This window comes from Leucopleurus acutus (genome assembly GCF_964270905.1).
Source record: "Leucopleurus acutus genome assembly, chromosome: 7".
In the NCBI taxonomy this organism is placed as follows: Eukaryota; Metazoa; Chordata; class Mammalia; order Artiodactyla; family Delphinidae; genus Leucopleurus; species Leucopleurus acutus.
In genome coordinates, this window is record NC_139150.1 from 5,711,720 (window position 1) to 5,823,040 (window position 111,321).

General features: G+C 48.9%; 1 protein-coding gene across 2 annotated transcripts; it reads right to left on the reverse strand.

Annotated features, from left to right (window-relative positions):
* Nucleotides 1-14,289: 14,289 nt before the first annotated feature.
* On the reverse strand, nucleotides 14,290-63,658 carry FUBP3 (far upstream element binding protein 3). 2 transcript variants are annotated; one of them, XM_082842743.1, is made up of 19 exons: nucleotides 63,568-63,658; nucleotides 51,691-51,796; nucleotides 40,922-40,952; nucleotides 38,493-38,542; nucleotides 38,067-38,138; nucleotides 36,725-36,782; nucleotides 34,428-34,590; nucleotides 33,046-33,144; nucleotides 30,245-30,349; nucleotides 29,001-29,103; nucleotides 28,084-28,184; nucleotides 25,925-26,066; nucleotides 21,973-22,133; nucleotides 21,141-21,214; nucleotides 20,727-20,807; nucleotides 20,519-20,595; nucleotides 18,095-18,166; nucleotides 16,697-16,824; nucleotides 14,290-15,647 (listed from the first exon to the last, which is right to left on the reverse strand). In XM_082842743.1, exons 1-19 carry the CDS (start codon nucleotides 63,649-63,651, stop codon nucleotides 15,639-15,641), a joined length of 1,716 nt encoding a protein of 571 aa, XP_082698869.1. In that variant the 5' UTR covers nucleotides 63,652-63,658; the 3' UTR covers nucleotides 14,290-15,638. The 2 variants fall into 2 exon arrangements, with proteins under 2 accessions (XP_082698869.1, XP_082698868.1); XM_082842742.1 differs by having other exon boundaries at nucleotides 40,922-40,955.
* Nucleotides 63,659-111,321: the final 47,663 nt, after the last annotated feature.

A 111,321-nucleotide genomic window follows, 5' to 3' on the forward strand; every position in this document is an offset into this window, starting at 1 on the left:
AGGTGGAGGGAGACTGAGGCAGAGACGCCGAGATGGAAGGATCCAGATAAAAATCAGTCTGAGACCTGGAGACACAAGGACACAGAGAAATGAAGGAAGTGGAGGCAGGCATTCCAAAGGAGCCCGAGGCTTGGGGAGATTTCTTTGAGAGTTAGAGAGGCAGGAATGGGGAGGAATGGGGGTGCCTCAGACACAGAGATTGGGAGAGGGTGTGGAAGTGGGGGAGGGGTCGATGAAAACAGGCAGGAAAGATGAAGGGGGGGTCGGGTGGGATAGGTGGGAGGCGGGCGGGCCCCTTCCCTGCCCGTCTTTCTCCAGGCCCTCTCGCCTGGCCCCTCACCCTCACCAGCTCTCTGCCGCTCCTGTGAGTCTAGGGGCAGCCAGAAGGAAGCATACCTGACTCACTCATGCCCCTTCCTTTCTCCAGAGGCCCTTCCTACCCCACACTCAGCCTGCTGGCCTTCCTCCTCCATCTCCGGGCCCTTGCACCTGCTCACTCTACCCCTGGGATGTCCCCAGAGCAGAGAGGGTTGGCACAGGGAGTTGAGCCCTAAAGGCGCAGCTCCCTGCCACCGTGACCACTGCCACCCACACCATCTCTGGCCTCATGGGGAATCCTGGAGGCCCTGGTCATTCCTTTGTTCCAGAAATATTTATTGAGTGCCTATGTGTGCCAGGCTCTGGGCAAGCCCTGGGGGGAGCAGGTGACCAGGGCAGACCCAGTCCTTGCTTTCTCTGACCAGCTTCCGGGGTGGGGCACACTCTGGTGGGGCCAGAGGTGGTGGCAGCCTCTCCCAGGCACCTCTCTGGCTCTGATGCCTCTGTCCAAGTGGCCTCATCTGTAAAGTGGGGACAATCACCTGCCTGTCTCATGCAGCCTGATGTGCCCGGTGCGGAGCTGACACTGAGGAGATGCCTGTGGCTGTCGTCTCCATTCTCGTCCCCTCTCCAAAGACCACTTGGCCCATGTACGGGTCCACTGACCCCATCAGGAGATGCCCCAGGCACCAGAGACCTGAGGATGCGAGTCCAATTCTGACTCCAGCAGGTACTGTCCGGGAGCCAAGGCACTCACTTTCCCTCTCTGAGCCTCAGTTTATCTGCAAAATGGGGATAAGAATAGAAACTCCATTGGGAGAGCTGTCATGAGAGAGAAAAGACATCATGCGTGAAAAGCTCATAGGATAGAGAATGTACTTGATATATCGAAAACATTAGCAACTTATTACATTTAAAAGTAACGGGCTTCTCTGGTGGTCCAGTGGCTAGGAATTGGCCTGCCAATGCAGGGGACACGGGTTTGAGCCCTGGTCCGGGAAGATCCCACGTGCCTCGGAGCAACTAAGTCCGTGTGCCACAACTACTGAGCCTGAGCTCTAGAGCCCGCGAGCCACAGCTACTGAAGACCGCGCACCTAGAGCCCGTGCTCTGCAATAAGAGAAGCCACCGCAATAAGAAGCCCACACACCGCGACGAAGAGTAGCCCCCGCTCACCGCAACTAAAGAAAGCACGCGCGCAGCAACAAAGACACAAGACAACCAAAAATAAATAAATAAATTAATTAATTAAAAAAAAAAGTAACACATGTCCATGCTTGAAATTTTGGGAAATATAAAAGTACAAAAGTGGGTACCAAATACCGCCTACAAAGGGACATTGGAAACCATATGCTAAGGAAGTTGATCACTATGCTAAGGAGTCTGTGTTCCAGTCCATGTCTTACAAAAAGTAGTTGGAATGAAAACCACAAGCACCACCACAACAATAATATAATTAACATTTGCTGGGCACTCACTAGGTATCAGTACTTTTAAGTATTTCACATGGATGTTTCTCAATCCATCCTCACCCCAACACACTGAGGTAGCTGCTATAATTATTTCCATTTACCAGAAGGGCAAACAGGCACAGAGAAGTTTTAGGTGTCTTAGGAACACTTCTGGTCCCATCCACAGTGGACCTGACCTCAATGGCTCCTGTAGGAAGTGGGTTATTTTCTCACAAAACAGATTGCAGAGGTAAGCAGGCATAAGTTTGCTTAGCATGTCAAGGATGAGAGGCCCGAGGTTCCCTCTGTTCTCATGGTCACAAGGTGGCTGCTGCAGCCCTGCCATCACAGGTGAAGGTGAAGGGGGCAGTGTCACTGACATGCCCATGGTCACACACAGTGAGCGAAGAGCAGAGCTGAGACTCAAACTCAGGCAGCCTGACTCTAGGGCTGGGCCTCCACCACTGTCCCGTACAGCCTCCTGGCGGGGGCCGCTAAATCACAGTCGTGACTTAGGCGGACCCGTGCGCTGTCTGCCAATGCCGAGAGGCTGTTCCCGTGGTCAGAGAAGCACCTTTCACTTGCTGCGGAGGAACTAGGCATGAAGTGTACAGAGGTGAATAGGCCTGCTTCCAGGCAGGATGGCGTGAACAAGCTTGAAGGACGATGAGGCCTCTGGACTCGCTTACCTTCTCTGGGCGGCATGAAGGAGCTTCTGTGTCCCAGCAAAGTGACATCTGGGGACAGCCAGCCCCTGGCAAGCTGGCACAGCCAACAAGCTAGGGGAGCCCAGATCCTCTGAACCCTGGGGCCCGGTTAGGATGTGGGAAGAGAGGCCGAGGCCCAGCCACAGATGCTCCCGCCTGAGTAGACATGAGCCAGTGGGACCGGTGTCCTCAGGCCTGAGAGGCTGAGCCAGAGGGACCTACTGCTGGGGACCAGGCCCGCCCAAGGCTTTTCTTTTCCTCCCATTCGTCCCAGCCAGGGCCCCAGACTCCCTGGGCCTCCCTGCCTCCAGCCTGTATCCTGTCCACAGAGAGATGCCTCTCCCGTAGCACCTGATCACCACTGCTGTCCTAGTTCCAAAACCGTCGGCAGCACTGAGGATAAAGTGGTTCTGGCTCCCGCTGAGAGCTCCTTTTGCTCCTCTGCTGCACTGGACCAGGCACACGCACACGAGACTATGAACAGCTCGTATAGCAACTCTGCAAGGGAGGTCCCAACATTCACCCCATTTACAGCAGAGGAAATGGAGGCTACGCGAGTAACGGATGCTCTCCAAGCCTGGGCCCTTCCCTTCTATGCCTTCCCTGCTCTCTACAGCCAGACAAGAAAGCCCTCCACGTGCCCCCATGCAAGACTCTAGAGGTGTCAGGAAATGAATGTTAAACTGGGCTGGATGGAGATTTTTTTTTTAATTAACTAATTTTATTTTTGGCTGCGTTGGGTCTTCGTTGCTGTGGGCGGGCTTTCCCTAGTTGCTGTGAGCAGGGGCTACTCTTCGTTGCGGTGTGCGGGCTTCTCATTGCGGTGGCTTCTCTTGTTGTGGAGCACGGACTCAAGGCATGCGGGCTTCAGTAGTTGTGGCACGAGGGCTCAGTAGCTGTGGCTTTCTGGCTTAGTTGCTCGGCAGCATGTGGGATCTTCCCGGACTAGGGATCGAACCGATGTCCCCTGCATCGGCAGGTGGTTTCTTAACCACTGCGCCACCAGGGAAGGCCAAGATTTTTCAACGTTAGACTCATTTACATCCTCCCACCTCTTCCCTCCTCTTTGTCCAATGGCAGACTTTGGGCAATCAGGGAGGACAAACTCACCTGAAGACCAGTTAAATAAGGTATAGTTACAATGAAAGGGAAATGTGCTGCTCCAGGTGTCCAGTAAGTCACAAATCGTATTTATTCTGGAGGCTTCTGGACACCCCAGACTCTCAGAACATCATGTATTTATTTTAATTATGCAAATATTTAATGCACACCCACAGGGTGCCGGGCTGGACCTGGAGGCTGGAGCATGAAGCAACGGAGTGTCGTGTCCTGCAGCGTCAGTCCAACCCTGGTAGCTTCCAGTCCCAGAGACGTTAGTTAAAGGTTGTTTAGTTCAACCAGTATCCACGAAGAACTTGCACTGTGCCAGCCCTGTCTGAGCATTGAGAGGCTGAAAAGGACACAGCTGGTCTCCACCCTCAAGATATTGATGTTTTCTGAGCAAGCCAGGCGTATCCTCGTGCCCAGGCTGAGAGCTACTAGCTGGAGTTGTAGAACTCTTCTCCATGGGATTTCAAGGAGAAAATCCTCGCCTCCTTGATCTCCGGCTGCTTGGAATGTCCTCTTCTTCTCTGCAGCTCTCATGAAGGGGGTGCTCGGAGACACCAGCCAACTGTGCCCGGTTCTGTGAGAGCTCTGTGTCCCCACCGTGAAGTGAGAAGCTGCACTTTCACATCCCTGGACGGGGGCGCTCCAGATGCTGGGTGAGCGGTGAAATGCTTTCTTCGGATGAGATCTTAGGAAGGAATCTAATTAGAAAACAGCTATAGGACTTCCAGGTACAGCTCCGCCATGTAGAAAACTTGGAAGTCATCACCCTCACCTTTACAAATGGAAAATCAGCAGTTTTTCTTGGACCCATCAGAGAACGGAGGTTGCAAGGCAAACTGTCACGCTGCCATCTGGAGGGAAGGGGGACTCTGGAGGATCACAGCTGAGATCTGTTCGCCTGGAGCAGAATCCCTGGAGTCACAAACTGGTAGGAACACTGAATGGCACTTGTTTTTTTGCGGTACGTGGGCCTCTTACTGTTGTGGCCTCTCCCGTCGCGGAGCACAGGCTCCGGACGCGCAGGCTCAGCGGCCATGGCTCACGGGCCCAGCCGCTCCGCGGCACGTGGGATCTTCCCGGACCGGGGCACGAACCCGCGTCCCCTGCATCGGCAGGCGGACTCTCAACCACTCGCCACCAGGGAAGCCCCCGAATGGCAATTTTGATGAATTGCTGGAAGGCAGAGTATGGACTGGCATCAGGGTGAGAAACTCCTGGGGTGCCCAGTCTTGGGGGAGAAGGCTTTTGCACTTTCATGGGTTTTACCACCAGGAGCCCCACCAGGTTCTCCAGGAGAAGATCTGAGAAGACCTCCTAGTGTCCTTGGTAGGGGGACAGGAGAGAAATCCTGGTGAAGTTCACCCAGAGCCTCATCCCACGTGGGGGAAGGGAATTCTCTCCTTCCAGCCCCCTCCAGACTTCCTGTCTCACCTAAGGGAGAAACAAAAAAACAAACAGGGAACAGGAATTTGCTTGGAATTACTGCAGCCAGAGAAGGGAGGGGGAGGCAGAGGGAAAAGCTCTACCACTGGAGAAGCAGCCCTGAGACACAGGCGCACTTAAAAGACTGACACTTAATTGGAAGATGATAGGCTACTCCCCATCTCCTGCCCACCACCACAGCACCAGCAGGGCCCCAGTATACTAATGGTGCATTACAGCTGAAAGAGCTGCAGGTCCTAGACTCTATCTGAGGAGGAGCACGTAGGGAAACCCAAAGTCAAGGGAGGAGACAAAAAAAGACACTTGAGAATCTGAAGCTTCGGACACCTACAGCTACAAACTCCTAGGCAGGTTAACATGCATCTAAAAGCCTATTAACCTCATTTCCTCTCATCTCATACAACGTGTGCAGCTTCCAACAAAAAATTACAAGGCATTCCAAAAGGCGAGGAAAAATACGATCTGAAGAGGCAAAGCAATGATCAGAACCAGACTCAGATAGGACACCAAGCCTGGAATTATCAAAAGGGAATTTAAAATAACTATAATTAATATGTTAAGTGCTGTAATAGAAAAAGTGGGCACCATGCAAGAACAGATGGGTAATATAGGCAGAGAGATGGAAACTCTAAGAAAGAATCGAATGGAAATGCTAGAGATTGAAAACACTGTTACAGAAATGAGGGATCCTTCTGATGGGCTCATCAGTGGACTGGACACGGCTGAGGAAAGAATCACTGAGCTTGAAAAAACGTCAATAGAAACTTCTCAAACTGAAGTGCAAAGAGAAAAAAGAATGAAAGAAACAGCAGGATAGGTAACCAAGAACTGTGGGACAATCTCCAAGGGCATAATGTTTGTGAAGTTGGGAAACCAGGAGGAGGGGAAGGAAGAGATGGAACAGAATATTTGAAGTAATGATGGCTGAGAATTTTCAAAAATTAGTGAGAGGCACCTTATTTATCCCTCCTAATTTAGGAGCTTGGGATAAACAACTACTCACTATTGTATATCAAATAGATAAATAACAAGGTCGGGGACTTCCCTGGTGGCGCAATGGTTAAGAATCCGCCTGCACATGCAGGGGACACGGTTTTGAGCCCTGGTCCAGGAAGACCCCACATGCCGCAGAGCAGCTAAGCCATGAGCCACAACTGCTGAGCCTGCGCTCTAGAGCCCGCGTGCCACAACTACTGAAGCCTGCGCGCCTAGAGCCCGTGCTTTGCAACAAGAGAAGCCACCGCAATGAGAAGCCCGTGCACCACAATGAAGAGTAGCCCCCGCTCGCCGCAACTAGAGAAAGTCCGCGCACAGCCACGAAGACCCAACGCGGCCAAAAATCAATAAATAAAAATTAAAACAAACAAAAAACAAAACCCCAAAACAAAGCAAACAAAAAGAAACAAAACATTTATAAAGAAATGAATGAAATAAATTTAAAAAAAAAACCAAGAAACGAAACAAACAACTACAAAAAAACAAACACACAAAAGACGCCACACTTTGGCATAACATATTCAAACTGCAGAAAACCAAAGAAAACAGATACAAGTGACATTTAAATAGCAAGAGATGAATAAGTTCACATCTACATCTTACTTGCCAGTCAGTCCACGACATCAGTGAGGCTGGTGATGGAATCAAAACAAGGAGTTTGGGGATGAGTTTCACGTGAGCCACAACACCCACGTTATTTCTGAATCGGTTGCACACGGTGCGTGTGACCTCGATTCAGACAAATAAGCAGTTGCTAAGGACCACAGTATTAAAACTGCTTTTACCTTGTTTGTTTGTTTTTGCGGTACACGGGCCTCTCCCTGCTGTGGCCTCTCCCACTGCGGAGCACAGGCTCAGCGGCCGTGGACCACGGGCCCAGCCGCTCTGTGGCATGTGGGATCCCCCCGGACCGGGGCACGAACCCGTGTCCCCCGCATCGGCAGGCGGACTCTCAACCACTGCACCACCAGGGAAGCCCTACCTCGTTATTTTAAATAGTCTTTAATAAATTCAGAAGATTCAAAGGGAAGGTGTAGGAAGAACTTTTTGTCTCAAAGCTGAGTTGCTAAGTAGCCACTGCCAGCTTTCCTGGATGGCAAGCTCCGTAAGGGGAGAAGTGGCTTTGCTTTCCTCCCCAGGGCCAAGCACAGTGCCTTGAGTACGGCTGGTGCTCTAGCGATATGAGTTGTGGGTGTTAACTGCACAATGACCACTGGCCATGGTGAGATGATCTGCCTCGCTTCTAGCTGAGCATGGAACTCAGTAATAAACGGAGCGATGAACTTTTTGGTACGATTGTGCTGGAGCAGATACCTGCAGGCCTGAATTCAAAGAGCAGCCCAGAGCGAGAACGTTCCTCATCAGGAATGTGAACGGTGGTGGCATCACCCAAATGGAAGTGGGTTAAGCTGGGAGCATGAGTGGGCATGTCTCAGGTCTTCAGTGGGTTAAATTATGGTGTCGATTATAGACCGATTGTTCTCATGAATATACACGCAAAAATCCTAAACAAAAATATTGGCAAATCAGTCCGATGATACACGAGAAGGATAGGTAACACATTACAACCAAGTGAAGTTTATTCTAGGAGTGCAAGGCTGGTTTAACATTTGAAAATCCATCAATGTGATTCATTATATTAAAATTAAAAAGGAGATTATTCATGAGATGCTGTCTATAGATGCAGAAAAAGCACTTGAAAAATTCCACACCCATTCATGATAAAACTTTTGGCAAACTAGAAACAGAAGGAAATTTCCTTACCCGATAAAAGGTATATACGACAAATGTACAACATATAACTAATGGTGAGTTATTGAAAGTGTTCCCTTAGAATGCAAACGAGACCAGGATGTCCACTCTCACTGTTTTCAGTTGACAATGTACTGGCAGTCTTGGCCTTGCAAGGAAGCAATAAAAAGAAACAAATGGCATAAAAGTTGGAATGCAAAAAAATGACACCATCATTATTTATAAATGACATGATTCTGAAATAGAAAAGCCAAATGAATCTACAAGTTATTAGAATTAACAAGGAATTTAAGTATGGTCATTGGAATCAAGGTCAATGTGTAAACGTAAATTATATTTCTATCACCAGCAACAAAGAAACTGAAAATGAAATTTAAAAATGCCATTTTCTTTTTTTTTTAACATCTTTATTGGAGTATAATTGCTTTACAATGGTGTGTTAGTTTCTGCTTTATAACAAAGTGAATCAGTTATGCATATACATATGTTCCCATATCTCTTCCGTCTTGCGTCTCCCTCCCTCCCACCCTCCCTATCCCACCCCTCCAGGCGGTCACAAAGCACGGAGCTGATCTCCCTGTGTTATGCGGCTGCTTCCCACTAGCTATCCACCTTACGTTTGGTAGTGTATATATGTCCATGCCTCTCTCTTGCTTTGTCACAACCTACCCTTCCCCCTCCCCATATCCTCAAGTCCATTCTCTAGTAGGTCTGTGTCTTTATTCCCATCTTACCCCTAAGTTCTTCATGACCTTTTTTTTTTTTTTGCCGGCACGCGGGCCTCTCACTGCTGTGGCCTCTCCCGTTGCGGAGCACAGGCTCCGGACGCGCGGTCTCAGCGGCCATGGCTCACGGGCCCAGCCGCTCAGCGGCATGTGGGATCTTCCCGGACCGGGGCACGAACCCGTGTCCCCTGCATCGGCAGGCGGACTCTCAACCACTGCGCCACCGGGGAAGTCCATGACCTTTTTTTTAAAATTTTTATTTATTTATTTATTTTTGGCTGTGTTGGGTCTTCGTTTCTGTGCGTGGGCCTTCTCTAGTTGCAGCGAGCGGGGGCCACTCTTCATCGCGGTGCGCGGGCCTCTCACTGTCGCGGCCTCTCTTGTTGCAGAGCACAGGCTCCAGACGTGCAGGCTCAGTAGTTGTGGCTCACGGGCCTAGTTGCTCCGCGGCATGTGGGATCCTCCCAGACCAGGGCTCGAACCCGTGTGCCCTGCATTGGCAGGCAGTTTCTCAACCACTGTGCCAGCAGGGAAGCCCCATGACTTTTTTTTTTTTTAAAAAAAATACCATTTTCGATAACAGCAAAATATCAAAAAACCTGGGAGTCAATGGAAAGAAAGGTGTGTATGACCTCTATACCGAAAACTACTAAAATTATAGAGAGAAATCAAAGAACTAAACAAAAGATAGGGATATACCACATACATGGATAGGAAGACTCGATATTTTTAGGTTGTCAGTTCTTCCCATAGATTCAGTGCAGTCCCAGTCAGAATCCCAGTAGCTTTAAAGTCATTGATAAACTGCTTCTCAAATTTTTATGGAAATGCAAAGAGCTGAGAATAGCCAGGGCAATATTGAAGAACAAGAAAGTTGAAGGACTCACTATAAATGTACAGTAATTAAGACAGCATCGCACTGACACAAAGATAGACAAGCAGATTGAACAAATGGAAATTCAGCATATAACATGCTTGAGTGCATGGTGTTTCAAAACATTATAATGGAAAATGTTTAAAGACATTGAATGCATTTTATTGGAATTGGAATTGAACAACTGGGGGACACTAACACAATTCGGAAACCACTGGTGTGGTCTGGTTCCCGAAGACAAACTGAGATGAAGAGACGTGATCTGCTCGTCACAGAGCAAGTGAGACATCCAAGCAGGGAACAAAAGCCAGGACCGTGGATGCCGCAGTTGCTCGCTGTCTCCCCTTGACTGAGGAAAAGGCAGGTCTGGGGAAGAACCTTTCAGTAAATACGCTCAGACAGGTGACCTCGGGGCATGACATCAAGCCCCAGGACAGAACTCTGATCCCTGTCCTGTCCGCACCCAATCTTGATCGTCATCCTTCTCTTAAACACAGAGCTGCAGCTGCAAGCATCTGACCACACCCCAGTGAATGGAAGGTACGGGGACGTTGGGGGCTTGGTCTGAATGCAGCAGAGTGGCTGGCAGTGAGTGACAGCTGGGACAGGTGGGGGGCTCAGGTCCCTGCTCAGGGGCCAAGGTACCTGCTTCCCAGCTAAGTCAGGATTAGAGAATCTGATGCAAGAGGGAGAGACCCAAGGATCACATATTCCTTTTTGATGTGCTTGAAAAGGTTTTCCTTGTTATTATTTTTAATTTTTTTGGCCGCGCCGTGCAGCTTGAGGGATCTTAGTCCCCCGACCAGGGATTGAACCCAGGCCTGGCAGTGGCACCGCCGAGTCGTAACCGCTGGACCACCAGGGCATTCCCGTAGAGGGTTTCCTTAAACGGCGTCTTGTGGGCCAATACTGAGCAGCCTGGAATCACCGAACAACTGGCCCAAGCCGTCACCTACCCACCTGTGTGTTGGGGTCGGGGGTGGGCCTGGTCCTCAACCACCCCTCGGGGGCAGCTCCTTTCTAATGGCCTAGCTGCCCGGACCTCAGGGGACCAGCGAGCTGGACCTGAGATCATGTGCCCTGGGGAGACCAAGGGAGCCCAGGAGAAGCTTAGAGGGTTCGTGCTGAGGCTGGCATTTGTTTCAGGTCACACGGTCTGTCCTGGTGCTCAGACGGGAGCAGAAGAAGCCACCAAAGCAGTCAGAGGCCCTGGACTCAGTTACTACTATGAGCTACCACTGTGTGAGAGCTTATGATAAGCCAGGTGTCAAGGGCTTTACATACGCGTCATTGTGATCGGGGAGGTAGTTATTATTCCCGCTGCAGATAAGGAAACTGTTGAGTAGTGGAGCTTGGGTTTGTACCTTTAAATCTTCCAGTCTGTGCCCCCCGGTGGGCTGAACCCATTAGGTCCCTCTAGAACCAACTTAGGTGTCCCTTGCATATGTGTCCGTTTCTGTCCTCGGAGTGGCAAAGTGGGCCGGTTTTGCAGTCCGACTGAGGGCTGAGCCCTGCTCTGTCACCTCCACAGCCAGGACTCTGGCAAGAACCTGTTCAAACCTGTTTCCTCATCTCCCAGGTGGGTCCCCAGGGCCATGAGGCTCTTACGGGGAAGTAAGGTGTTGGCCGTTCTTGTTACTTGCTGTGTGATGCTCTATAAAGTTGCAGAGAAACTGGACCAGCGAATACTGAACCCTGGCTCCTCAGGGAAATACAGGCTCATCGCATTTTTCCATCAACCAACCAGCACATAACTTTGCTTTATGTGTGTTTCTGTTTAAAGCCATCTTATTTAACATATATTGTCGATTCATTCACGTTGAGCTCTCAGCCAGCAGCATTATAACTCACGCTTGAGCAAAGCTTGTCTAACACCTGTATCTTCTCTGTAAAGGACATCATTAGACAGCACTAGGCTTAGGGGTCATTTTAAACGCAAAATAACCAAGGGAAAGCACGAAAATGCAAAACACACGGCACTGAAGAGACTGCCGGGAGGACCCTTGCTTGGAACAGGAGCTGGAACGGGAAGGCAGAGCGTTTGCCTGGTTCATTTCAGCTGGGAACGCGAGCAGCGGGCGACTCAATTTTTTTTTTTTTCTGGGAATGACCACAAAAGTGCGGTGAGTGTTGATTTTAAGGTTATAAATAATTTTTAGTGAGTAGGTGAATTTGCAAATACGGAATCAGAGATGATGATTGACTGCAATGCAGTGACAGGGCCTGACCCGTGGTTGGCACACGGCACTAACTTTCAGGGCTGTGTCCTCATCTTATCAACTGTCTCACTTGGTGGCGATGGCCGTGTCCCCCTGCTTGGCCATGAGCCCCCTGTGGGCAATCGTGATGCTCTCTGTTGAAGTCCTAGGTGAAGGGCAGCACAGAACTTGGCCCAGAACCCCATGTACTTGTGTGGATAAGGGCAATTGACTTAGCTTTGGACTCTGAGCCCTCGTCTGTGAAACGGGAAGAACAGACCTGCCTACCACCCTACGTGTGGAGAACCCTAGCAAAGGAGATGCCTGGGAAGGGCCAGAACTTTCTTGGTAGATGCTACTAAAAGGCCCTCAAGACAAAGGCCAGCGAAGATTCCCATTGTTTCAGGGCTGTCTTCACTTGCCCTTCCACCCACCCAAGATGCGGACCCAGGACCGGCACGCCCCGCGGAATTGAGCGTCAACCCACTTTCTGGCCATTAATGTCGAAGAGTCTATCAGGGCCATTTGCATTAGCCCATCTTAAAAACCCCAGCTGGGCCCCAGTGGGCCGGAAGTGGGCTCGGGAAACAGTGCTGCCGTAGCCAGCTAGAGGCTGAGGCCCCGTGGCGTCCAAACTCCCTCTTGGACCAAGCCCTGCAACACGCCATCTGTACCCCAGCCAACCTGACTGTGGGGGCTGCAGGAGGACATCGTGGAGGGTCACCTCTTGAGAGGGACACTGGGAAGACTGCACCTCCTACCTGAGACCAGGGTTAGCCTCTGGTTTCACACTGACTGGCGGACTCCCCGCCCTCAGCCCAAACTCTTGGGTGGGTTGGGAACAGCCCAGCTGGGTCTTTGGATCCGGAGCTTGGGCGGCTAGCAGAGCCCAAGCATGCAAGTGTGATGGAGTACGGGAGGTGGGGCGAGAGTTCTGCAGACAGACTGGGCACCCGCCCTCCTCCCCTGCCTCCCCCAACACACACACTGTCCCTTCCGTGATGACCATGCAGCTTTCTTAATGGAACACAATCGCTGAACTTGGTACATTTCAAGCACTTCAGCCTTCCAGGACACCAGACTGCTGATGAAAACCATCTTCCGTGGGCGCCATGTTAATGAGAGGCCAAATTTCATATGCTTGCAAACTTTCCCCCAGCCTCCTGCTGGACTGCACCCCGCCTCTCCTCCCCCGTGCCTCAATAAAAGGCTGCATCAGAGAGGGAGAGAGAGAGAGAGAGAGAGAGAGAGAGAGAGAGAGACAGACAGACAGAGAGAGAGAGAGAGAGAGAGATTTCCATAATTTATAGTATGGGCATTTCACTGGGGACAAGCGCTAATCTGTACTCACCGATACATTTAAGAAAATGCGTCCTCCTGCAAGCCTGCACCATTTATGACTCTTGGCACAAACCGCAATGCTCAGTCTTCAATTAAGGGACACCTTAGGGTTCATTATCACACAGTCGCTCCCTGTGAACCATGCCAAATGCTGTTTTGGCACAGAGCTTGGAAGATGAATTAGAAGGAAGCCTTCTCTGTAATGCCCTCTCCCTAATTCCCTTTCCCATCATCAGCGTTTATGCCCTCCTCTGGCTCGACCCCTCCTTCCTTCCAAGTGGCTTTTACTATTCAATTTCTCAACGTCAAACTCGATTCTCTAGAGGTGTAGTTAAAGATGCCACATCTCCTTTTTATCTTCCGGCTCTCAACAGGCCTCAGAATGGCTGCAGATGGGCCGCTCTCCATACCCCTTTTTGGCCTAAAGAAGCCACAGATGCTTTTTTTCCCCTCCTCTTAGAGCCTGGGGTAGAGAAAAGAAAAGGGACCAGAACTGGAGACACACACATGAGAATGAGCCATAAGGAGGGTTCTAACAGGATCCTCCTAGCAGCACTGTGTCCGAATGAAGAGAGGCCTCCGTGTACAGCGAGCGGCAGAGGCAGGGCACGTTCACAGTCAAGGGGAGAGCTGTGCTCAAAGCCGGTTGCTTCCATCAACGGGCAAGGAAGCAGGAAAAAAAGGAGTTGAAGGCCGATCTCCTTTGCTCCTCAATAACCCTGCAGTCCAGGGCCCACACTGTCCCCGTGTGTCCTGAAACCACAGGACCCTCCACGGTGGTTTCAACCTATGGGTAAGGACACCCCCTTTTTGTTTCCTTAATGAAAACAGTGAAACAAAATGAGCACCGGCACTTTCCAGCTCTCTCAGCAGCTCAGGGTCCCACAGCCGGTCCAGGGCTGAGAGTAAACAGCACCCACACAGGGAGGGAGCAGGCTGCGGGCCAGACTGACTGCTTCGGTCCCCACTTCTCAGGCGCACGTGTGGGGAGGTGTGTGGAAGGGAGAGGGCGAGCCGCGCTGACCCCCTTCAATGAATCTTCCAGCTCCACTTGGGATGGCAGCACCTCTGCGCAAGGAACCTCGTGGTTGACTTCTTGGTGTCACACCCACATCAAGAGATGAGCAGATGTGACAGGTAAGAGGGGCTGAGGTAACCACGGCTCTCGAGTTAAAACCGTTAGATTATACAAAGCCATGAAGATAAAATTAACTTAACGAAGTAGTTACAGACGCAGGCTGTGCACCAGCTGGGTCAGGCCGACATCGCGCAAGACGATCGGCCAAGAGCGGCCAGAATCCTCGCCTTTATCTCGGGGGCAGCGGGCAGGGGCAGCAGGAGGGACAAGCAAACGGAGAGCAAACAGACTAAAAGTACTTTGCCCACAAGGTGTCTCGTGGAAATTTTATTATGTAGAGTGTAAAATGAATTGTCAGTCCAATAAAAACAACACTTTTTTTAAAAAACAACATGCATAACATTTTCCAATTGCCTTTTTTAAGAGTTAGACATTTCAAGCATTATAAGGAAAATAAGGAGAAAAACCCCAGACACTGTAACTTCAGTATATCTCAAACGGAATGTCCCCCAGGTCAATTGAAAAACGCAAGAAAAAATAGCTTCAATTCCGTTTTTCTTTCCTTTAAAAATACATGTTATCTGTACAAGATACGCTACAGTAAACACTGGAAATCATATTATCCCTTTTATTAAATCAAAATCATTTAATTCATATTGTGGTTAATGCTAGATTTATTTATTCATCTAGTTAATTTGACAAATATTAAGAAAATATTTAAAAGAAAAAAGCAAAAAACACCTTGGAATTAAAAAATAGTTACTACATTTTTATGCGGTTTAATGTTCCACAGTGTTTGTTAAAAGTTATATTGAATTTATTTTTAATATTAAAAATAACAGTATTTATATTTCTGAGAGAATAGAGAAAGGTTTTTTTGTTTTGTTTTTAAAACAAGCTTGGAGGTCTTAGATACACAATTGCAATCGGTAGGTAATGGAGACATGAAAAAACGTCTGCTAAACACACAAACACATTTTTATATTATTACCCCTTTAGAACTCTAGAAATTATACAAACCCTATAAAATGCCCCCTCCCGAGCCCTGTTGGACAGCAATACAATTATCTGTCTCAATTCAGAATTCACATAATTAATTACAATACATAATAGTTCAGTTTTTTAAAAAATGCAATAAAACCAGACAGCCAAGATACAAGAAATTAGAAGTAAAACATTTAATGAATTTACACATTTAAGAATATTTAAATACTGTTTAACAATTTTTTTAAAGAATTTGTTACAAGCCACCTAAGACTTCCAAGCCACTTTCTGTTGCAACAGAAAAAACTGTAAATAAAAAGACATGCAAACAAAACAAAACAAAAACACACCATGTTGAAATGTCACTGCTCTGCGGCACATTCTGGTGCCCGAATTTGCAGGTATTGCTCCAAAAAGAATCCCAGAGCTTACACATTTGAAGTAACAAACAAAAATAACAAAACAAAAATTATCAGCAATTTTTAGTAACTGATTTTCCCGATTTTTAGAAAAATTCTGTTAATCTAAATATAGTGTTTCACAGAACAAAACAAAGGTTCTTCATCAAAAGGGTTTGCACATCTAAAAACCTCTGTTACAAATAGGTTTTGCTCACAATGGTTTCGGGGGCGGCGGGGAAAGGGGGCTGCAGGCCACTGTCCTACTGTTCCTGTGGAAGGAAGGGGGAGAGCAGTTAGTCTGACGGCGAGTTCTCAAGTGCTGGCCTGAGGTCGGGGGCTGTCTGCAGGGAGGTGACAGGAGCTGACACACATGCACACACGCACGCCCGCGGGCACGCGCCATCCTTCCGGGCCTCGTCATGGGATCTGGCCCAGACAAAACCTCTCTCGTACAGGAGGCCCCGGGGCACCTCCTTCCACAGGGGATGCTGGGCGGGGAGAGGGGAGTGAGCGAGTGATGCCTCTTCTCAGTCACCTACCACCCCGCCACCTGTTCCCACCAGGCCCAGGCACAGAGGGCCATTTGGGCAGTGAGGTGAACGACTGGCCTTGGGTCCAGGGCCTGTGGTAACTGACACGCTGTCCATAGGGGCCAGACTGGCATCAGTCAGCACTGATGGCCTGAAAAATGCACCTGAGATGTGACCTGCGGGAGCAGTTGGTCCTCTTCTGTGCATTTATAAGAAAACCATTCTGGGCCTCTGATTATAGACAGAGCCCTCCAGGCTTCCAGGCAGGGCCCAGCCTTCAGAGGGTGTGGACTAGCCCTACTCCTGCTGCCCCTCTCTGCTGCCCGGGGACAAGCGTGACGGCCTGGCCACACCACCCTTTTCAAGAACAGGCCTGGGGAGTGACCCCAGCGCTGGTCTTACTCCCTAGCTGGTGCCACGCCTGCCCAGGGTCAGCTAAGTTCGGCACGCTCCTTTACAGCTGGGGGACCTGGGGCCCAGAGGAGGAAACTGAGTGCCACTCAGCACCGCGCTCTGGGTCTGGATTTGAGGGAAGATCAGGCTCGTCCTGGTAGGGGCTCTGCCCAAACAGTTCTTCCACTTGGCTCAAACCTGTCCTGTCTGGGGCGAGGAGGGGGCCAGGGAGGCTGCCGCGGGGTGCTCTGCAGACGGCGGCCGTGCTGAGCAGTGCCGGGGCCCACGCGGTTCCCCCTGTGCTCGGGCCCCAGGGTCAGGCACACGCAGAAGAATTGGGGGGGGGGGTCGGGGTTGGCCTGGGAAGTCTTGGCAGTGCTGGACCGGCTACAGACCTGGCTGTGGGCCTGAGCCTGCCCTAATGTCTGCCCGTAGAACGCGACCTGCTGTCTGTAATACTCCGCCCAGGCCATTGTGTAGTCCGGCGGGGAGCTGGCCTGAGGAGCGGCGCTGGCGGCGTGACCTGATGGACAAAGCAAAGCACGGGTTACTGGCAGCAGGGACGTGCCTGTGGGAGGCAAGGACACCGTCAGCCTGGAAGGATCCCTTCCCAAAGCCTCGGGGGCATCCGGGACAAGCGCCCGATGCTCACGCTCTCCCTCCAGACCCCTCAGCGAGTGCGCCAGGACTGCTCTGCCCGAGCACTGCTGCAGAAAGCGCGGTTATCAGCCTCTCCTCGGCCGGCCCCCGCTCCACTCCTACAAGACCTTCGTGTCTGTCTTCTCTCTCCAGAATCACATTCTCTGCATCTGTCTGCCTGTCCTGCCGGCTCCCAGTCAGTGCCCTGGGCCAGTGAGGGAGGAGGGAGGGCGAGAAAGCGGGTGCCCCGGCACGGGGGTGTGTGCACCTGCGCGGGGCATCCCGGCCCACGCGTGTCTGGGAATCTGGATGGGGGGCTCTGGGAAGACTTTCACCAGGTGCTCCAGGTGACGGTGACCTCCCTGACCCCCACCCTGGCCCCCAGAAGGGTACTGACCTGGTAATGATCCCAAACACAGGGTGAACATTTCTTTGACGGCCTATGACCTGAGCTCTTCCAACTAGCAAGTAACACCCTTCAGACTCAAGATACGTGAGACACCTCCTTCCAACAATACCCAAACATTCTGGTTCAGCAGTTTTGGGATTCACACCAGAGACCTTAGTACTAATTTTAAATGATTCACTTAGGGTATTTTTTTTTGTTTTTGGTTGTGATTAGGTTTCCTCCTCTTTTTAAAAAGACTGGCTTAGTTAAGAAAACTGGCACAGTTAGGAAAAGAGCTTACTTTGGAAGAAAAGCAACTCAGCACCCGCTCCGACCCTCGACTCCCTGCTCTGAGTCTCACCGCGCCCTTCCTCTTCACCTGTCCTGAAGCGGCCTTAGAGCCGGGCAGCGGCAAGACCGCAAGGCAGTCAGGAAACGGCTCCCGGCTGGTCTGAGTCCTAACCAGGTGGTTCTCAAGTGGACGGCCAAGGCCGGGACTGTCCCTGAGGGTAGGTGCCATGCCCTTCCGGGCCCTTTAGAGTCCAGGAGAGAAGCGCGAGGACTGGAGGACGGCAAAGGACAACCGCGCGTCTCCCCTGACAGGCACACGTGGGGAGAGGGTGGCAAAGGTGGACGCGGAGATGCGACTCACACAGGGAAAGCGGGAAAGAGAAAAAGGGGTCAGGGAGCCACGGCCTCTGAGGTCTACAGTCCTGGGGGCTGTGTGGCCGGGGAGCCGCTTGTTAAGAAGGACCAGCGCACTCACTCTGTTTTCTGTAATAGTCTTCCCAGGCCTTGCTGTAGTCGGGCTGGCTGCTCTGCGGCTGGCTCTGCTGGCCTGGGCGAAGAACACAAAAGCAGTCAGGCCTCCGGGCTCCCGGGGCCTCGGCCCCCAGCCCGCAGGCTCCAGGCCCTGCTCTCTGCACTCACTCCCTTGCCCCTGTGGCCCGGGGTGGGGGGGCTGGGGGAGGAGCCAGGCCGACCCCCAAGAGGGCCTCCACCCAGGCCAGCGAGGCTGGGGCTGGCAGACAGCTGCCCCGGCAAGGCGACCAGCAGGCAGGGCCTCAACTCCCTTCAGTCGGGGACTCTGGGCTGCCAGGAGCAGAGCCCCCGGGGCCAGAGTGCTGTCTGCGGCTCCCTGGATTGGCCTGCAAACCGACAAAGAATCCGAATGGCGCTGACCACTCCCTTTCCCTGGCCCTTCTGTTCAAGGACTGATGGCTTTGCCTTTGCACGACGAGAACTACAGGGGACACACAGGGGAAGTGTCCAGAGACTGCGCTCAAGGTGACGACAGGAGACAGGGTACACACCTGACCCCCAGCCTCGCGCCTGTCCAGGGTGAGGGCGAGGACGTGTTGGGGGTCATCCCCGCCCTCCTCTCCACATCACTGGGGGCAGAAAGGCTGGGCTGGGGGGAGCAGAGCAGCAGCCTGCCCAGGGGCACGGGGGGCGGGTAGTGTTTAAAAGACTTGACCACAGCTGGAAGTCGGGACCCTCCTTCTGCCAAGGGCACCCCCTGCCGGCACGTCCTTTTTTTCGGTTAGAATCACAGCCTGCAGCAGGCAGGAAGGACGTGCTCAAAAACACATTTCACGGCACAATGCTTTCCCCAAGAGTTAATTTCCTCAAGGCTGAGGAGGGGCGCAGGCACGAGGACAGTCGGTGTGTGTGGGGACCCCTCCTCCCCGCGCTGCGGCAGGATGGGACTCGGAGCTGGACGCCGGCACCAGGAGAAGGCAAGGCCTGGGCAACGCGGCAGCAGGAACTGCCCCCTCAGACACGGAGGCTGTGGGCAAGTGGGATTTTTCTTCGGACCCAAACCAATTCTCCATTCCCCTGAGTGAAGCAAGCGACACCGCAGGCGAAGGCTGGCGCGTGGTGCGCGGCGCAGGCGCCAGCTGCGTTTCCGCTCGCTCAGCGCGCGCACCTTTGCCAACTCCTCGCCCGCCTAGCCTAGGAGGCAGCGGGGCGGGCTCTGCGGGAACTGCCCCCTGCACGGAGGCGGACGTGTCCCCTGCAGCTTCAACGCAAAGCCTCCCCACAGTCTAGGGCTTCTCCCAGGTCCTCTGTCCTGGGCGATGGGCACTGGGGAACCCTATCTGGGTCGCCTCCCACCCTGGGGGTGCTCTCTGATGGAACAGGAGGAAGCGAAACACGCCCGGGCTGCGGGCTAAGTGAGCACAGTGAAATGGGGAGGGTGGAATCTGGGTGGTGTGTAGGTGTTCGTGGTGAAGTTCTTTGAGATATTCTGCACGTTTAAGGTATTTCGTAAGAAAGTAAGAAAGGGGGAAGAGAGGGAACAAACACAACCATGCAATTTCAGAGCTCACAAGTACTTTAGAAATCAAATCCAAACCCTTCATTTCACAGATGACAGAACTGGAGCCCTAGAGAAGCGGGGACATGCCTCAGGCTGCCCAGCACTGCTCCAAACGTGTGGGGGGGCTTCTCCAGCTGTGAACCTGACCAGGCGCCCCGGGGCAGGGTCTCACACCCAGCACTCTGCTCAAGGGGAAAGGGGTGGAACCCCGGGCCCAGCCCCTTGTGGGCAAAGCTGCAGCACGTGTCCTGCAGCCTGGCGCTCCGAGGGGAGCCTGCAGATGCGCTGAAGAGCGCTTTCCAAACACCCCCAGGCTGGCCCTTCAGACGTCAAAAGAACCTAAGGTAAGGTTTTTGTTTTGTTTTTGTTTTTGTTTGGAAGGCTGTGCAAGATGGGCTCTACCAGCAGTAAAACTCAAGGATGACTCCTGAAGCTGACGTGGGGGCCAGAGAGTGGGAGGGGGTTTAATTCCAACGAGAATCTTCTCTTTTACAATCAGTTTTCTTAGAGAGCAAATTCTCTAATCATGCGCTTTCTGGAAGTTCGGGAGATAGAGAATCCTTTTCTAAGATGGTGCTGGGGAGGAGAGAGGGAGAAGGCCACCTTGAGGCCAGAGGAGGGGAGCAGGCGGGGCACCCATTAGGCGGGGCTGCTTGAAGAGGCTGCAGCGGTGGAAGGGGCTCAGGTCAAACCACACTCTCAGGGCCCACAGGCCTTTCGGACCCGTTTCTGGGGGACCAGAGTGACGGAAGGCTGCAGCTGAGAAGGTGGGCCAGGAGAGAGGCGGGTCCCCTGTCCCCGCCCAGCTGGAGATGAGCCCAGCAGGCCTGTCCCTGGAGGCATCCCACCTCCTCCTGAGTCACTTACTTGGAACCTGCTGTGTGGGCTGCTGCCACGCCTGGTAGGTGCTGCCCCAGCCCTGGGTCAGGAAGGCCGGAGGACCACTGCGGAGGACAAGAGGACTCATTCCAGGGCAGGCCACACCCCACCCCCCAGCCCCTGCGCCCGCCCCCGCAGCAAGCACAGCGCCCTCTGCTGGAGACGCGGCAGGGCGGAGTAAAGGCGGCCCACCCACCTCACAGGCGCGCTGTGAGGGCTTCCGTTCACTTTAGCGGCCATGTTTGGGAAGCACCCTGAGCTCCTCGGAGGAAAGGTGCTAAAAGAAAGTGGAAAACAAATAAAGACAATACAACGGCTTTTGCAAAAACAAACAAACAAACAAAAACGCTCCCGCCACCCAGCCCCAGGGCGGTGAGCTCTCCTACGGGATGCTGGCGGGACCACAAGACCCTCCGCCCTCTGGGAAGGCTCTCGCCCCAGCACTGGTCACTGAGCAACAGACAGGCCAGAGGGACCACCAGTAAGAGAGAAGGAGAGGAGTCCTGCCCACGCCCAGAACTTGCGGCTTTCGGCTGGCACTCCCTGGAAGTAGCTGGAAAAGGAGGACCCCTTGGGGGCAGTGAGTTCTTCCAGTCAAGAAAAGACTCACTTCTGATGCGGCGCGGCAGGTGGCTGGCTGAAGGGGCCCTGTGCGAAGGCTCCGGGCGCTCCGAGACTGGCACCCTGTCAGGACACAGAGGGAACTCTCACCTCCTGTCGGCTGCGCCTGCACCCTCTGCCCAGGCCCACCCCGAGGCAAACCACAGCTTTCGGGGAGAGAGACAAGTGAAGTGAAGATGCCCTGTGGCACTCGCACTAGCCTTCCTTGCCCACAGTGGGCTTTATTTGCAGAAACAGCTTCTGCCCCTTGAGCGACCGATACCACCACACAGCCAATACCGGCACCACCACAACTGCCCTAGCGTGTCGCCCTGGGGGTAGGGACCGACCTGCTGACTGTCCCGTCAATTCAGGCTGGCCCACGGCTTTCTGCCCTTCTACGTCCCCTTTGAGGTGAGCAGTGGCCAATCTGTCCTCCATCAACACTCCCTTTCTTTATCTGCTTTGAGGTGCCTGAAACTAAAGCCAGAGTCAATGAACGCTGCCTGCAGGGCTGGCCGCCGGGGCGATGCCAGTGGGAGTCCGGGGGCAGTGCTGGGGGAAGGCTGCCGGCCCTGGCTGCTCATCTACGCCTGCAGGGCCAACGGCTCGGGGCCTGAGCTGCGGTGGCCTGGGCGAGCTCTGCGCGTCTGGGCCTGGCCCTGGTGTCCCTGTGCCCCGACCTTCCCCCTCAGCAACGTGGGAGGGGGCTGTTGCCCTCACATCACGTGAGGACCATGAGCCACAGGAAGTACAAGGTTCTGGGGAGAAACAGGCGCCTTGGACATCCAAATGAAAGCCCAGCTCCTATCACCCAGGTGGGGAAAGGACCTCGTACGTACGCCCACTTTCTCGTCGATGAGGTGTCTGGCCAGCTCGATCTGCTGAGGAAGGCCCCTGATGGTGAACATCCGCAGGCTGGGGTCCGTGCTGGGAGGCGGGTTCCGCTGAAGCTCCACGTGCGCTCCCGAATGCTGGTTTATGCTTTTGATGTTCTCGCCCCCTGCGGGCAGGACACAGAAGAGTAGGTGACTACAGTTCTCTCCTCCAGAGGAGGAATGGGTATTTTCTGCACACCAGTGCTCGTCCTAAGAGTAGACAAGGACTTCCCATTTATACTTTAAAACGGCTCTTGTAAAAACCAGAGCTGTCTCATTTGTGAAGCCAGACTTGTGAAGCAAAGCTGAGGCGCAATGACACCACGTGGCACCAGCTGGTCTCCATCTCAGTGTCCTATGCAGAGGCCTGGAGTGGCCCAGAAACCAGGTCTGGGCCTTGGCCCACAGATCTGCACACAGTGAGCTCAGCTCCGGAGAAGGCACCCCATCCTTCTCAGCATGAGAATGGTGACCTGATGGCCCCTCCATGGCACAATGCGGGCCTTCAGCCCCGGTGTGGGCCACCGCACTGCTGTCTCCCGCCCTCCACAGGTCAAACAGACGGCCACAGGCCCCAACAATACCCACAGCCCACTCAAGCCTTTAATATCCCATCCTGTCTCTTCTCAAGTCTCTTCTTCCTGCGTGGGTGGGGGACAGGTCTAGACAGAGCGGCAGCCTGAGAATGGAGGTCACAGAGGCCTGGGTGGAGTGGGGCTAATGAAAATGTAGTTGGACTCTTTGAAAAACCTGTGAGAGTCCCAGTCTCTTAATGAAATTTGCGTAACAAAAGCTCCACCAGTGTAACAATGGTTTGATTCTTCTCTTCAAATTTCACAGAACTTACAGATCAGCTCTGCTCAATTGGGGTGGCGGAGCCAGAATTCTAGGAAAACTTGGAGCACAGAGTTCTGCAGAACTGGAAAAAGACGATGTGTATAAAATCTGACGCAGGGTACCAGGGAGCCCCAAAGGGTCAAAGCGAAGACTAAAGGCCAGTCTCTGTGTCACCCCTCCCCACCCAGAGTCGAAACTAAGCTGCAGTGACATTTCTCGTTTCATTGTAACACGTCCACAATCCTTCAAACTCCCAACCTGCCCTCCACCGGCCCTGCTGGAAAGCCACGTCTGAACAAAAGCATCGAGGAGTAGGTAAGTAAGGGACACCAAGAGCAGGCACGGCTCATCTCATCCAGAAAGCATGATGGGATTCTACGAGGGTCAGGATGCAAAGGTGGAGCCTGGGTCCGGCCATTCTTCCTGAAGGAAGTGTGAGCGGCCCTTACACCATAGTAAGGAAACCAGGAGACAGTCGCCATTCAAGAAAGCTTGGTTCAAACGTTAGTCTGGACAGGATGTTAGCTCGGTTTAGGGTAGTTTTAAATTTAAAAGCAAATTAAAAAAAAGAACAGCCCAGCAGACCACAGTGTTGTATGCATGGTTTCCCTAAAGGTCTGCTGCAGTTTAGGCGAGGGGTCCCTGTGTCGTCTACACCTTGAGCCTTGAGCAAACACGTGGTCTCAGGGGCAGCACCAGCCAAGGCAAGAGTCACAGACAGTCTTCAGCAGCTTCACTTTGCTTCCCGGTACGCGCAAGCCCCCCCCCCAGCCCCACAACTACCCACCTTCACTCAGGTCATGAATTCTACCTCCTTGGCATCAGGAAAGGCAAGCAGCTTGGCTCCTAGGCAAGAGTGTTCTTAGGGAGCGCCGAGGAGCCAAGAGTAGGCGGAGACCTTCCCACTGCACACCCAGCACTTGAAGGGACCCCCACCCCACCCTCTGCCCAGACCACTCGGTCCCCACGGGCCCAGACCGGCTCCCCTCCATCAGGCACTTGGACCAGCAGCCCCAGACTCCTCCCTGAGGCCTCAGGCCCATGCTAATAAGGCGAGGAGGCACCGCAAAACTGCACGGGGCCGGAAGGAGTTAATTTAAGTTCATCTTCCTTTAAGAGGAGGTCGCCAGCTTGGCACATGGTGGCCGTCTACAGGCTCATTCAGCAGCCTGCCCCATTCTTCCACCTGACGGGGGGCAGAAGCGACCCACCAGTGGCCCCCGGCTGGATGTGAAATCGTAAAGCAATTAATCAAACCTGCTAAAAGGCTGGGCTGACAAGAGCAGGGCTGGCCACACTATCTGTCACTATTGCTGTATTTATCATGGAAATCCAGCAGGGGCCCAGGGAGGTGCAGCGTCTGTCCAAGGGCTGCAGGGCCTGCCTGCGTGTGGCTCCCCTCACCCCACGCCTTTCCCAAGAAACAGGAAGACCTCACACCCAGCCCCTGGGGCGGGGAGTTACAGAAAGGCCTCTGCTCCTGCCTCAACGAAACTTAGCCTGGCTTCCCAAGGCTGCTACTGGGGCACCAGGACACAGCATCAGTTACTGCTACGTTCTGCTGTCTCCTCCCTCTGGGGATCGCTCAGGATGACTTTGTAGAGGACAAACTATGAGCGACTGTCCTGTGAGTACCGAGGTTTCACTGACTAGGAGGAACTATCACAGTGAAGACAGAAAGGCTCTGCCAGGTCTAGAGATGACACTTCCCATGAAAACCTCGTTGACAAAACGGTTCTCCAAAAGCACAGAAAAACCTAGATCTGATTCTTGAACTCCAGGCATCAGCTGGATTTAACCTCATGGCAGCAGGCCAGCTGATGGCCTGGGCAGCACGTCTGACTTATCACAGCATTTGGGCAGCCAACAATGTCCATTAAACACCTCCCAGCATGTACGCCCTGCCAGAAAATTAAAACAAACCTACGTCGTTCCTACACCCCTGAGAGGTTAACCACCCAGGGACAACACGGATACAAGAGAGAAACATTTTAGAAGAGCATAAAACACACACTGTCCAGGAGTGGGACCCAGTGCAGATTCCGGGAGGTGAATGAGAGGGACAGGAGGAATCCCAGCCCTGTGCCGGCTCGTGAGGATGTGCCTCGCCAGCCTCAGCTTTCTGCCGGTGAAGACGTTCCCAAGTCAGGTTCCACGGGATGCTAGCACCCCTCCAACAGCTAAGAGATGTCTGGTGATCACAGAAACTGGGGAAACTCTAGGGAGAAAACTGTATTTATTTCTTCCATATGTTGCCAAACACATACAAAGGGAATAAATAGGCAAATACAAAACCCAATGCTGAACATGAGTTTCCCACCAGGTCAAGGGCTTTGCTTAGAGAGCAGAGAAGCTAAGCCCACTGCTCCGCGAGCCCCAGACCTGCTCTCAGCAGCCTTCCTTGGTCAAGGCCAGCCCAGGTGAGCCAGCAACAATGGCCTAGAAACCTGCCTGCTCTCGCTCGCTCTTCGCTGAAGGACAGGAAGGAGCCACGTTAGCCATTGATGAGGGCTTCTACACAACGTCCTCTAAAATGCCTAGAAACAACTAACAAGTCAATTTTTATTTCCCTCCACAGGGTGCCTGATACTCTTGGTAAATATGTTGAAAAGATAAAAACCACTTTCACATGTTGTGTCAATAGAGAACAAATACCCAAATCCAGTAAGAAAAAAGTGGCGCACTCGCCACAAAGCAATCTTCGCTTGAGGAAATTATCTTAACGGTTCCTCTAAGCTCCCTGGGGGTGAGTTAATCACCAATCAGTCGATCGACAAACACTTAGAGGCCCCTCACCCGTTCAGGGTGCCTCCTCAACAACCTAAGCTGCTTCCACAGGCAGCGGGTCTTCCCGACCATCTGTTTACACGCTGTAATGAAGTACTGGCTTTGCCCCATTCACGAGGGCCCATGCAGAGGACGGTTCCTGCAGAAGGCAGCTGATGCCTCGGACCTGGCCCCTCAGTCAAGGGCAGCAAACAGAAGGAACTTTGTGCTTCAAAGGTATTGGACGTGGCCTGTCTGCTCTCAGGTCAAACACCTGGAAGGGGAACGCCGAACTCCAGCAACCGCCTCTTACCTTTGCCTATGACGAGGCCGCACTTATCTGCCGGCACTGTGTAGGTTATTTCCTGGATGCCACCAGGGTTTCCCACGCTCCAGTCACCGCGGCCACGGCCTCTTCCTCTGGCTACCGCCAGGCCTCCGAAGCCATCTCTTTCCTGGGAAGGAAGCAAAGCTCAGGTGACATTTCTGTCACTGCCACCAGCACTATTTTTCATCTCCGGGGAGGAGGTTAAGTGACAGGATGTAATCAACGCCACACATTAGAACCTGAGCACCTTTCCACATTTCAGACTCTGAAGTGCTCTTTGCAAGTAGAGTTAACACAGATCACAGGCACATTCAAGAAGACGTGCGCGGATGAATCACGTGGTTACACAGACAGCACAAACACACCCAACTATAACAGGCAGTCAGCTATACATTCCTAAGTCTAAAGCCCAGTGCCCTTATCCCTGGAGTTTTAATTACTGGGCCTTAATCTACAGGCATCAGGAGCTGGTTTTCTTCTCAATGCTGGGCCTACCAGAAACCAGATATTAGATGCTGAAGAGCTATGAGCTTTTGAAAGTGACACATGAGTAGCAAGGATGACTTCTGACCCTCTCCCGACAAGGTTGCTACAGAGAACCATTCAGACACCGCTCTGAGAGTCAGAACACCCTGCAGTTCAACCAGCAACAAGAATAAAAGGGTTTTAAAGAAAAATGGGTTGTCTCGCTCCCCAAGAGAGGGAGGAACAAGCCAGGCCCATCCGCCCATGGTCTGGGGCTGGAGAAGTCTCCCGACTTATTCTCACAGTTTCCCCACCAGAGAGCAAAACCCACAACCAACACCTAAGCGAGGAAGATTCCTTTCACTCGAGAGCGAAACACCCCATTCCAGCCTTTGTCCTTTGAGTCACTTTGGAGCAGCAACATTTAAAATCTTGGAAAGGCTGAAGGCGAACCTGGTCAAGCTGAGAGCTTCTTCACGAAGGGAGAAGCTGAGCAGGCGATCGGCACAGCCTGTTCCTGTCGATGAAGGGTAAACTGAATGTTTACCCAGAATCGAAACCCGCAGAAAGCCGAGCTCACTGGAGTGCTTTCTGTTGCACTCTGCTTTCATGAGCGACAAATGACAAGTAAACAAGGTGATTTTAGGGATTTACACTAGAACACAAACACGTGGCCAACTTTCTGGGTATGCCACAGATTCTCAAAGACAAGCTGTCCCCTCATCATCTCACGGCCTTTGCAGTCCTGGGATCATCAGTTCTTACTACTAAAAAGGATGTCAGAGATGAATTAGTGACGCTTCTCTGAACTTGTCTCATCCTAAGAACTGCCTGGGGCTGTGGGTGAGATCCAAGCCACCCTCTTGGATACTCTGATTCAGGAGATCTGGGGCGGGGGGTGGGGTCTATAAACCTGTAACCTCAGCAGGTGCCGCCAGATGACTTAGGGGATCATGTGGGGTGCATCACCTGGTACAAACCCCTTGGTTTGCTGCTGAAAACACTACGCCAAGAGGAGTTCAAAGGCTCGCTGAAGGTCACATGAAAAGTGGCGGAGCTGGGATGGTGGTTTCTAATCTCTGGCTTCTTTCTTCAGCTATTATTCTCAGACTTTTCCTACAAACCTGGGGGACATGATGTGCCAACCTGCCACCAGCTACAGTAGTTCTCCAGAGCAATTTACAACGGGGGCAGGTGTATCCTAACAGCATCACACAAGCCTGCTCACGTTCCAGAGAAAGACGTGCATGGAATCAAGTGCATGAAGACAGTGTCAGGATTTGGGCAGAACGTGGAGTCCCTTCTAAAGCTGAGATGAGACTTTACTGTTATACTAGGTACACTGGACTGTTTGAAACCTGGCAATCTGCACTGTTACATCCCACAAACAGTTTAAATAGTCAGGAACTTTGTAAAAAAAAAAATCTAGATTCTGAGACAATAAAGGCAGCCGAATAATAAACTAGCAGGAAAACAAAAACAAAAATGAAGGCGGGAAAGAGACAGATGTAGAGAAGCCCATGGCTATAATCTTGGAGGGAGGTAACTGACAAGAGTACTGGTTTCCAAAACCGTGACTTGAGAGGGGGTGACTGCTCCAGGGTGTCGCCCCGAGAGCCCCAGGTAGCACTTGCTGCTTCTGCCGGTGAGATATTGAAGCTCCAGAGAGCCAGACCCACCTGGGCTGTAAGAATAAGCTCGTTGATGACATGTGCTGCGTGCTGGCATCGCTCTGGGGGTCCCATGACCTGTGCAGCTCTCTCTGGACTAATACCATCATCTGTGGAGCAAGGTGAGAGATGGGATTAGGAAAAGCCCAACTTCAGAAGGAAACAAACGTCAATCTGATTTGCAATCAATGTTCCAACCAGTGCCAAAGGCAGTAATAAGAACATCACCGTATCAGGGAATCTTCTGCATAGGGAAACGGGTGCGGCTACATCTTTTTGCGTGATCCACGTCAATACTCATTTCTTATGCAATTACAGCCACTTAAAAAAGATATCACTATAGAAACTAAATTAAACTTAAAAAAAAAAAGTGCCAAGGAAAACAGAGTTGAGCCACAGCAGTATTTTCCCAGAAGTAGTCCATCATGATGTTTTCCCATCTTCAGAGAAATGAGTGAAATAAAGACATTGTAGATGATTTTGCTTGTAAAGGTAAATTTATAAAATTTAAAGAACGGTCCTTGATTTTACGATTTTTTTAATGGTTTTAAGTTATCTTTAATTTTATGAAAGCAAAATAACAGTTTTTTTTTTTTAAGTCTTTACTTGGCAAAATTAAAAACTGGAAATGCTATGTTGATTCCCCCCAATTTTACTAGTCCAAGGAAAAAAAGAAAAAAGCCTGGACACCCCTGGGCTAGAGTGTTCTGGCACAAGAAGGGTGACCCGGCCAGCAAATCCACAGAAAGAAATGAGGGACCAGAGGACAAACCTAAACTGGAAATTTGGTAACAGAATGTTGCAAAAGAGAGAGAGGGTGAGGGAGAGCAAAGAACACAAGTGGGCTAATAACAATGTCCTTGTTTTGTGAGGTGTTCTTTAATCCTTCATAATGCTGAGGACTTCTGAGAACCATCAAAACCTACCTGGTTTGAACTGAATTCTCACACCAGCATCATTCTGGATCTTTTTGATCATTTCCCCATTTCTTCCTATTACAATCCCAACTGCAAACCTAGGCACAGACACCTAAGCACAGAGAAACAAAACATCAGAGTTTTTCTGCAAACCTGGTGTGTGTGCGTGTGTGTGTGTGTGTGTGTGTGTGTCTGTGTGTGTGTGTGTCTGTGTGTGTGTGTCTGTGTGTGTGTGTGTGTGTGTGTATATACATACAATGATTTTTATCACAGTGCATTTCTGGAAATGATACAATAAAGCATTTTTTTCTTCCTCTTAGGAAAAATACTGTGGTTGATGGCTGCATTCCTGTCCATTAAATGCATCCAATAGGTCTGAGACCTGATCAAAAATAGTTATAAAGATGAAGTAAAGTAAGAATAAACCTCGTAGATAAAAGATTAAAAAAATATTTTAAGATTAAAAATTTATCTTCCAAATTTTATGAAATAAACATTAATGTACCATACACATTGATTATACTATGGTCGTATAAAATGTTTTTCTTTTCCTTCACTCTTTTATTGTAGTAAAATATATATAACATAGTATTAATCATTTTAACCATTTGTAAATACACACTTCAGTGGCCTTAAACACACTCACAATGTTGTGTAACCACCACAGATGTCTACACCCCAAACCTTTTCATCATCCCCAATAAGAACTCCCGTGAAACCACAGCGCTTCCTTCCCCGGCCCCTGCTAACCTCTACTTTCCTTTCCGTCTCTATGAACTTGCCTATCCTAGGTGCCTCATGTGAGTGGAATCATGACAACGTTCATCCTTCTGCACCTGGCTTATTTTACCAAGCATAACGTTGGCAGGGCCCACCCTCGCTGTAGCCGACATCAAGGATGTATTTCGATCCCATTCCACCTCATCAGTAAAACAGGCTTAGGAGTTTGATACTATCACAACATAGGTCACCACGAAAACCTGGACTTGGGTCTTCATCTGGGCAGTGGGGTGCGCTTTGAAGCACAACCCCCAACCAGGGGGAACGGCCCCATTCCCTGAAATGCGTGCAGCTGGCGCTCCTCACTACAGCTGGCTGTCCCACTCCTTTCTCACACCCACCCTGTGAAGCCAGTGTACTAGGAGGGTTTTGCAGCTGAGATAAGAGTTAAATAACTTGCTCAAGGTTAAAGAGCTAACAGAAGCGTGCCCTACAACCTTAAACTTGCCTACTAACCTGTAACTCAAGCATACCTCTATACTGCCTCCTCCCATTCGGGAGCTGAAATCACCGCGTACACCTCGAAAATCAGCTTGGTCTTTTTCTCGGATGATCTCTAATACCATTTCTCTTGCTTGCTGCATAAACACAGATAAAAGGCATTAAGGAAAACAAAATCCTGAAAAAAGACATGACACCAGGTGAAAGATCAAACCCTCTTAAATTGGGCTTAAAGCCTCAGGAGGTGCTCAGTGGGAGAACTCACTATATTATGTTACTATTGTTACATGGGACACGGGCAGGCTGCTACTGAGCAGTATATCGTGTATATCACAACTTAAATGACGTGTTCCTTACACTGTCCAAAAAGTCCACACAGATAAGGGTTCACAGTCTTCTAAGCCACAGCTGGGTCAGCACATTGGTGCTGGGTCAGAACTTGATGATGGTCGCTCCACCGTATTTCTGACGTGCCATTTCTTTCTAGTGGGCAAGGGTGGGGTCTGAGAGCTCTGACAGTGGGCAGTTTCCACGGGAAGGAAGACATTAACAATGCATCCCATGGCAGAGAAGCTCCAGGGAGGGAAAGGGAAAAGGCCAGCCTGGGAGCCCGAAAATACCTCCTGGCACTGAGAGCTCGAACGGCTTACCAACTGGCAAGAGCCTCCCTCAACACCTGACTCTAAGGCGCATTCAGTGTCCTCACCCCCAAGAACGCACCTGAGTCAGCCCATCCCGCCCACGCCAGCACTGGTGCCCTAGGAGCCATGCTGAGGAGCAACCGTGCACCTCAAGGTCATGTGAGAACTGCAACTGAGTCCCAGTTCTGGGAAGATCAAACCAAACGAGAGCAAGCCAAAACAGCAACGCCTCATGACATCTGGAGAGACTGGGACACGGACTGACTATAATATGATGTTACGGGATTACCGTTATTTTCTTAGGCCTGGTTTTACAGAAGCAAGTTTTATTCTTAGGAGATACATACTGTAGGATTTGGAGGTAAAAACTCACAGTATCTGACGCTTACTTACAAATGGTAAAGCAAAAAACTAAAACATAAACACACAAACAAAACAGTAAGTAGGTTGAGGGTATTCAGATGTTCGCTACACTATCTTTTCAACTTTTCTCTATATTTGAAGTTTTTCAAAATAAAAAGTTGGGAAGAGGGAAAAAAAAAAGAAACCCAAAGAACAATATACCCTAAATACAGCAGACAGCTTCTTCATAATAAAAAACATGGAATACACAGTTCTAAAATAAAAAAAATACTGAAAACCTTTCTTTATAATAATTTTCCTGCAAATCCATGAAACATCAATGAAATAAGCTCTTTGCCCAGGTATTTTTTCTACAAAAGACAAAGCCAAACGTTCCACTGGAGAAGGCAGGAGTGGAGGGCTTCTGGGAGGCAGGCTTTCTGTGTCCAGCCAGCTCTCCCCTCTGTCCAAAGAGCTCTACGACACACAGCAGAGGAGTCCCAGGCTGGACTGCGTGAGCCGAGTGAGGAAGATTAGGTGCAGTCTGTTTTTTTTTTTTTTTATTAAAGCCCACCTGTTTACATCTAAAGAGGTTAGAAACTCTAGGGGACCTGACAGGGCAGTAGATAGTGAAGGGCTGCATTGCTGACGGGAACCTAAGCAAAGCAGCCACTGTAATCACCGGCCCTCAAACCTGTTTTAAAATCATTACATATAGAAACCTTGACCAAAAAAGAACTACCAGTGGTATCATTTGAGTTCAGCTGAACGACAGCATTAAGAAATACAGGAGGGGCTTCCCTGGTGGCGCAGTGGTTGAGGGTCCGCCTGCCGATGCAGGGGACACGGGTTCGTGCCCCGGTCCGGGAGGATCCCACATGCCGCGGAGCGGCTGGGCCCGTGAGCCATGGCCGCTGAGCCTGCGCGTCCGGAGCCTGTGCTCCGCAGCGGGAGAGGCCACAACAGTGAGAGGCCTGCGTACCGCAAAAAAAAAAAAAAGAACTACGGGAATTCTTTTGCCAGAGACTGGTAACCTCTGCTGGATCAAAGCCCCAAAGCCCCTGCAGAGGGACAGCTGTCGCTGACGGGCTGGCTCACCAAGGTGTGTCGCTCTGGAGCTACTCTAAATGCAGCGAAGGTCGGGCAGGCTGCAGCAGGCAGAAAAGAGCGCGTTCGTGTCTCACGGGGACAGACACACTCCCACACCCACAGCGCACACACATTCCTGCTAATAGCCCAGGTGCTGGAAGATGGAGCACCTGGGTGATTTAGACCTAAGCCCCTGCTTTCAGCACCTGCGGTTGTCCTCTGAGGCTCACAGGACGCTTACCACGAGGGCACACACGTGCCTTGTGTGGTACTGGCACCTTCGGTCACCTCCCACCTCAGCCAGTGATCTTGTAGAAATGGGTTGAGAGAACAAACAACTAAAAGGCAGAGGGAGCCTGCATCTGAGCTGGCCACAGCCCCACCTCGAGAGCTGCATCTGATCAGAGCTGCGCCGGCCAATGAAACCTTCTGTGTTTACGGACAAGTTCTGTGCATGGGCTGCCCTGATGGCAGCCACCATCCACGTGTGCTCTGAGCACTCTGAGCGCTGAAACGTGGCCAGTATAAATAAGGAACTCACTTTTTACTTAATCTGAACAAATTCCAACAGCCACGTGGCCAGCAGCTCTGGTACTGGGCAGCACAGCCCCATTCTTTGCATCACCAAACTTGGTTTGGGAAGACAGCTCAAGGAACGCCACGCAGTTTTATAATTTCTTGAACGACATAAAAGCTCTACAAGTACTACCAAGTGCTACCGCCACACCCAGGACCTGCCTGACCCATGGTTTCTCTCCTACCTGTACTTTAAATGGGTCTCCGGTGATGCGCAGAGGCTTGTCCGCTCCCGTGGGCAACGGGCCGTCCTGGATCATGACCATCTTCACGCCTGCCCGCTCCTGTGAGGGCACACACACCGGTACAGCCCTCACCGTCGGCAAGAGGCACGCAGGATGGCACAGCTGCACGGGTCGGCTCGTGTCCACAGCGAGACATGCCCCACTAGCAAAGGCACTGCTCTCTGATCCGGCCCGTGAGGCTGGCCTCCGAGAATGCTGAGGTACACGCCGTGCTTGAGGGCGTCCAAGCCTGACCGAGAAAACCGTTTCCCAAAACTCTCCTCCCTTTCCGGTTCCTGGAGTATCTAAATGTGAACGAGCTACTTTTACAAGATGCTAAGCACCGAGCTAGACAATCTATTTAACGTCACGTGGTCAGAGCTCACGCACAGCAACGGGAGGGAAGGGCCACCACTTCCCGACCTCACAGAGGAGAGCTCTGAGTAAGCTACTGAAGGCTCCAGAGCCGATGAGCGCGGCACCAAAATTTGGATTCTGGGACTCTATAAAGTCTGAACTCTTAGGAGTCCACGGTAGAATGCCTTCCACATCCAAGGACTGGGCTATACGAGAGCACACAGGCAGGCCACAACTCCGACCCGCAACTTTGAAAGCCCAGAGCTCGGAAAGAAGCTTGCTCCGAACTAAACCTGGCAGCAAAGCTAACCTGAACTCACGTGAGCGTACTTCCAGCCCTCCTCTCCTGGAGTGTGACTGTTAGGTTTAGCCATGAAAACCTGCACTTGGTTACGGGATGCAGCCCCAAAACTTGCTGGGGGTATTAAACCTACAACACGTTTGGCCCAAGTGTCTCACGTGAGGGATTCTGGAGCTCAGAGCAGCAAGTGTTGACGGAGCATTTACTCAGCGGCAGGCCCCGCGCTAAGGGTCTCGTGTAAATCGCAGTAACGGGTATTATTTTAGCTCATTATAGCAGCGAGGCCGGCGCCTCCCCGCTCTCACAGACGAGGACCCTGAGCCTTAGAAAAGTACATGAGCGTAACTCCGACCTCACCACTAGCGAGCAAGACTGCTCCTGGCTCAGGGCCCTGGCTCTGGACACAGGGTTTTTATCTGAGAGTCCTAACAGGGCTTCATCGCCACAGTGGCTGCTGCCAGTTCACGGGGACCCCAGGCCTTGGCGTCACAGCTGGCATCGAGCCTGGCCACAGAAAATGTTCAGATCCGCAGAGGCACTCGGGCAGAGGTTTCGTGGGGAGCTCTGCAGCGTGGTGCACAGCCAGCCCAGCTGGGACACGCCAAAGCCGCACAGAACCTCCCAACCCAGGGAGATGGAGGAGGTTGAGGGCTGTCGAGCGCCGCTCGGCCAAGGGCTCACGCACCTGCAACTGCTTTATTGTCTCCCCTCCCTTGCCGATGACCAGCCCCACTTTAGACGCAGGGATGAGAATCTCCTGGATCGTGCTGTTGCCGTCTATGTCATTATGAAAGCCAGGTCCATTCCGACAGCGGTCCACAATCTGTCCCAGGAGCCGTTTGGCTTGTCTTTGGGAGGGAAAAGAACCACAAGAGAGCCAGCATTAAATGAATGCTCTAGGCGCCCAGGAAGGGGAAACAGCACCGGGGGAACACGCGAAGGAGTCAAGGCAGCCCTCCATCCAGCTCCAGCTCCTGCCCTCACAACCCAGGAGGTCTCTGCCATCCGCCACGCTACTGGGCTGGAATTTAAAAGCAACGCACACCACAACAGCAACGTTCCAACACAGCCCCTCCACGTCTGCCCTCTGCTCGCGCTTGTGTCTCGCGTGCACGCCACAGACACGCCTGTCTCCGATTCGAATGTCAGCTGCTCTGGTGGCAGCTGTCTACCTTTGACCCCCTGCATCTCTTGCTGCTCCCCGATCCAGCATAACCCCTCTCACAGAGCATACGCTCAACAGATATTTGTTAAACAAGAGCAGGAGAGAAAGCAATGAGAAAGACGGGAAGAGAGAAAGCAAGGGTTAGTAATCATCATTTGAATTCTCAAACTCCAAATTTCTTCTCCATAACCAACCAGACTGCTCGATGACTTCTAAGCTACGGCTACAAATCACCAGTTTGGTTTCAAGGGGTGGGGAAAAAAGGAGGCAGGTGCAGCTGTACAGTCATATACACCTGCTTTGTGCTTTCCATGTCAGACTGTCAAGAGCCTGCATTTCCCGTGGGATTTTATGCCGATTCACCTGGAGACTGGGGAGGGAATGGCAATGCTGGAACAGAACCACCCAGCCTGCCGAGGTCATCTGTTGGGCCAATTGCCTTTTCTGCACCAGAATTTCCCCTGGCTGTTATTTGCAGTATTTATTCTTTAAATCACCACGTCCAATCTATTTTGTGGTTCTTCGCGCAGGCTCAGCGGCCATGGCTCACGGGCCCAGCCGCTCCGCGGCATGTGGGATCCTCCCGGACCTGGGCACGAACCTGTGTCCCCTGCATCGGCAGGCGGACTCTCAACCACTGCGCCACCAGGGAAGCCCTCGTGGTTCTTTTAATAGGGAAAAATTCAGCTACTAAACAGGCTGGCTATACTGCGCACTGAAGAAAAAACTGTTTCCTCCTAAAGTTACAATCCCATTGCCTCCACTGCTTGGGTAGAAGAGGAAGCAGGAATGTTTAGAAGAGCAGGAAGAAAGAGGCGAATGGCAGGAGATAGATGTTGCCTTCTGCAGTCTTGAGCCTTTGTGTATCTTCTCAGTTACAGCAGCTTTTTAATATTTTGCTTGTGTACTACATTAACCTGTGTTGGAAGAAAAGTGCCTTGACTCCAGCAAAAGCATCCTGCTTGCCCTATAATGCACACCTGCCAGTGATATTTATTCTGGTTCACTGCTTGCAATGTTACAGCAGAACAAGAGAATTTAAACTCATCTAGACTCCCTGAGAAATGGAAACAATAAAACAGCCCTACCTACAGAGCCAGACATAATCTCAGCACTCCTGTCCCCAAATGCAACGCTACTCGGTAGACTGAGAGAGGAAGGAGAGCAGACTCTAAGTTAGTGCCTCCCCTTTCCCCAGGGGCTTCTTGGATTTACGAGGCCTGCATCTGGTACAAGGCTCCAAGCATGCGTGTACCAGGAGAGCCATGCTAGTCTTAAGGCTGCAGTAAGGGCCCAAAAGTCCAAACAGCCTCTGGCCAGTCCATATGGCCCTCTGAGTGGAGCAATGGCCACAAAGAGTAGATTCATCTGGTTCACCAACATCAGAAGGGCAACGGGATCAGCCCCAGGCAAGAGACCTGATGCCAGGATTCTCAGTGCTTCACAGAGTGAGAGGCTTACTGATCCAGACCTGCTCAGGTGAAGGAGACATTAACACGGAAGAAGCGAGTTAATGAGAGCATTCAGGCAGGGTGAAAGTACACTCTCGAGGACCTGGTTTATGAAGCAGATGTTATGACAGCTGTGAGAAATTCTGTGGGGTTTGAAAAAAAGGTGATACCTTATGTGTTTAAGGTAACAGAACAACTCCCCTGGCGTGGCAACCTCCCAGATCCTTCTCTAAGGAAGCACCTGCTTTCGTGGCCAGATTGCCGCACAGATCGACAGTGTTCAGTAACAATTCTGCCCTTCCATTTCTCCCCATCTGGGGAAGGAGGAAGAAGAGTGAAAGGAAAAAGTAAATAAAATTAACTTACTCAATACTTTCTGGGGTTCCGGTAAGTACACAGGGCCTCTCTGGAATCCCAGAACTCTCTATAAGAAGAATCAAGAAGATGAGGTGTGTTGGTGGGCATCAGGCAACCGTGCACCTTCGCCTCTGTGTACGGACTGTCTCTCCGGGCTGGTTCCTAAACCAGCCCCACAGAAGGCCCGGCTCCCAGAGAAAGACAGCTTGCTTCCACTTGTGGAGAGAATATCAAGCTGGTAGCTCCACCCTAGATTCTCCAAATGAAAACAAGTCCTGCAGGGGAAGCTGGGAGGACGCAGCAGAGGTCTCTGAGTTGGTCCTGATTACCAGCCTCAGCTTCACATCTGACCCGCTTGCGTGCTAGTAAGTGCCAGTCACTCAACCCGCTGCTCCTCAGTCTGTCCATTTGCAGTGTAGTTTAATGGTTATCTGTCTGCAGTTCTGAGGCACACTCGTAAGGAGTTTAATGGCATGCACATCAGAGTTATGACCAGTAATTGCATGAACACTTCAAGAGAACAGTGACACCCACGTGGAACTGGTTCCAGGCCATTTGACAAGAGAGGAAAAAAATCTTACTTTCCAACACCACACACGACGCTTTATTTTGTTCCTAAAAACAACTGCCTCTGAAAACGCATGTTCAAAAAAAATTAAAGAGAAATAGCTAACAGCAGTAACTGCTTTCAAGACACTGTACTAAGTATCTTTCAAAATGACAAACACTTCTGTGGTCGAATGTCCTCCAAATCCCATCCTCTGCTGTGGAAAGAGGTCAAACTCAGATGATGAAACTTAGAAACGAAAGTAAAAACTCTTCTTCCTCAGTCTGTCTCTCTCCGTATCACATGGTCGAAATGCACCAGGCTGGGAAAGGTCCTGAGCCGTGTTTAACATGTGCTAATTTAGCCAGAACCTTCAGATGGCCTCTTTCCACAAAGGGCAGGGACGGTCTAATCCAGGCGAGCCGGCGAGCAGTCCCCAGGCATGAGCCCAGAGCCCCAGGTCTCGTCCAGGCCCCACTATGTCTGGCATAACATTCTGGTGCAGAAAACAGAGGTCCTAGACCAGCAGGTGTTTGGGAGGGGCCACACCGGGCCCAGAGCTGCAGAGGGTCTCCCCAGAGGCCAGACAGGCGGCATCATCTCTGGGCCCACTTTGGCTCTGGTTTTTCTGGTTCTCAACTGGGAGGTCAGCTCCAAAAGTGCAAGGAAAACAGCAATCACATATACTTACCCAAGCCCCTAAACTTCTAAGCAACAAGCAAAGGTACTAAATATGAAAAACTCTGTAAAAAAAAGACTGATTTCTACCAAACTGAGATCTATGAAAAAAAAAGTAGCCCTTACCCGAGGCAATCTGAATTTTGCAACCAGATTCTGCTTGAATCCGTGAAATCTGCTCACCTCCCCGGCCGATAACTGAAACAAATTAAACAGGGTGAGAACATGCCCCCTTCATTCCATATTTAACTACACATGTGTGACAATTAATTCAGCAAACATTCACACTTGGCTCACAGCACAACAAATCAGGTTGGCCTCAGCGAGCCCACAGGAATTGCATGTGAAACACAGCCAACGACATGGGGTTCTCTAGCTGAAGTGGGGGAGGGGGGGACCCAGGGCCCAACCTTCCGGTCTCCCTGCAGTGCTCCGGGGCTCTAGAGAACATGATGTGCGGAGCATTCTACCATGGGTGACACTCCCACTGAGAGATTAAAATGAAAATAAGGTACAGAAATGAGGGAAAAAGTAGATCATGTGGATACTTACTAAATCCAACCATTTTATCAGGCACTTTGAATTCTTCTGTTATTACTGCCCTAAAAACAAAGAACATTTTGGAAAAATACACAGAATAAAGAATTCTGCAGCCATTTTAGGTTCCCCAAATTTCCCATATTGGCAATGTTAGAAGATAAAGGCTTAAAAGAAATCATGCCAATCTGGCTCACAAGCCCACAACCATCCACAAAGACTGTCATCTAATGAACCCTTTGGTCCATCACTCCTTGAAAAGATCCAAGCCTCCCCTTTCCTTGTGTCAGAGGAGGAAACCTCTATTTTTTTCATTAAACCATCAACTAACTGCACTAACCACTGCCTTTCCTTCCTACAGCTACCCTCAGTATTGCTGAACACCTGAAGATCCTCTGGGGAGTGGGGAGTGTTTTAGACTTCTATTCAAGTCTCCCTAGATGAAGAGGGACAACTACTCTTCAATATTCCTTGTTTCCCAATCTTTTTATTGCTTTCTGGCCTCCCTCTAATTTATCTGCCTTTTAGGGTGAGACGTCCCAAATGGAACCGGTATCCAACCGAGGCCTAATCAGTGCTGACCAGTACAGAATAATTACCTTGCTTACTTGGCAACGTACTTCTGTTAAATGCTACCCCATCCATTACATGCTTTTTTTTTTTTTTTTTAAAAAAAACCAACTATTGCACTGGCTCTTTCAAACAACTCTTCAAATTTGCTGTATGGTGTATTGTGGACAATATCCAATTTGCCCAACACCCCAGAAAGCAATTAAATCTAAACATTTACCTTAGGAGGAAGCTAAATGCAAGTAGTTTTTTTTTAAAAAAAAGGTAAGCATTTTTAAACATCTCTCACACAGTTGGATTTTTACCCATCATGGAAAGCAATGAATAAGTGCATGTTTTCAGGGAAAGTGCAGCACTTAGAAGAAATGCAGTATCATAAATAGCACTGCCACTGTATCATTCTGATGTGAGCAAACAGTCTTCTTGTGTTTACACCCTCAGATTACATATGCACAGGGATCATCTCTACCTCTTTATCCAAATTCACACCGAAATCAGGCAATTCCCAGCTTCCTAATCAGTAAGAGTGTGGCTGTTAATGCCAAGGCTCGGCTGCCCTGACAGTACGTCGTACAATAGACGGGGGGGTCCCTGTTGGGATGTTTCCTGATGGTAGTGAAGGGTAACAGTGCTTCTGTATGTGTAGCCGCCAGGCTGCTGCTCACACGCAGCACAAGCTGTCTACTCTCAGGAAACAGTACTGCGGAATTTACTAGAAGGGGTTCAACACCAGCACAACTCAAAACTCAGGCAGCTCCTCAGCCCGCAGGAACAATTTTAGCAGACTCTCTTTGAGGAAAAAACGTATTAGGATAAACTGCTTTGGGCTTCCTGGAAGACAAAGCTCTATTCTAAATGCAAGGCTGAAACTGGTCTAATGCACAAAGTACAAACATTTTGGAAAGTAAAATCCTGATTAACTACGGCTTTATAGGAAAGTTACATTTGATACTGACACAACCTCATTTCAATGACTATATTTCAATTCATTAAAAAACAAAGCAAACAAAGAAACAATAACTAAAAAACCCCAGAATAGATCTTTTGGTTATCTGATGCCTGGTGATTTCTAGAAACTCCTAAACACTTGCATAGAACACAAGAGGATACAACTGTATCATTGCTGGTGAACGTTAAGGATAACATGTTACAGTAACAAATACACAGCATAAAATTTCACCCCTTAGGGAAGAGAAGCCTTCCTGGCGGTTTCCTGTATATTTTATCCTTTTTTGAATGACAACATTGTGACCACAAATATTCCATCATACAGACTGGTCTTTTTAAAGCCCAGAGGTCTTTGTCTCTCTCTAAATCCTCAGTGTTTAAGGGAACTCTGTGAGGGGAAACTAAGGAAGGGAGTCAACCGGGCAGCCATCCAAGGTTCTGCTGCCAGGCCTCTCACTACAGTGGGGGGACCTGGGCTCCCACCTCCCAGACCGTGATGACTGGAGCAACACAAGCTCCATCTTGTGAAAGCCCAGCAAGTCACACTTCTTCAGCACAGCTTTGCTCAAGCGAAGAGGTCAGGGTCCATAAAACAAATGCTGGGAAAACCATCCAGCCAGGAGGACAATTCTCACATTCTCTACTTTTAAATTCAACGTATGTGGGCAGAAAGAGCAGCGCCAACATCCCAGAAGTCTTCTAAGTTTACAGAGGATAACGGCTGCGTTTTAATACCTTGTATTAGTCTATCCTTTCAGCTTACACTGTCTTGGAAAGGACTACAAAAAAAGTTGAGTCTTAAGGAAATCTAGCCCATGTTTTTTCACACTCTCAACCTCTTGACTTTCTAACGCTCTAGTACAGATGGTGGATCAATAAACAATTAGAAATGATCAATAAATAATAAAACATAACCCACTGCTTACCTTTGATGTACCAAGGCCCCTAACTGGTTACCTACTGTGGCAAAGAGAAAGAGAAAAGAAAAATCAAAGCATTAGCACGGATAAACTAACTTCATCCTTACACGAGTTCTTACCGTTTCGGGGGCGGGGGGAGAAAAAGAAAGGCAGAAAGAAAGCAAACAGTAATTTAGGCTCAGTGGCTGAAATGAATGTGTTATATGATATGAAACAGGAGGGGACGTTGTGATCAACACAGTCTCTAACCCAGTGTCCAGCTGAACGCAGGATAAGAAATTGATCTGTGTGTCCACATGCTGAGAGGCCTGGGAGAAAATCCTGCTAGCCTAAATCCCTCTCTCTTCCTACCTCCCTCCTGCTTGGGATCCAAACTCAATGTAAAGATGGCGAGGGTCCCTTCTTTCTCTTTTGAAAACAAATGAGAAGATTTAACCTCCTAGCTCAGAAGCATTGTTAAAGACTGCTCCGTGGCAGCTGCAGTCACTGAGAAAGTGCACATATGTTCCCGCCGGCCATGCCATGGGGCACCCCCTCCGCTCTCCCTACCCTCTCAAGAGCATGAGCATCTCAAGGAGAGGATCTGGCCTCCTCCCTCCCCGGGCCTTTTCGCTGAGCCACCACTGCCGTCTGTATACAGCGGACACTAAGAGTCAGCAACCACCTTTCAAGCCCATTTCACAGAGACAACGGTGCCCAACAGGCTCTAATGATGAAAACCAACTCTGCAATCATATCCCCACAACAGCATTTTATCTACGCTTTTTGTTCGTTTCTCCTCATTCAGCTATTGATGAGTGTCTCCACCAGCCATCAGCAAAAAATGATTCTGTGGTGTTTCCCTTTTGGAAAATGCAGCCCAGGAAACACGGTCAGCAGACAACAAAAAAGTATAAATCCTAACTGTCTTATAAGGAATTGAATGAATCTTACAATATGCTAACAAGAGCTTTCAAAAATATGTCTCTGGGGAAAGTTATAAGAAGGACAGATATGCGATAAGTGGGGAAGGATCAATTACATCAACCTCAGAACAAAGACTGAAATGGTTTGACATCCGAAATCTAGGTCTCCAATATAGTCTTCTTTCTGCTTGAACTTAACCCTGTCATTCTCTGACCGGGGAGGAGCTGGTCATAAAACGACAAAGGAAAGGAAACCAGATCATGATGTTTTAAAAGAAGAATAAAAAGCACGGAGAAGCATGCTAGCAAAAAGTACACGAAGCTATTGAGTCAATACCACATTTCTCCTGGATCAACAGCAACACAACGGTCTACAGCCAAAATATTGACATTACGTACTATTAACCTGCTTATCTCAGGGATAACAGAATTGTTTTTTACTGAATCTTAAAATTTTCTTTTTGCATTTCCAGTTTGAATATGACAAACGCCCTCACCTGGGATAGGCAGTGTTCATGATTCCCATTCCACGTGAAAGGTGGACATTGTGAGAGGGGACGCCCACACTTAGGGCAGTGGGTATGAAAACAACACACTGAAGGAGAAGGTCCACGACAGAGGGCTGCTGAGTGTGGCTGGCCCCGTGTTTCTATTTAAGGGTCAAGCTCAGCTTCCCTGCTTACTGTCAGAATTCTTCTCTCACGGGTAAAGAATCCAGGGAAGACAGAGGAACTAAAATGTCCTGAAATGATGCAAACACAGAAGGGAGGTGCCCAGTCCCCAAACGCGGCAACGTGGCGGGACCTTGGCTCCTGGTCTCCTGTGCTGTTTGGTAAGAGGTGTCAAAGGGCTGATGATTTTCTGATATTTCAGCCAGAAAAGCCGCAGAAACACAGTCAAGGGCTACACTACCATAAAGAACTTCATGAGATTCACAAGAACATTCAGAGGGCTCGTGGTCAAAAGCCATTTGAAATTCTGTGCTCATCAAAAAAAGGAAATTCCTTTCTGTTGGCAAAGTACGTGTGACGGGTGTCACGCACACCGTATCATTTCTGACAGCCAACTGCTTTGCTGCCAAGTGGAGGTGCCTACAGAGATCGAAAATAAAAGTGCACACACCACTATCCCACAAATAGACGGACTGCTGAGAGCCACACACAGCACCGAAGAACGAAATCAAATTCAAATCCAGATCCAGCTCTTTGAGTTGGTGGACTCTTAAGCGGGCAAATCGTCTCCCTCCTCCATGCAAATGCTGTAGCCTGAGGCTGCAACGCCATTTAAAGTTTCATTCCCTTCGGAAACATTCCCATTTGATGCCTAAAAATGAAAACCAGCAGTTAGATGAGGGGCACTGGGCACTCATACAGCAAACCGCTAACGTCCGACTCCACGAATAGGGGCTTCTCTGCGTCTTCAGGATGAAAAGGGTCAGGCGAGGGAGGCAATGGCAACGCCTATCAAGCTCAATTTATGGTAACTACCATCATTTACTGTAAAAAAGGAAAAGTGCTGAATAAAATCAGTCCTATTTCCTGTTAATGGCACCTGCTGGTCGACCACGGTTCAGCCTGCCTCCAAAGTTCCCCTCGGCGCAACACGCGCAGGTGTGGTTCTCATGTATCCTGCGCGCTATGTAATGGAAGGCCGCCCGGGCGATGGGAAGATGAGCTTCCTAGAGAAAATATTCACGCTACAAGATGAGAAATCCTTTCTGAAGAGTAACCCTCTGCCAGTTTCAAGCATGATCTTTGAAAAAAATAAGGCACTGGACACATTTTTTCCCCGTTAATGAGGAGGAAAAAAGTCTCCAAATTTCTTCCCCCCAAAGAAATGCTATCAAAATATCACTGGGGAACACACCCAGCTTTATAATACACAACAATCTTAGCGGTTACCCCCTCCCACTCCCCTTCAAAAAGGCTCAAAGGACCAAAGCGTCCGTCATCCCAGTGCAGACAAGACCTGGGATGCACAGAGCAGCAGACCTGCGGCAGGTGAGCAGGCAGGTCCGAAGAGGAAGTGCCGGCAGTTCTTATGTGACCCATGACCAGCAGAACAAAGCAATAAACCAAACCTTCCTCTTCAGCCTCTGAACACAACCCTCCTGCGCCCGTGCTTGGATTCCAGTCTCCTCGACTCTTGACCGATGCCTTTCCAAGCCCCGGTTACGGTCAGTGAGACTTGCAGTCAGCTGCAGGGACGTCTGCAGTTTCCAAGGCATTTTTAAAAAGCTTTTCTGCCAAGGACAATACGAAGGCTTCCTGTGTTCTAAGGCAGCAGCCCCCATCCCAGAGCCACAACAAACTGACACACTTAGCTCAGCTCTGAGTCCCTAGACACATAATCTCTAACTCATGTGGCAAATTGTTATTTTTTAAAGGCGAGAGTAAATCCAAGTTTATCTCAATAATGTCACTTCCACTTGCAGTTGACATGCTCTGCGAGTGGAAGAAGACCACCACTAGCTTCAAAGGGCGCTCCTCTAGGTGCCTCACCTGCAAGAACCCACTTAGTCCTACAAGAGCCCTGCGAGGCAGATGCTGTCACTACCTGTCCCATTTGACCGATGGAGGCGCGATCACACCCAAGCCCTCAGAAAAGGGCACAGGTGAGTGAGTGCCCGTGCCCACGTGACCTCTGAACCGTCATGCCTTTCAGGCGCTGGGCACTGTGCCGGGTCCTGGGCGTGAAGTGGTGAACGAGGTCATCTTTGCCTTCAAGGTGAGAGTCTCATGGGGAAAGCAGCAACCTACCCTGGTCTCCAGGAGTGCAGAGGTGTTAGGAACCCCACCTGCACCCCTCCCCAGTTCCAGTGCCCACCCAAGGGTCTCGGGAGAAAAATTAAGAGGAAAAATAAAGGGTATGATACTTGTTTACGGCACTGTGCCTTATTTTCATTTCATCCAGCGGCTATGAAATCAGTTTAGGGGGTCATGACCAGCTTTATTAAAAAGTGAAATAGAAAACTGAAGGGACCATGGATACTAAGGGTACGTATTTCATAAAGTTTTAATTTCAATTACACACGTGATTTTAGTATGTGTGTAACTAGTTCTGATGGAGGGAGATATGAGTATTTCTTACATTGTAAGTAGTATTTTAAAAGTGGGAAAATCACTTCTTACGATCCTGATGATAATTTCATGAGGTAAATATGATCTCCATTTTACAGGTGAGGAAACAGACTTAGAGAAGTAAAGCAAGCTGCCCAAAGCCACACAGCTAATACCACGCAGAGCTGGGATTCAAACCCCAAACTCAGACTCTGGAGTCTCCATTCTCAAGCATTCCCTATTACAGCATATGAGACAGGGACCCAGTTTCAAGTCTTCCTTCTGCCACTTATCAGGTACCCGCCCTTGGTCAAACCACTTCTCCAGACACCTCTACAATAAGGAGTTCAGGCTCCAGGGCTCCTTCCGGCCTCTTCTTATTCTGTACGGGCCCTCCCATCACTCCATCTCTAAACCCTGGTGATCACTAATCTATTTGCCGTTCCAAAAATGTCATGTAAGTGGGATCATACATATGTAACCTTTTGGGGTTGGCTTTTTTCACTCAGCGTAATTTCCTAGGGACCCATCCAGGTGGCTGCAGGTATCAACAGTCTGTTCCTTTATACTGCTGAGTGGTATTCCATGGAGACCATGGAGGTACCAGGTTGTTAACCAGTCACCTGTTGAAGGACATCTGGGCTTCAGTTTGGGGCTATTATGAATAAAGCTGCTATGAAGATGTGTGGGCAAGTTTTTGTGTCAACACAAGTTTTCTTTTCTTGGGGATAAATGCCCAGGAGTGTAACCGTGGCCTGAATGGTAAGTGCATATTTAGTTTTGCAAAAAGCTCATCAGGGGGCTTCCCTGGTGGCGCCGTGGTTAAGAATCCGCCTGCCAATGCAGTGGACACAGGTTCGAGCCCTGGTCCAAGAAGATCCCACATGCCGCGGAGCAACTAAACCCGTGCCTGTGCTCCAAATCCCGCGTGCCACAACTACTGAAGTCCACGCACCTAGAGCCCGTGCTCCACAACAAGAGAAGCCACCGCAATGAGAAGCCCACGCACCGCAACGAAGAGTAGCCCCCGCTCGCCGCAACCAGAGAAAGCCCACACACAGCCATGAAGACCCAACGCAGCCAAAAATAAAAATAAAAAATAAATAAAATTTTTTAAAAAAAGCTAATCAGGTGGTTTTCACATACAGCCAGGGTCAAGAACCACTCTGGGTCATATATTCCCTAAAAGAATTTTGAAAAACTATGAAACCCCTTTGATTTGACAATTAAGTTATTTTCCTAGGTTAATGGGTGCAAATAATATATCAGGTACTGTACATGGCTTCAGTTATATCTCTGCTGCAACACTGATACTGCAGATTTAGCTCACTTATTTTCATGGAAGATGTCTACGATTTCATCTACTTGGCTAAGCCAACTGTCAAACCAACCAGTCAGATCATACTCTGCCAGGAAAAAAAACTCACTTCCCTTTTCCAACTCACACATGTGTTAATATGCACTCACGTGACGACAACTCACTTCTGAATTATAATCCTAAAACGGACGGGTCAGGTGGAGGGGAGGAGGGGACAGCATGAGCCTCTGCCATGAGCTGTTACCTGGATAAAATAAAAATCTTCTTACCAAGACTCTCATGCTTTTATCGTCTTAGGATTCCCCACTCAGGATCCTGGACTCACCCCTCTTGAGGCAGTTGAGGATTTCACCGCCCTTGGTGACAAACTGCCATAAACTAAAGAAGGGTGACGTGAAAAGGGGCGTGGAAAGGAGAAGGCCCACGTGGCATCCCCAGCAGAGACACAATTCTCAGAGAGATCCATTTTAGGGGAGAGGGTGCACAGAAGCGTAAGAGCTGGAGAAGGATCCCGTGAACCTGTCCACACCCACCTAACCCTGGGAGGACATCGTGCACCCCGGCTTGAAGACCACTGCTTGACAACACCCCTGATTTACTTTCCCTACTTTGTAAAAGGCAGATCTTCCCCCACCCCCTCCAACCCTCAGGGACCGGGTTTTAGTCTTGGCTCTTCACCCCTGCAGCATCATTATTACCCTCCATACAGGGAGAGTATGAGCATCTCTGAGATGCATTTTTCTCTCCTTCCAAAGCAGAGGCTCTGGCCCTTGCAGGATCCTGCCTGGGGTGGTGCAGGCTCCGTGCCTGCAGCTGCACGGACACCCCTGCCACGCAGCTGCAGGCACACCGGCCCTCGCCACTCCCGAGCACGGGCACCTCTCATCCCCCTTCTCTCTCTGAAAGTCTGGAATTTAAAACGTTCTTTCCTCCTCACTCTTTTTTCCTCCTTCTCCTTGCCCTACGCCACAAGTGCTGAAATAAAACTTGGAAAGGACCATAGAGATATTCTATTCCGATCTTCCTGTAAATCATTCATTTGGTAGTACCCCTAAAAGTTCTCCTTCCTTCATTCCACAAGAAGACCAGAAAGTGTGGTAAACCTAAGATGGTATTACGTAAGTATCAAAGTCTCTGGTAGAAAAGGCAGGCATATTTTCAAAGTCACTAGCATAACACTCCCCGCCCCCCAACCCCGACCCTTTGCAATGGCAGGAATGGTGCTTTATTCACCCCAAGTTCTGATTCTGGTGCCACTCTTTACAGATTAGACAGGAAGAGAGTGTGGTCTGTTTGAACTAAAAGAGCTCAAGGGGACGTGATTACCTAAAACTCTCCCAGAGTAAAAAAAAAAAAAAAACTGGAGAAGATGCTTTCATTGCCCCTCGAAATATGGCAGGGACAATGGGGAGAGTGCCTTTTCCATCTGTCAACCAGCTCTACGTAAACAGTAGAAACCACTTGTTTTCTCCAGCAGTCAAGACAGAGAGTGGAACCTGAGACAAGGAGATTTGTTTAAGGAAATGAGGGGAGTGGGGACCCTCTGTACACCTTCCTAACTGACGATTAAGCAAGTATTAGAGTTAATCATTTGACAAGGCCGATTTGAGATCAGAGGTTGGCAAACTACGCCTGAGGGCCAGCTTTCCACTTCTGTAAACAACCAGTTATTGGGACACAGCCATGCTCATTTGTATACGTACTGTCTAAGGCTGCTTTCGAGTGCCAATGGCAGAGCTGAGTGGGTGGGACGGAGACCATACGGCCTGAAAGCCTAAAATATTTACTACGTGGCCCTTTAAGAAAAAGCCTGCCCACTTCTGATTTAGATTAAAGTTAAACTTGCATTTCTACATCAGTTAGCTAATACTATTCTCTTAAATTTGGAGCTTCCTTTTCACACAATTTCCTAAATGCTATCGTAGGATACACAGAGGGAGAACTCAGGTATCAAGCATTTATTCACTCACTGCATGAGGTAGGTAGGGAAATAAACTGTCTTTATGATCATGGCACGTGGAATCTGGTAGGAGAGGGACGTGACGTCCCGTCACCTGCAGAATAAAGAAGATGAAATGCGCCCCAAGGAGGGGACAAGTGAACTGCTGTCGAAGTTCAGAGCAGAGTGCCATTTATTATTTCCCGATGAGGTGGGCGTGTGAGAACGGGAGGAAGAGGGGGAACAGGGAGGGAGGGAGGAGTAAAGGGGACGAAGGAAACGAAAGAAGGGAGGGGCACCCTGAGAGGGCACGCGAGCGGGGCACTGAAGAAAGTCAAAAGGTGAGGATGAGAACAGGTTGCCAGGAGGGAGTCACATCACATCCGAGACTGAGCGTGAGCAGGAGTCAGTCAGGTAAGGGGCTGGGATGGGGGAAGTGTCTCTGGAAGAGCAAAGAGAAGGAAGCTGACTAGGCCGCTGCAGAGCGCAGAACGGGGGAGCGAGACTGGAAGGGCAGGAGGCGGTGGCCAGGTTAGGAAGGGCCGGGCCCCCCTGGTTACCGGAAGCTGCCACGAGTCATAGAGCAGAGGGGTGGAACTGGTTCGATGGGCTCCAGCAGAAGCATGAAGAAAGTACTGGATGGAACCACTGTCACACCAAGACCAGCGGGGAGCTTCTCGAATCCGTAGGGTGCACCTCAAAAACCGTGAGAAAGCGTGGGTGCCAAGACGGAAGACGCTGACAGTGAAAATGACCTGACCCAGAGGGGGAGGGCAGCAGGATGACTGCTCTTCCCAGATCGGGGACCGAGGCAGGCTCTGGACGCTGGGTGCAAAGCTCCTGCTGGGTTCCAGGTGAGCTCATGAACTGGCAGCTTGACGGACAACTCACCACTGCCTTGGAACACAACTAACCCAAATCGCTTTCTACATCAGAACACAACGAACTCAAATCGCTTTCCTCCTGTTTTACTGCCTAGCACTTTAAAAAATCCTCCCATTCATACACGTGTTTGCACATCTCAATGTCCTGAGTAAGCCCTATGTTAAGGTTCTTTATGGTTGACTTAAGAGTTGAAGTACCTTTAAACAGACCCAAATTAACACCTCCAAAAACTTCTAGGGGACTGAACTTTAACCTCCCAGAGGTCAAAGAACCTGGCTTCACGGGAAAGTCTGCAAGTTCATATTGCTAAAGAGGTGATCTGATGAATGTCCCTCAAAAAATCCCAAGCCAAAACAAACAAAAAACTGCAAAGCCCTCGGAAATCTTTATTGCTAAGAAAAAAGTGCCGGCATTCCTGCTTGTTGTTCGTCTCTGCTTTTCTAAACTTTCATCTCACAAACAGCAAGCCTGTGACCCTTAGAAAGCTGTTGGGTAAACACGAACATCACTTTCCTTGACAGGGTCTGTTTATCCACATATTTATTCAAGAGAACAGAACTGGCCCAGTGACCTTACCCCTGTCAGGAGACAACTGACAAGAGGCTGGGGCAGGCCCCAGATGCCCAGCTCTCCTTAAGGTCCACAGCAAATCTCAAACTCTACACAAAGAGACCAACTTGGAGAAAAACAAACAATTTGTGTAATTCTGTTATTTAAACAGAAGAGAGGATTAACTTTATCAAACCGTTATGTAGAACGTAAAAAGCCTGAGAGAAATTTCTCATACTTCAAATACAGTCTGTCGTCATGGTAAAACACAGGCCTGGGGATGACAGGAGACGCGGTTCAAGGCGGAAAGGGTCTCCCTCGGTTCTTTCCTACTAAAGGAGACTTAATATTTGGGGGGAGGAAAGAGAAAAAGTGTATTTATTCTCTAATCACAAGAACTTAGTCCCCCAAAATGCAAAAAATTATGGTTCTCAAAAAAAAAAAAAGGTGACGATACACATATAATAATGAACTGGAGTTTCAAGTGAGATTCTGGACTTACTGGTGACTTAACGAGCAACATTCTTTCAAATGGGTGTGCAAAGGATTAATGGGAGAAAAAAAGTCTGCAAGATGCCAGAGGTTTCATTTGCAAATTTTCAGGCATTCATTATGCAAAGGACATAGTGATACTCTTCTCTGTGGGCACAAGTTTTACACTTCAACTCCACGCAGAGGGTGAAAACAAGGCTGAGAGTTGTGGAATGTATTGATCTCAATTTCTGGAAATGGTGGGCCAGAGAGACACACTGTCCATTAATGAGACATATGCTCAGAGCCAGACAACTTACTGTTATTTTTATATTGATGTCCCATAAGAGGAACTGAAACATGATTGCCCCGAAAAGGCAAAAAAGGTTGCTTTGCATGACAGCTTTTTGCTAAGGCAAAAATGCAGATAATGCAATCACTCATGTTCGGTCTAAGAAATCACTAATGCCAATCAAATATAAGATGATCACAAGATGCCATTTCAGGGTAGCAGTGTAAATGTTCACCTTAGTTCCAGTGGCCCTGTGGTAGATTTTCTGTGAGTGACCACAAACATCAATAACTTTTTTAAATAGACAAGAACTTTTACACCCAAATTGCGGGTTGTTCCATTAAAATCTGCACCGTGTGAGTCTATATAATTATTCCAAAAAGGCTCCCACTTACAAAAACGATGGCGATCTCTCTTTTAGAATCTCCAAAGAGACCAGAGCAATTAGTCATGCCAAACTACATTTTTTCTATGAACATAAAACATGCACTTTTTTTGGGAGAGGAGATTACAAAATGTATACTGTTGTATACCTTGACTGTGTTTCACTTAATAAGGTATCACAGAAATATGAACGCACATACATGGCTGGGTACATATGCAGACTGAGGACAGGAAGAGAAGACACTGGCCCACCCACTACGTGCATATTCACGTGCCATCTAGTGTATTTCAGAATCCCTTTTACAGAGCTACTTTGTGGGAGATGAAATATGATAAAGGAAGCCCAAGTTCTCTGCAGAAACACATCTGATACTCTTTGCCAAAGTGCTGGTAACGACGCACTTCTAAGTGGTCTCAAATTCTTTTGGGGATGAGTAGGGTGTATCAACAAACCAATGAAATAAACGAAGAATGAATGAGAGAAAAATGGATGCTGCTAGAAAGAGCCTGTTATAAATGGGAATGGTGGAAAAAACCCAGCAGATAAACGGAAAAAAGGTCATCACTCCCCTTTCCTGTCTTTAAGGTCAGTGTGTAGCCACAGCCTCCACAGGGCCGGGCACCGAATCTCAGCTTTTCTTTGGAGGAAAGTGGGAACTTCAATTCCCGCGCGCGCACTGAGGAATAGCTGAGGGCTAAAACTCTCGAGTCAGCCCGAGTGTTTCCAAGCTGCTGCCCGGAGACTGTCTTTTGCCTTGCAGCCCAGCCGGAAAGACTCCCGTACTATCAAGGCAAGCAAGAGCTCAGACACCGTAGAACTGCTGAGGAGAATCATCTTAACGACTTCCCCACAAGCATTCTTCTTCAGAGAGTGACGCTGGAGGAAGCTGCTAAGGAAATGGCTGACACAGACTCCAGCTTAACTGGCAGGTTCACTACCACCTGAAAGGCAAAGATATTTACAGCAACTTACCTCCATCATCCAAGGGCCGTTTTTGTACTCCATAGCCATACACTGAGGGGTCCACTAGAGGTGTGGAATTATTCAAGTGAGGAATTGAATCAATTTTAGCAGCAATCTACAGAGAGAATCAGATTTAAATACTCAGTAACAAATCATGGCTCCATCGAGGGAGAAAGACAAGAGTCTTCTTTAAAGGGCTGTTACCCCATTTCTCCCCCCGACGGAGATTAACGTAAAGCAATGTTGTGACAGGACATGGACTCTGCACTATTAACTGAGTTCCCTTTTGGTCTTAGTAATAATGTGTCTTTAGAAATGATACTTCCAAAAATGTGTCTTCTACAAGCAAATTTTCAAGTCATCACTTAAAATATAGGTATACCACATTTTAAGGAAAAAAGCAGGCCAAGAATATGAAGAACTTTGTTCAAGGTTTCAGCACAGGATTCCCTTAAGGAACAAATTCCGCAGCAATATTTAAAAGGCCATGTTTGCTCAAATGTTGACAGCTCTTTAGGTATATATTCGTCCTATTGACTTTAACCCCTATAAAGTGATGATGTGATCTACAGAAACGTAAAACAACAGGCTGCTCTTCACTGGGAGTTCAAACAGCAGGGGGATGACCATCTGTCCAGACTAGTTTGGAAGGATTCCTGTGCTGGAGAAACCGAGATAACCTCTGAGAGCTATTCTAACTTCTAACATTCATCATCAAAGAACAGAACATAGCTATTCAATTTTTCCCCTAGAAACAAATGCTATGTAGAGCTTCCTACACTTATCTGCTTTGTTTCCATTAGGAATTAAACTTGATTTTCACAATAAATTAACTCTTTGATTTAATCGAAGGAATATTTACAACTGGTCTTGATGTTAGTCCCTCAGTTAAGCCTAACAAGCAAGGGTGGATTAAGGGCAGCCAGCAGAGATGTCCCAGACCTATGTCTTCAGTGGTAGTTTTCCTGAGGTTGTCCAAATGTGCCCAGAATTCTGAGACTTCCTGGGACCAACATAAATTAAACAAATAAACAACCAAAGACAATCATGATACTGAAAACCTAAGGCAGAATTTAAATGTCAGGTATCCTGGGTCAGGTCTCGTCCTTTTCATTTCCTAGTTCTGCGGTGTTGGGCAAGTCCCCTTCCTCTCTGCCTAAGATCTTCTGGGTATAATACCATCTGCTTCATAGTTTTTGAAGAGATAACAACATTCTCTGAACACAAAGGAGCTCTGTACACGAGAAAGATACCAGCCCTTCACAAATACCAGGGCTGTAAAAGAAGGCCACTCACCCAACAAGTGCTGAGTGTCTATGTCCTGGGCTCTGCAGTGAACAAGAATAAGCAGGTCCTTACTCTCCCAGAGTCGGCAGTCAGTGGGGAGTCACAGGTACACAAGCTAATCAGTAAACTGATCATTTCAGCTGGTGATAAGCATGATACTAATAAGAGAAGACAAGGACATACAGAGTCCTCAGGAGAGCTACTTTAAACAGGGTGATCAGGGAAGGCTGCTGTGAGGTGAGATGTGATCTGACACCTAAATGATGAGGAAGAGCATTCTAGGCAGAGGGAACAGCTTGTACAAAGGCCCTGAGGCAGGAGAAAGCTTGATAGGTAAGCTGACGTCACTAGAACAGAAGGAACTAGATGTGTTCCAAGGGGTGGGCAAGGGCAGTTCACATAGGGCTTCAGAGGTCATGGGAAGGGGCTTGGATTTATTCACTTATTTATTTATTTATGTTTACGTATGTATTTAGCTGCACCTCGCAGTTTGCAGGATCTTAGTTCCCTGACCAGGGATGGAGCCTGTGCCCCCCTGCAGTGGAAGCATGGAGTCCTAACCACTGGACCACCAGGGAATTCTGGGGCTTGGATTTTATATGAAGGGTGATGGAAAGCAATTACAAGGCTTAGTAAGGGGAGTAACCTGCTGAGTTATGATTTAAAAAAATGCCCCTGGACAAGGAAAATATCAATAGATTCTAAGGGGACAAGAGTAGCAGGACCATTTAGGAGGTATTCTAGGCCAGGAGTCAGCAAACCCCAGCTGGTGAACTACCTGCTTTGGTAAATAAAGTTTTATTAGAACACAGCCACACCCATTCACAGAGATCATATGGTGTGCAGAGCGTGTGTATATATATATATTTTATATATATATATAAAAAATATATATATATATAAAATTTACTACCTGAACTTTTTTTGTTTTTGGCCGCACCACGCGGCTTGCGGGATCTCAGTTTCCAAAAAAGGGACTGAATCTGGGCCCTTGGCAGTGAAAGCGCGGAGTCCTAACCACTGGACCACCAGGGAATTCCCACTATGGACTTTTGAAGAAAATGTTTGCCCTGTCTAGGCTACAGATGGTGGTAGCCTGGACAGGTGCTTGTTGAAAAACACTATTTTAAGTTAAATAATTAAAACACTAAGACTGCTGATAGAAACCCCATCTCTTATATTCAAATTTCAAGGCAAGTGGGCATTTGCTCTAAAACAGAATACTGTATAAATCTCGCCTAACAGCATTCTACCACCAGCTTTCAACCTTGCTCTCTGTATGTGATTTGGATAAGCTTGTGGAGGCTGGTTACTTACTTAAGATGCAAAACTTATCTTTAAGGACTCAGCTCGGGAAGCAGGCAGATTAAAAGGTGAGAACACTGCAGCGGCTTATGCCCCACCGAGACCCTTTCGTCTGCCCAACAAACTGAGCAGTAAATGGCCAATGTGAGGGTTTTCAAGATTACTGGCCCAGCTGTCTGTTTGCAGACAGACCAAAACATTGGCAGCAGACAGTAACGACGACCCCGAAACACAAGGGAAAAGGTTATGGTTATGAGTGGAGTCCCCCAGTAGTGTGCATGTCAGATCACCCTCCAAGACAGGACCCTAAATGTAAGCTCTACATATCTGGCACTCTCTCTAGCCTCTTCTGATGAGACCTCTTAGCTTCCAGACCTCTTCCCTCCCTTCCAAATTAGCTCAGATGTCATTCCTGAGTCCTTGGCGTTCCTTATAATTTATATGGTGTGTTTCATATACTGCTGGAACGTAATTTTTCCCCCAAAGCTGATATGCCAGAAGTGTCACAATAGTTTTCTATTCCTAATTTTGATTAAATCAACATGCGACCTTCTAAAATGTGACTGAGGATTTCATATTTGTTTTTAAATCATGTTTGCCTCAGGTTATCTATAATTTGGGAAATTTTCACTAAGAGAAAAGCATTACAGGATAATGGTTAAGAGGTGTAGCTCTGAAGTCAATAACTGCATTTGAACTGCGGCTAAACAAATGTTAGATGTGAGTTTAACATTATAATATACAATTATACCATAACTTACATTGATATCACATTATATATTACAATATGCTATAAAGAAACAATGTATTCCTTTATTCATACAAATGCAGCCTTGTTCTAAGACATGATTTTAAATGCCTACTAAAATAATGAGTTAAAATTCAATGAGTGCTTACTATGTGTAGGCACTCTGCTAAGAACATTTTAAAGATGCTATCTCATTTATTCCTCATGATGATTCTTTAGGACGTTAGTATTATTATTTTCACTTTAGGGCAAGGAAAAGTGAAGCTCAGAGAGGCTGAGTGACCTGCCCAAAGTCACACATCTTATAAATGGCAGAAACGGCATTGAAGCCCAGGCCTGCCTGACTCCAGAGTCCATGCTACTGACCACAGCACTAGGCTAACTCTCTTTCCTCCACCTAATACTTTCTTAAACATAGTCACTTCCCGAGGACTTAAAACCTAATGATTTCCAGTACACAGAAGTCAAGTAATTCCTCACGTCCATAACCGACCATTCTGAACAGTAGCTGCTTAAGGGAAGTGAGGTACATTTTCAGTTAATAATGGTGTAGGCCAGAAAATAGTCACAGAAGCCACGATATTCCAGGAAAACCAAGGCCACTCCACTGCTTATCTGAAAGCAAGACCTTGAGGGGACGCTGCTACCGATTTTCTGCTACTTGATTCACTTTCCCCCCTTTCTGGGGGGAGGCAGCAAGAATGGGTTACCTCACTACCTGTGCTATTTCCAGCACAGCTAATAGATGAAATATAAATCAACGTCATAGACATTTAACCTCCACTGCCAGTAGTCAGTGGAAATGTGGAGGAGCGGAGCACTGGACCAGGAATCAGTCAGGAGTCCTGGTTTTCCAGCTGGCTCTTCCGGTGTACGACCTTGGGCAAGACCTTCAGTGGTCTCGCTCCCTGTAAAATGCAGGGATGAACTAAACCAGTGTTTTCTAAAGAGTACAAAGCAATTCGGGGAGGTGCATGGATGAATGTTCAAAAATATTTTAAATAAATCTAAATTTAAAATGATTTTAAAATACAAAGTAAATAGAATACTGAGGGTTCACTGATATGACAAAAATCATAATAAAGGTGGTACACGATTCACTAACGTCAGGAAACGTGGCAATTACTTATTCCCAGTGCACATCTTTAAGTTTTGTAATCAGAATAGCTCACCCTATAAACCCGAACAGAAAGCTGTGAATATTTCCACAACTTCACATTTAATAAAACTTTACACTAAATGGAAACAGGCAAAGCTATCTGAATGGTGGCAAGTCATCCACACGCTGATTGGGTCCATGTCATTCAACATAGTCACTGTCGATTCTAAAGCAGAGGTGAGAGCTCACACCACCACTTAGGGAGGAGGAACCCAACCTGCCTCCCTGGAACCTCTGCTCTAAAGTCACCCAGGGTGGCCCCGTCCTGGCGAATCGACAGACTGGACTGAAAGTCTCTACTCCCCACAGCAGGAAGACACAGTATGTGGCCAGAGCGGTCGAGCCCAGTGGCTGAGGGTGAGCAACTCTCAGAGGGCAGGTCTGGAGCCACGGTGCACAGAGGCAAGTCCTCATTCTGCACCCACTACCTAGGTTACTACGAAGACGGCAGTGTATCAAATCCATTGTGCACTTACTAAGTGCCTGATGGTGCCCTCATTTCATCTTCACGGTGACCTCAGACAGGAGCTCAATTCTGTGGGATCTGGAGCCAGTCTGCCTGGAATTGTACCCATGGGGATACCAAGATAACAATGTAAAGCACCCAGAACAACGCTGGGCACTTGGTAAGGAACGAGAAATGTTTGCTAAGTTTAACCTTCTATTGAAAAATAATAATAATAAAATAATAATACAAAAAAAGTACATGGGTGAGCTGATAGCCTGAATTTTCATGTACTAAAATGCCTGTGCAACTAGCATCCGGATCAAGAAACAGAACATAACCAGCAGCCCCGAAGCTGCCTCACGACCCCTTCAGTCACTACCCACCTCCACCCCCCAAGGGTAACCTCCTAACTTCTAATGTTAGCTATTCCAAAAAAAAAAAAAAAAAAAAAAAAAATCTATCTATATAGATATAGATAGATAGATATAGCCACCATTAATGATCTCCCTTTTACAGATGAGGAAACTGAGGTTTAAAGATGGTAGATAACTTATCCAAAGTCACTAAGCTAGTGATTGGCAGAACTTGACCTCATATAGACTGAATCCAAAGCCTTAATAACCACTGCACTATACTACCTCTTGGGTATTCTGCAACCATCAAATGAGAGAACTTATACGAAAGTCCTTGCCTGGCACCCAGCACAACACAAGCTCAATGAATGGTAGCTATTGTTGTCATTAGAGATGGGGCCCTGGCTGATTCTGCCCTGTTAACTGGCATTAACCAAAACAAGGAATTCTATATGTCAATCGAATAAGGTATCAGCTCTTCTTAGTAGCTTTTGCTGACAACTTCATGCCACCCACATTTGGGGAGAATTAAATACTCCCTTATCTGTTTGCAAAGCACTTTACAAACTACCTTTAAGTAGCGTGACCTCACTGAGAAAGTTGCTGGTTATACTGTCTCCCCATTACAGGGAGCTCTTTGAGGTGCGGACCTGTCTCAATCAGCTTGGTACAGCCAGGACAAAGGTTCCTTGACTGGGAGCTCCAGGGATTAGCTTTAGAGAATTCATGAAGCTCCTGAAATTACATAAAACTATTTAAATATTTCTGAGGAGCGGTTCAAAGTTTTCAAGAGTCTTAAAAAGGTCTATGCTCCCAAACAAGTTCAAGAACTTCCCTAATGCACAGCAATGTGTTTGGCACATAGAAAGCACTCATTAAACGTTTGCTAAAATTAAAGTGAATATGGAGAAGCCTGTCGGAAAAATGCTAAGATGACCAGCTGAGGCTCCAAGCTGAAATACTGTTCCAGCTAGGATCCCCCCTCCAAAGACCCTCAAGATGACATGACCATTAGTTTTCTCCCCTATGTCTCATCTAATTCCACCAGCATCCCTTTGATGCTTTGAAGATTCTGCTGCAGAATTCTCATTGAGATGGAAAACTACCCAACTACCTCTGCAAAGGAACCGAGTCCCTCTTAGAATGCAGAAGACATGGGTCCAAGAACTACTGCATATATTAACTGTTTGTGTGCCTCCGAGAATACTGCTTTATCTCCCTTTGGCTTATTATTTCCAAATATAAAATGAAAATTATAACCCTTGTCCTGACTATTTCACTCGGTTGTTGTGAGGATCTAATTCCACGGTAAGATAAAACCAGCAACAAACTTGTCTTATTTATCTTTACACTGGCCCGGCATCCAGCAAGAGGCCTTGGACTCAGCAGATCCTCAAACAATAGCAGGCAATCCCCATCACAATTTCCATGAACACTACTCAGTCTTGCAAGTGATCTGCTATCACCTGATACTAGGATAAAAATGTAGTTCATGCCTCCAAAAGTACTCGCTATTCTTTCCCAAGTGTCTTTAAACAAAACTCTAAATGCAAAACATTTTCAAGAGGGATGATTAACAGAGTTAAAGAATTGCACAGCAAAGCTAGGGAGAGGGGAGCTTGAACAGACACGCAACACAACACATTAGAAAGTAAAAACCAAAATAATATGGCCAAAACTTTTTTCAGATCTAGCTGGATGGAAGCTCTGAATGTTGGTGAGCTTGAAGGGACCACTGAGATTATCTAGCTTAATATTTCCTGAAGTTTGATCCACAGACGGTGATTTGGTTTTATGAAAAGAGGGTATGAAGTGACAGAACTTGGGTATATTTACAATGCATATCTCAAACCCTAGTAGGACTTAATGCACAGAAGCATACTAAGGGCTCTGAGAAGTCCTGCAGTAAAGAAGCCAATTCACCTTTATTTAACCCTGTATCCCCCAAACTTCTCTGTCCATGAGCCCTTTTCCATGGAAGATCTATGAACAGCTTGTACATCAAATGCTGGGAAAGGCCAACCTAGCCCAAGGTCATGCAGCTACTTGCAGGAGACTCAGATCCCTTAACTCTCCACCAGAGCTCTTTCCATTAGAAATTTAAATTATTGTATGGGCTCACAATTTGGAAAAGGATGAGGAAAAAAAGCTGCTGACTAGGCATCCCGATGGGCAGTGCAGAACAAAAGCAAAGTGGTGAGAACAAAGGCAACTCGAAGAGTCAATGCCCCGTGCAAAGGGGCAGCTGCTACCCAGCTCCTGCCAAATAAAGTCACTGCAGAACGTGGGAGCAGTATGGCCAAGTATTAGGTAAAAATCTCACTTTTTACGTGAAATTGTTCTAGTTTCTAAGTGTTGGCAGCGTGTGGTCAAACAAAGCATGCCTGCAGGCCCGCTCTGAGCCTTCTCCAGCCACCAGTCTGAAAACTCTGGTCTAGGCAAATTTTTATTTGGGACTTAAGAAACCTTACTTTGATGATACACATGGGTTATCAGATTTTAAAAGAAAGATAAAGAAGTCCCAGCTGAATATCAGAAAAGCGTTAGAGGCATACAGTGGAATGTACTGTTCATTTACCATCTACTTTTCAATACCAAATATGAAGTTCAGTGCTTCCATTAAAGTGCGGTGACCCAGGGCTTCCCTGGTGGCGCAGTGGTTGAGAGTCTGCCTGCCGATGCAGGGGACGTGGGTTCGTGCCCCGGTGTGGGAAGATCCCACATGCCGCGGAGCGGCTGGGCCAGTGAGCCATGGCTGCTGAGCCTGCGCATCCAGAGCCTGTGCTCTGCGGCGGGAGAGGCCACAGCAGTGAGAGGCCCGCGTACCACAGGAAAGGAAAAAAGAAAAGTGCGGTGACCCAAACGGGCTCAGTCACATCATGAAAACCCTTAAACAAGAACTCGCTCTCTGTAGGGTACTCTACTGGGTCCCATCAAAGCAAAGACACAAAGCAACCCACAGATGTCCTGCAGACACTGGTTTTCTTCGAGTGTCTGAGAAAGTTCAAAGGAATGTACACCCAGGAGTTAGTCCCTTGTGAAATGATGATCTGAGCTACTACTCAACCACTGGGCACGTCTAAGACAGTCTCAGTGGAGTGAACTTAAAGCCACTGAGCATTCAGCACACGTGGCTCTGCCATGAGGCACACGCATCACATAGGAGGTGAGCAAAGGCAGCATCTCTCGAGGAGTGCCCAACAGTAATGAACACAGGCCTTTTCTTTAAATGGTGGAGGCGCATTCTTTTAAAGGAAATGTAGTGTTTCTATACAGCACACGTGCCAAACCATCTACTGCTCAGGCTCGAAGTGTGAAACAGCAGCACTGGGAAGCATTTTCTGCAGGACTGTGGAACTTCGAGGCCCCACACCAACCAAACAGTTCCAAAAAACAGTGCTAGTAAAGAGTAGGCTCTGGGCCTTAAAATCTGTCAAAGGTTACTTTCCACTGACTCTTCAGTTGCTTGGTCGCAATCATTTGAGAGCAGAATCACCATGATGCCCAACTCCATGAGGTACCAATTAACACTGTATTTATGTGAATAGAACACTCTAGAATCATGCAGTGCAGAGGCAATGACTGGGTCTAGGTCAAAATAGGAGCTTAAAGTCCTAAGAAGCCCTAGCAGTTTGATAAGAGAACGTCTATTTGGGTGATGACTGGCAGGCGGCTGGTCCAGCTCGTGGAAGGAAGGCTGCTGGGAATGTGAAGTACACTGTGGTGTGACATCGTCCTGTTAACATGCGAATGGGTGCGCCTGGTGATGGATGCTACTAAACTATCAGCAGTGGGCTTTCCAGGAACTCTTATATTTTTAGAAAAGCTAAACAAAACAGATTTGTATCTACTCATCCATAATCTCCATGAGGTCCCCTTGAAAGCCTGACAGACAGTAGTCAGCTTAGAGGTGCAGTGCGGCCACAGAACAGGATAATCTGGCTTTAAGTCCATATCCCATTCTTATTAGGATCCTGCGCTCTCTAAACAACGAGTTGAAGAATTGAAGAAACACTTTATTTTTGCTAACCAGCCAATGACTTCAGAGAACTGGACATGATTTTTTTTTTTTTTTTTTAACACACAGCAGTTTTAGATCTTCACCAGTGGGACTGAATCAGATCACATTTCTACCTTTGTGTACTTCCCTACAAAGTGGCTATGTTATCCCTTTGGCCAAACACTATTAGCTCACTGGACTTCACACTGCTGCAGAAATTTTAAATTTTACATGACATCTTCAGAGACTCCCTTCAGATCTAGGAATACCATGCTTAGAGTGATCTAACAGCAACAATTGGTTCCCTTTGTTGGAAAGAGTCCAAAGGATACAAAAGGAGGCTTCAACATGCCAGGAGGGAAGCTTAGTGGATTAGGTACTGGACTCAACATATCAGACTTAATAGAAACTGCAGGTTCAAATCCCATCAGGGTCAACTCAGACTCTGCTGTGATATTCCGGATAAACTGGGCACCAGACAGCTTACTGCTCCCTGACAAACTTATGAGGGCCTTACAGACTGCCCCTGGTGTTTATGAGGACACCTAAGAGGAGAGAAAGCTTTCCAATCATTTAAATAAAGAAATGCACTGTCTTTTATCTCCAGTTACTGGGGTGAAAATCACATTTCTGCAACATGCTGTGCATACAATGGCGAGGCAGAACCACCATCATCAGATGCCCAAATGATATGAGACCCTTTGAGGTAAGCCTTACTATTGATATAAGCACACGATATTTTAGATTTCTAACATTCAATTCTTGCCCAATGCAAATCTATAAATAAACCTAAAATTACCCACAAACCTGTGTTTTCTTTAGTTTTTAAAGGCCATCAAATCCTTGGAGATAGTATCGCCCTCCAGCTGTTAATATTCGGAAGTAATACACTTACAGCACTGTCTCCATTGGGCTTACAACTGCTCCAGTCAATGGTGCATTTCAGAGCTGGGAACATTTCCAGTGAAGTTTCCTCTGCTAGTAGTAAACACCACTGCTTCAACAATCCACATTAGGTCAGCATTTAACAGAGGGTCTCCCTCCCTCTTGAGCAGGTTGTCCAAGAATATGAGTTCAACCACTGGCTCAAGAGAAGCAGAAAGTCTTCTCAATGGTTCAAAATTCATTTTATGTTCAACTACAGGCCTTCTGCAAACTGAGGATCTGAGCTCTTTAGGGTAGTGACTATAATTCTTCCTGGATACAGAGGCCGACAAGGTGATTGTCACACATCAGCACAGAGTGAAAGCCATTACATATTAGTAGCCAGTGAGAAACAAGGTTCAGGACCCTGTACTGTAGAGGAGAGCAGTGTAACACGCCGGCAAGCAGAGTGCTGGAAGGGGAGCTGGATGGCACTGTTCATCCATTACAGCCACTGGTTGGCTCTGAAGTCTAAGTAAGATGGATACTCGCTATATTTTGGTTGGTGCCTAGGCAGTAAGTAACAAGTCATCGGATAAAATTTTAGGCAGAACCACAGGTTTGGAAACTTCTGGGATCCAATGTAATGTCTATAGGAGCATCAGTATTACAATGAAAAGTCAGTATCTGGGAAACAGGTAGGGTTCCCTCCCCTGGAATACTGGAAAGAGGTGTAAAGACCATATCTTCAAGCGACCGAGTGGAGGCTTTCTTCTAATACAATGAGTCCTGTAGCTTTCTGTTAGGAATCAAGCAGTAATTAGTTATAGCCCAACTTTTAAAGTATCCGTTAGTATGCCTACAATTAAATAGGAAGAGACGATGAGTATAAGACACTCAGCAGAAGAAATTTAAGTGTTAGAGCTAACACTTAAGTTCAGTAAGCTTCACACACAATACAAGGACATGTTCTGTTCTAAACATCATACCAGAAACCAAAGAGTATTTCTGGCAGGTCCCACATGCATTCTCCAGGGAAGCTTGCAACCTCTTAAAAATCAGTTTATTTAACTCTGACAAAATGCACGACATTGTCAGATGGTCAAGTTTCACTGCTGGAATGACTTCATATCACATGCTCCCTGAAAGAGGAAAAACTATTGCCCATAAGGAATTTCTACGTCTTATGGACCACCCACACCTATCTAACACCTTTCTTTCTCTCCTCTCCCAGAGCACCCTCGAAAGTAAAATACCCTCGAATTCCTTCCCCTCCACCCTCGAAATATAATAAGTCTGAAGAGAATGTTTTCCAAGTTTTAAAAAGCTACTGGGCCTGAGACAGCCCCCTTCTGTCTAGACCGGGTCCTCGCCGTGAGCTCCCCTAGCCCCCAACCCCCGTAAACCTCAGAACCCCACGCTGGCTGCCCTGCGGGTCCAGCCCCGGCGTGGGGACGCGATAGGGCCAGGCGTCCTGGACAAATCCTTTCCCAGCGGCTGCAGGCACCTGGGAGACCGGCCCGACAGGCTGGGCCTGGGCCTCCCAGTGGCGCCTCATCCCTCGGCTCCTCTCGGCTGCAGGAGCCACAAGGAAAGGCCGAGCCCAGCTGGGGCGTCAGCCCAGGTTACCTCCCGCCCCCAGGCTGGACCCCTTCTCCCCATCAGGCCCGACCCGGCCCCGCCTCAGGCTCCCGTGCTCCTACCAGCCTGCCGCGCCCGTACCTGCCGGACCCGGTGCAGAGCGTCCACGAAGCCCTCCGCCTTCATCCCCACCGGAGCGCTCTGCCCCTGCACCAGCTCCGCCATTACCGCCCCCGCCGCCGCCGCCGCCGCCGCTCGGCTCCCCCGTCGGGCCTCCCGCTCCGCTTGGGGACCCGTAGCCGGAAAGGGAAAGTCGCTCCACTTCCGGCGGAAGGGGAGCCGGGACGCTCGCCGACGCGAGAGGAGTCGCGTCTGCGGGGCGGGGTCAGGGCACGTGACCGCGGCCCGGCCGGAAGTGGGAGGCGGGCTCTGCGAGCGAGGCTGCCATCTGGTTTCGAGGGATAGGTTGCGATCCCGCCATTCGCAGACGCGATTTGGTCCAGGGCCGTCGATGATGTCGTGACAGACCCTTGAGGCGTGTGTGTGTGTGTGTGTGTGTGTGTGTGTGTGTGTGTGTGTGTGTGTGTGTGTGTGTGTGTGTGTGTGTGTGTGTGTGTGTGTGTGTGTGTGTTTGTGTCGCGAGGTGTCCGGCTGTCGACCGTTTGGAAACCCAGAGAGGAGTGACCTGGCTTTCCCTAGACGGCACCCTGGCCGCCCCTCTCAGAAATGACCATCGATTAGGAATACTGGGACTGAGCGCTTTGAAATGGCACCGTGAGGACCCAGAGGGAGGCTGGAGGGCAAGGAACAGCACCAGAAAATAGTGCCCCACGTTTACAGAGTCCTGGGCCCGAGTTCTTGCGTCGTAATCACTTTCCTCGAGGATGGATGGGCTAATGCCACACCTGGGGTTGCCTAGCGACACAGCTTAGGAAGGGCGCTTCTACTGGAAAGCCAGCGCGGTGTCCTCTTACACATTGCTTCGCGAACTCTGGGACTCTGGGGATACAGGAAATACCACAGGACCATCATTGCTTCCCTGCCTGCTGAGTCAAAACAGTATTGCAAGAGGGCTTCTTGGAATGCTTAAGTAACTTTTAAAAATGATGGTAACTAGATATAGATATTTCAAAGCAAGGGAAGGAATCTTAACGCTGGAACACACTTGAGCTTTTGAGGTGGATTTTACAAATGAGCAAACAGCTACCCCCCACGCCCACCAAGAAACAAGACTTAGGGGCTTGACACACATTTTGCCAGTGGCAGTTCCAAATAGAGGTGCCCCTCTTTGGATTAACAAGACTGCCCTCATGATTAATATTTCCAAGCTCTATGGTGCCAAGGAATCGAATTTAATGGAGAGTCATGTTGTCAACTATTTTATGCCCATCTTGAAGTTATGAAGGAAGATGAGCACTAAGAAAGGGGAAATAAAGGAGTAAAATCCAATGTGACTTCTCTTGAGCTCTCATGTCAGCATGATAGGAGCACTTTAGATTTTGGAAAGTAGTATGAGTAATAAATGGCCAATAATCAAAGAGCAGTTCTTCATTTGTTAATGATTTGCTACTAGACTGTGAGTTCCTTTAGAGCAGAGACTGAGTCTTATTTTCCCCTGTATCCCTAGGTGCTTAGGAAACTTATTTTGAATTGAATAAAGCCAAATCGGATTAATTCCTAGATTATGGTAAAATAAAAGAATCTGGCAAAATTGCAATATTGGAGAGTATCGCTTTTGGACAAAATGTTTCGAGCCATGTAGGAAAGCACATAGTTGGCGGTGTTGCTGTTGTTGAAGTGCTATTGTGAGGCAGGACCGACACATGCCAACATATCTATCTGTGGTCCGGCTTGGGTGTGTTGAGTGTTTTAATTTGCTATCCTTGTAAAAATCAAGGATATGGCATCAACCTTCCCAAACAGGGATGGTTCTGCTGACCCAGTATCAGTGATACTTGAGTTTTGAATACTTTCAGAAATCTTAGGTGAGTATGTTGGTTCATCCAAATTCCAGCTGGCTCTCCCTATGAGTGAAAACAGGGTTATTGGCCCAAATATAAGGCACAGTTCAAGGTTTGGTCCAAAGATCACAGAATGCCTAAGTAAGAGGATGAGGTTCTGGTTCTTCCCCCTTTTAGTTGTTGAGTAACTCTGGGCAACTCACTTATTTCTGGGGGCATCAAAGAGGAGAATGACCCAGACCCAGTCAGGTCCAGTGTTCTATGTTCTACTAACACCGTAGACTTCATCATCTTAGCATTTATCGTGACTGTTTTTAAATCACTGTGTAATTGTTTATTGTCTGTCTTTTCCACTAGAATGAAATCTCTGTTGAGGCAGGGACCGCACCTGCCTTGTTCATTGCTGTTCCCAGTACCTAAGAAAATGCCTGGCATTTTGTTGGCTCTCGATATTTCTGAAATGAATGAATGAGAATGATTTTGCCCAAACTCGATAGGAAAAGATTCTCAGCGGTTAAAAAAGAATCCACGTACTCTGGTTGTGACTCGCTTTGCATATGAGACTGTCACCTAAATAAGCCATCCCACCCTGGGATTTAGAGGTACATTACTGATGACATTGAAATGCTTCCTTAGATATTACCAACTAGAAGCCGCTCTAAAATGAAATTTTATCTGTAAGAGTCTAGGTTATGCTTGAGTAACAAACGTCAAAATATCAGTGGCTAATAACAAGAAAGGTTATTTTTCACATGAACGTGAACATTCACGCTACGTGATGAACATCGCTGGTAGGTTGTGCCTCTGCTACACATTGCCTTCACTCTTCAACCAAAGCTGATAGAACAGCCTGTCTCAAACATTAAACGTCATTGAGGCAAAGGGAAGAGAAAGTGTGGTAAAGCACGGACTGTGTTTTAAAGCTCCTGCCTCACCTCAGAAATGCTATGCATTACATTTGCTCACACTTCATTGACCAAAACAAGCCAGTGGTCAAGTATTGGCCAAATGGTAGAGAAATATAATCCACCTCCAGGGAGAAAAGGCGAACATTTCTGAACAGTGATATGATTTTCTAAAGAAATTAAGAGGAACAAAATATGGGGAATGTTGTATAGTAGACCCTTACCCTGAAGGATATAGTACGGGTATTTCCAGTACGCGTTATCCTAAGGATCCTTGACATCTGGTCATTTGTAATTTGGGGAAGGCTTGCATTCCTATCGCAGGATCTGCACTGTTTTTCTTTTTCTCTGAGGTAGAACGAATTCATAGCAGTAACTCTTTGTGAGTGGGGTGTTCTCCATTTAGAGGTTTTCATAGACCCCCTTTTCTATGGTCAAACATCCACTGGAATTTCAAATGCAGACTAAAGAGCATGTCAGCATCAAATCTAAAAATAAAGGAGAGTTACTAAGGATCTCCAGCACTGATGAGGAATAAGGACATTCCTTAGAGCAACGTTAAGGCACAGGTACCCTGTGTCTTACCATCAGAGTAAGAGTACCAGTCTTGCCCTCATCCCACCCTACTCTTCACAGAGTAGTGCTACATCCTCAAGTAAGTTCCTATGAGGGTACATGCAGTAGATATTCTGGGGCCATACTTGTCCAAAACAATCTTTATTCTGCTGTCTCAATTAACAATTTAGATAGTTGTAGAAGCTGGTATTGCAAATAATTCTCCTTTAGGACACTGAAGTCATCATTCATTGTCTTCTAACATCCAGTATTTTTTTACAACAGTTTTATTGATAAATTTTGATATATAATAAAGAACAAAAAATTTTGATATACAATAAACTGCACATATTTAATGTGTATACTTTGACACTGTTTTACATATACACCCAAGAAACCATCATTACTATCAAAGTCATGAACATGCACACACCCCCAAAGTTTCCTCATGCCTCCTTCTAATTTTTCCATCCCACCCCTCCCCGTTCTCCAGCCTCCCCGCCTTTGGCCTCCTCATCCACAAATAACCACCAATCTATTTTCTGTCACTATAGATGAGTTTGTGTTTTCTGGAATTCTATATAAATAAAAGCACACGGTATGCACTCTTTTGTCAGAGTTCTTTCACGTCACATAATTATTTCGATATTCACGCATGGGGTGCTGTGTGTCAGTAGCTCACTCCTTTTCCTTGCTGAATAGTGTTCAGTTGAATGGGTATACCACAATTTGTTTATCCATTTACTTGTTGGTGGATAGTTGGACAGTTTCCAATTTGGGGCTGTTATAAATACAGTTGAATATCAGTCTTTATTATGGACATATACTATTATTTCTCTTGGGTAAATACCTAGGCATGGCTGGATCATATGGTAAGTGTACATTTATGGTGAGTTAGTGTTTAATGGGTACTGTTTCAGTTTGGAACGATGAAAAAGTTCTGGAAATGGATGGTGGTGATGGTTGCACAACATTGTGAACGTTCTTTTTTTTTTTTTTTTTTGCGGTACGCGGGCCTCTCACTGTTGTGGCCTCTCCCGTTGCGGAGCACAGGCTCCGGACGCGCAGGCTCAGCGGCCATGGCTCACCGGCCCAGCCGCTCCGCGGCATGTGGGACCTTCCCGGACCGGGGCACGAACCCGCATCCCCTGCATCGGCAGGCGGACTCTCAACCACTGCGCTACCAGGGAAGCCCAAGGGGGCTACTCTTCATTGCGGTGCACGGGTTTCTCCTTGCAGTGGCTTCTCTTGTTGCGGAACACAGGCTCTAGGCACGCAGGCTTCAGTAGTTGTGGAATGCACGCTCAGTAGTTGTGGTGCACGGGCTCTAGAGTGCAGGCTCAGTAGTTGTGGCACACGGGCTTACTTGCTCCACGGCATGTGGGATCTTCCCGGACCAGGGATCAAACCCGTGTCCCCTGCATTGGCAGACGGATTCCTAACCACTGCGCCACCAGGGAAGTCCCTCTATTTCTGTTTTGTATATAAATTCATTTGTATCATTTTTTTTTAGATTCCACGTATAACTGATATCATATGATATTTGTCTTTCTCTTTCTGACTTACTTCACTTAGTATGATCATCTCTAGGTCCATCCACATTGCTGCAAATGGCATTATTTCATTCTTTTTTATGTCTGAGTAATATTCCTTTGTATAAATATACATCTTCTTTATTCATTCATCTGTCAGTGGACATTTAGGTTGTTTCCATGTCTTCGCTGTATATAGTGCTGCAATGCATGTACCTTTTCGAATGGGCAAAAAATTCAGACACATTCCAAAGGAAGATGAATAAATGGTCAATAAGCACAAGAAAATGTGCTCAACATTATTAGTCATTAAGCAGATGCAAGCTAAAACCGCTACACACCCACCAGAATGGCTAAAACTAAAACTGAAAAGATATCAAATGTTGACAAAGTATGAAACAACTGGGACGCTAACACGTGGTTCTTAGGAGTGTAAAATGGTACAGCCACTTAGAAAAAAAGAGTGGAAGTTTCTTAATAAATTAAAAATATACCCACTCTTTAACCCAGCAATTCCACTCCTACATATTTACCGAAAAGAAATGAAAATATGTGTCCATTAAAAAAGTTGTATGGTAATTATCATAGCAGCTTCATAATAGCCTAAAACTGGAAACAGCCCAAGTGGAAAGATCAGAACAGTAGTTGCCTCTGAAAGTTGAGGAAGGAGATTGAGTGGAAAGGAGCATGAGGGAACATTCTATATATATTGATAGGAATTTGGGTTACACAGTATATACAAAATTCAGCATATGTCAAGATTTGTATATTTTATTGTATGTAAACTTTATAATGAAAGAAAAAACATGCAGACAAATATTGTACTCTAGTCAATGATACACATTTAGGAGGAAATGTACTGATGTCTGCAATTTACTTTGAAATGCAACAAAAATAAGATGGATTAATTGCTTGACGGAGGGACAGATAGATGGATAGACATGAGATAAAGCAAAAGTAGTGAAATGTTCATAGTAGAAACTAGGGCGTGGGTTAATGGGTGTTCACTATTGAATTCTTTCAATTTTGCTCGGTTTGAAAATTTCATAGTAATATGTTGGAAAAAAGATTACATAAGCCATCTTGCCGGGAGGAAGTTGAGTCATGGATCTCAGCCATAGAGTTCTGAGAGCTCAGAGACCTCAGAGCCATAGATATTGAGAGGGAATGAAGGGATGGAGGAAAATATAACTGTTACCAGAAGAAAAGTGGATACAATGGAAATAAACAACTCTTGTCCACTAAAAATGGTGACACAAAACCAGTTTGAGCGTGTGGGAGAAGAAACAGATTTGGTTGAAAGAAGATGCATTCAAATGGGTCATGCTCAGACAGCATTCAAAAATATATGTGCCCTCAGGGAACTATATTTAACATCTTGTGATAAACCATAATGGAAAAGAATATATATATATATATATATATATATATATATATATATATATATATATATGGGAGTCACTTTGCTGTACAGAAGAAATTAACACAACATTGTAAATCAACTATACTTCAGTAAATTATATGTGCCCCGCTGGTCACATCCATCCTCCCCTCATCCTTAGCTAAGACTTGGATGGACTTATCTTCTTTCCTGGCTGGACCAACACAAAATCATTTGATTGCCTATGAAACTGTTTCTTTTCCTTCTGCATAGAGAGTAAATAATGACTGCTAGGGATTGTTACATTAAACTTTCTCCCTTCCAACCATCCATCCATCCATCAGTCTATCCACCATTCATCCACGCATGTATCCATCCATCCATCTACCCTTCCAACAAAGGCTCCTCCTGTGGATGGATTATTGAGGTATGGTCTCTGAAAGGCCCTTGTCTTCAATAATCATCTTCACCAAGATGGCATGATATCAGGAAAAAGATAGCTAGGATGGGGGCTGGAAATGAAATCCAGGAAGGAGTTGCAAGGAACACAAGATAATAACCAAACCATAAAGAAAGCCTGCAGTTGATATCTGTGACAGGAAAGAGACATGAGTCAGCAGACAGAAATGGGCTGGAGGGGTGGTGGTAGCAGTGACGAACACTGCAAAGAATAAACTAGGCGCGGAGGCTGAGTTGCTTGCTGTAAAGGAAAAGAACAGTTTCTATCAGAACATATGCTCTATTTGTTACACAGAGATTTCTAGAGATTCTCAAGCCTTTTGGTCCCACAAATTAGGGATAGAGTTAAAAGTGTGTGTGTGTGTTTGTGTGTGCACGCGCGTGTGTGTGTGCGTGTTGAATCTGGTTGAGCCTGGAAGTATCTGGAAAAGAGAGAGGCAGGTAGGTAGGCTTCTCTCTCCCAGTCACATAGGTGTCCTGCTTCTATTCTATGTCCATTTTAGGAACACCAGTTTTCTGCTCTGTGGCTTGGTTTTTTGTTTTTGTTAACTTTTTTTGTTGTTGTTTGTTTTTTATTTATTTATTTATTTTTAAATTAATTTTTATTGAAGTATAGTTGCTTTCCAATGTTGTGTTAGTTTCTAGTGTAAGCAAAATGACTCAGCTATACATATATCTCCTCTTTTGTGGATTTTCTTCCCACTTAGGTCACCACAGTGCATCAAGGAGAATTCCCTGTTCTGTACGGTAGCTTCTCATTAGTTGCCTATTTTATCTGTGGCTTGGTGCTTGACTCAGCTCTGGACCTGGAGGCCAGGGGGAAAAACAATGACTACTTCACTAGAACCAGGCTGCCATGAAGCAGGAAAAATGTGATACTTCCAAAGAAAATTCTACCCCATGTGGAAGCAGGAAGTAACCTGGCTGCATTTTCAACAAAATGTCACTCTTGGTTAAGGGCCTTTCATCCCTAAGACGAAATGAGCGGCTGGGATTGCCTCAAGGGTCAAAAAGTCTTAAAGGCCAGGTGGTGGGTTATCCTTTCTCACCCCCATGCCTGGGACAAGGTCTGATTCCAGGGTCAAATCACAGGCTGCTTTTGCAATATTCGGGTGTGTTTTCCATGCTTCGCAGTGACACATGTCTTTCTGGTTTTTCTTGTTGATGATCACAGCTTCCAAAAACTTGGGGCTCAAGAAAAGAGGCCTTGACAACAGGCCTGGGCCTCGTAGCCGCAGACCCTGAGCTGTCTTTTCATAATCTTGTAAAGAAAGCCTCCCACCCACTGGCTGGGTTGGATGGCTACTCTGGTCCGACTGAGTGGAGAGAAAGATGTTTTCATGTTTTAGAACCTGAGGCTTGCAGGTGATTCAGACAGAGAACAACTGTGGTTTGTTTGCAAAGATAAAACAGATAAGCCACAGGGAGAGCAAAGGTGAGCCCAGCAAATTCAAGTGTCCCAGTGGAACGACTAGTCTGTGAGCTGCAGTCTTTGGTCCTGAAGTTTCCAGACCTAGGATATCCATCCTTCTTCCTTTCTCACTGACATTAGTAAATCGAAAGAGGTGTTATTGAGTAAAAAAAGCAAATAGTAGAAAGATATGATCGGTCTGATCCCTTTATGTAAAAAGCAAATCAAATGTACTGCACACACATAAATTCATGTGCTGACAAATGCACAGAAAAAAAAAAAAAACGTCCAAGGCAGAGGCAGCAAATGATAATAGAGATTACCTTTGGAGAATGATGGGGAAGGATGGGGTGGGGAGGGAAGGGATGAGAAGATGGCGGAGCCTATAGGACAGGCACTCAGAAGAGACTTTAGTCTTACCTAGAACATGTGGCACATATATATGCAATGGAATATTACTCAGCCATGAAAAGGAACGAAATTGAGTTATTCGTAATGAGGTGGATGGACCTGGAGTCTGTCATACAGAGTGAAGTAAGTCAGAAAGAGAGAAACAAATACCGTATGCTAACGCATATATATGGAATCTAAAAAAAACAGTACTGATGAACCTAGTGGCAGGGCAGGAATAAAGATGCAGACGTACAGAACAGACTTGAGGACCCAGTGGGGGAAGGGGAAGCTGGGACGAAGTGAGAGAGTGGCATGGACATACATACACTACCAAACGTAAAATAGATAGCTAGTGGGAAGCAGCCGCATAGCACAGGGAGATCAGCTCGGAGCTTTGTGACCACCTAGAGGGGTGGGATAGGGAGGGTGGGAGGGAGGCTCAAGAGGGAGGAGATATGGGAACATATGTATATGCATAACTGATTCACTTTGTTATAGAGCAGAAACCAACACACCATTGTAAAGCAATTATACTCCAATAAAGATGGAAAGAAAAAAGAGACTTTAGTCCTACCTATAATGGTAGTTTTTTTAAAACAAGTCGTATATATTTGTGCCTTGCTCATATAATTAACAGTCAATTAAAGATATTTCCTTTATTTTTTTAATTGAAGTATAGTTGATTTACAAAGTTATGTTAGTTTCAGGTGTACAGCAAGGTGATTCCGTTTTATGTATATATAACTGAATATTATATATATATTCTTTTTCAGATACTTTTCTATTATAGGTTATTACAAGACATTGAATATAGTTCCCCATTAAAAATCAATTTTGAAAAAAGATCTCATCCTTTAGTGCATAGTGAGAATATCTAACCAGGTGAAAAATATATTGTAGGTCAGATAAAGGAAGGATAGAAACGAACATTTGCCTGTTGTTTGCCCCTCATCATAACAAGTGACAATGGTGACGGTGGTGATGATGAGGTTGAGTTTATTGAACTAGGGGCAGCTTTATCTAATTTAAGTTTTATGACCTATGAGTTGGGTACTGTTGATTATTCCCGTGTTGCAGATGAGGAAACTGAGACTCAGAGAGTTGAAGGGATCTGCCCAAGGTTAGTACACTGCAGAGCTAGATGTCAAGGCCATGTCTGCTGGACTTCACAGCCTCAAATTTTAACGACAGTGTTACACCATCTGGTAAAAATTTTCCCCTGCTACTCAGACTCCCTTATCTTCTAAGAATGTTAGGAGAGCGATGAGAGTGGGGCAGGGAGGAAGAAGAAGGAGGAGAAAGAGACAGGGCAGAGAAAAGAGGTGCTGGGAGCCCTGTGGGGTGAAGCCTCAAGAATCCCGAGGGTCCTGAGCCGGTTGGAAACTTCCACCAGGTGCCACACCTGGGCTGAGGCAGGGTTGCCCAGTGGCTAGGAGCACAGGTTCTGGAGTCAGACCCGGCTCCAATCCCAGCTCTGCCACTTAGTAACTAAGTCACCTTGAACAGGTCCCTTAAGTCTCTGACTGAGCTGAGCCATCCCGCCTGGAAAATGGCCACGTTCCAAGGCTGCTCTAGGAGCGCACATGGGATGCCCGCAGAGCACGCCGGCAGATGATGGCAAGAGGATGCTCGGAAGTGCCCGTTATTAGGATTGGCATCACCGATGAGGCTGTGGGTTGGGTCCTAAGCAAGCACCGAGCCCCTGAACTGTGAGCATTTCCACTCTGTAGCAGAGACCAGGGAGGACGGGGCCTGTAGCGCAGCAGCAGGAAGGCACTCCCATCCCTACCAGGCCTGCCTCTGTTGCCTGAGCGTTCTGAGAATGGGAGCTTGAGGGCGGGGACTCCGTCTCTCTAGTTTGCACTGTAGCCGTGTGCCTGGAACAGTGTCCAGTGCACAGTAAGTACTCAGGGATTATTTTTAGTGGAGCAAGAAGGGTGGGCACTCAATTATGTTTCCCGTGTGAATAAATAAATGTATGAGTATATAAATGAAGACTTCTCTGTGACAGCCCAGTCCACACAGCCTCCCCCTTCTCTCGGGAGGTCTCAGCATTTAACACCCACAAAAAGGCACGTCTCTAAGTCTTTCTGGTTTATCTTTGCAGCCTTGGTTTTATCTCTAAGGAGTAAGGGGTTCCCAGTAGCGCCTGTGTCTACAGGAGCTGAGCTATCAAACGAACTTTACAGTTCACATTTTTATATCCCTCCCATGCTTTCTACAAAAAGGACTGAACAATCAAAAAAAAATTTTTTTGTACAAATGAACCTATTTGCAAAACAGGAATAGAGTCACAGATGTAGAAAACAAACTTACGGTTACCAAGGCGGAAAGGGAGGCGGAGGGATAAATTGGGAGATTGAGATTGACATATACACACTACTATATACAAAATAGATAATCAACAAGGACCTACTGTATAGCACAGGGAACTCTACTCAATACTCTGTAATGGCTACAATACACGGGAAAAGAATCTAAAAAAGAGTTGATATATGTATATGTATAACTGAATCACTTTGCTGTACGGCAGAAAGTAACACAACATTGTAAATCAGCTATACTCCGATAAAAATTAATTAAAAAAATTTTGAAGATGAATTCCTGATTTACACACGTAGCAAGTTATTAAAGGAAAGGTAGAAATGGCTGTTGCTAAATCCTGATTCTGCGACAATGATACATGGATGGATTAAAATTGCCAGAATTAATTCATGACTCTTGCATCTGTATTTGTAAGACGCATAGTCTGTGATTTCCTTTTTTTGTGCTGTGTTACCATTTGACAATGAAGTTACTGCAAATTTCATAAGATAAGTTGGGATGCTTCCATTCTTTTCTCTGCTGTGGAAGAGTCTGAATCTTGGGATTACTTATTCCATGGATGTCTGAAATAATCCAGACATAAAACTATCAGGGCCTGGATACTTTCTTTGGGGAGGGAATTCTTGGAGAAAATTGTCTACCTCTTCCATAGTTAATGTATTATTTAGTTTTCCACTTCTTTTAAAGTCAATTTTAGTAATTTTATAATGTCTTGGAAACTGTAAATCATTCATTCCATCCAGATTTTCAATTTTACTAGCCAGATCTGTACATGGAATCCCCAATCATTTTTTTTTTTTGCGGTACGTGGGCCCCTCACCGCTGGGGCCCCTCCCTCCGCGGAGCACAGGCTCCGGACGCGCAGGCTCAACGGCCATGGCCCACGGGCCCAGCCGCTCCGCGGCACGCGGGATCCTCCCGGACCGGGGCACGAACCCGCGTCCCCTGCATCGGCAGGCGGACTCCCATCCACCGCGCCACCAGGGAAGCCCCCCAATCATTTTTGAAATCTCCTCCATCATTGTATTCCCTTTCCCATTCCTAATGTTTATATTTATTGTTTTTCTCTTTTCTTCCTTTTTAGTTTTTTTTTTAACGAAGCTGAGTTTTCTTTCTAATGCACAAAAAACTTAAATTGTAGGGAAATATACATAACATTTACCATTGTAACCATTCTCAAGTGCACAGTTCACTGGCCTTCAGTACATTCATACTGTTGTACAACCATCTCCCCCATCCATCTCTAGAGCTTTTTCATCTTGCGAAACTGAAACTCTGACCCTTTAAACATTAATTCCCCATTCCTCTTTCCCCTCAGCCTCTGGCAACCACCATTCTACTTTCTGTCTATATTAATATTCAACTTCTTTAGATACGTCATATACGTGGAATCATACAATATTTGTCTTTTTCTGTCTGGCTTATTTCACTTAGCGTAATGTCCTCACGATTCATCCATTTTGTAGCATGTGTCAGAATTTCCTTCCTTTTTAAGGCTGAATAATATCCCACTGTATGTATATCCCACATTTTGTTTACCCATTCATCTGTCAGTGGGCACTTGGGTTGTTTCTACCTTTTGGCCGCTGTGAATAATGCTGCTATGAACATGGGTGTGCAAATATAGAAGCTGACTTTTTTTTTTGCGGTATGCGGGCCTCTCGCTGTTGTGGCCTCTCTCGTCGCGGAGCGCAGGCTCCGGACGCGCAGGCTCAGCAGCCATGGCTCACAGGCCCAGCTGCTCTGCGGCATGTGGGATCTTCCCGGACCGGGGCATGAACTCTTGTCCCCTGCATCGGCAGGCGGACTCTCAACCACTGCGCCACCAGGGAAGTCCTAGAAGCTGACTTTTGAAGCCTTTGTCATGGCGGGTGGTGCGCGGAAAACCAAGAACTCCCCCTGCCGGTTCCTTGCTGGAGAAATCAGAATTAGGGGAACCCCTGGTGGCAAAGACCTCATCATTTCTTCCACAGATGAAGAATTGAGGCTCAGAGGGGACAAGCAATGTTACTGAAGCCACACAGCCAGGAAGTGGAGGCCTCAAGGTTTGGACCCAGAACTGCCGCAGGAGATGCTGCTTCCCAGCCAGCTGGCCTCTCTTGTCCATCCTTCCAGGCCATGCTGGTGTCTGCTCAGTGATGGGCCTGGCCCAAATGTATCCTGGGGAGAGCTGCTTCTCAGCACTGGGCAAGCTGGCTGAGGGAGTCTGAAAGCCATTTTGTTCATTACAAATGAAAAGCAGATGAGACTTTAAATGTTATGCTTTGGCCGCCAGTGCTGTGTGGAGCAGGGCCCCTGTGAACAGTCACACCAAATAAAACATATTATTTAGGAGTGATTGGAAGGCAGACAAGCTGGAAACATTGTGCACGGAAGGACTGCCGCTATCTGCTCACGAGCATCACTTTCCCCAGGCTTGCACGTGGACTCACATTTAGGGCAATTTCCCTTGTGGTACCACAACTCCGTGACTAGACTTGGGCTTGTGGACAAGTGATTTCCCAGCCACATGGCTTCCAGCCCCAATACAGAGCATGGGGCTTGGCTTCCTGGGTCTGCTCTGATGCTGCCTGTGGAGATGTCATCTCAGCACTCAGGACTCATCCTCCCAGTTTCTGCTGGGATGAGAATGGTGGGCAGAGCCTTGACCCCAGACATCGGTTGAGCACTTACTCTGTGCACCGTAACCAGCAGCCTGGCCCTAGGAGCAGCAAAGCAGGAAACTGAGGCTCAGAGAGGTTAAGGTGCACATCCAAAATCACAAAGCTCCCCCGAGGATCTCCTAAATGGTAGGAAGGCAGGGCTGGCCAGCAGGTGTGGTCCTGTGTGGTATCGGCACCCCTCACACAGACATTTAGAGAGAGGAGGTAGGGTAACACTGCCCAGCTATGGCATCTGACTCAGGGGGTTCTCAGGGCCTCTGAAGCCAAATCCTGGGAAGCCTCCTTAGACCCCTGCATAGGAACTCTGAGCCTGGGGTCTGAGGCATGGCCATAGTTTGGGGAATCCTGCAGTGGATGTTGACACATCTTTCTCACATTGTGAGTGGAGGCAGGGCTGAGTCTACACCTATAGGGAGGAAGGCTACTGAGGCCAGGAGCCACCAGACTGAGCTATCCCTGACAGAATGACAGGGAGCCCAGCTCTTAGAGACTGGAGGCCTGGGAAGGGGACACTGACCCGAATGCTGGACGCAGGTACACAAGGCATCTGATGTGTATTTATGAGCAACCGCTATGTGCCGGGCCCTTGGAGCTCACACTCCAGCAGGACAGAGCTGTGGAACAATGATGGTAACTCATTAACCAGAACTTCATAAGCACCAAGTGCTGTGCTGAGCACTTTGGAGAGATTCACCCTTCAGTCCTCATGAGAGCTAGATGGGGAGGGTGTTCATAAGAGCAGGCTAACTATCTTAACAAATAACCCCACAATAAGAGCTCATTTCCTGCTCATTTCATAGTCCAATGTGGGGCAAGGGTGTTGGGTGGGGACTCTGTTCCACGTGGTCATTCATGGGCCCAGAGTAGAGAGTGGGAAGAATGGTGCAGGACGTTTTAGGAGCCAGGCCTAGGAGTTGTGACATCACTTCCTCCTACTTTCCATTGGCCAGAACTCTGTCACATGGCACCTGCAGGGGGAGCCTGGGAAACGTAGTCTGGCTGGGAGTGCCTGGGAGGAAAAGGGAAACAGCTTGGTGGACAGCAGCCAGTATTTGCCACTGGTAGGAGCCATTAGTGTTCCAATTTTGCACTGAGGAGACCAGCGCTCGGAGTGTCCTATGGCTCAGCTGGGAGGGGATGGAGCTGACATTCAGCTGTGGGCAGCCTGACTCCAGAGAGCATGCCCTAATCACCAGGTACACTGCCTTTCTGGAAGTGAGTGCTGAGTTAAACAAATGGGTATTGTGGGGGGCCGTGTGTGTTGAGAGTGAGGGCTCTGTCCCAAACCTCCTGGGTTCAATTCCCCGATCCCACCTCTTACCAGCTGCGTGATTTTGGGCAGGTCATGTAACCTCTCTGTGTCTCAGGTCCTGGGGAAAGGCCCTGGCCTTTTCTAGGCCCTTTTCTGCTCTCTCCCAGGGACAGAACAAGAGAGGAAAGCAGGACAGCACAGGAGAAAACCAAGCAGCTCACACTAGGAGTCTGGGTGGACCAAGGAGGAAGAAGGGGATTGAGAAGTAGGGGCTGGCCCTCCACCTCATCCACGTCCATCCTCATTTGGTGACTCTGGTCCCAAGGTGGCCACTTCTCTGCAGTCTCTGTGCTGACACACCAGCTGCGTGGTGGGATGTGTCCCAGAGTGGATGTATTGTCACTCAGCCCCCTCAGTTAAACAGTGTTCTGTACACCAAGTGCTCTGTGAGGGCCATTAACCAAGGGGGCAATGGGGGAAGAGCTGGGGAACCAGGAGCTAGCTGACCTGTTTCTTCTTTTGACAGACTCTGGTGGGGGCCCATGAGGGACAGGCTGCGTTGTGAGCCCCAGAACCCACTGGTGAGTAAACCAGGCCTGCCTGACTCTGGAGCACACGCTGAAGGGGAAGAGAAAGTAAGGGAGTGGGAGAAAAAAGATGTCTCACCCCCAGTGCTTTCTTTGTAACCAGGGTGTGCATTTAGCAAAGCTCATCCCAAAATGCAAATCAAAACTACAATGAGGTACCACCTCACACAGTCAGAATGGCCACCATGAAAAAATCCACAAATAAAAAATGCTGGAGGGGGTGTGGAGAAAAAGGAACGCTTCTACCCTGTTAGCGGGAATGTAAGTTGGTGCAGCCACTGTGGAAAACAGTATGGAGGTTCCTCAGAAAACTAAAAATAGAATTACTGTATGATCCAGCAATCCCCACTTCTGGGCACCTATCTGACAAAACTATAATTCAAAGAGATACATGCACCCCAATGTTTATAGTAGCACTATTTACAAGAGCCAAGACATGGAAACAACCTAAATGTCCATCGACTGTTGAATGGATAAAGGAGATGTGGTATATATATACAATGGAATACTACTCAGCCATGAAAAAGGAAATAATGCCATTTGCAGCAACGTGGATGCAACTAGAGATTACCATACTAGGTGAAGTAAGCCAGAAAGAGAAATACAAATACCATATGATATCACTTATATGTGGAATCTAAAATATGACACAAATGAACTATCTACAAAACAGAAACAGAATCACGGACATAGAGAACAGACTGGTGGTTGCCAAGGGGGAGAGGGTTGGAGGAGGGAGGGAGTGAGAGGTTGGGGTCAGCAGATGTAAGCTTTTATATATAGAATGGATAAACAACAAGGTCCTACTGTATAGCACAGAGAACTATATTCAATATCCTGTGATAAACCATAACGGAAAAGAATATTTTAAAAAAAGAGGGACTTCCCTGGTGTTCCAGTGGTAAAAAATCTGCTCTACAATGCAGGGGATGTGGGTTTGATCCTGGTCAGGGAACTAAGATCCCACATACCGCGGGGCAACTGAGCGTATGCGCCACAACTACTGAGCTCGTGCGCTTCAACTAGAGCCCACGTGACGCAAAGTACAGAGCCTGTGCGCCACAACTACAGAGAGAAAACCCACACGCCACAACTAGAGAGAAGCCACAGTGGAGAGCCCATGCCTCAACGAAAGATCCAGCATGCCTCAACGAAGACCCCGCATACCCTAACGAAGACCTGACACGGCCAAAAATAAAATAAATAATAAATTTTTAAAAAATCTTAAAAAAAAAGTATATGTATATGTATACCTGAATCACTTTGCTGTACAGCGGAAATTAACACAACATTGTAAATCAACTATACTTCAATTAAAAAAATTGAAAGAAAACAATGTTCATCCCATCTCACCCCCTTTCTGCTTAAAATGCTCTCGTGCCCCCCCACCCCCACTCTCCAGATAATGTCTCCAATTTTGCAGGATCTGGCCCTGCTGTATTCTAGCCCCACCCCTTTCAAACTCCCAGCACCCACCTTGCTGAATCACACGCACTTCTCAGAACATGTTGTTTCATGCTCCCCAGGCATATTAGTTTACTGGGGCTGCTGTCATAAAGCACCGCAAACTGCGTGGCTTCAACAGCAGCATTTGCTGTCTCTCAGATCTGGAGTCTAGAAGTCTGAGATCAAGGTGTCCACAGGGTCGGCTCCTTCTGAGGGCTGTGAGGCAGAACCCAGTTTCTGGTGGTTTGCTGGCTCTCGTTGGACTCTTGGGCTTGTAGAAGCGTCACTCTAATCTCTGCCTTCATTTTCTCACGGCCTTCTCTCCCTGTGTGTGCGTCTGTGCCATGTTGGATTAGGGTCCCCTCCTACTCCTATGTGACCTTATCTTAACTAATTACATCTGTCAGGATCCTATTTCCAAAATGGTCATATTCTGAGGTACTGGAGGTTAGGACTTTGGCATAGGAATCTGGGGGTTACAATTCAACTCATAACACTAGGCTTTGCCCATGCTGTTCCCTCTGTGTGGCACTCCCTTCCCTTACTTGTCTGGCAGGCAAGCTTCCCTTTGCTTCCAAAGGTCAGCTCAAGTACCGCTCCTTGGCAAAGTCTTCCTAGTGTGACCTAGCCTCCACTGTACCCCACTGTCCTTGCACAGCCACCGGCCAGCACACCAAATGCTTTGTACCAATCTGTCTGCCTTCCTGACTCTACCAGATTGTCATTTCCTCAAGGGTAAGGATTGTGCCTGCTGACCTTCATGTGTCCAGAACCCTGGCAGGATGGGCACGTAGGAGGCGGCCCTGGCTCAATGTCCCTTGAATTAATGCATAAATTAAGAAGGATGAGAGAAAAGATGAGAGAAATGGGGAAGAGTGGGCCAAATCAATGTCACTTGTCCCCGCTGGCCCTCCCTCTACCAGGGGAGACGTGAGTGGTTCCCATGCTTCTGATAGAACCTCAAGCATCAGTGTTGTGTTTGGGGTCTGGGTTTTCTCTGGTGGTTGGTTGGGGTCGGGGTGGGTGGCGAGAAGAGAATGGTGGGAGTCCCCGAGGGCTCAAGGTGGTGGACCTGGGGGTGTGCATGGGGGGGGGGGGAAGCTGGAAACCTACAAGGCCAGGCCCAGTTTCCCACAGAAGCAAACCACAGTCCTTAAACACTCCCCAAACAAATTTATGATGTAAATCTGGTTTCGAAATAATAACAGTAATGATAAATAAAAAGAGTGAGCGGATGCGAGAGGGAGGGAAGGGGGGCTCAGCCAGGCCCCTCCCCTGGGACACTGAGGGGGAAAAGCACATGGAAAAATTGAAATTAGTTGTGACAGCTGGAATTCTCTGCTCTGCAGACGACATTTGACAGGGTACTTAAAAAAATAATAAGAAAAGGGAAAGTGGATTGGGCTGCCCGGGGAAGGGGGAGATGGGGGGATTTCAAGTGACACAAGACGCATATTTCAAGCTTCTTAGATTGCAAAAGCTCTTCTTACCTAAGGGGCCTGCTGCCTTTATTTTTATCCAAATGGCTCAATTACCTCAAAGCCCCACAGAGAAAATTACCGATGTTTGCCTCTATTTTTCTCCTCTTGTCTCGACAACTGTAGATATTTTGTTTTCCTTCTTTCTCTCGTGCTCTCTCTCTCTCTGTTTTTTTTTTTTTTGTGTTCGGGAGTGAAGAGAGTAGGGGGGTGTTCAGATGGGCTAAGGGGCTGGAGGCTTTTGAAATTGCTCCTCCAAGCCCGCGTCGCACGCGCGCGCACACACACACACACACACACACACACCACAGTCTTAGGCCACACCACAACTGGTCTTTGTGTGCGTGTCCATTTTGACGTTTGTCCTTTCCATCTTCCGATCGTGTCCGATCGCGCTGTTCCGTTATCCTCCCTGTGCCTCCTTTCCCTCCTCGGCCTCCTGCCCTGCACCGGTGGCGGCAGTTCCCTCTGGCCTCCCAGCTGCCCAGTGGGCACCCCGCCTTGCGGCTCCCTTTTCGTCTCAGCTGTTTCCAAACCCTGCAATAGACACAGGGAGGCGCCAAGGTGCCCATTTTCCAACCTTCTTATTGGGTCTCCATTTGTCATTTTCAGAACTGGTGCTCCAGGGAGCCGGGCCTAGACGCTGCAGCGCTCACACCTGCCTGCTCTGAGGCTTGGAAGCTGCCTCCGGTTCCAGAAAGCTCCGTTTGGGGCTCTGGGGGTCCAAGGAATGATGTCCGAGCATCAGGCTCCAGGACCCTGGTGGGTGGGCTCTATGGGGGATTTGACCTCTCATTTGACCTCTCACTTGACTGGGGCCTGTGCCTCCCTCTCCAGCCCACTTTCCTGGCCTTCTTCTCCTCACCATGGCCCCAGCCTCCCCTTCCACCCATCTCCCTTCCCCCTTCTGGTCCCTCCCACCAAGCCAGGACCCTCTCTTTCCTTGAACCTTTTCTGGTTCTTTGACCTTGGGATAAGCCCTTCATTGGCCTGGCTTTGGGATAAAAACTAAATCTCCCCCCACTCCCACCCCTCAAGGGCCTCCTTCCCTCCAGCTTCATCATGGAGTCTCTCTCCATCCCCTCCCAGCACCTTCCCACCCTGGGCCTTTGCAGCTGTGTCTCCTTCCTCCTGGCTTGTCTCTCTTCACCCACCTCACTCTCACTCAGCCTCAGGTATCCCTGAAATGTCCCCTCCTCAAGCAGCCTTCCCAGCTCACTCCTGTCCGCCATCAGGGCGGGCCCTCAAAGCTCTCTGTAGCCTCTGCACCTGGGGGTACCACACAAAATCCTGAATGGCTGCATGGACCAGGTACAGCCAATCCCAATGGGCGCTGACTGCAGCCCTGCAGCGGGGGCCTGGAGATCCCCAGGTGGGCAAGCTTTAACTCTTTAGTTAGTGGGCCTGGCGAGGCATGTGCGGTGGGTCCCAGGGGACGGAAATGGACACAGACACATCCCCATAGTTCACCCACCATTTCTGCCAGTGAACATCAGCTTGCCTGTCCTTGTCCAACGCGGCTCTCCACCCACTAGTCATTCTTGGTTTCATGTCCATCACCTCCACGAGCTGTAAGCCCCGTGCGGACAGACCGTGCTCCCTGTTGTACCTACAGGGCAGTGCACAGCGCAGGTGCTGGGTAAATAGCTGTTGACGGGGACTTCCCTGGCGGTCCAGTGGTTAAGACTCCGCCCTTCTGACGCAGGGGTGCGGGTTCCATCCCTGGTCGGGGAACTAGGATCCCACATGCCGCGCAGCATGGTCAAAATTTTTTTAAAAATTAAAAAAACAAAAAAGCTGTTGATGGACTGAAAGGCCGTTGGGACAAGGCCCTTTCTGGGGACCACTGATTTCTGTGCCCACCAGTCCCCTCTTACGCCTGCATGTAGCTTAGCTGCGTGTGGGCAGCCAAAACGTAAGTAAATCAAGTGGAGCAGGACGTGGGTAGGACCCATGGCATCATAGCTGCTCTTCAAAGGTTCAGGGTCAAAGGGCCTGGATGCAAATTCCAGCCTCAGAGCTCGCTCTCTCTGGGTGGCCTTGGGCAATTGATGGAGCCTCTGTGCCCTCATCTGTAAGTGCGCAGGGAAGATGCTGTTGTGTGTAAGTTACTTAGCTTTTTGTGCCGGCTTACAGCATTTTGATGACTGAATTAGCTTTATTTCTTATTTTCTTATCCTCTTGTCTTCCGTAATCAAGAGGGATCCCTGGTTGATCCCTGCTTGCCGCTCCGATCCACTGTCTACTTCTCCGTTCACTTGACATGTATTTACTGCACGTCCATTATTTCCGGGTGTGAAGATGCAGCAGTGAGCAAGTCAAGCAGAAAGCTGCCCACAGAAGACACCGTCCGTGGAGCGCCCACTGCATGTGGGTCCTGGGCTGATGGCTTCACACAGGGTCTCAGTGACTCCTCTCCACACCTCCTGGTGGTAGAACCTATGGCTGTCCCCATTTTATAGCTGGAGAAACTGAGGCTCAGAGCTTGAGCAATTTGCCCGAGGTCAACGGTTAGTGTCAGAATTGAGATTTGAATTCAAACCCTTCTGAAGCCAGACCCTGGACGTTCCTCCACTAATCACGCATCTGAATTGGGCCACGCTTTTGCATCATCCTCCTGCATGGCCTCCATACTCCTGAACTCGGCCCAAGGGGACAGCGAGACCTGACCCCTGCCTTCATTTTCTCCCTCAAGTCTCTCCTGTCCCCCCTGAGCCCCTTCACCCTGGCTGGGTACTTCCCCCCAGCCACACGGATCTGTCAGGTCCCCAGACAGGTCTATGGCTCTCTGACCTCCTAGCCTTTGCACGTGCTGTTCACTCTACCCAGAACACCCTTCCCCTCCTCTTGGTCTGGTTAACATTCCTTCTCCTCCAGGTCCCAGCCAGACCTAACCTCCTCAGGGAAGCTCTCCTCCTTTCCCTGAGGCTGTTATACTAACTGGCGAATCCCTGTACTAGCCTGTGAGTTCCCAAGGTCATGACATTGGTTTGCCCTTTTCAAAGTTATATCCTGAGCACATAACACAGGGTCTGCCTGGCACACAACAGGAGCTCAATAATATTTGCCGAATTAACGAATCAATGAAAAATTGCCGAAGTCACTCTCCTGGCCTCTTCTCACCCACGTACTGCAAAAGTGAGCTGTAACATAAACATAGGGGATAGTTTTTTATGAGAAATGAAGATGGGCAGTTGTTAACAGGCTTATTGACTGTATATAAACTTGACATATCTGGGGAACAGGAAAATAAGCGTTCCACTAGCATTTAAAGAATTATTTTCCCCTTAAAAAGAAAGATGTGAACAACCTGGGAAAGATCAATGAGCTCCCTGTGCGGAGAGACTATGCCATAAAAGCGCCCATGACGACATACTTTGTAGAGAGGGCAGTGCTGAGAAGCAGAGCGGCTCCTTCAGAGGGGAGCACGCTCCCCAGTCGTGGTACCCCATGTGGGTTACTGCGCAGCTTAATCCAGCATCAGTGTTGCAAAGCAATGTGTCGCAGGGGCAGACTTACTGGAACTCCGTGCCAAACCACGCGGCAGCTTTCTCGAGCTGGGGCTGGATGAGAGTTCCAGGACGGACGCAAGACATCAGGGGTGTCAGGAGGTGCCCTGCAGAGCAGAGGGAGAAGAACTGGGGGGTCTTTGGGGCTGGGGGTGATGAGCAGAGGTGTGGGGGGAGCACGGGCCTCTCTGGGACCCCCTAGCCCAAGCATCTCCAGGAAAGGCCACAAAATCCATAGATGTCAGTGTGAGCGGCTCTACAGCGGGAGATGAGGATGGAACTGGGGCTCCTCTTGTAGTTGCTGTGAGAGAAGGTGGACCCCCAGAGGCAGAGCAGGAGGCCAAGAGGAAGGACCCCTAATGCTGCCCCCAGCACAGGCATCCTGGGCAGCCTCCAGGGCCCACATCCCAGGATTGGAAGTGACCACCCACAGTCAAGGGCAGGGAGGCAATTAAGTTACTTTCATTTGCAAGATTTTTTTTTTTGTGGTGCCTCTGAAATCACACGCACCAAGGACGGTTAAAGTTTGCAAAGCAAAACTAAAGGAGGCATCAGAAGCAATGATGAAGAGGGTGGTAATTATACCAGGAACCTGGGAAGAGTGAGTTATTTTGACCAACGGTTCACTTTGACTTTGAGCTTCCAAAGACATGGCCAAAAGGGAAACTGGCAGAAGCGAAAGACCGGGTGATAATAATAACAGCATCTCACAATGTAGCAAGGCAGGCAAAAGAAGTAGGGAATATGATAGCAGCTCCGGCGTGCTGGGCACTTCCTTGAAGCCTAGGGCCTCGTCGAGACGTCTCCGTGGCCTCCTGGGGAGGCTGCCATCACCATTTTCACCGTGCAGATGAGAGAGCTGAAGCTCAGAGGACTGAGCAGCATATCGGAGGTCCAGGAGCTGCAGAGGCAGGCTTCAGACTGGGGCTGCTGAGACCCAAGCCCACACGTGCTGCCTGCACCCATGGCTCTCCTGCCTCTGGGGAGGCGGCAGGTGGAGGCTACAGCGTGGACCAGAGGACAGGGCTATCTTCACATGCAGATGCAGAGGGTTAAGGACTTGCCGTCCTCAAGACCCCTGGCCTGACAGCTGCCAGCCAGCGCCTGGGCCCCTTAATGGAGTCCTGATACAGTGCACAGCGGTGACAGTTGAGCCCAGAGATAGCAGGGTGCGTCGCACCTGTCTGACAGAAGGGACAGGTCACCCGCGACCCTGTAATCCTCTGATTTCTGCAAGGCTGTGGCGCTTAACCCCTGCCTCTCCAGACTGGGCAGCGGCCACACCAGCAGGGCCAGCGAGCTGGGGGCCCTGAGGATCCAGAGCAGGGGACACTGGCTCCTCCCTCTTCCCATCCCAGGGAGGACCTTTCACTTCTGCCACCCAGCCAGCGCCTGCTTGGGCTGTTGGAGCAGCGGAGGGAGAGCTCCCTACCTCTGCTCTCAACCCCTGCCTCCCAACTCCTTCTCCACCTGGAAGCCAGTAGGGGTCTTTGAAAAAGAGAAATTTCGTGAGAACAGCTTGCTGTTCTCATCCCTTCCGTGGCTCCTTATTGCCCTCAAGATAAAGCCAAGCTCCTTACTGTGTCCCGCAGGGTCCTTCTGGCCCGGTTCTTGTCACTTCGCCAGCCTTTCCCCTGGGCTCCTTTCCGGTCCTCCAGTTCAGCCCTGCCTCAGGACCTTTGCATATACCGTTCCTTCCAACTGCAGTCCCGCCCCACCTCACCTCTGCCCACACAGTGTGCAGGCTCAGCTCTTAACCTTCAGGTCTCAGCTTAACCTGCCTGATTCCTGAGATTGGGTCAGGGTGCCCTGTAATGGTCCCCAGCCGCCCCCGTCCTTCAGACTGTGATTCTCTGAGGGCTGGGGAGGGCCTGTGCTCACGACTCCAAGATCCAAACAGGCACCACCTCAGGGAATCCTCGTAGCATCCGTGAGGGCTGACATTGCCGCTATCCTGCTTTCCCCACCAGGAAAGTGATGCTCTGAGAGGCTGGGGCTACGCGTCACATGGCCTGTCTGGAGCAGAGTGAGGATTTGAACCCAGGTCTGTCCAAGGCTCTGGAGCACTACACCAGGCAGGCTTTGGGAGCTGGGCGAGACCTTAGCCGCCACGGTCCAAAACCCTCCAGGGACGTAAGCGGAAACTGAGTCCTAGAGCTGGGCAGTGACCCCTCCCCCTCCCAGGGCCCTGTCGCAAGTTGGTGGGGTGCCGGGAGAGAATCCTGTCCCCCGACCCAGGCCTGTATTCTTCTCTGCCCCCCACCCAGTGAGCCCTGCCTCTTCTCTCCTAGCGAGAGCCTCCCGGTGCAGAGGCAGGAGAGGGAGGCGATGCCTGGGCTAGGACACTTCCCTAGGAGCTGGGCTGGGAGCAAAGGGGCTGCTCACAGAGGTCCCCTCCTCACCCCTCCCCCAGCCCTGCCAGCAGCTGCTTAGCACAATTAGCCAACAAGTGGCTGTTTTGTGGAGTTACTGCTGATGTGTTTTAAGTGGCTTTCTGAGTGGGAAATGCTCAGTAGGAGAGACAGGCAGACTAAGGGGAGAAAATGCATTAGGTTTTATCGGTCTGTTTGGCACACATCTGACAGCGCTCTTTGAAACAAGTTCTCTTTAGCCCTGGGAGAATGATAAAGAGACGAGAGCAAGAGAGTGCAGACAGGCAGGCACGCTCGCTCGCTTGCACACGCACCCGTCCTCTGAGTGGAGGCATAATGGCCAGAGACATTGGAACGAACTGTCCAACAGATGGGGCCTGCCCTGCTCCGAAGGAGAGGCTCAGGCAGCAAAGACAGTCTTCAGGTGAAACAGAATAACTGAATTAGCCAACCATTGTGCGGTGAGAGGGTAGTGCGTCCGCCTCCTCCTAATGGCCGCCCAGTTGCCAGAGAATGAAACCTCTTCTGATCGCGCAGACGATCCAAGGACAGAAGTCACCGAGAGATGGCAGAGGGAGGGGGGAGAAGGGAGCCCCCCTACCTGGGTTGAGGCTTGGACAAAGGGTCCATCTCCTGGCCACCCTCATGCCCAGGGCTTCTGCTCTAGGCTTGGTAAGAAGTAGTGAGCAAGGAAGTAGCTGCTTGTGAGGGGATGCTGGAGTCGGGGGCAGGGGTCCTGGGAGCAGGAAGGAGTGTGGCAGACAGGCAGTTGACACAAGGGTACGTAGACAGTGGGATATGGTCTGGAGTTAAAGCAGTTTTCCTTAACCTCAATTCAATGCAGCAATCTTTATTTATTATTATTTTTTTTTTTGCAGTACGCGGGCCTCTCACTGTTGTGGCTTCTCCCACTGCGGAGCACAGGCTCTGGACACGCAGGTCCAGCAGCCATGGCTCACAGGCCCAGCCGCTCTGCGGCATGTGGGATCCTCCTGGACCGGGGCACGAACCCGTGTCCCCTGCATCGGCAGGTGGACTCTCAACCACTGCGCCACCAGGGAAGCCCAGCCATCTTTATTAATCCTCTTTTCTCCCAGGTCTTGTTTCTTAAAAGGAGAGGATTTGATTTAACCCATTGTCCATCCATCCATCCACTCAATTATTCATCCATCCAGATGGACAGTCATTCATTTAACAAGCACTTTTGTTCAATAAAGGTTAAAAATATTTTATTTTGCTGTATATACAGCTTTGAGTACTGAGGTTGACATACACTTTCCTACTATCATTCCTTTTTCATAGTGAGCTCTTTCCCTGGAAACCCCCATCTTTCCACCTTTGTTGATTGACATTTTATCTACTTTCAAAGTCCATTTTGCATGCTAGCTCCTGGGTGGCTCTTTTTCAGATCCATTCACCTCTATTTGAGTTATAGATCATTTAATAAGTATTTTTTGAGCCCGGATTATGGGCCAGACATTCTACTAGGGGCTGGGAATACAGAGTGAATGAGAAGCTCACAGGCTAGCAGACGGACAGATGATAATGAAAAATCCCAGAGATAATCCTTAATTATAGTCGTGACGTGTACTCCGTGGAGAAGCTGCACGGACCTGTAGGGCACCTTGGTGGAGGGTCAGGAAGACTGCCTGGAGGAAGAGACCTTGGGGGGGGGCGGTGCTGGGAAGTGGGGCAGGAGGAGGGGGATGGGGGACACTGAGAGCCTCAGATGGGCAGAGAGGGAAGGAAAGGAGACATCTGGGCAGCAGAAGGGTAGTGAGAAGGCTCTGAGGACGGACAGAGGCCTGAGGAGTGGGAGGGGACACACGGAGGGCCAGTGAGCCCATGTGAGCCTGGGCACAGGGGTGAGACCAGGATGGGTCTCTGTTCCCCACGTTTCAATTGTAAACACTGGCAGTGACAGAGGGGCGGATGAAGGGAGATGCCAAGGACAGTCCTTGCCCAGGAGGAACTGGCCTTGGAGGGGAACACAGTCTGGGCTGGGAATCTAGTTGATGGAGGAGAAGGACGCTCTTTTTATCAAAAGCAAGAATTTCATTCAACTCACCAAAACCTTCTTGCGGCCCCTGTTCCTCGCCCCGCCCCCCAGGCCTCTGTTCTGGGCCTTCATCTGCTCTGTGCATCCCTGCGGGCCTTGGTCAGAGGCTGGAGGACAGGAAGGGCATAGAACGAACAAGGAGAATAAGAGACCGACGTGTGTAACAGGCAGGCTCGGACCCGCCCTGCTTAAAGTTCCCTAAGTTGGATAAACCATCGTCAAGGGGCACCTGGGGAAAGATGGCGCCCCCTGTAACGCACTCCCCTCAGGGTCGCTTTCAACAAAGAGGACGCCTTTTTCTCCCTTCAGTAAAAGATGTACTTTCTTTTTTCTTTCTCATTACAATAGTAACAGGTATTTGCTGAAAGAAAAGGTCAAAAGTCACAGAACTCAACAGACCAGAACCTTGGGGCCCCCTTTCCTCCCACCCCCAGGTCCAGTCCATCAGCTAATCCTATTGGCTCCACTTTCAGAATCAATCCTGACTCCAACCCTGGCCATACCACTGCCGCTCTATGGCCTGGCCCAAGCCCCCATCATGCATCTTCTAGACCTGGCAGTAGCTTCCTGATGGTCTCCAGACTGAGCTCCTGCCTCAGACTCTTCTCTCAGCAGCCAGTGGGGAACATGCCATTGCGGCGGGGGAACAGTGAGGGACCGTGACACATCTCTGCCTAAGAGCCTCTGGTGCCTTTTATCTCAGAGCAAAAGTCAAAGTCCTGGGACTTCCCTGGTGGCGCAGTGGTTAAGAATCGGCCTGTCAAGGCAGGGGCCACGGGTTTGAGCCCTGGTCTGGGAAGATCCCACATGCCACGGAGCAACTAAGCCCGTGCGCCACAACTACTGAGCCTGCGCTCTAGAGCCCGTGAGCCACGACTACTGAAGCCTGCGCACCTGGAGCCCGTGCTCCGCAACAAGAGAAGTCACCGCAGTGAGAAGCCCGCGCACCGCAACGAAGAGTAGACCCCGCTCACCCCAGCTAGAGAAAGCCCGCGTGCAGCAACAAAGACCCAACGCAGCCAAAAAAAAAAAAAAAAAAAAAGTCAAAGTCCTCTTCTCTACCCACAAGACACTATATGATCTGCCCTCCGTCTCTCTCCTCTTCTCTCCCTGCCTTCCTCCCTAGTCTTTCTCCCCTTCTGCCCTCTACCCACCCCCTTCCCCACTAGCAGCTTCCTTGCTGCCCTTTAAACCCATGATCTCACTCTCGCCTCAGGGCCTTTGCACCTGCTACTTTGAACATCCCTCCCCCACCCCCCATCTGGAGGGCTAGCTCGGGTTGCTCCCAAAATGTCACCACTTCAGAAAGTCTTCCCTCACTGCCTTGTTTCAAATAACCCCTTCCCAGGCTTGAGGGGAGAGGGAAATGGGGAGTTACTGTTTAATGGGCACAGAGTTTCAGTTTAACAAGGTGAAAAGTGTTCTGGAGATGATGGTGGTGATGGTTGCATGACAACGTGAGTGTATTTAATGCCACTGAACTGTACACTTGAAGATGCTAAATTTTACATTATATGTATTTACCACAATTAAAAATAAAAATTCAATCAGGTATGCAAATACAGCAGATGGTACTCCCATGGGTAGAACTCATAGGCGGTATAAATACCTGAAATGCAACCTCTAACCTATGAGCAGATATTTTCATTCTTTGAGACTCTAATGTGGAAACAAGTGGATGGTTTAAATGCTATTTTCAATTACCAAGTAATGTAATGGCTCTAGGGGAGAGAGCAATGCCAGCATTCACTGCCATGGAGCTCATTATAATAAAGCAAGTCCCAATGAAAGAAAAAAAAATAGTCCCTTACCATCACTCTCCACCTCTTTGCTCTGCTTCATGTATCCCACTAGCCCTCATCATCATGTGACGTTTTATGCTATTTGTTTCCAAGTCTGTGATCTGCTCCCCTGCCCCTTGACTGTGGGCCCCATAGGCATAAAAACTTGGCTTGCCAACCAGGGCATCCTCAACGCCTGGTGGAGTGGAAGTTCACAGAATGACTGTGGCTGGACCAAACGCTGACCTTCCACCACCTTCCTTTCCCTCTTTCTCCATTCTGGTCGTCAGAGCAGGAAAGGGGGTGGCTTCTCCAGCCTCGTTCGTTCGTTCTTTCATTCATTTATTCAGTGCATGTTTATTAACTCCTGCTCTGCCCCAGTTGTCCTCCCCTTTAGGATCAGGACAAGATCTTATTCCTTTCTGTCCCTTCTGGTTCCCCCCCAGGGTTAGCCCAACAGCTAGCGCACAGCCCATCAATGCCCACTGTGTGCAGTGCCTTGTGCCACAACTGAACTCCCTCCCGTTGGTCTCTGCCACCCTGGCTTCTGAGATGAGCCTGGCTGTGACGAGTTCCTTGCTATCATCCCGTGTGAGTGAGATAAGGAAGCCAGGCGGTGGGTAGAGGGAGATGGACACTTGCAGAGCTTGCGGGTCAGGGAACACAGGTTTTATTTTTCTTAGGATAGTTTGTCCAGATGAATCAGGTGTGAATTTATTTTCCTTCTCCTTGGCCTGACTCTGGTGATGCAGGAGAGATTTAGAACAACAATGACAAAAATGTTGGGTTTCATCTGAGGGCACCGACTCCAGCCCACACTGAGGGAGAGACAAGAGACGTCAGGGAGATGGAGGCCCTCAAGGGCCCTGCCCAGCATTCTCCTGGTAAAAACTCACAGGCTATGGACCCCAGAGTTGGGTGCTGATTGCCCCTCATAGACACATTAAAATAGTCTGAAGACTAGGGGACGGGCTGGGTCTGGGGCTCCTTCCTCTTAACCTCTCAAGCAGCTGAATGAATAATTTTAGTAAAACCAGTGAGACCCAGCAATTCCACTCCTGAGCAATAATAGATGAGTGCCCATGAAACTAATGTACAAGAATGTTCAAAGGAGCTTTACACCTGTGCCTCTAGTAATTTTTGATTATATACTGAACATTGTACTGATGCGTTGTAGAGACTCTGGATTCTGTTATCTTCTTAGGAAGACTATTGGTTCTTATTGGAACAGGCAGTTTCACTGCTAGCTGGTCACCTTGGGCTCAGGCATGCTTGGTTTTGTACCTTGTTAGAGCAGGTCTGTAGAGAGCCCAAGGTGTTTCTCAAATCCCTCTAACTTGGCAGGTGTGAAACTCTTAATTTTGCTTCCCCTGTGGATCTTGTCAGGGTTTGTTTTTCTGTTACTAGGACATGTAGACCTTACTGTAGGACACAGTCCTCATTCCTAAGGGGAGACTCTTCAGGTGTCAGAGCTGGAGGCCCACGATGTTAATGAGGTCTCTCCTCTCTGGCTGGACCAGAATGCCAACATCCCCCCCGCATTGCTTGATTTCAGTATCTCCGTCCCACTCCCCACCCTATAGCAGCTGCTCTCTGGGCAGACCCAAGGGGTCTTGTCCTGAGCACATACAGCCCAGATCTGGCCCAAGGACTTGCTGAGAAACCCATCGCTGTGCAGCAATCTCTTCTCCAGCCCCATAGGTTCCAGCTGCTTTAGCAGCTCCAAACTCTGACCTCTGCCTCCCCAGCTCAGTGGGATGACTGTATTCAGCTTGGACCCCAGCTCTCCAGTCTGTGGTTGGGGCACTGGCCCCAGGCAGAGGGCCAGGTGAGTGCGGAGCTCACCTCGCAGGTTCCCCTTCTCCCAGGGATTGTAGTCTTGACCTTCCTGAAAATAACTGCCTCATATATTTGATCCAGTTTTATGGCTGTTTATAGTGGGAGGGTTAGTTGGTACCTATTACTCCGCCATGGCCAGTAGCCGATGGCTGCTAGCAGCGTTATTCATTTGCTTCTTAAGTAACATGTTTATTTTGGGATAATTTTAGCTCTGTAGAAATCTTTCCAAGATAGTACAGAGAGTTCCTCCATATGCGTCACCCAGTTTCCCACCCTGCAGTTAGCATCTCACATGGAACCACGGCACATTTGTCAAAACTCAGAAATGAACATGGTCCAATATTATTAAATCAGACTTAGACCTGATTTTACCAGTTTTTCCATTCATGTCCTTTTACTGTTCTAGAATCCAAACCAGAATCCCAGGTGCTAGCAGCTCGATTTGACTAGCCAGAAACCAGGAACTGAAATATCCATTAACAGAGGATGGGTGAATAAATCATGGTACATTCATGGAATGAAATACTATGTAACAGTGAAAAGAAACAAATTGCTATATAGGCAACAACATGGATAGATAGATAACAGTGAAGTTACATCACTGTTACTATGTAACAGTGAAAAGAAACAACTTGCTATATAGGCAACAACATGGATAGATATCATAGACACAATGTTGAGTGAAAGGAGCCTTACACAAAGAGACACTGATTCCTTTAATGTAAAGTTCAAATTGATGACGATAGAGGTCAGGATAGTCATTACCATTTGGGAGACAGATCCTAGGATGAGCCCCACAATTCCTGGTGTCTACATCCTGTATAATCCTCTTCTCTTAACTGTGGGTGGGACCAGTGATTTGCTTTTAGCCGATAGACTGTGACGAAGGGGAAGGAGTTTTGTGGATGTATTTAAGGTCCCAAATCAGTTGGATTTTGAGTTCACCCAAAGGGTGGGCCGGACTTCATCAGGCAAAAGCCTTAAAAAGAGAGATTCTCCTTTTTAAGCAAGCTTCTGTGTTGTGAACTGCCTGTATGAGGGCCCCATGGCAAAAGCAGCCACAGCTGACAGCCCGCAGGAAAACAGAGACCTCGGTCCTACTGCTGGAAGGACCTGGATGCTGCCAACAACCGTGAGGTCTCAGAAGACAGTTCTGGGCCCCAGAAAGGGACACGGCCTGGCCGACGCCTAGACTGCAGCTGTGGGCAATCCTGAGCAGAGGATCACAGAGCTGTGCCCAGACCCCTGATCCGCAGAGACTGAGATCATAAGTGGATGCTGTTTCAAGCTGCTAAGTGTGCGATCATTTGTTATGCTGTGATAGGCACCTAACACACCCTTGGAAGGAGAGTGACTGGGAGAGGGTATAAGGGGGCTTCCAGGATGCTGGAAATGTTCATATCTGGATCTGGGTAGTGGTTATGTAGGTGTATTAAGTAGTAAAAATTCATCAAGTACACTTAAGATTTGTGGAATTTATCGTATGTAACTTATACCTAAATTAAAAAAATTTTTTTTTTCCATTGGCGAGCACAGTGGATGGCCAGCCCTGGTTTTCTATCCCTCCCTTCCTCTCCCACCCACCATCTTCTCTTATCAATCCAGGCACTCAGGACCACCAAGGCCTCCCTCCAAGTGTCAGACATCCTCTCTCCTCTTTCCCTCTTAGTCATCACTTGCAGAAAATCTCACTTACTTGGGCAGCATTTTAGAGAGCAGAGGCGGTAGCCCTTTTCAGGTGACCATCTTTCCAAAAATTTAAATCAAAACATGTCACCCCTTTCCAAAATCCTCCAGAGGCCCGAGACTCTGAGCGATTAGGGTCCTGCCCAAACTACCACCCATCTGGGACCACCCCTGTCTCAGCCACCCCACCTCTCTCTGCTTTGTTTGGGTGGGATCTGTTTTGTTTTTCTTTTTTGTTTGTTTGGTCACATCGCACGGCTTATGGGATCTTAGTTCCCCGACCAGGGATCAAACCTGGGGCCCCAGCAGTGAAAGCACCGAGTCCTAACCACTGGGCAGCCAGGGAATTCCTTATTTCATTTTTCTTCAAGTGAGTTTCCATGTGCTGTTCTGAAGTTACATCAAATACTTTTGGACACAAAAGAGTATCCTCAACCCAGCCCCCTTCTGCCCTCCCTTCTTTCTTTCTTCACCTTTAGGCTCTTTCTTTAGGGTAAAGATCTTAATATGTACACAGTCCCCCTCCACACACACGCCTACTTATTTGACTTTATGAGACCAGCGCCTCTCATTCCTTAACATGCATGTGAATCAGCTGAGAGCCTTGCCGAAATACAGATTCTGATCAGTACATCCTAGGGAAATGGGCCCCTGATTCTGCTTTTCTAGTAAGTTTCCAGGTGACCCCTTTGGTCCATGGACCCGGCTTGGTGTAGGAGACTGGAGAAACACCCCCTCTTCCTGCTGGCCCCACTGGTGAGGGTGGCAATTCACACAATGACTGAGGAAAATTTGGACTCAAGGCCCTCCAGCTTTTGGTAAATTTCCTCCCTAAATAAAGGTCACTGTTCTGTCTGGGGAGTGAGAGGGTCTGAACACAGGGTGACTCGGTGCCTCTGGCCTCTGCCCTTGGTGGGATGGTTTCAACTGAGACAGAAGACTGTCCTGAGGTCTGGTTTCTACACGTGGAGTCAAGGGCAGGGAGCTCCCTCCTGGTGGCACGTTGGATCCACTGAGGTCCGATCTGAAGGCTGTGGGAGAGACAAGCTTGGCCTTCCAAGGTGCCAGTGACACCCCAAATACCAGGGCTGCCACCCTTGCCCACAGGAAAAGGCAGAAGTGCTGGGCAGGGAGAGGAAAAACCAGAGACCTCCTTGAACTTGCTCTGTGACCTCGAGGAGCTCCCTCAGCCTCAGTTTCCCCATCTGAAACCTAGGTGGCTGGGCTCAGCAATGTCCAGCTCTTGCGGGCTCGTGCCTGAGACACTTTGGTGGACAAGCCTGGAGCTGTCCGGTGCCCACGTGTGCACGCAGACCTCAGCTCAGTGGCTGCCACGGTGGGGTTTCTGGGGGAAGGGGGCCTTCTCTGCTGTCCTAACTGGCCCACTCGGGGCTGTTTTTCACAGCACCGCTGATCCTGGAGATGCATTACATCTCCCCCCCCCTCCCCCAAGGTCAGGGGTTGGGCAGCCCAGCTGGTAAATCGCCCAAGGGCAGTGTTTTAAAGCCCTGCCCTGTGTTTTGCCTGCTTGGGGCCTAGCTTGGGAGCAGCGAGGCTGGGGGGAGGCAGCTGAAGTTTGATATGGCTCTGGGGGCTGGCAGGGCAAAGGGCTCCAGCCAAGGGAGGGACAAATAGATCAATGGGACACTGCCATGACCTCATGACCTCATGACCTCAGAGATGGCTTCAAACCATGTTCTTAACATGCCCGAGTAAATCTGGGAGTGGGTCTACCTCCCCTGGGGACAGTGGGGACTGTGTGGACAGGGGCAAGGGGGAGGTGAGGCAGGAGATGCCAGGGAAGTGACAGACAATGGCCCAAGTGGCTAGATGCCCAGCGTCCCTGGGCAGCCTGGGTTTGTCTGCTCTCCTCTGTCATCATAGAATGGGGTCACAGCATCTTACAGTTTGCATTGAACTCTCCACGCCCTGTCCTTGTTGCAGCAGACTCCGAGGGGGTGGGGTTCCTGGCCTCCTCTGACAGCAGGGAAACCGGGCTCAGACTTGGCTCAGCTCGCTGGTGGCAGAGCTTTTGAGGATCTGCAAAAGGGCCACTTTGGCTGGGGGACAAAAAACAAGGAGGTCCAGACAAGTGGGGGTGAGGCCCCAGAGGTGGCCAGAGACCAGCGTCACTCTTTAAGGAGCCACAGGGGGATGTCAGCTCAGGGTGGGGAGGGGCACGGCCTGATGCGATTACTGCTCTGGGATGCTCATGGGGCGTGGGTGTGGCGAAGGCTCACGCATGGTCATCCGAGGGCTGCTGATGGATGATGGGGTTTAAACTTCCCTCCCAGCACCACTCCTGGCCCCCACCATCTTCCCAGACAATCACCTCACAGTTCCCGGACAGACCTGAGTTCCATCTCTGCCCACGACTTGCTGCGTGGATGTGGGCAAGGGACTTCGCCTTCCTGAGCCTCCGTTTCCCCAGACTTACCTCTACGAGTGTGAAAGGTTTAGCAGCGCCTGGGGTGGAGAAGTGAGCATGGCTGCTGTCTTTATCCCATTTCCCGTTTCGTCGACCTCAGCATCCCTCCCGCCCAATGACTCAGTGCTCCTGGCCTTGGACTGCTCTAGCTGCCCTCCAAGGGGGCCTCCGGAGGTAGACGTCTCACCTGCAGGTCCCTGGTGCCCAACACGGTGGGCTGAGGACACAGATGCAATGCAGAAGACTGGGGCATCTGCCTCCTGGCGACACTAACTGTCCTTGCTGGACCCTCCAGACCTCCGGGTGAGGTTCATCCAGACGCCAGTGGGCCCAGGTTCCGGCCTAGGCTTTGCTACAACTGGCCCTGCACTGCATCTTCTCTTTGGGCCTCAGTCTCCCCATTTGTATGATGACTGGTGTTTCCCCAAAACAACAGTTGGAGGCCCACAGGCTGTTAGGATTTTGCATGTAATAACATCAGACCCTGTTGTGATAAATACACTGTCCTTTCAATTCTCTTCCAACCCTTCTCATTATGTCAGGGAGACTTGGGTTGGTGTTGATTTGTCTTTAGTGGCTTTTTAAAAAAACTTTTTATTTATTTATTTAGTGTGTGTGGTATGCGGGCCTCTCACTGTTGTGGCCTCTCCCGTTGCGGAGCACAGGCTCCGGACGCGCAGGCTCAGCTCACGGGCCCAGCTGCTCCGCAGCATGTGAGATCTTCCCGGACCGGGGCACGAACCCGTGTCCCCTGCATTGGCAGGCGGACTCTCAACCACTGCACCACTAGGGAAGCCCAAAACTTTTTATTTTATATTGGAGTGTAGTTGATTAACAATGTTGTGATAGTTTCAGGTGTACAGCAAAGTGATTCAGTTATGCAACAAAGTGATTCAGTTATACAAGTATCTATTCTTTTTCAAATTCTTTTCCCATTTTAGTTGTTACATAATATTGAGCAGGGTTTCCTGTGCTATATAGTAGGTCCTTGTTGGTAATCCATTTTAAATAGAGCAGTGTGTACATGGAAATCTCAAACCCCCAACCATCCCTTCCCCCTACCCTCCACCCCTGGTACATAAGTTCGTTCTCTAAGTCTGTGAGTCTGTTTCTGTTCTGTAAATAAGTTCATTTGCATCATTTCCTTTTAGATTCCACATATAAGCGAGGTCATATTTCTCTTTCTCTGTCTGACTTCCTTCACTCCATATGACAACCTCTAGGTCTATCCATGTTGCTGCAAATGGCATTATTTCATTCTTTTTAATGGCTGAGTGATATTCCATTGTATGTATGTTTAGTGCCTTTTTAATCCTCGCTAAACTTACTTTTAAAAAATGTTTGGGGCCTTCCCTGGTGGTGCAGTGGTTAAGAATCCGCCTGCCAATGCAGGGGACACGGTTTCAAGCCCTGGTCCAGGAAGATCTCACATGCCGTGGAGTAACTAAGCCCGTGCGCCACAACTACTGAGCCTGCGCTCTAGAGCCCACGACCCACAACACCTGAAGCCCAGGTGCCTAGAGCCCGTGCTCTGCAACAAGAGAAGCCACTGCAATGAGAAGCCCGCGCACCGCAACGAAGAGTAGCCCCCGCTCACTGCAACTAGAGAAAGCCCACGCACAGCAACAAAGGCCCAACACAGCCAAAAATAAATAAATAAAATAAATAATAATTTTTTAAAATTAAAAACATGTTTGAACATTAAAAATTGTTTTAAAAAATGTGGCAAAATACACATAACATAAAATTTACCATTTAACCATTAAGTGTACAGTTCTGTAGGGCTAATAATCTCCCTTTTTATCAGAGAGAGCAGAGTCCCTTAAAGAAATAAGGGCAAGTAAGTAGATAATAGCAGTTAAGTTGGTCCCCTGCAGGAGGATGACCAGGTGTCCTCCCAATTCTTACACCTGCTGTGTCCACAGATGGAGCTGATGTGGGGCTTCTGCACACACCTGCAGAAGGCACTAAACATATAGACAATGGAATACTACTCAGCCATTAAAAAGAATGAAATAATGTCATTTACAGCAACACGGATGGACCTAGAGGTTGTCGTATGGAGTGAAGTACGTTGGCTGGTGGGCAGACCCAGCTCAGCCGGGAGGCCTGGCGTTCAGGGCCTGGGCTCTGGCCTCTGACAGTCCCGGGTTCGAATCCTGACTCTGCTTCTCACCAGCTGGGTGGCTTTAGGCAGAGAGTCTAACCTCTCGGCTGCTGTATCCACACCTGTGCAACAGGGCTGCCATTCCCTGCCACAGAGGGTCTCGTGGACCTCAGAGGTAATCTCCGAGGAGGCACGTCATGGACACCACGGCTGCCATGGTCAACATTAACCAGGGCTAAGCAGGGGTGACAGATGCAGCTGGAAGGCATCTCTTTCTGGTTCTCATCCTAATCTCCAGACTGCCGGATGGTGGCTTAGGGCACAGGTCTTTCTAGAGGCTCCTTTTCATTTGGAAGACTGCCCTCCTTGACGCTTGTTCCCACCCTGACGCTTCCCAGGACCAGAGAAAGGGAGTGGGGAGCGGGCCCAGGAGATCTGGTTACAGGCAGCTCAGCCTCACCTGTCTCCCTTCTCCCAAAGGGCAGGGCTGCACAAAGGGCCGTGTCACTGACCAGTGCGATGGAGTGACCAGATTGCAAGAGGGTGCCTGTGTAGTTCTCTTGTCCCCGTCTGAGGTGGGGGACAGCTTTGACAGGCTGCCCCCCCAGGGCATTCGTTTGTCCCCGGCCTCTTTCTGCATCTGCGGCCTCAGGAGTCAAGGCTGAGGCTGCCGCCTGGCCCATGTACCAGCCCCGGCCGTCCGCTTCCCAGCGATCTGCCCCGAGACACACATAAAGCTGCCTTTCAGAGCTTCGTTCAGGCCGCTGTAGGGGGCCGGGGAGGAGTCCTGGGGTCCTTGGAGCTGGCAGACAAAGCCGCCTTGTTGGGAGGGTTCAGAGAGAGCAGGGACCCCCCCACCGCCAACCGCTCCAGTGAGACCCTTCCCCTTAGGGTCTCTCCCGGGTGCATGGGGCCAGCTGCTCCCAGGGGCAGGGCATCAGCCTCACTGAGTCCTGGGCGCAGGAGGGCAGAGAGGGTGGGACTACGTGGCCTGGATCCCTGAGAGCAGGGTTCCTGGATTTGGGGGTGCTCTTCTCAACCACATAAGCCACCCGTTACCCTGGATGGTCTTAGAGCAAACCCAAGGCCCATGAGGCTGTGGGTAACCTGGCTGAGCCCGCCTCCTCAGGCCCTCATTCTCTCTCTCTCCTGAACCCACTCAGCCCTTTCGGACGCTTGAACCTCAGGTCTTGGAACGTGCGGTTCCCTCTGCCTGGAATGCCCTTCCCAGCACTTCTCACATGGCTGCCCCTTGCTTACCATCCTCGGAGGCCTCCCTGGCTCCCCTGTCCAACCCCGCTCCCACCTCAAATCCCATTTACTCCCCCACTCTTTTTTTTTTTTTTTTTTTTTTGCGGTACGTGGGCCTCTCACTGCTGTGGCCTCTCCCATTGCGGAGCACAGGCTCCGGACGCACAGGCTCAGCGGCCATGGCTCACGGGCCCAGCTGCTCCACGGCATGTGGGATCTTCCCGGACCGGGGCATGAACCCGCGTCCCCTGCATCGGCAGGCGGACTCTCAACCACTGCGCCACCAGGGAAGCCTATTCCCCCTCTCAACGTCCCTCCAGGACACAGTGGAGGTGGGGGGAGCTTGCTTTCCTCACCTAAAACAGTGAAGAATCTAGAACAGCCAAGCACCTAGGACATGGGCAGTAAATAATTGTCGAATAAAAGAAGCAGCCCTGTTTCTGACTTATTTCACTTACCATGTGACATCACGTATATGTGGAATCTAAAATATGGCCCAAATGAACCTATCTACGAAACAGAAACAGACTCACAGACATGGAGAAAACACTTGTGCTTGCCAAGGGGGAGGGCTGGACTGAGAGTTTGGGTTTAGTAGATGCAAACTATTACGTATAGAAGGGATAAACGGCAGGGTCCTGCTATAGAGCACAGGAAACTATATTTAATACCCTGGGATAAACCATAATGAAAAAGAATATAAAAAAGAACGTATATATGTGTATAACTGAGTCACTTTGCTGTGCAGCAGAAACTAACGCAGCATTGTAAATCAACTATACTTCAATAAAAAAATTAAAAAAGAAAAGAAGCAGCAGTCCTCTTCCCCGAGGGGGTGTCACCCAGCGAGTGGAAGGAGAGGCCAGGGGCTGGACCCTGCCCGTGTTTATCCCAAAGCTTTTCTAGGGCCTCACAATCGCCCACCCACAGCTGTAGAGTGTCGCCCTTGGGCCACTCCCACCGCAGGAAAGGGGAGAGGTCCCTGTGCCCCTACCTCTGTCTCATCACCCATCCTGTCCTCTGAGTGGTGCTGAAGGGCTGGGGCCTCTCCACAGCCATGGCCGGGACATCTGTCTTCATGATCGGGGCCTGGCAGGGGCAGGGCGAGGCCCAGGGGAAGACCAGCAAAGACAAATGGGAGGTGGGAACCGGGCCCGTGCCTGTGTAACACGGACGTAAATAAATGATCACACCAGGCATAAACAGCCGGCCTGGGGGGTTTGGAGTCCACAAAGTGATTTCTCAAACCTCAGGCAGGAGTCGGGTCAGCCGGGGTCCCAGATGGGAAGGCATCCTGTGTCATAGCCGCTTCATTACCGTCTTAACTGAGTGGCCGGCTGGGTCCCTAGGAGCCCCAGTGGAGGTGACTAACGTCGTGATTAGTCACAATTGGTGCCTGTGCCCACCCTCAGGGTCAGGGTGTGGGGGAGGGGGAGTGTGCGGGGTGCTGGTGGAGTTGTGATCATTAATAATAATAAAACAACAGTTCTCGTTTCTTGGACAGTTACCAGGGGGCCTGGCCCGGTTTAAGCTCTTTAAGTGTGTTATTTATTCCTCAGGCCAGCCTCAAAATGGACCCATTTCACAAATGAGGAAACTGAGACTCAGAGAGATGAAGTGATCGACTCCAAATCCAGGTCCACCTGAGCTCTAACTGGAGTTTGCAGCCACTGTGCTCTCCACTGTTACCGTGGCTCTGCAGGGAGCCCTCAGAGGCCCTGGCAGCTCTGGCCCTCTTCCCCAGGGAGGCTGGTGAACACGGCCAGTGCCGGCGGAATCTGCACAGTCCTGGTTAAACACACAAGTACTTGGCCCCACCTAGATCCTACGGAGGCGAGACGGGTAAAGAGGAATCACCACGGAACACATTCATCAGGCCTCCCCCTTGGTGGATGCAATCAGCCACCATCTCTCCAGGCCTATGGTTTTCAAGTTTCAGTGAATCACACAGGCAGCTTGTTAAACAGACAAGAAGCGCCCAACTCAGGAATCTGCCTGTTGATCAAGAAACATCGCATCACCAGTGGCAAAACACAGCTCTACCATTTCAGGAGTCACAAAGGAAATGAGCCCAGAGCGCTGTCTCATCGGCCTCCCTGAGCTCGTCCAGAATGCAGACAAGTGGGCTGGAACCACATCTAAAATCCTGACTTGTTCTCACTGAGCTCTCCAGGCTGTCACCAGCTGGGACCCTGGAGATTCACGGGGAGGATGCTGGAGTGGCTCTCACAGCCTCACAAGCTGTAAAAAGAACATTTGAAAAGAAAGGGAACCTAGAGGTCGTGCAATCTAAGCCCTTTGTTTTACATTTGGGGAAACTAAGGTCCCTGAAGTTAAGGGACCTACCTAAGGCCACACGGCACGTTAGTGGTAGAGTCACTTCAACAACTTTCCATGATGCCAAGCTGCTTGGGGCAACAGGTGTCTGGGGTTCCATCCCTGGAGGGCTAGTACTTACTGCCAAGTTCTCTCAGGCGCACATGAAGCCGTTACAATAAAGGGCTTTGTGTTAGCTGGGCTGATGTGTTCCAGCCTGGCACGGGGCCTGGAATATAGAAATTGCTCAGTTAATATTTTAGAAATATGCACTGAACATCATCTACAGCAGTGGGCAAAACAGACGCAGCCCTTGCTGTTACGGGGCTTACAGCCCATCAGGCCTCCGTGGCCTGTGAGCCAGGGTAAGGAAGATTAGGCAGTGGCTCCTCTTTTCCAGGGGAGCAGGCTGATTCTCTTCCTTTTCCTCACTTCTCTATGCCAAGACCTCAGTTTCACTGATCCCAGGTCGGACAGGGAACTACATGTATGAAGCGGGTGGAGTGTGAGACATTAGGGAGAGGTAGGGACTGTGGCCAACAGTGATGGCCTTTGAATCCTAGTTTTTTTCAAGAAGCATCGAGCCAGACAATGGAAAGCACTGACATACCTAAAGGCCAAGTGTGGCCCATGGCCGTGGGCTTGCCATGGCCAGCATGCTGTGTAGTACTGTATCAGGAGTCTGAAGACCAGAATTTATTTCTGGTCCTTGGCTGACTGAGTGACATTGGGTGAATCACTGGCTTCAGTCTCCTCAACCACGCCCAGGAGGACTGGGTCATGGTCACCTCTGAGGCTTTGCGCCAGGAAGCTGCCAGGAAACCAGGACGGACACCAGCATGCAGCGAGGCTGCTGTGGCTTTAAAAGTGCCTGGACAGCCCCAGTGGCAGCAGCTAGCAGTGCGGGCCACCTGCGGAGCCCGCCACAGCTGGGAAGATTAGTCTCTTCCACTAGACAACACCCATTACCATGTTCCAATAGCCATCACTTCCGCTAGGAGAGCTGCAGATGAGATATCGATTGCACTGACCCCAGGTGAGCCCTTTCCCCAGCCTGAGAGGCGTGCAGATCAGCTCTGCACACTGCCGGCGGCTGCCGGGGCCCTGCCGCCTCCTATCTGCAGCCCCCACCCCCCCCCACCCTCCACACACACCGTGTGCTCAGGATCCAGGGGAAGCTGACAGCAGCCCCGCCAGGTGCGCTGATCTGCGTTGGCCGAGGCCTGGGCTCTACAGGTTCTTTGCTTTCAAGAGGGAGATGGGGAGGGGGCAACCTCGAGAGTGAGGTCTGGCTGGGCGCCCGGGAGAGGGAGAAGCAGGAGGCCAGGCTGCAGGCGGGGGAGGACGGCCTGATGCCAGCATTTGGGTGGGCAGTGCAAACTTTGGGACAGGAGGTGACACGACCTCAACTCCACCTTTGCCCCTTGAGAATCCAGCCTCCTTTCCAGGCAGCCTGGCCTGCTGGCAGCTCCTAAGGTCTGTTCCTTCTCCCTCGGTTCAGGCGCTGGAGCACCGGAAATGGAAAGGGGATGCCCACGGGCCTGGGTCCTGGAGGTAGGCTCCCTGAGGGCAGAGGCTGTGTCTGCCCCTTCCTGCCGACCCCGCCACACCGCCCCCACCATGGCACGGGGCTGGGCGCATTGCCCACGTGAGAGGTGGAATGCCTTAGTAGAAATCAGCTGAGCGTCAGAGGCAGGTGCAGCCTCCTTCACGCATTCACTCATTTGTGGAATCCTGCAGGGCAGTAACCAATCAGAGCTCTCCTCTCACAAGCAAGATGCTCTCGCTGGCCCAGGCCATCCACGGGCACTGTGACGGCCGCAGCCCAGATGGCTTGAAGCTTTCTTATTTGCCCAGCACACCCCCGTACATTTTTTAAAAGAAGAAAGGCATTCTCCATTTCTTTTTTTAACCCTGTGATTTCCACCAGTCTCACCATGGCACCAAGGAGCCTTCTGGGCACTGGCAAGTTTCCGTAGCTTCACCTGGGTGGTGGTTACACAGGTGGATACACAGGGAAAAGTTATCAAGCTGTCCACCTCAGACGTATGCGCTTTTCTGTGTGTGTACGCGTCTAGGCGAGTGTATGCATGTGTGCGTGTACACGTGTATGCGCGTACGTGTACATGTTTATATGCACGTGTCTGTGTATGTATATTTTACGTCAACAAAAGCCAACTCTATCTTCCGCCTTTGAACAGGAATGTCTTGCTTCTTCCAGGGAAGCAGGAGGGGTCTGGAAGGTGGGTTTGGCTGGCCGGTGGCCTGGACCCCACCTCGGCTCCCCACCCAGTGAAGGTGAGGGGTCCTGGGGTCCTGGCTTGACCCACCCTGCTGAAGCCCAACCTCCCAGCCCCTGAATTCTCAGGATTCCCCCAGACATGAGAAACCCCCTATTGCCCAGCCAGGAGCTAGAGGAAGGAGTGGGGGGGATTTACAAACAGTAAAGACAATAATAAAATGATAACCAAGAGGGGATGGGAGAATCCCATCATTCATTCAATACAGTTCCATTGAGAGCCTCTTACCTGCTAAGCCCTGTGCTGAGTGCCAGGTGATACTGTGGTGGGCACAGCAGACATGGTCACTGCTCCCAGGGTTGCCTGCAGCCTGCGAGGAAATGGAATCCATCCCAGGCAGGTCCAGGGCTGGGCATTTAAGGAAAGCTGGAGGACGTGGTTTCTAACCTCAAAGGCCAAGAAGGTCACCCTTGTCAGGGCCCAGGCTCACCAGCTCAGAGGCAGCAGCTACCAATAAACAAAGTGCACCCAACTGCCACGTTGTGACTTTGTAACAAAAAATTGAACTGTCACACAGGCCAAACTCGCATCGATAGCAGCTGCTCCCTAGAAGCGTGCTGCACGGGCTGTCACACTGTGGTGAGGAGCCAGGAGCCCTGAGACCAACAGTTGCTGAATAAAAAAGTGCTCCTGCAGGGTGGGCACTATTGTTATCCTGTTTTTATAGCCAAGGACACTGAGGGCCATCAGAAGTACTGAAGAAGTCAACCCAGGTCCCCAGTTAGGAAGTGGCAGAGGCAAGATTTGAACTCAGGTCTGCGCAGCCTCGCCTGTAAAATGGGGATTCCCCTCCCCGATTCCCTCACCGCGATGGTTTTCCATGGCATAAAGGAGAAAAAGAAAGGGTCTTCTGAACTGTCCACCCAGGGCACACATGAAGGACAGCTTTTATTTACCTTGACGAGATTTTTGTGGTGCTTCCGTGCCTGTATGTGGAGTGGTGACTGAGACCAGGCTCTGTCTCTGATGTCCCGCTGGGTGCCTCAGTGGGGCCTCCAATATCCCAGGAGGAAGGGCCCCTTAAGGTCCCATCCTACAAACGGAGAAACTGAGGCTCAGGGGGAGTGAAGTTCTTGCCCAAGTTCTCACAATGGAGGGGGGGTAACCAGGATTTAGCATGAGTCTAGCCTCAGTCTGGTCCCCGAGCTGGGGATCCATCCCCCGCACTGCCCTACCTGCTTGCCCACAGTTGCCTTTCGAGGATCTGCTGCTCCACTCTGGCCGAACATCTTCTCTGTACATGTCAGAGGCTTGCTGTAGCCCAGCGCTTTCCTGGCCCACGCTCTTTTCCATTCCTTTCTTTAACACTGGCCATCTTCCCCCTACCTCTTATCTTTAAAAATTTATTTATTTTTAACAGCTTTATTGAGATGCAATTTATATCTCATACAAGATTCACCCATTTTAAGTATACAATTTAAGTTTGTTAAGAAGCCTATTAACAATGTGGAAAATTAATTGCACTATTATGGTAAAAAGGGAGAAAAAGAAGCAAATGTGCAGGTACACAACGTAAGCAAATTACGTTACCTGCGTGAAAACATGTTGCACATGCAAAATGGCTAGCAGGAAACTCATAAAAATATTAACCAAAATGTTTTGGTTAACATGTTGGATTCAGAAATGAAATTTTTTCCTAATGATTTCCCAAAGTTTCTGTAATTTTCGATATTATTCTACTGGGACAGTCTGGCTGAGCCCCGGTAAAAAATGGTGTGAGATTCCAACACCCCCATCTATACCCCAATATCAATTTGCATTTCCTGATTGAGTCGAGCTAAGAACATACCCAGAAAAAGATCTCCAGCGTTGGGAGCGACCTGATTCAGACATACTCAGCCTTCTGTAATGGTCTGGGGGCAACTCCATAAAAGCCTTATAGCCAGGGGTGGGGAGATCTAGGGTCTCCCAAGGACAGAATCTACCCTGAGAAGGCAGAATCAGTCCAGACCAGCTAACCCCTGCGATAGGATCTGCTAGCTGGGGGACGAGGTGGTTCTAGCGGCAGCTGGGGGGTGTTGATTGAAACTACTGCCAATCCAGACGATTTGACAACACCTGCACGCTCAGGTGGAGAGCGGCTGTGTACACGAAAAAGTAAGAGTTCTAACATCTCGGTGTCCAAACAACCCTACTCCAGATCCCCTAAGTGGTGGTTTCCCACCCACTTCTCCGTGGAGTTGGGGTTAATGGTCTTGAGAGCTGGAGCAGCAGCCAGTGGCATGGGCAGGGGCTGAAGTGGAGTGACAGGAGGGACAGGGAGGTGGGTGAAGGCAGGTCCTGGGCTGTGGCATGGGGACTGGATTGGAATGGCCCCTGAACACCTACGCACTGCTCCTTGGGCTTCTAGAGCAGAGAAAGCCCTGAAATGGGGGGAGGGAGTGTGTATTCCTGAAGTTCTTTGGACGTGGCTTCTGAGCTAGCAAAGGTTGGATTGATAGTCATTCATTCAAGAAATATTTATTGAGTAAATGTTATGGACCAGACATGGTGTTGGCACCTGAGACACAGCTGTGAACCAGACAGAGCCAGTCTCTTCCCACGTGGAGTTTCCTGTCTAGTGGGAGAGACATTCAACAATGCCCAGCACCCAATAAAAAATTATTAGACACACAGAGCAAATCAGTGCATAATGTCAGGTGCTGATATGTGCTATGGAGAAGAGAAAGGCAGGGTAAAGGGTATATGCCAGGTTTAGGCTCTATAACAAGTGAGCCTCGTGGCTATATCTGGGGGAGGGAGGAGGAGGCTCCAGGCAGAGCTTGGCCTGTTTGAGGAACAGCAAGTAACACAGTGGGCTGGAGCAGAGTGAGAGGGAGAGTGAAGGGAGGTGAGAAAGAGAGGAGGTAGCGAGCCAGATCATGAAGGAATTTGAAGGTCATAGTAAGTGTGTCAATTATCTGTTGCAGCAAAATAAGTAATGAAAACTTAGTGCAATAGAACAGAACGTTATTTATTCATTCTCATGTACCTATAGGTTGTCAGTCTGGTGGTTCTTCTGCTGGTCTCATGTGGGATCATTTAAGCAGCTACTGTCATCTTATGGCTTGCCTGGGCCTGGAGGTTCCCATGCACTTCCATGTCAGGGAGTTGGTGCTGGCTACAGTAAGGACTTTAGATTTTATGCTGAGTGAGACAGAAGCCATGGTGGGTGGGTGTTGGTTCAACAAGGATGAGAAATTATGTGACTTATGTTAATAAGATAGTAAACGGGACCCCAGGCCAGGGTGGCCTATGGGTATTTGGATTGTATTATTGTTAAATTGAAAAAAAAAATCACCTTCCACTTCTGTCCATGAAGCAGTAAGGTGGTCTAGAATTATACTCCCATCGTAAACAATAGAAACTGGACAAAACACAAGGAACAACTATTTTCAGACATTCAACCACAGGCAGCACAGAACTGTGAAAAAAGAAAAACAAGATGAATCCTACTATTGTCTAGCTTCCGACCTGGAGATAATTCCCAAAATGCAGAATGGAGAAGGCAAGACAAAAAAGTCCAGTAATCTTACTGAGCTAAGAAGACAGACGGGATCTGGGGAGACCAAGGCAGCTGGAATTGATGGGACTGATGACCAGAGAGGAGGGAGTTACTAAGAGAAAGAGCTCCAGTCATCTGCATAGTGTCCAGCTGAGACTTTGGCAGGTGCCACTCTCTTCAAGCAAAATCCCACGAGCATACACAAGAACAATTTTCAAGGAAAGAAAAATTACTAGGAATCTCATACAGGACTGGGAATTGTTTAAGAGTCCTCCGGCTAGAGGAGAGAGACCTCATTGACTACAAGTCATCAAGTAAGAACACTAGAAAGGCCACACCTTAGAAGTAGAGCTAAATTATCCCTAGAATAGAAACTAGAGCTGCTCTAAAAGAGCTTAAAAACAAATCTTGAAAGGATCAAACTAATCTATAAGTAACTAAACCGCCTTCTCTAAAGAAGTCCAGTACTCTTTAAGGAAATACAAGAAAACCTAACCATGCATCGTTACAATGCCCAGGGTCAAAGTTTTTAAATTATGAGCTATAGAAAGAAGTAGGAAAAAAATCCCATAGTTAAGAGAAAAATCAGTCAATAGGGGCAGACCAAGCAGTGACGGGGACGATAGGATTAACAGAAAAGGACATTAAAGCAGCCATTATAGGGCTTCCCTGGTGGTGCAGTGGTTGAGAGTCCGCCTGCCGATTCAGGGGACAGGGGTTTGTGCCCTGGTCCGGGAGTGGCTGGGCCCGTGAGCCACGGCCGCTGAGCCTGCGCATCCGGAGCCTGTGCTCCGCAACGGGAGGGGCCACAGCGGTGAGAGGCCCGCGTACCGCAATTAAAAAAAAAAAAAAAAAAAAAAAGCAGCCATTATGAATATGTTCCATCTGCTCAAGGATGTAAAGGAAAACATAACCATGAAATTGGATATACAAAAATGACTCATATAGTGATGACAAAAATACCTGAAATGAAAAATACACTTGATGAGATTAACAGCAGATTTGATAGTGTCGAAGGTCAATGAAGTTGAACACATAGCAACAGATACTGTACAAAATGAAGCTCAGGAACTTCCTTGGTGCTCCAGTGGTTAAGAATCTGCCTTCTAATGCAGGGGACTAGGGTTCGATCCCGGGTTGGGGAACTAAGATCCCACATGCCTCCGGGCAACTAAGTCCGAGCACCGCAATTGAAATTAAATAAATAAATAAATATTAAAAAAAAAAAAGGTACCAGACAACTATTAAAAAAATGAAGCTCGGGCTTCCCTGGTGGCGCAGTGGTTGAGAGTCCGCCTGCTGATGCAGGGGACGCGGGTTTGTGCCCTGGTCCGGGAAGATCCCACATGCCGCGGAGCGGCTGGGCCCGTGAGCCATGGCTGCTGAGCCTGCGCGTCCGGAGCCTGTGCTCCGCAACGGGAGAGGCCACAACAGTGAGAGGCCTGCATACCGCAAAAAAAAAAAAAAAAAAAAGAATAAGGGAGATTGATATAGCCACTATGGAGAACAGTATGGAGGTTCCTTAAAAAATTAAAAATAGAACTACCATACAACCCAGCAATCCCACTACTGGGCATATACCCTGAGAAAACCATAATTCAAAGAGTCATGTACCACAATGTTCACTGCAGCTCTATTTACAATAGCCAGGACGTGGAAACAACCTAAGTGTCCATCGACAGATGAATGGATAAAGAAGATGTGGCACATATATACAATGGAATATTACTCAGCCATAAAAAGAGACGAAATTGAGTTATTTGTAGCAAGGTGGATGGACCTACAGTCTGTCATACAGAGTGAAATAAGTCAGAAAGAGAAAAACAAATACCGTGTATTAACACGTATATATGGAATCTAAAAAAAAAAAAAGGTCATGAAGAACCTAGGGGCAGGACGGGAATAAAGATGCAGACCTACTAGAGAATGGACCTGAGGACACGGGGAGGGGGAAGGGTAAGCTGGGACAAAGTGAGAGAGTGGCATGGACATACATACACTACCAAACGTAAAATAGATAGCTAGTGGGAAGCAGCCACATAGCACAGGGAGATCAGCTCGGTGCTTTGTGACCACCTAGAGGGGTGGGATAGGGAGGGTGGGAGGGAGGGAGAGGCAAGAGGGAAGAGATATGGGGATATATGTGTATGTACAGCTGATTCACTTTGTTATAAAGCAGAAACTAACACACCATTGTAAAGCAACTATACTCCAATAAAGATGTTTAAAAAAAAAAAAAAGAATAAGGGAGGACAACCTACTATGTACTAGATGTTATGCTAGACCCCTGAGCTGTACTAATACCTACTAACAGCCTGCTCTTCTGTGACTCTGTTCTACAAGTAAAAATAAGTAGTAACATATGTGATAAATAAAAATTCTCAGAATTCCCTGGCAGTCCAGTGGTTAGGACTC

What these genes read in the sequence shown, in the direction of transcription:
- FUBP3 (XM_082842742.1), bottom strand. Translation starts at nt 63,651, where the DNA reads ATGGCGGAGCTGGTGCAGGGGCAGAGCGCTCCGGTGGGGATGAAGGCG. An exon ending in GAGAATTCAGTTCAAACCAG is followed by an intron (nt 28,185 to 29,000) that starts GTAGGTTTTGAT and finishes CTTGCTCCACAG; the next exon opens with ATGATGGTATTAGTCCAGAG. An exon ending in TCATCGACGAGAAAGTGGGC is followed by an intron (nt 21,215 to 21,972) that starts GTACGTACGAGG and finishes GTGTCCTGACAG; the next exon opens with GGTGCCAGTCTCGGAGCGCC.